This window comes from Glandiceps talaboti, chromosome 8 (assembly GCF_964340395.1).
Source record: "Glandiceps talaboti chromosome 8, keGlaTala1.1, whole genome shotgun sequence".
NCBI lineage: Eukaryota > Metazoa > Hemichordata > Enteropneusta > Spengelidae > Glandiceps > Glandiceps talaboti.
Genome location: NC_135556.1, coordinates 7745001 through 7862113, shown reverse-complemented (window position 1 = coordinate 7862113; position 117113 = coordinate 7745001). Strand labels below are relative to the sequence as shown.

The following is a 117113-nucleotide window of genomic DNA, read 5'->3' as shown; positions in this document are numbered from 1 at the left end:
CTAGGTAATTTTATAGACAAAGACACATGCATGCACTCTACACATTAGGTTAGAGACTACATGATTATGTTGCATACACTGCTGTCATGTCACTTTAACAACTTTGTCAGAGAGAGTCAGTTTTTCAACCCCTCCCAGCTGTAACCTGTTAGTTTATTTATACAGATCATCATCATATCATCATGCCTTCACTCAAAGTGTAAGTTCCAAAAGATTTGAATATCCTACTACACTTTGTTCCCCTAATAGGTGCAATAATTGTAACAATTTTTGCTCATTGCTTCCTGTAATAAGGGGAGGTAATGTTATGCTCTTGTGTGTGTGTGTGTGTGTGTGTGTGTGTGTGTGTGTGTGTGTGTGTGTGTTTGTGAACACAATATCTCAAAAACTGCTGCTCCTATTCTTATGAAAATTGCCACATGTAATGATGTATATGTTCTGGTTATTACAACAACTGACTACATTTTGGTACAAAAAATATGCATATTAATGAGTCATTTGCATAAATAGTGAGTTTTGATCATTTGCACATTTAAGGCTTGAAATTACACATAGCTTAAATCAGTGTTTTTGCTAAGGTTTGGGAACCCCGGTAACAGAAAGGGGGAAAGAGGTAAAACTGGTAGTGCTTCCCATGCAATGTATCATAGTTTAGGTGGGGAACCCCGGTAGAATGATGTGGGAACCCCGGTAGATTTTACCTACTTACCGCCCTTAAATAAAACACTGGCTTAATTAAAGCACATAGATTATGATAAGTAATTATGTATGCTTGACTTTTGGTAAACATACCATGCAATATTAATGAGAATTTGATTAATTAATTATAGAGATTCAGCCCTCACATTATATTTTGTTGCCTTGAGAGGGTGCTCCAACTTGCCCAAGTGTGAAGTTATCAACACATAATATTCATATTCGTATTCAGCTACAAAGTTGACTTTTATGCATGTCAACAAAGTTATACATTTTTGTTGTTGTTGACTTCTTTTTATGTGCTTTGCTTGCTTGCATATTTGTTTGTATTTTGTACCAGTTACCGCAAAAATATGAACTTACTAGACCTACTTAGGTAATAACACAACTAACACACTATGATCAATTATTTGAAATTACAGAATAGTTGATAATTCTGTACATGTATTTGACACTTATGTTCGATATTTACAAATAATTTTTGCATGTTCACTCTATTTTATTCTCTATGGATGATTCACCTACATATTATCAGTCCTCCACATGTCTTAAGTCAAATCAAGCAATCTTCATTATTTGCTAATCTTGTGCAACAATTGAAAAGTTACCATCCCTTATGGAATGCTTTCAGTTTACATTTGGTTTTAAACTATTCAGACAGATGCATAGATGCCACGATTGATTTGTCACAAACCTCACAGCCAAAAAAAAAAATAAATAAATAAAAAAAAAATATACAAATACATAAATGACTCCGTCATTACATGTAAGATAAAAAGCTGCATCAACTAATTGTATAGGGCATGTGTGCTGAAAATGTGTTATCATCAATGTTATGATCTCAAATCATATGATATTTAAAGGTTGCTTTGTAAATAAATCTACTAACAGTAAATTGAAAACCATTTATTATGCTAATAAATCATTAACAAGTAAAAATTACATCAAAAAGCTGTATGTAGTACAATACATGTGCAATTATTTTTACTAATGCATGTACTGAATTATAAATTTGGCACTCTCACTGCACTTTTTTTATCGTCAATATATGTGCCAAATTATGACATTTTGAAATTGAAACCCGATTGCCATTATTTATGCAAATGAATGAATAATATTCATATTGTTGGCCAAAACCTAAACTGTTCTTGTCACCTGGAAATCAAGGTATTTTCATAAACTTTGGGTTCTGAGTCATTTTACGATTTCACAGCACATAAATTTTGCTTGATTGGTCGCTTTTCAAATTAGGTGTATCCAGACAGACAGAGACAGACACACACATATACACATACACACACCTATAACATCACCTCTCCTTACGGAAGGTACATGGGGTAACAATTATGAGAAAATTATTTCGAAAAATATCAAAGCTACATGAAGTTGACTACGTCATACATATTATAAATATCATGTTCCTTGTCTGTGGTGTGGGGTGAGCTGTACACAGTGCTGTTGGCGTGTGTTGATTATCATAAAGAACGCATCCTTCCTGACATTAAATTTGACCCTAACTTAAATACATGACAGTTCGTGGCACTATTCTTCTAAAAAGTGAAGTAATAATCTTACCTTTATAATCAAAACAACTGAAAAGTGTGAATCCCATCTGCCTGTCTTGCACTACGCTGTCAGCCGGCCATTTTGTTGCTGCTGAGGTGAGCGTGCGCCCCCTAGTGACAGTTTTATTTGTGGCCTTTGTTTTCGGATAATTACACTTTACTTGCCATTTCAAAGGTAATATAAAGTAAACCAAAGTGTAAAATCGTTATATCGTTACTTGTAAACTGAAAATATTAAATAAACAATACTCCAAATGAATGAGAAGTGTAAGCAGCTGATTCGTTCTATCACAGAACCACAGAAAAAGTAAACTCTAGAGTTATTCCGTCATTTGTTCAAATGCATTAATTTGATTAAATTTGCATATCAGACCATTATCTACATTGTATATGGCCTGCTGTTAACACATAACTAGAGCTGGGCAATAAATTAATACAGATTTTTGTACATATCTGTACAGATATGAGTTGAGAGAGGAGTTATTCTCTCTCGAAATTCTTTTGTTTTACAGGTCACAGATAACTATTTTTATACCAATTTTCATGTTACTTGGTCACAACCTCTCACATGCAAACACATACATAGTAACATAGTATATAATAAATGCACACAGAAATAGTTGAATACAGAAGCTTTATTTAATCTTTGCTTACAATAAAACATCTTTGATCTGCATTGCATAGATGTCAAAAAACTTGACATTTAGTTGTAATCTGTTGAAGAAATATTTGAACTGAGAGCAAGAAAAAACAAATATGTTAAAGAAAATTTTATCCTGTCTTGCAATATTTTCCAATGTTCAGCTGAGAGGGATTGCACCAGCTAAGAAATTATTCCCCATATATTCAACTGAAGGGAATATACTCTCCAAGATCCTTATTCCCAATATATTCCTAGATTCAACTGAAGGGAATATACTCTCCAAGATCCTTATTCCTGCTATTTTCCTACATTCTGTGGATGGGAATGGAATACTGTAAAATTGTAAAACATTTGCTACAGACTTATTTCGTTTACAAAAGCGTGCAAATAAGTAGTGGCTAAAATGTCTTCTTGTACATAAACACAGTGCACCAGTCATTGGGAACGAGCTGAAGACTGTAAACTCACAACATTTTGTAGTGGTGAAATTATCTAGGTTTTACAATATTCTGATAAATGACAAGAAAGGCCATTACTATGAGTAGTAGTGACACTGATACATCCTGTGAAAAAACACCGGTGTGTTTGTTTGTTTGCTTGTAAGCTGGAATGAGACAAGTTTCTTGCAAAGACGATACACTGTATTAGTGTGAGTAACCTATCACAGTATAAACATCACAGGAGCTGGGATCCAACAACTCTGTTTACTGATTAGAATGCTACACATTGAGTATGACTAATACTGTTACATTATAACTTCCACAAACTGATCAAAAGTATTGCGTGAACTGACATCAGAGGAACTCACTGTATTGCCGTTTTTCACCTAACTTTTGTCTTTGGTACCGTTGTTTTTTCATGGGTTGTATTATGACACTGACCAGTAAATCACAAGCGTTTCCTTACAGAAAGAGGAAAAACTCCCAACAATAAATAAAATTATACCTTGTGCCAGCCAAGTGAAAATGTCATATGATAAAACTGTGATAATGCTTAATAGCAAATAGTGCTAAAGAAGAAGAATGACAGACAGACTGGTATATGATACCATGCCACAGTCATAGACTCCAGGGTCACGCATGAATGAAGTATAAAACTTCTACCTACACTTCTAAGGCTATATTTCAAAATCTTGACAAATTTCTAACCCAATCTCTGAGGTTACTGTACTGTGATAAGCAAGACATGGGAACTACTGTGTAAATCTGAGAGCCTTGTAAAGTCTTCCTAGCAGCCGATTTGCAAGAATTTAGTGGTAGAACGTTACTACTCACTTTGTGCAAAAAAAAATATTGCCAGCAGTAAATATTAACGAGAAAGAACACACAGAAATTAGTTTATCATCAAAGTCTAATTTCTATTTCTATTCTGTAGTTACCATGACAACACACTGCTAAAGGTAAGAGAGTTCTCCACTCTTAGAAGCTAATAAGGCACTGTTTTTTTAAAAACCATTTTAAAGCTGTATTTGTTTCTATGTACATGTATGTCACCAGTGTAGAGAGTAAAAATGAGAATTTCAGTTGTAAATCAGTGACATGATTTGACACTTGTAAGTGCCACAGAATATTAGACAATGTCATGTGAATTTGTGTGTCATTATCAAGCAAATGAAATCATTAAAACTGTGGGGGAAATTCTCACTCAAAAAGCACTGTGGTCTTAAAGGGACCACAAGCTGAGTATATGCTGTTTTGGGTATATTCATTGTTGTATATTTCATTAAAGGTACCCGCAGCATATCCATTGATTACAACTGACTGAACTCAAACCTTGTATTAAGATATACGTATGTTTTCATATTTTCAAATACAGGCATATGTTACAATATTGAATGACATTTCATAAAAATATTCATCACAATTGGCTAGAAAATGACCTTTGACATCAATCATTTTTCACTTATAGCTTTCTCGTAAATAACTGTGTAATATAGTCACTATTGAAAGTCCCTGGTTCAATTTCTTGACAAGTAGTCGAGTTTGGCATTTCAATGACTGAAACGGACTCTATAAAATGATAAAAATGTCATGTTTTCATGCAAATTTATGAAAATGATGTACTAAGCTTCATCAGTTTTGCAATTACTGTAAAATACTTGATTTTCCTGGGTTATATTTTCCAATTCACTTTAGTTGTATAAACTTAGATTATATCTTCTCTGATTGAAGGAAATACATGTATATAGTCATCTACATGGTTGTACAGCTAATAAGCATTTACATACGAATTGTACAGACATCATGAAAACAAATTTCATGCAACCACACCTTTTCTTCTCAGAGTTTGCTTCTAAAGTTTGAGAAATGCAGAAATATTCATAGCCAAGACAAAATACAGAAAAAATACATCTATTGATTATAAGTAAGTACAAACATACCTGTTACCCCTTCCTACACAAATGTAGTAGAGTTCACTAAGAGAAATGAATAGGATTAATCCATTCTCTAACAGGTTTTAGGGGTAACAGGATCATGATAGTCCAAATATGAACTATAGTAAATATTACAAAAAGAAATGACTCAAATAATGGTAAAATGAATAAAAGAGTAAAGCTGTTTTCTGTAAAAAAAAAAAGAAAAAAAAAAGAATGGCAACCCAAAGGATAAAATTCTATAGGCAGCATTATTCCATGGCCACTCCTATGTACATAAAAAATAAAAATTTAGACAACTATTTACAGTTCCACATCAACTTTTCTGGCTAGATAAGAATCATGTATTCTACATAGTTTTGACAAAAAGTTACCAACCATTTGACCAACTATATGTTAGGGTCTTACACTACTAGCTAAATATAAATTTCTGAAATTATTTATCAGACATGAACTCACACAAAGTTAGCACAGCTTTCCACTCTGTATGTTTGCATTGCTGCATTTTTTTTGGGGGGAAAAAGGCAAAGTAAGTAAAATAAGGTACAAAAACGCATGGCACTCGTAATGAATCATCCGTGTCTGTTAGTACTATAACTTGATTCTGCACAAAAAATAACAAATGTTATCCAAAATTTTACAAGACTTCTCAAATACACTTATAGTGTGAAATATAATGTAGGTCTTTCAAATAAGGGGGCATCCTTTAGAAGTTACAGAAATGACAAATGATGAGGGGTGTACGAGGAGGGGGGGGTGTTCAACTACTGACAGATCTTGTGTTTTCTAAATACCGAGATAGGTAGAATGTAGCAAAGGTGTCAACTGTATAATACAGTCATAGACTGAAGTATTCATCGTTGAGGGCGCTCTACCCATGCTGTCACTTAAAACTGGACACAATTTGACTAATAGAAACAAACCAACTCAATAGAGAATCAGTCAATGTAAGCAACATTATGAATGGAACACCCTAAACAATGACAAATCTCTAAGTCTAGAATGGTGTTCCGATATTCTGTGTGTGTAGCACAGACTATCGGCACAATACCCAATATGGTACTTTGCAGTCTTGCAACAGTACATCAGGGTTTCAATGCATACAGTCACACATCTCATCATGAGTCTAACATTGCAATGCAGAGAATAATTATTCAAAATAATATTTCATACATAATTTTCTATGTACATGTCTGTGCAGTATTAGATACTGGTCTAATCTGTCAATGACCCTTTTCCATCATAGTCTATGGCCAGATGAACTTTGACCTCTAACATGTAACAAATTTCTTTGTACTTGATCTACTAAACAGAGCTATCACATTGTGAAATACTAGGACCTGTCATAGCTACTATAAACTAAAACATATATGTGGAAAATGGCACAACAATCAATATCGGTAAAATGATAACAGAAAAAGTAGTCATTCTTGGTATACATGTTATTTCTCTGGTAATTGAGCCTTCGATTTTACTAAAATAGACACAAACTAAAAACTGCTGTCGCAACATGTTGATACAACAGTGATACCAGTGATGGACGTTGGTTTAATTATAGTCTCAGTAGGGAGGCATCGCAGAGTTTTACTGACAGAGTTCCATGAACTAGCAGTGTACTGTTTTAGTACTTCTAATGTTTACACTATGTTGAGTACAGGGTGATTAGAATCACACAACAGAGGAACCACTATCACCCACTTGTTTAAACTACCACACTGAAGAACAATAGATTTAGTTCGTGCCTAGCATAGTAAACTGAACGCTGGATTACCAGAGTCATATAATAAATGTTGTAATAATCTTTGAACAGCGCTAACATCAGCACATGTCATGTCACGTCGATTAGATTTCACCTTCTGTAAGCCTCACACCTCACATAAAGTTTCTCTTCAAGTTAATCTTTAAAATTCATATTAACCAATCTCCTCATAGTACAGTAGGAGTTGATTACGTATTATCACTATCATAATATTCTAACCATAAATTTGTGACCAAGTAATAATATCCTTTCATGCATATACATATTTTTTACTGAAAAGTTACTTCTTTACATAACTACTACAAGCTCTTTCAGTCACAGAAAAACAAATTCAAATCTTTTCTTTTTTAAAAGTGAAAATATCGCTCAGTCACTTTTTAAGTATATTGCACATACTCCTACGCAGTCATAATTTTTGGTCATGACTGCTGCAATGCCGTGTGTGTCCATAATATAAGTAATGGTTGGACTTACTGCTTTCCACAATTCACTATAAACCATGCTACAATTCAACGCTTGCTGACCATTGTTTGGATCTATTTATCTATTCTCTACAGCAGAACCACACTAGTTTGTTTTAAATACACTACAGAGCTGTGATTGTCAATAACAAGCAATGGTCCTAGGTAGGAGTCGTCTCTGCTTCTCTGCAGACTTTGCTCATACAACCATGCTACAATTCTATGCTTGTCTACTACAACCATTGATACCAACCTTTCCACTGTTGTATCAAAACAATAAACAACTGCAAAGCTGTTTCTACCCATAACAGGCAAATGTTAGAACTTATCTCTTTTTCACAACACCACATACTACAACTTTTTCCTAGCCTCCTACAACCAGGGATAGCACCAAAGTTTTCTTCAAACTACCAAAACCATTTTGCCATAAACACACTACCACACTACGCTGTGATTACCAATAAGTGAAGTCATGATGATTAAACAGTTTAGACTGGTCAGCTTGGAATCTACAAGTCCTTGGGTAGGATTTGAACCATGATTGTTCCTCAGTCAACCCAACTACAACAACACGTGATAGAACCAATCATTTTTTGAGTACCAACAGACATGACTGCTAATAGCTAACAAAGACACAACGTCTCTATTCCTCACAGAACCAGCTGCACTATTCAAATATCAAATAACTCCATCGGTACATCTATCAAGTCATCACTCTGACATGAAAATTCCATAATATTTTGCCAGTTTCTGACATGACCGGACAGACATTACAGTCCCTAATATGTATATAGTGTTTTTCTTAAATACAAGTAACAATACTACGGCAAAGGAACATTGGTAACATTTGGCAAACCCAGGTTAACTTCATCTATCTCCAGTGCTAGGAAAAACATTGCTTTATGGCGCATAGGGGTAAAAACATTGTAAATTGCACATACTGAGAATGAAAAACATTCACACTGATTCTACTGTAAAATATTGACTATACTAGCAAAAATCTATAAGTCTATTTTCACTTTGTGTCTCATAATCCACCAGCACCAGGTAAGGGTATAATGATTTCTACAAATCCAACAGGAAATTGTCCAACTGAGCCTTTCAATTCTCCACTGTACCAATCATCATTCACTTTCTCCAGTAAGTAAATGACATCACCAGCCTGTGAATAAATTACACAAACAAAGAATAATTGCAAGGAAATAATAACTAAAAACAGACACAGAGTATATAGGGAATAGGCTGCAAAAAGAAGAATTGTTTCTGGTCCGGACATTCTGTCTAAAGTGGTGTGACGACACAAATTAAAAAAAAAAAAAAAAAATTCTCAACAAACATGTCACCCAGTCTACTATTAATGGCAGTTACTGTTCTTTTATTTAGTACTTTTAGAGCAAGTGTGTATGTGGGGCAGATGTCGCTTGTTCGTAATTGGCTCTACGGTTGTCTTCACTGAAGTAGGGAGGGTTATTTTTGTGTTTCCCCATGGATCTGCAGACTACATGGGCTGGGTGAGAATGTGATAGTAGCACTGTTTACATTATTACTAATGTTTTGCTTCAGTTAGCCAAGGAAAATATGAGTTACCTAAAGAGCATTGTCACTACAGGTCAAAGGTGAGAGGTGACAAAACTCTTAGGTCACATGGAATTTCCAGCTGAATGAAGGAAAATATTGGGGATAGTATAATTATACCTGCACAAGCTTAATTTAGGAAAATAATGGGAGAGATAATGGCAATTATGATGTTTTGAGTCATATTTTGAGCAATTTACGTAGACAAACTTTGTTGTGATGCAGAACGTGGGTTTAAATTTTGTATTTTTGTTTGAATGAGTACAGCTTTTGTTTGTGTTTGGTTTTGCAGGGTCAGTGTCCTTGCAGGAACTTTTCAATTATGACAGTGCTTGGTTTATGTCAAACTTCCGTTACTATATTTACCTTAAAGGTGAGTTCACCACTAGTTTCTCCTGTAAAATCATGGAGGGCCTCAGCTTTAGGCATGAGTTCTTCAAACGAACCACCTCGTTGTCTGGTTGAAGATCGTTTTGAGCCTAGAATGAAACATTAATACAAAGTCATATGTGTGCTCTGTACAGATTTAAATTTTGAAGGTGGTGTTTAATGTTGTATAGCTGAGTCATTGGTAAAATTACTACACACTACTATATCCTGACATGGTTCCTCTACAGTTTCCATTTCAAGAAAAACCCTGGTAACTCTAATCTCTATATTCATTTGTGTTATATCATTGATAATTACCCATTTAGCCAAGATATTATGCCTATATATCATGTTTGAGTTATGCCAATAGCAAGTAATGGTCAAGTAAAATACTATTGGTAGGTACCTCAATATACAACCCCCCCCCAAAAAACAAACAAACAAACAAACAACAACAACAAACAACAACAAAAACCCCCCCAAAAAACAACAACAACAAACAAACAAACAAACAAACAAACAAGCAAACAAACAAAACAACAAACAAAAAATATGAACTTGGCATTGCCCCTTTACTTTATACCTAATGATCACCACTCCAGGTTACATAATCAAAGTAATGCAGTACAATACAGCCCATTTCAGATTAGTGTTTACTGGCTCTGTGTGGTACAACCATGCAGACACAAAAAAGAAACTGCATATACCACACTTTAAGATAGCAAAGATTGAATGAATCGTTTCTTGTAACTTTGTCTAAATGAAATCAACCAACAGGCCACCATGCAGACATATAATACAAACATCAAAACATAGGCACCTGCTTGTCTACATCTATAGTTGCAGTATATTTAATTGATTTATTTCATTTTGACAAAGTAAAGCAAGAAACTGCAATCTTGCTATCATGGTGTACTTAGAATGTGCAGTTTATTATTGGTTTCTGTGTGGTCATATCAAAACAGAACCAGTGAACACTAATATGAAATGGGCTGTACAAGAAACAAATGCACCCACTTACTGATATCTTTTGGAAGATCTTCCACCACGTCCACAAAGGCTTTAGGAAACATTCCTTCTTTTCCATGGCAACTACCTTTGTACCAATCATCACTAATACGTTCTAGTAATATAATTTTATCGCCTTCTTTGAAATCTAGGTCATCCGATGAAGCCGCCTCGTAGTCGTATTTAGCAATGCAATGTGAGCCTCCATCCACCTGTGGAAATAAATATATGATTTAAAGTGTAGATGTTACTTACATAGATCTGTCTCACTATTATTAAGAGACCGCAACGTACCTATACAAGAAGCAGTCACTAAATTACATGAAGTTAATTTCGTGAAATCTAAGAAAATTATACAAGCTTTAAATAATAAGCAGTTCTATTGAGACTTGTTGAGATTGCCATTGATTTAGCCTTAAAACACTTGGAATAACAATTTTTGAAGGAGGCCTACAGTACTCAACTACTGTGCTTCCTTGCATCTGAATAGCACTCCTAGTGGTCACAGTACAAAATCTTTTGTCTTTTTTTCATTCACTACGGAAACTAACAATGCTATCTTTGTAAGTGATGTTGTTACTATGGAAATTGACTGCTATCGTTGTAAGTGTTGTCTGTTACTATGGAAACTAAGAATGCTATCTTTGTAAGCGCTGTAGTATACAAACCTGTGTTGATGACACTGTGGTATCTTCTGGAGGTAGATTTGCTGGTATTGATTCAATAAAATTTGATGGAAATCTTCCTTTCTGACCATTGCATTCACCAATCAACCATTCTTCATTGACTTGATTGGTAACTTTAATCCTGTCACCAGTCTGAAATATACAATAGAGCTCTCATTAGACGAAGGACCTCATCAGTGGATCAGTACAAGAATTATCTCAAGTGGTACAGCTGAATAACAGTGTTTTAAAAAGACAAAAGATTTTATACTTTGGCCACTGGGGGTGCTATACTGGTGCATTACAATCATTTCAGCTATACATGATAGTCTAGTATTAATGACATCAGCATTTTCCCACACTGTGCTAAAGATTTCGATGATCATCCCTTGGCTCAGACCTATAACTACCTCTATTTTACTTCACTCAACTTCTTGGGTGAGCCTGCCAATCTAACTATTTGACCATCATTACTCCACATAATGCAGTATTTAAGTTCTGCTTATATTATAACATACCAAACAATGATATGTTACTTTTCAAAGTCACAGAGAAGACACTTACCTTAAAACTAAGTTCTGTACTATTCATGCCATCAAAGTCATACAAAGCAGATACAACATTATCTATTGACAAAAAAACCAAAATATACATTGCATATATGAATTACATATATGAAACATACAACTCATAACATTCAAGTAAAACGATTGCATATGGTTTACCACAATCATTTATAGCATCCATATCAAGTGTGTAAAAGTATAATGTTTCAATTACTTTCATCATCATCCCAGAATGTGGTGTTTCTCAATGTAATCAATCTCTAAGCAATGCTGGTAGTGAAGGCAAGTAAATAACCAATGACTAGATAGCTAGTAAACATAAATGCCATAAAACATTATCAAGATCAAATTTAGAGCTAAATATGATGGCATTGTTGACCACTATCATTCATTGTAACGAGTCTGCTGATCATTAGCATAAACACAGGTCTGCCAAACAATGGTCTTTTTTGCACCCAAACTTTACAGTTCATCTGACATTGGCCTTTAGGATCATAATGATTAGTTAAGTAGTATCATGGTACCAAAGTTTTAGTCAATATCAACTCACCATCTGATACTGGGGTTGGCGGTGTAACCACAATTTCAGCAGCCGGTGCTGCAAATCCTCTTGGCATCGACATAGCTTTTGTTGTTTCTGGCAAGTGTTCAATGATTTCCACAAATTCCAATGGAAAGATCCCTGTTTTTCCATTGAGTTCTCCCTTCATCCATTCCTGACCGACAGGTTCTATAAGTCTGATGACATCACCTTCTTCAAAGTCAAGATCGTTTTCTCCTTCGGCTTCAAAGTCAAACCGAGCTCTACAACGTGGTCCACTGAAAGACAAAGTCAATGAGATCTACAGTTTAGGGGGTTTTTGTGAGTGTTACATGAAACAAAACTTAATATGGGCTTTCACACTGCAATGGATGTTGTATTTTAGCCACTAGCTGCAACTGAATCATTTTTTTAAAACCATTTTGTGAAATGTTATGAATTAACTAATATCGTATATTGTGGACAGTATTGAATCCCGTTTGGGTAAAAATATTTGTGTAGCAGTACACATAGTATGGTGCAATATTATCCAATCTAATTAATTTTTGGGTTTGCATCCAAAAATCTCCATATGTACATATATTAATATCATATTTTACAAATCAAAAGTACAAGATCACTTGACCGATTTATAATTACTACAATAGACTTACGTCTTTGACTTTGACACAAGTGTAAAATTTAGTGTTGTACACAATCTGTAGTGTTTGTGACACAATGTCATGGCAACCTTTATACGCCACACTCATCTTAAATTTCTGCACTTTCAAAAAGCCTTAAGAGGAAACAATGAATATGTTATTCTTTGAAAAGACCTCACAAATGAAACATACAGAGGAAATAAAAATTACCTAAGTGTATCTGGTTTAATTTCTTCTTTCTCTTCAGGAAGATCCTCCTGTAAGATGAACATAAGACAAGTGATAGATTTAACAATCGAGTGTCAGGAACATCTCTGATAAAGTAACTAATTTTAGTGACGAGAAATGAAAGTTAATGCTACAACACCAAGGTATCTTAATGTTGTACAGCTAAAGCCACTTCATATGGTGAGTAACTGAAACATGATGTACTTAATGACAAACTAAAAACAGTTACTACAGCAGCTATCAAGGTTTCAGCTTACTTTGAAAGACACAAACTAGAACTATTGTTGTAACATGTTGATATACATGTTATTGAATGGATGTTGGTTTCTTTGTAGTCACTGTAGGGTGGCATTTCTGATGACTTCCATAATCTTGCAGTGCTGTTTTGGGACTTCCAATGTTTACACTATCTTGATTACAGAGTGATTAGATTCACACAACAGAGGAACTGCTATCACCCCATTGTGTAATCTACCACATTGAACAATAATAGTTTCAGTTTGTGTCTATCTTAGCAAACTGAAACCTTGATTGCCGCTGTAATATTCATATGAGTTGTAACTTACCAGAACTTCTACGTAATTCTTAGGAAACATCCCAATCTCTCCGTTACACTCTCCCTTGTACCAATCATCACCAACCCTTGACAGTAGTTTGATGAAGTCATCTTTATTGAAGGTCAAATCATCAGGTGCGTTAGAATAATAGTCATACACACCAACAGCACATGGTCCTTCCACCTTGCCAGGACTCTGTCATATCATTAACAGAAAAAATATAATTCATACAGAGTTTGGTGAATGGACATTTCAACTTGTCTGGATACTGTTAAAGGGGAACACTACTGTAGGAAATAAAGTCACTTCATAATTTTAAATCACGTACATTAGTCATCACATATGATTGCTGAGAAACACTGAGTTGAAACTTGTGTCACATTCATTGTTCAGTGGAATTTCTTGCCACGGACACTCATCATCTAATGGGAGTCAGCAGACATGCATAAGTACCACAATGGCATGCAGAATACAGCTATTCATGATTGTTTTATTTGAAGATAACAGGTATTGAGGAGCTATTATAGCACTGTACAATGTATTATAACTCAATCTATGTCTCAAGATGAATCAGAAACTGCAGCACGAAACCCACCTCTCCTGGTAAGGCTCTCACAATCTTGATGAATTTCTTGGGGAACATTCCTTCGTCATCTACGTTCCTTCCAAACAGCCAATCCTCATCTACCTTTCTCAATAGAATGATGACATCATCTTTCTGGAAGACAAAATTACATCGCGTCGTATGCAAAGTTTAGTGGCGTCAAACACTAAAAATTTTATGGTTTAAAAAAAAAAAAATCTGTTTGTAGTTTTTCTCCAAATCATGAAAACTAGACTTTTAACAACATTGAGAGTGGATACAAATAGTCTGCTATAAGGTGAAACCATACATGGTTATCACATGACTGTCATGTGACACAACTATAGTTGGTAGTCACACATGACTATCATATGATGCAACATAATGGAAAGATTTTTCACTAGTTTGCAGTACTTTAAAGAATGGCAAGTACATGGTACATTACCAGTAACTACAAACAGCACTAACATGACATATTAAAGGTAACTTACTGAACAGCAGGTAAACAACATATTAACTTACGTCAAATGACAGTTCATCATAATTTTGTTTACTGTATGGAAACACTGCTATACCATGTGGCTCTGTTACCTGTTAAAACAAACCATGTCACATAATCAACAAATCAACATCACTGACAATTGTTTTATTACAGGTAATTAGTAGCTAACAGATAGATACCCAAGCTAACCAGTTCAGGGCTAATGGTACTCAATTACAAGAGAGCTCAAGGAACAAAGGTCGCAGAATGATATTGCTATGAAAAGTGCAACTAGTACTTTAGTCACAGATGGCAGGCGCTGCTTTGTCTTGTCAACACTAGCATTTGCTGGTAGCACTTTAGGCTCCAGATAGACATTGTCACTGAACTATGAATACAACATTAGGTCACAGACTGTGTTGTAATTAAGCTACTTGTATATGTTAGTGCTATATATAAATAAAAGCGCTATATAAAAACAACAACCCAACATTATATTAATGAGTCGTCTCTATTGCAGTGATCAAAAACACAAAATGTCATTTTAATCTTCAATGTTTTCCATCAAATTTATGTTAAGTTGTCAAAATTATTACAAAAATACAAATACCTAGCCCCTCAATAGTCATTGATATAGTGGAAAGAAGAATTTTTCTTCATCTTTAAAATCAAAGTACTGGAAAACCTAAAAGACACTACGGAAGAACATTTATGCAAACATTCCAATAGACTGTTCCATGATGCATTGCGTGTCTCTCCATACAATGCCATGTATTGTGTATATACTGAGGGGTTTGCACATGCTACTCAGGGGGATGGTTGTCACCTGACCATACCCTGGGTTCACCTGTAAAATCACTGTCTGTCATTGATGGCGTTTAGTCTTTGTTCTATAAAATCACTCATAATCAAAGAGGTCAACATTTCTTTCCATTATTTCCTGATGAAAATGTTATTTCAAATGTAATAAGGACAAAACAAGACTAAATGTAAGAACATAAGAGCCGTCCTGTGCAATGCATCTTGGAACCAGAAAATGGTGATAAATACATACCATATATTTATATAGTGGATGTCCAGGTTCAGGCCTTGGTGGTAGATTTGGTGCACCCCTTGGTTGGGAAGCTAGTCAAATATAAAAAGCACCCATATTATGTTATGCCCTATGACACCCAATATTCCATTTTTAGAGAATAATCATACAGAATTTCAAGAAACCCCCTAGGTATTGTTGGATTAATACAACTTGAAAATATAATGTACAACAATCCCATTCACATCTATGAGGTCAAAGTAACACCACGAATAATCTAGAAGCTAACAATTGAAAAAACATCATTTTTTTCTTCAGATCTTTAGATTTTGAGTTGTCTAAAATGTTAATACAGTTGTTATACCATGAAGTTCACAAGCAACAATTCACATTCTAAATATAACCATTTACTATTATGCATTCATCTAGTTTATGTCAGAAACAGTACATGCTGATTACTATGTAAGCCATACACAACAATGGTTTTCAGTCCCAGCTACCTCAAAATCTGACAACAACAACAACAACAAACTGAAATTCTATTACATTTTGGTTCCTTACCTGTTGTGTTTTTACTGCCTGGTATTCCAGGAGCACTTCTTGGAGGCTTAGGTGGACCTTTTGTCATAGGAGATGGACGTGGCGGAGCAGGAGCCTTCTTCTTAGGCTGATCCGACGGCTACAACAGAATAACACATTTGAATAAAAAACTGTCTAAAAATAAACATACATTGACAAGTCCTGGCATCACTATACATACACACACTGTGCTATCAACACAATGATAGCTTTGAGGAGAAAACGGCAAAGCTTTAACCCGTATTTTATCAACATAAAATCTTGTATCTTAACCTGAAGTGACAACCTCTATCTCTTCAAGTAGCCAAACACTAGTATTGAGGAAACAAAGACAATGTACTGTATTACAGGTGCCGCCATTGTAATTGAGATCTGCCTAAAGTGACATCTACAGTCTATATCACACATATACTATATAGATATATATTTTACTTGTAAGTATATGTACCAGTCAATTTATAAATACAGCTCTAAATAGAACAAACAATTCTGACTAAAATGGTCGACGACATGAATACATAATGCACCCAATTATACACGAATTTATTCATGAACAAATCAAAGGCAACGATGATTGATTGTGTCATAAGTTTTAAAGGCCAGGGATTCAATCCCAGGCTCTCACATTAGTGTTATCTTATCAGTGGAGCCATAGGGGTTAAAAGGGGTCACTCTTTCGTTCTGGACCAATTGTTTCAATGGCCCTCTTAGACATCTGTTTTTAACACCTAATAAACTGGGCCTGTAAGTACCTTGCATTGTATATTTCAATAATTTTTGTTTTGACTGTAGAGCTTTGTTCTCTGCTACTTTATTTATAAACCATCCAACAGGCATTGCCCAATAACAGGAGGAGAGTTCAGTGATAGTGCAGGAGGAAACTGGAGTACCTGGGAAAATCTGTGTTGTTTGGTAGAGTCAAACTGAATGACACTCTTATTACTTACAGCATGGTAAATTTAATCAAACCCTGAATGGGTTTGAACCCTGACCACAGTGGTTCAACCCTTATGTCACCGACAACCCTTGACTCTCCAGAACCTAAAGTTTATGAAAATACCTTTACTTCCTGGCTTGGCATTCCCGTTTAAACTTTCCATAAGGTAACGGCACTCAAAGAAGTAAAACAATCAAAAGGCAGAAGGATCACAACTATTTCAATCGGCCAGGAATGTTATTAACATTTGCCATGAAATGTTAGAAAGTGTGATTTTTGAAGTATGCCACAGTACCATGATTTTGGCCCACATGTCCACATGAAATCTGTTGAATAGTGCCCCCTAGTGGTCAAACTATACAATCTTTTCTCTTTTTGATTACCAGACTATGACACATTGACAAGTGTACAAAGTGACTACTATTTCAAGTACTTGTCTGTGTCAATTCAGGATACTAAAGGTGTATCTGTAGTCTTATCTACTTACTCTTGCAGGAGCTGTCCTCATTGACTGTGCTCTTCCTAAAGCTGATGTACTGCTACTTTTCTTCAGTGTGTCTGTATGAACGTCAGTGTCTGGTATAGGCATATCAAGTAAAGATGCTGCTGTAGAACCACTTGACACTTTAGGTCCTCCTGAAGGCCGTGGTGGAGGGCCTCCTTTACTCTTTGCAGTGGTGGGTCTAATAATAGTTGGCCTTGCAGTAGAACTACCAGAAGATGGTGGTGGTAGTGGTTTCACAGCTGGACTACCAGCTAATGGTGGTTTCACTACTGGTGTAGCTATTGCACTTGTACTATCGGATGATTGCTGGTCAACAGTTTGAGGGGATGGAGGCTTTGTATATAAACTTTCTATCTCCTTTATAAATGAACCCATGTTGTTTGAATCGTTTTTACTTGCAGTTTTTGGACTCCCCCTTTGTTGGGGAGTTGGTTGCCATGCCAAGGGTGCAGTTCTATTGGTTCTTGCACTTGCTACTGGGGGAGGAGGAGCAGTAATTGGAACAGCAGAGGCACGAGGTTCAGTGGGTTTAATGATAGTTGGTTTTGGTCGGGGTCTTGATGATGGCACTGCCGGTGGTGGCGCTGTTTGTGAGCTTATCGGTACTAAGGGAACTGGTTTTGTGTCAAAGGACGCTCCAAATGGGGAGCTTTGTGTGTTTGCACTTGGAGGAGGCCAGCTCCCAAATGGATCTGATTGAGTCTGTTTGGGTGAAAATGGGTCTGGTTGCATTTGACTGCTTGCAAATGGGTCTGGCTGTGTTTGTTTGGGTGAAAATGGGTCTTTTTGTGCATGTGATGAAAATGAGTCTTTTGGTTGCATCTGTGATGAGAAAGGATCCTGGGAAAATGGATCAAGAGTTTGTTGTTGTTGTTGTTGTTGTTGTTGTTGTTGTCGTGGTGATGATGAAAATGGGTCTTGTTGTTGAGAGGAAAATGACCCTTGTTGTTGAAATGAACTTGAAAAAGCATCCTGGCTCTTCTGTTGTGATGAAATTGGCATGGCAGTGGCAAAAGGACCAGGTTTCTTCTCTTGAACACCACTTGAAGCAAACGGCGACTGGTTACTCTGTGATGGTTGTTCTAATCCAGGTCCTACAGTAGGTCTTAAACTCACACCGAACATCCCAGCTGACGACATAGCTGAGACTTGCTGTGGTGGTGTCTTACTTCGTACACTTGTTGCTGTGGCTGGCTGGGTTGAGGGTTTTGATGGCACTGATGGCTTGGCTGCTACTGCAGGTTTTGTAGCGACAGGTGGCGGTGATGTAGTTGGTCTTGATGTTCCAGACGTTGTCACAGTACCTGGTTTGTTAGCGATGGGAGGCGGAGTAGCTGCGGTAACTCTTGAAGCACCTGTTGGTTTTTGTGACACTGGGGGAGGAGAAACACTTTGCTTTGTTTGTGATATAGGAGTAGGAGAAGTGCTTGGCTTTGTTGCAATGGGTGGTGGCGAAACTGATGTCGTTGCTTTGGGTGTTGGTGAAACTGGTGTTACTGCTTTGGGTGATGGTGAAACTGGTGTTGCTGCTTTGGGTGGTGGTGAAACTGGTGTTGCTGCTTTGGGTGGTGGTGAAACTGATGGGCTACTTGATACAGGTGACAGAGACTGTCTAATCTTAGCTAGATCTGTCTGATCATTTGGTATCTGTGATATATCGTCTTTTACAGCAGATGGTTTAGGTGACACTGGTGGTGGTGGCGGCGACGTTGGTTTTGAAACTGGTGTTGGTGTCGTTGCCTTGGTATCTGGTGTACTTGATACAGGTGAACTTGAACTATTTTGTGGTTTTGATGCTGGCAATGGAGGCACTGGTGGTGGTACTTTACATTGTTCTTGTACAGATTTCGGTCGGACAGGTAAAGGAGGGCCAACACTGGTAACAGCTCCTGAAGGTGCTGCAGACTGTGTTTCCTTGGCAACAGCTTGCTTCACTTCTGATGACCCAGACACTTGTGGTTTGGCTGCCGGTGCTGGAGGTACTGGGGGTGGTGTGTCTACGGATGAACCACTCTTTGATGGGGTAGTACTTGGTCTAGGAGGAGGGGCAGTAGCACCAATTGGATGAACATAGGATCGAGATGGTCTATTTGAAGGTAGGGGTGGTGGTACGTAGGGACCAGAGGGTCGATTTGATGGCACTGGAGGTGGTCTTGAAGGTGGCGGCGTTGACCGTACTGCTGTAGCTGGTGATGTACGACCACTAGAACTTGCTGATCCACTGCCACTACCAACATTTAATACATCATTGATACTTGATGAAGACTAGAGAGAGAGACAAAAAAGTTAGACAGATTTGTAAGGTAAATGGCAACCTTCTAGAAAACAATGCAGTAAATGGTCTGTGGAAGCATAACTAGACAGTATTCAATACCAGACCAGTTACGAATTCAGTTGTGTTAATAAAAGTCTGGAATTAAAGGTTTGCACTAACTTGTTAAAAGTCTACAACTTGAATCAATGTAAGCTTGCCAATATGACCATGTATGATACAAGGTCTACAGTATGTACAATCTATATTCTTCTATACACCATATTCTGTAAACCCAAATATGTTCACGATGAGAACATTTTGCTACTTTACAGTTTTCAGCTAATTATGGAAGACTAATTTTTACAAATTCCTGAGGCTGGTGTATTACATTTATGCACAACAATACATTTTAGTCACTGCATGTTTTGGTGTATTTGTTTTCCAGTGATATTTTACACTTATTGCCAGGCTATAAGGCCACCATGTGATGTCTATTATCCTAAGGGCTGTTATGTAGCAACTACAGGGAATTAGTTGCTAGTAACAGCACGAGAGGTAATATGACATCTACTAGTGCCCGAATAAGGCAAGGCAATAAGTGTTTTATAACAAATCACATTATCAGGCACATACATGTGTTCTCTCCGTAGTCAAGGCAAATCCCTGATCAGACTTCTGTGCTACATAAATATTGCCCTAGGGAAAATAGACTGTGACTAGTGTCCTCATATGCAAATTGAGGTCACTATGGGTGAATAGTCCATACCATGTGACACGATCTAAGCCAATCACTGAAGGCTATATGGAAATGATGTGTTATAAAAGTGAATATTAGTCCTTTGTAAATTCCAAGTTTAAAGTATATACTCTCAATAATAATTGGTATAATACCATTTACCTCTCTCCGTGATAGTTCATCTGTTGATGGAGATGATACTAAAATAAAAGGAATGGAAGAATTTTCAATCACTGCAGTTTATAATCAATATTCTTTTCATATGCTTCAAAAATCTTCATTTAATAATTTTCCTGGACAAAAATTTGCCAGAAAATCTTTTGATTGTAATTACTGGTCAGTCAATCTTCAGTTTAGAAAATACACATGTAATGTAATCAATGCAACCATTACAATACAGGTTTCAAAGATTTTGTTGAGGTTTTCAAAGTTGTAACACCATGTCTCAAAATTTAAATCCATATTACAATCAACAATGTTATGCTGTGATTCCTCCACCATGTATTACTATAACAAGATACACTGACAATTATTAAAAGTTGCGAGAAAGGCAATGATCAAAAGTATAATATTGGCATTAATTATTTTGTAACTAACTTCAAGTATAAACATAGTTATTTATTTTTAATCTAATAATGATAAATTTTAAAGACAGGAACTAAATGACTTCAATTGAATGCTGCAGAACTAAACCTAAATCAAGATTTTACACATGAGAAAGATTTAATATTATACTCATCAGAAATTGCACAAAATAGTATAATGGGTGAAACTATGATAATGATCATGTATGTATGTGTATGCATCTGCACACACACACACACACACACATACATACATACATACACATACACATATACGTACACATATATACATACATACATACATACATACATACATACATACATACATACATACATACATACATACATACATACATACACATACATACACACACATACACATACATATGTACGTACACACACATGCACACACACACATGCACACGCACATACATACATACATACATACATACATACATACATACATACATGCATGCATGCATGCATGCATGCATGCATGCATGCATGCATACATACATACATACATACATACATACATACATACATACATACATACATACATACACACACACACACATACACATACATACATACATACATACATACATACATACATACATACATACATACATACATACATACATGCATACATACTACTAGTAAGATATTCTGACCATTTGTCATCTAATTATATAAGCAAAACTTTAAAGAATGCCAATCTGACTGTGTTGCTTTATTTTGCCTGTGACAAAACAACAGCCACAAATAATATACATACAACACACACAAAAGATTGATAATTGTCATTCAAATAACAATGAACAAGATGAGATTTACCTGCTTTTGTTGGGGGTGGAGGCGGCCTTCCAGGACCATCCGGTTTAGGTCTGTTACTTGGCACAGGAGGCGGTGGCACTGAAGGGACAGAACGCTGAGGTGTCACCACTGAGTTACTTGTAGCACCACCCACTGTTGACATACCTGTCACTTCACTCATAGGTCTGGCAGATATTATTGTGATTTCAGGACGGCTAGCGACAAAAATACACAAGATCAACTGTTACTCCCTGTACTCTGCTGATATAATCTACATACGTCAGGTCAGATATTGACCTTTGACCTCCTGTATGGCGACCCCTGATAAGTAAAATAGTGGAGGGTGGTGGGTGTGCACTTAGGAGGTGTATACACATGTAGCAGTAACTATCCATATTTGCTGTATTTTTCTGGTCATGAATTAACGGACACTTCACCCAAAAAAAGGTTCAGTTCTTCCAAAAATGTTGTCTACCTTACGTTTAGCATCATTTAGCAATATATATGCACTATGTTTGTACTATGTATAACTCCATTTTTCTAAAGAAAACAATTGTTTTTGAAAATTAATTTACCGATTTGGTTCTGATTTTTAATTCATTTTCAAAATATATTCCATGTATGGGTATATGAAATGTATGCAGAGAAAACTAGTGAATGGTTATACAGGTGAGTCAACAGAGGTAAGTTGTTGTATAAAATTTAGCCTTGTACTTGTAACAAGATGGCACATCTGTTCCTGGGATGGTTAACCAACTTTTATCAACTTATCAATATCTCCGTAGTAAATACAAAAGCTGTTATCATTGAAGGAGTGAAAGTTTTCCAGCAAAATTTGGTTTGAAGTGAAAAAAATGAAGTTCAACAATTACATTGATGCCAGACCCCCCCCCCCCCCCCCCACAAATGAAGTTCATTTATTGAGTTTTGTTTGACATTATGCGATCGTCCCTCACTCCGCTAGAACTATAAATAGGGACATGGACTTTAATCAAACATACACATCAGCGTTACATCTTCACATTTCTAATTTTCTGTCCTAAATTTTATTCATTAATTAATTTTTCTAATCTCATTGATAACACTTACTGGTTTATTTTTTTTCTTCAAATATTCAATTTAAAGTCAACTCAGAGTGACAGCATGACACTATCTCTGTCTACATAACATTAACAGTACATATTTTGTAACATATATGCCACACTGTGTTCCTGTCTTCCAACAACAGCGTGACACTATCTCTGTCTACATAACAGTACATATTTTGCAACATATATGCCACACTGTGTTCCAGTCTTCCAGGGACAGCATGACATTATCTCTGTCTACATAACAGTACATATTTTGTAACATATACACCACACTGACTGTGTTCCTGTCTCTTGGTGACAGCATGACACTATATCTGTCTACATAACATTACATATTTTGTAACATATATGCCACACTAACTGTGTTCCTGTCTCTCAAAGTCACAACATGACACCATCTCTGTTTACATAACATTACATATTTTGTAACATACAGTACAGTACATTACATTACACTGACTGTTCCTGTCTTTCACTGTGATAGCATAACACTGTCAACATAACATTGCATATTTTGTAACATACATTACATCACACTGACTGTCTTTCTGTCTCTAATGACAGTGTGACACTATCTGTCTATATAACATTACATATTTTGTAACATATACATCACATTGACTGTTCCTGTCTCTCAGTGACAGCATGACACTATCTGTCTACATAACATTACATATTTTGTAACATGTATTACATCGCATTGACAATGTTCCTGTCTCCCAGAATGACAACATGACATTGTCCCTGTGACTGTCTACATAACATAACATATTTTGTAAATTGTAGCATACATTACATTACACTGACTGTGTTCTTGTATCTCAGTGACAGCATGACAATATCTCTGTTTACATAACATTACATATTTTGCAACATACACACTACATTGACAGTGTTCCTTTATCTAATAATAATAGCATGATACTTTGTCTAGAGTACAAATTTTGTAACATATACACCACACTGACTGTGTTCCTGTCTCTCAGGGAGAGGGTGACACTATCTCTGTCTACATAACATTACATATTTTGTAACATATACACCACAATGACTGCATTCCTGTCTCTCAGGCAGAGGGTGACACTATCTCTGTCTACATAACATTACAAATTTTGTAACATATACACCACACTGACTGTGTTCCTGTCTCTCAGGGAGAGGGTAACACTATCTCTGTCTACATAACATTACATATTTTGTAACATATACACCACACTGACTGTGTTCCTGTCTCTCAGGGAGAGGGTGACACCATCTCTGTCTACATAACATTTTACATATTTTGTAACATATACATCACATTAACTGTTCCTGTCTCTCAGAGTGACAGCATAACACTACATCTGTCTACAGAACAAATATATTTTGTAGCATATACAATACATCACATTGACAGTGTTTCTATCTTTCCTAGCAACAAAAGAATCTGACATAACAAAGTACAGTACTACACAGAAATAACAGACAATTGCAGATAACATCTATTTCAATTTCCGCATATAATTTCTGTATTTAGTTGTGCCAGTGGTACACATTTTTACAAAAACTAAACAACATGTACTAGTTTTTAAAATAAGTATTATCACACAAGAGGTTGTAATAAATTATTTTTTGAAAGACTAAAAAATGTATCAATAAATTAGCATAATATTGAATGTTATTTGTTTGTTTTTTTGTTTATTTTGGCCCTTTTTTAATAATTAAAATTTTTGTGCTGGGAATTGCTCTTATCTATTTTCTTTTTTTAAAGCAAAATGAACACACATATCAACACAACCACACTTTCCTACAGAAATCCATTCAGGTTTGGGACTACATGACATTCTACAGGCTATCTCTAGTCACCCACGCCTAGCAACATAGCACCTGTGGGCTGTGAGGTGAGAGACTGTCCCCGACTGTCATTACTACAGGAGTCCCTCCCAAATTAGTACTTTACTTATGAGTGAGACACACCTAAATGATTGTCCAACGTTCATGTACTGACAAACAACTAAAAGGAACCTCACATATTATATTCTCAAGAACAACACTGTTTCAAGATAAGACAATTTTATGCAACCAAAGTAGCAATGTCAATAGAAATGTTTGGGCCACAATAAATGGTATGTACAATACCATAATAGTCTAAAAATGACATGTTCACTAATCATATCCGAGAACTTTTTAACATAGTACGTGCCTCAGAAATAAACATCTTATGTTTTTGCCATTATTTTGTTTGAGAAAACTGTGATGCCTTCTCAGTTTAAATAAATCATGAAAAAAAAACCATGAAAATAAACAAGACATAAAAAATAATATTTTAAATACAGGTTGAAATGACATAAATTAAGATATTTTTTAATCCAAAATATCTGCCAAATAAGGAGCTACCTCTCAGAAAATAAAACATTTGTTGACTTTCTTTAACCAAGATGATGAAGACCAAATTTCTCATTCCAACCTTACATATGGAGCTTTGGAGAGATTTGAAAACCTTTGATTTCTAGGTACCACAAAATGGTCCCCTACACACGTTCTAGCAAACAGTATATGCTTATAAGTGATATAAAATATCTGGTGTTACTCACCCTGTTTTGGCTGGTGAAGATGTCGGTGTTGATGACTTTGGTGTTGATGTTGGTGTTGGAGGTTTAGGGGGTGGATGTGCTGGAAGGGGCCTTGGTGGTAGTGCTACAAAATAATAAACAAAAAGTGTGTTTAGGATGCATTATTGAAAAAGTGACTTACAAAACACATTTCTTTCACGTTGAACTTGAAAGGTGAAATAATCATACAGGTAAATTTTGAACTAAGCAGTAACAGTGACATGTTTTATCGTTCTGTGAGACCTACATTAATCTTATGAATGAACTTCATACAGTGATAGATTTGCATATTAAAGTCACAACACTCAGTGTCTACATCATTAGTTCTGTGGTGCTTGAATAATTATGACTCAAAACATTCCAGATCACCATTATTTTTTCCCTTTTCATAAATTATAATTGAGGAGGTATAATTACATTCTTCCTAAATATTTTTCATTCAGATAAAAATATTTGAAATCAAAGGTTTTTGTCACTACCCATATAAATTCTTAAAGTTTATGCCCTGTAACATTGTCATGGTAACAAATGAATTTACTTGGTATTATAAAAAATACATAATTGATAATTGATAAGATATGTGCATAAAGTATATAGGAGGTTTATCATAACTGTTTTTTGTAAATGTTTGTATTTTTTGTGAATCTCACTGTATATGCAGTGAAGTCCACAGAGATAATACCAACTAAAATGTACATGATAATGTGTCCTCTAACTCTAAGACAAAAAGTGTTCTTGTTGGTTAAATTGATGAAAAAACATGTTTTCGTGTCTTGTTGGATAAATTGATGAAAAACATGTTTTCGTGTCGTGACTACATAGTTAGAGATTGAAGAACATGAATCCTTGTTCTCCCAACTTGTACATACATGTAGTTGTGTACAACCTAGTCAGATGTCAATGTGGTATCAAGTCATCTCTAATCATCTCTTAAGAGAGATCTTAAGATTCAATGAAGGGCAGTACTAGATTATGTACAAACAAATATCCCTCTAGGGAGAAAGAGGATTAATTTTGTTGTGTTGAAAGAAATTGCTGCCCATCTGCAAAACTTGTTCATCTGTGGGAAATCAAATTGCCCTAGGGGACACTATTACTAGAGTTATATGATAGTATATATTCTTATACTTGATGGTGCATGTATCATAACTTACATATTGTAGAAGTATCTGCTGTTGGACTGGGTCTGGAAGGACAATGAATGTGGAATTGTTGTAAAATGATTGGTTTAAGATATACAACATACTAATATCATATATACTATTATAATTATCACATAACATTCATAATTTTTTCTGAATGACCACTTGCTTATTTGTCAAAAGAAACTGTATTCATTCAATCTATTATCTTGCTATGTTCAAGTGTAGCATGTACAGGTTTGTTAAAAATTGGTTTCTGCATGGTTGTATCATATAGAGCTAGTGAACACCAATGTGAAATGGGCAGTACACTACAGTAGTATATTTCTGTTTTTCTCAACTGTAAATATTTGTGTATAAACAAATACACTCCTGGTTGCGATATGAATATTATCAAAATAAGAAAAACATTGTACTACAAATATATAATCAAAGGATATCTTTACCTTGAGTCTGGTATCTTTGGAGGGGCTGGCAATGATGTGGGCCTTGGGGGAGGAGGTACAGGAGGAGGAACATCTCCATTTTCAACTGCACTTTTAACATTAGCGTTGGCTGCACCTGTACAAAAAAAAAAAGAACAGAGTGTGAAGAATTATGATACATACAGTAGGCTAAGGTTATCAAATGATTTATAGATTGTCAAACAAAAAATTAACTTAACAAAGCATTGAAGGAATACACAGGATATACACTGGGTTGATCTTGGTCAAAATAATGTCCTTTTTGGTCATAAAAATGATGTTTGTTCCCAGTGGCAATATTGTATATTACTTGCATATTACATTGGATCAGTCTTTCTGATCCAGCTTGATACTGAAGGACAAGTGATTTGTTTGAAATATGTCTGTTTCTCAATCAAAAATGGAAGATGAAAACTTGTGTATATATTTGCATATTGACATGATCTAGCAATGTCTATGCATTTCATAAAGATGGTGTAATAATATCATAATTCCAAAATAATGTATTTTGTAAATTTGATTTGTCATACGGACATTTGTACAAATGTAGGTTGCAATTATTAACTCCTCTCCACTGGCTGAGATCATGGAGGTAGGAACACAGTCCTTCCTACCTCCATGCTGAGATATTACACATGTACAACCATACATAAGAAAACACTGATGAGGTACAAATCCATAATTATTCTATTTCAATGTTTCATCTTGAAAATTGTGTAGTTTTGTGTTGTTTATTATAAAAATAATTTACATAATACAGTTGACTTGAATTTTTCAGGTTTATAATATAAATATAAAATTCACATACTAAATTTTCAAATTTAAATTTGATACATGTACCTATATAATATTATGAATATAAGACAGTAAGTTATCTTGATCGTTATCATATATAAATTATAATGCAATGATGAATTCACACACTAGTTACATTGCAAAACCTGTACATAATGAACACTGCAACTCTAAATAATACCTGTACATAATGAACACTGCAACTCTAAATACCTGTACATAATGAACACTGCAACTCTAAATACCTGTACACAATGAACACTGCAACTCTAAACACCTGTACATAATGAACACTGCAACTCTCAATACCTGTACATAATGAACACTGCAACTCTAAATACCTGTACACAATGAACACTGCAACTCTAAACACCTGTACATAATGAACACTGCAACTCTAAATACAAAATGTACCTGTACATACATGTAATGAACACTGCAACTCTAAATACCTGTACATAATGAACACTGCAACTCTAAACACCTGTACATAATGAACACTGCAACTCTAAATACCTGTACATAATGAACACTGCAACTCTAAATACAAAATGTACCTGTACATAATGAACACTGCAACTCTAAATACCTGTACATAATGAACACTGCAACTCTAAATACAAAATGTACCTGTACATAATGAACACTGCAACTCTAAATACAAAATGTACCTGTACATACATGTAATGAACACTGCAACTCTCAATACCTGTACATAATGAACACTGCAACTCTAAATACCTGTACATAATGAACACTGCAACTCTCAATACCTGTACATAATGAACACTGCAACTCTAAACACCTGTACATAATGAACACTGCAACTCTAAATACCTGTACATAATGAACACTGCAACTCTAAATACCTGTACATAATGAACACTGCAACTCTAAACACCTGTACATAATGAACACTGCAACTCTAAACACCTGTACATAATGAACACTGCAACTCTAAATACCTGTACATAATGAACATTGCAACTCTAAACACCTGTACATAATGAACACTGCAACTCTAAATACAAAATGTACCTGTACATAATGAACACTGCAACTCTAAATACCTGTACATAATGAACACTGCAACTCTAAATACAAAATGTACCTGTACATAATGAACACTGCAACTCTAAATACCTGTACATAATGAACACTGCAACTCTAAATACAAAATGTACCTGTACATAATGAACACTGCAACTCTAAATACCTGTACATAATGAACACTGCAACTCTAAATACAAAATGTACCTGTACATAATGAACACTGCAACTCTAAAAACCTGTACATAATGAACACTGCAACTCTAAATACCTATACATAATGAACACTGCAACTCTAAAAACCAGTACATAATGAACACTGCAAAGAACACCAACTCAACAATAACCTTCTTTCCCACACACCTAAAACCCATATCCACAAATTTCTACATGTATCACTAGACTACACTGTGGTACACTACACAATCCACCCAAACAACCTTTGACCACATCCAGGCCCTCAAATTTGCATAGTCAAGTACCTTCTCCTGTAAAGCCAACAGATAATTCATTCAGAATTTTCTTCCATTGGGTATGGGCTACAAAGAAAAATAATCACTATTACACTGTCCGCATGTTCTACATGTAAAGCTATGAGAAACTGCAGTAAAAATACTTACATACAGTATCATAGTAAGATATACCTGGGCCACATTCATAGTCATTACGATTCCCATGTAATATTTCACTCTTTGTATATTCATTTAGGTCTAGTTCTTGCTTTTGTCTTGTTTTGTTTGTTTTCATTTACATCTGATAAATTTGTAAATATTTCATAATTTTCCCATTCTTTCAAACTTCAAAGATTTTACTATATTCAAATTGATCAGCATCCCCAAGATTTAATAACTTCTAAGATTATAACAGAGGGCAGACTAAACAACTTTCTAGCGTCTAAGACAACCTCTCTTTTTCACAATGAATACTATTATAATTTTTTTTTATCAAATTGTGTTGAATTGTTATTGTAAATGTACCGCTATATATCTGGGAATACAAAACCTAATCATAGCCCTGATGTCACATAACCTCTCTGATTTTTCTTGTATAAGTCACAGTAAAAGTAATGTAATAACACTTACTGAAAACATTGTACCTGAGATTATATCTGTATTTCATTATAGAGTGTGTTCATCATTTTTTACGTGCTTGGATTATGTTGTTTACATGTGCCAGTCAAACAACTTTCCATTTAAATTGTGTTTCCATTTCTATGACATGTTTTGAATCTTTGATGTTTTGCACATCTAAGTAAAAATTGCTAAATACTGGTGGGAATGCATTTTTTATATGCATATCATTATATATAATATAGGCTCTCTTTTTGAAGATGACGACGACAACAACAACAACAACAACAACAACAACAACAACACTAATAACAACGTGTATATGGCATGTTTTTAATCTTTGATGTTTTGCACATCTGGTAAAAATTGCTAAATATGGGTGGGAATGCATTTTTTATATGCATATCATTGTAAATAGGCTGTATTTACGAAGATGACAACAACAACAACAACAATAATATTTACAACATGTATATGACACGTTTTTTATTTTGATGTTTTGCACATCAATGTAAAAAATTACTAAATATCAGTGGGAATGCATTTTTAACATGCATATTATTGTCTATAGGCTGTCTTAATTACAACAACAACATAGACAATAATAACAACAACAACAACAACAACAACAACAACAACAACAACACCACTAATAACAATGTGTTTATGACATGTTTTTAATCTTTTGATAGTTTTGCACACCAATGTAAAAATTGTTCAATATTGGTGGGAATGCATTTTTTGACATGTACACTTGTGTATATAGGCTGTCTTTATGTAGTTGTTAATTACAAGTAGGTTTCAATGCACACAACAACAACAACAACAACAACAACAACAACAACAACTACAACAACAACGTATATCTTAATCATGTATCAACCGTAGTTTGACGCCAATAGCTGCAAATAACTACCAGTATTATGGAGTCACATGTAAAATACATGTGTATAATAAGTTATAATTATACAATAAAATAATGGTAATTTGTCACTTCCTGTGAGAAACAAGGACAGGGGAAATCTAACAATAACTGATAACAATTTGAAAAGAAATACATAATAACATCATCACAAACAATTTAAACACATTGTTTGAATATTAACAAATTTTGTAATGTATGGTTTTTATTTTAAAACTGTCTATAAATACAACAACTGTGTTTAAAATATTTATATACAATTATAAGATGGCTTACACAGGATGATAGTATATATATATATATATATATATATATAATTTGTACATTAAAAACAACTTTCAAACATTACAGAAATTATTCCTCAATGTCATCCAAAATAAGAAATTAAAGGCAGAACAAGCTACAACGTAAGTTTTTAATTTGTTTGAAATATTCTTACATTAAGCCTGGATTAAAATATTCTAGTTTAATGTTGATGTTGATGGATGTCTTCTATGATATGTCTACTGGTATTACACTGTATTAGAGCAGTTGATGACATAATAGGTTTTTTCCTACATTTTAGTATAAATTAATATATACATACTAAATTATGTCAGAATCATTTCTGTATTATGCCTTCCCTAAATACCAGGTTTTGAGTTCTGTAAATAGCAAGTAATGGTCAAGTGTACTTCAGTGAATAAAATATCTTGTAACTTTGAATATACAAAAATGATTACAACCCCCCCCCCCCCCCTCCATTGTATATACAAAATTTTTGCAGTCATTTCTAATAATCTTGATCAAATTCCAATTCAACATGTAATTTTAAACCTCTGGTAAAATGTCAGCCTAGGAAGTTGCTGGTAATTACTGGCATTTGCAGGTGATAAATGGTCCAATGCAGGTGAACCTCTGTAACACGTTATACCTACATTCAGCAGGTAACATTTGAAATTTATTGGCATTTGAAAGGTGAAATTTCAACTTAGCTGCATTTGATGGTTAAATTTTGAAGCTCACTTGCATATTGACTATTTTTCATGATAATGGGGAACTTTTTATTTGCATTAATACGAACATTGTCATTTAACAAAATTGATGATTATTTTTATTCAACACAGTAAACATGACATTTGTGACAATAAATGTTGATAAGAATTAAAGTTTGATATACATGTATAATATTTTACTTTGCTCCCAACTTTTAATTTTTGGGAGTGTTTTGTTTAAATTCAGGAACAAATTAATTCTAAAAATCTTGCTCAAAGAGTTAACTTCCTAGGCTGAATATATGACATCCATTTCCTAGAACGTGACGATAGACATCCTACCATCCTGTACATTGCTGTCCTTCTGCCATATACAGGGACTGTGGTATTATTTCAACCCAAGGTTTAATACAAGGTTATAATTCTAAATGTATAACATGATTTTGATTTCGAAGGTAAAAATATGAAGCCGGACAAAATATCAGTTTTAGCCAGTTTAATTTGAAAGAGGCCCAGGGTCAGGAAAAAAGTTTTAAGGAATTTGATTGTTTATGTTACACAGATCCTTTGACATTGCTCCTCACTTTTTATTGAACTTTTAGTGTGTGGTAGAAATAAATGATTTCAGTTTTTTATGTACCCATCTGTTGAACTGTTTATCATCATCATTATACAAACCAGTAGAAAATTTCTTTCACTGCTGCTAAAACTGTTGGCCTTCCTGCCTACTCTTGCTCTCTTCGGCCTTACATGTACTGATCATGCAATACTAAGCAAAGCATGTGTGATTGCTGCTGATGATAAACATCCACTTAATGCATATTTTGATATTCTACCATCTGGTTGAAGATATCATAGTCTTTGAAATGCTCCAAAGTTTAAAACAGATGGAGTTTTGTCCCATCAGCTGTCAGATTGTTAAATTGATTCAAAGTTGTATTTATGTATTTGTGTAGCTTGTCTTTGTCTTTTAATCGCCCTTTTCAGAGTTTTTTGTGTATGTTTTTATTTATCCTGTACAGTTGTGGGCTGTACACTATGTATCCTTTGATGACTAATAAATGAATAATAATATTCACAGCAAAGTTGAAGTTAAGAATCACTGATATGGTAAATTGCACTAAATTCCAAGACCTATAGATTATCCCAATTTTCATATGACAGTGTGTGTGTGTGTGTGTGTGTGTGTGTGTGTGTGTGTGTGTGTGTGTGTGTGTGTGTTATCTTAATGATCTAATCTAACATTATCTACTATATATATCACGGCCCAAAGGACCTGATAATCTTACTTCATTGTACTTACAAATCTTTCTATATAACTATAATCTCATCCATCATTGGTGGGTCATATATATAATACAGGCAAACTTCAACACAACTTTGGATTTCTAATTTTCAGTTGGAAACATATTTTCTGACATTCCCCAAAATAAAATATTTATAAATTATAGATTTATAAATGTTTACCATAAAATTGTACTTGCAGATAACATAGTGCATGCAATAACACGATTATTTTTATACTATTACTAGTCAATGGGTGATCTGTCGACATTAATATACATACGCACCTTACCACTAACAAAGTGGAATTTAATTGAACATGTGTACTATTGTTATTACCAATAACGTATCTAAAGTGAAATTGTAATGTTTGTAAGTGAATGACATGAACATAGTGTAGTATCGATTCCTGACGTTTCCTATAAATGGGTGTGTATACGTATAGAGGTAATTGTACGAATATCCATATCTTTAATAGAGGTGGGTTCTTCTAAATAACTAAAATCACACCATTTCCTGTACTGATATGCCGTTCATTACTACAAAATAGTTGCCTACATCCCACGTACGTTACACTGCACGTACAAAACGGTAAATACACATTCCTACTGCACAGCCACTGTCACCTTGCCCGCAACGATCGTAGTTTCGATGGACTAAATTCATGATCATTGGGCAACAATGGTGCCCACACCTTAAATGTAGTATCTTTTAACTAATCGGTTACTCATACACTTACTTGATGTCGTTCCTGCTCGAATAATCGTGGGTCTCCGTGGTGTTGGTGGAGCAGGAGCGGACGGCTCTCCGGCTGCTATGGGTTCCGCCATTTTGATATTCCCAAACTTCGTAATTCTTGGAACGACACTTCGATAAGGGATCGTATTTTCATTTACAGGATTTGTTGGTAGAAAATTGGTAAAACCTGTAGCAAAGCTAAATTTCTTTTTATGAAAGTAGAGTATTAAATTTACCGTACACTTAATACAAATCTACCCGGCGAACACTCTACTTAAAATGTGAAAATAAATGTCAAGATAGAGGGCGCTCGGAAGGTTTCGATCCAAACAAATCAACCAAACCAAAAGTATAGTTTTATCTTTTCAAATGGACTTACCCTGTTTAGTGAAATGATAGACTTTCAAACACACTTTCCAAGTTGTTGGAGCAGACAGCAAAACACATGCACTGTACAAATTTTACACTCATCAATTTTGGCCCCTGGCTCTCGAGCTCTCAGAAATGTGAAACTTTTCCCAGGTCACATCCTATGTAGGGTATGAATTTATTTCAAGAAGGGGTAATTTAATCAAAGTCATACACATAATGCGACATTTGAAAGCTCAAATTTACAAATTAGTACCGAACACATTTTGGTGTTTGAAAGGATCTTTTTCCATACAATTGAGAAGGTTATTTTCATATTTGGCCTACACATTGTGTAAAGTTGTGTAGAGTGTCTTGGCTGTTAAGATTTTGAACCTTTCCCCCAATATTTACTACCTGGCCTGATCTACATTCCAAGATTTGTGGCAATTTAAGTCTTTGGTTAGACGATATTTAACATTCAAATTTGAATGAAAGTATCCAGCTGATCTAAAACATCAAACTGAGTCAGTAAATTACATGAAGGGTCAGAGATCACATGACGTTCACACACTCATCAAGTTGGAGCCTCATCATGTTCATGGTTTTGGTTTCATACTGTTCAAGTTACAGGACTGCATTTAAAGGTCAAAGTGAAGAGACTGGTGGCCATTGCAGCTCAAAATGGCCATTTATAATTCAAATCCCTGTTGAGTATACAATCCATTACAACCTCTGTGAACGCATAAGATTATAAAGCATTCACAATGCAACCTCTATCCTAGCAGGTCCCAATTATACAGCTAGGTAGACTGGAGCACATGAGGTATGACAAGTACAGAAAGTTTCCAAAAAAACAAAATATACAATTTATTGCCAATATATCATTTGTATCATAAATTAATACATGGCAGAAAATGAAATGTAGTCCATCATACAAAAAGAATTCAAATGTCACACTTTATAAGTATATGCAGCATTAGATTGAATACAAGAGCTTGTTGCTCTCCAGGGTACATAAATATCTCCCATCCCCCCATCCCCCCCTCCCTCCCCCCCCCCCCACAAAAAAAAAAAAAAAAAAAATTAAAAAAAATTAAAATTGAGAAACGATGCAAATTCAAATTGACAAACAGTATAAAGGGCAATTCACAATTTATAAATGTAGTAAAGTGATAAAGAAAATATGCCCCCCCCCCCCCATCCCATATGCTGTAAAGCATTGATTCTTTATATTTTCGCAACAGAATCAGAGCTTGTGCTTGCTTTTCTGCTGAGTAAAATTAGTGACCTAAACATGGAATGAATATCATTTCCACATTGACAAATATATCAAGGACATGTCCGGATTGATGAATGTAATACAAATACTAAAGAAAACCCCCACCCCACCCCGACCAAATGTTGCAGACAAAAAATGATTGTTGACTACACAGCAAACAAAATGTATAAGGCAGTATTTCTCTGTTGATTTTCCACATTAAAGATGTTATTATCGTTTCTTGTACACACATGGTTTTAATTCCAGTCCAAATAAACTGTTCCATTTTTCTGCCTTTCCAGTCTTAGTAAACTCAAACAGATAGAAAAATTTGTTGGACAGATCCTGAAAGAAAAGAAACAGAAATTAACCATGGATTGATATGATTTGAATAAAATAATCATGATTCCATTTCTGGCACTACAGTACAGTTTGGGAAAGCTCTATATAAAAAAAAGTAATTTAATAAATTTAATGATGACTCTTCATTGTACACTGTACACATGAACACATAATATGTAATACATGCATATACATATACATTACACATACATACACACATACATACATACACACACACATATGCATACATACATACATACATACCTACCTATCTACCTACACATACATACATGCATACATACATACATACATACATACATACATACATACATACATACATACATACATACATACATACATGCATACACAAACACACACACACACACACACAGACACACACAGACACACACACACACACACACACCACACTGGAACACATACATACAATGGCAAGTGTCATTGCAATCTAACAAACACTGACAATGTAAAAATTGCATCACAGTTAATTTACACATTATAGCTTACACAATACCATTATTGTGTCTCAATTGTCAATCAATGTAAGACACCATGAATATTTGTATATAAGGAATATTAAACTTGTATAAAAAAAGAAAAATGAAAATGATAACAACAAACCTTTGACTGTAATGTAAAACCAAGTCTTTTAAATGCTCTCACAAAGTTCTTCACGTTGTCAAATCTGCTAGCAACTTCTGCGATTTTTAGGATGCCACTACAAAATTAAAAAAAAAAAAAAGTGAGTTTATTAAAGAGAATGTAGTATTTTCAACACAGAGCAGCCTTGGTGCCATACAGCTTTCTTTTCTGCACTCAATACTTTGTATGTAGTTATTAATATGTCTATATTATATATGCATTCATTTCCAAAAACTTAAAGGAGAAAGCCAATCCAGGAAATAAAGACATTTTCATGAACTTTGGGTTCTAGGGAGTCATTGCATAGTTTGACATCACTCACCAGTCACTCACCTACATTCTGTGTGATTTAAGGGAAACATTAAGTTGAAGTTGTCCCTCAGTTGAGGATCTTTGCTGAGGGCCACATTGCATCATGGGAGTCAGCAGAAATATATATGCAATAGGTGGACAATGAATTCAAATTGAAAGCCCTCACGCTGTGTACAATGCAGATGAGTTGTATATATGTGTATGTACAACCCATAATACCAAAGTAAAGCGTTTTCTGTATGTACCACAACCATTTATAGCATCCATATTAAGTATAAAAGCATACTGTTCCATTTGCTAATTGACCACATTAGAAAGGCCACATGCTAGACTTGTAAATAAACCAATAGAAACAGTATACTTTTACACTTGATATGAATGCTATAAATGAGTTTAGCACATATAGAAAGTGCTTGACTTCAGTGTTACTGGTTGTAATATGAATGCTATAAATGAGTGTAGTATATAGAGAAAGTGCTTGACTTCAGTGTTACTCGTTGTATGTGTCACTGATGGTTACCAGTATACAATGCTAGACTTACTCGTTCCTCAATACCCTGTTAGCTTCTGTTATGAAATCCACCAAGTTTGTACCCATTAATGATAGACAGAAGACAACGAGATCAACACTCTCTGCTTCCAATGGCACCTGAAATCATGAAAGAAGAGTATATCATTTAAATAATCCTAATAAGGTCTGATAACATTGCATAAAATTGTTTCATAATTAAAGGGGAACAAGGTGAGGCTGATTTCATCCATGTTGCATTTCTTCAGGCTGAAGCTACCTACAAAAGTCATTTTCATTACATCACTTTTCTAAAACAGATGTATAAATATTGGTAAAAACTCCACTGTATACTTGGTGAGGGATTCTGGGATACAAACACAGGTAGGAGCTTCACACCTGTTGAAACAATACCCACAGCATTGTTTGGGTAAGTGGGAAGCTCCTTACTCATAAAACAACAGGAAATGCATTAAAATCAATGGAAGAAATATGATACAGGAAATACATTTGCCTTTACAATCACAACACTTTGCTAACTCAGGTCTGCAAGGTCCGACCATGACAGGGCGCCCTCACACGTCAGTCAGCAGATGGACCAGGCCAGTGAGGGTGGAGAGATACAATGTATCTTACAGTCTACTAGCTCAACAGCCCAACTAAAGTGAAATAAGTACATCGTAGGTGAATATTCTTATTTGTGTTTATCACAGAGAAGCCATACAAACATTACTGCTTCAAAGCTATGCACAATGATGCAAGTTTAGTGTATATGTTGATGGTAGCATACTGAATGTCTAAACAAATATCCCGACTCTAAAGTTAGTGTTTCTTTTACTCACCTTTGCCATATCACACACTACTACATATTTATTCATGGCTACTATGTCAAATGAAAAGACTGTATTCTTGACACTCTGTGCAATCTTGGCTTCTCCACAACCAAAGTCAGCTATCACTGTTGAACTGGGTCTAAGTCAACAAAAGATACTGCACTAGATTTCTATGTTCATAAACTAGGTTTATTTGAGACAAAACAAGTTAGTCTAGTCTAGTGTATGTAGGTAGATAGATAGCTGGATGGGTGGGTACATGTAGGTAGATAGGGAGGGATGTGTGTGTATGACTGTGTGTGTACTTGTCACCCCGTGTATGTGTGTTTGCATGTGTGTGTGTGATTGTGTGTACTCATGTATGTCTGTATGTATGATTGTGTGTACGTGTATATGTTTGCGTGTATGTGTGATTGTGTGTACTCATGTATGTGTGTCTGTGTGTATGATTGTGTGTATTCATGTATGTGTGTGTGTGTACCCATGTATGTGTGTGTCTACTCATGTATGTGAGCATACATACATGCATCATGCATGTACATGTATATATTCACAAGTGTGTGTATCATTATTGCACGGTTGTTTTTAACAGCAAAAATTTCATTTGTGGTTGGCAGCAATGTTATTTAGAAATTTCTTGTACAAAATTAGGTAATATTTGTCACCGTCATCACACCTCACTAGTGGCTGTGACAATAACACAATAACAGTTGTATGATATTTTGCAAAATAAAGCAACAAGTAATACACTATGTACTACAATTTATGAAGGCTGCAATTGAAATTGTAAACATCCATGCAGTAAACGCAATCCAGACAGCAAAAAAATAAAAATAACCACACACTGAGAACACATGGGTTACAGTTTTCTTGAATATAGCCAATGTCTTTGTCAAAAATATGTTAGATGCAACTGATAGAAACAATCAAACCTGCAGATTATATATTTCCCTCCTTATAAAACCATAATACAAAGTTTACAGTGTTTTTGTTGAGGATGGTGTGTGGGTAAAATCTACCTGGGTTCTCTGAGTCATTTCACAGGTGTTCCCTAAAATACTGTCGTTCAAGGAAATCTATTTACTTTTACAAGATTTGAACCCCTTTTCTGTCACTGCGGTTCCAAAACCTTAGCAAAAGCACTGATTTAGCTTGAATTTAAAAGTGAAAAAAAGTTATATTAATGGATTCTTACTTTCTCTGTATGTATTTGATGATTTTATCTACTGGATTGGAGGGCCACCTATGGACTTGGGCAATATATCCTTGATGGTACACCTTGAAGCCATCTAAATCTTTCCCAAGTGACTTCAGTGCTTCCTCTCCAGTCATGGAATACAGCTGTTCATTGATGTATCGGAACCTTCCAGCATTCAACTTTTCCATCATTTTTGATCTTGGATCCACTGACTTACCAAACTTTTTCTCCATCTTTTTGGACAACTTCTCAACATTGCAAATTCTGCTTAGAGCTGGTCCATCGCAGTGGTCACTAGAATCAGTTTGACTCTTCTGTTGTGATTGTTCACCATTTACTGTGTTGTCACCTGACCCATTTTGTTTCTTCTTCCGTTTACGCTTCCGTTTTCTTTTCCTTTTTGCTGCATCTTTGTTTGTTCCATTGTCCCACGATTCACTGCCACTACTCGGCTGCTTTGTATTTTTTTTCTTTACACGTCTATTTGGAGTGTCACCTTTAGCCTTAGAACTGGGAACAGCAGCAGAAGCTTTATTAGAACGTTTCTTTGTCGTACAACATGAAGGAGAATCACTATCACTTCTTGATGGCTTTACATTTCTTCGTTGTTTCAAATTCTTCACTTTTGGTTTCTTTTTTTTCTCAGCTACTTCAACATTGGCTGTTCCATTGTCCCATTCACTCCTATCAACATTGCTAGTACTTCTGCTTCGTTTCTGTTTGCTTTTAACCTTTTGACTTTTATTTTGTGAGTTCTGTTTTGCAGTGGATGTGTTCTTTACAACAGTAGCTTTTGTACTGGGTTTTTGTTTCTTCTTTGCACTACCAGGTGGTGGTGACATACCATCATCTCTTGATCGCTTTCTCTTTTTTGACTGTGGTGATTTCATCTCTTTCTTCAGTTTGTCTTGCTTCATCGGTGTTTTCTTTTCCATCTTTTCTTTACCAGTTAAAGATTTCATTTTTCGTTTCACCTTAAATGGTATACAAGTATTCAACGAAGAGTCCATGATGGGTGTTCTGATTGTGTGTCTATAAATGAGAAATAAACAAACCCCTCAGTGAGTTTACACAACATGTTATTCATAGATTAGATTTCATGTTTTGAAATCTATAACAGTATAACTACACTGAGTACATATAATATTAATAGCAGTTATTTCAAAACAGTACAAATTCTATCAACATTTAATGACTGTCACACAATTTCATGAAAAAAATTTAAAAGATGGGAAAAAAGTGAATGATAGATCTATTCTCTCTACAATTCTTGCAAGTATCGACCTGAATTTTTTCAAGAGCATCAATAACAAATTACATCACAGTTCTTCCGATATCAGCCAGAATTGATAAATCTACATCCGGTAGATTGCAAAAGATAGGGCGCATATTTGAGGATAATCTTCGATGCCTTCGCAAAAGCAAATTGCCTGAAATTATTTCAGTATTGCATGGACACCAATACATAAACTGGAGCACGGGTTGTAGGAGCAAACAGTCCTCGGAGTTCGGTGTGAAACGGTTGTTTTCAAAACCGCGTGTACACTGTACGTACTCAAAAGCTTGCAACAGCTGCAAAGATCAAACATTTACGTACTATGTTCACTCACCGTCTGACAACCCTTGATAAATATTTCCGTGCAATCAGAAAATATCAGTAATGATATAACTGTACGATGACACCTTCAAAAATAAATGTCCGACAGCCCGAGCAAGCAAAGTACTAGCTAGTACTTTCACATGCTTACAAGCTGGGGTTTCAAAGTTTTATGCCCTCAAGATGCAATACAGTACTGACAGTAGCAGATAATTAATAACCACTGTTTCGCACAAAGTAAATGTTGAATTATGTGTATACTGGTAGTTAAAAAATAGTTATCATTTTTATAAAAATAGGTTTTAGTATTTGTACCTGCTATGATTTAATATTTTTTCCAGGAACAATTTCAACCATAATCAAAGTTGACGAAACAACATACTGAAAATAACATACATTTAAACAAAGCAGGGAGAGGAGTGTCATATTTGGCATAACTCTCATATTTATCGCTTTAGTTACAATTTCTGACACCAATTCGACGTCATATTTGATACATCGCAACATCGATAGTTTATTTCTGCTAATATCACAGTGTTTTACCAAGAGGACTGTATCTATTTGCTCTGGAAATGAACTTTTAAGAACTTGTCAAGCAGAAGTTGAGGTCACCGGGTCAGCTGAGTGTACAGTTTCCTACCGTCTATCCATCCATCAATCGCCGCTGTGGATGGCACTAGACGCTCGTTTGTGAAATTGTGTGCTCATTCATCGTGATTTTGTACATACCGTCTTCAATATTACATTTAAAAGTGGATTTACCGTAACCAGAATTCATTATGGATGATATATTTTCACAAGTTCGTGAAGGCAACACATTGCATGTCCGTGGATGGCTGGACAACGTTGAGAATGACCTTAACCAGGGGTAAGAAATCGGCCTAGTTTTCATTTTGATGTTTCATTGTTGACAGTTTTTGACAACTTTATGTTTTAGCAAGTCGTTTGTTTATGTGATTTAATTGAGCACGGATGGTTGATGTACTTAGATCACTCTTTAACCCAAAGAATATGATGGAACTCTCACTTCAATCAGACGGAAGAGCCCAACCTAGGATTATTGAAAGTGAGGGGGTGGGGCATTTAGTCAGACACCCTTCTAAGGATGTTATCAAAATAAAGTACACTCATATTATATTTGATGCGTTTCCTTTCATCATAAATGCCAATGAACCTGGGTTGGTGGTCGACAACAAAAATTGCCAAGCTGCAATATCTAGATGTAAATAAATCAATGCAGAATGTGTGAGTGTGTGTACAAACTGCAAATTTGAGATTTTATTACAATCATTGGCTGTGGTTGGATGATTGCACTGCCCCACTCAGTAGGCTAAATTTGTAATGATAACTGTTGAACGGATTTATTACCATGTAAATCATAATTGACAAGTGATGAAAGAATATGAAGAAAACATTTTATGTCTTGTACAATTTTGAATTGTATCCACTTTTCTTTGAAGGAATATTTGTGGAAATACAAGACAGTTCAGTAATTGTCGATATTATCAAAAACATTTCCTTTTGCAGTCAGTGAAACATTTTTTCTTTGTCATAACAAGTATCTTTTTTATGTTCAAATTTGTCTTGTCCCTGTCCCACTAATTCCTAAATTAATATGATTTACCCTACATTCTAAAGAGAATTATGTATGTTGGAAAACTTGCAAATTTATGTGCAGTATTTTTGAATCACAAATGTTTATGTATGGTAAGTAGATGTTATTCCCCAATATTTTTCTTTGTTGAGTGAAGGAAAATACAAGTGACCTAAGGGGGCTTTGTCACTACAAGTCACTTGATGAGTAGTGACAACCCTTACGTCAAAGAGTATTCTTTGGCTTTATGAAGAAAAATAGTGGAGAATAACATAATTATACCAGTCCAGCACCAGTAATATCAAAGAAAATCAGGGAAAACAATGGCAATTTTGAACGTTTTGACTCATATTTCGACCACAGCAAAACCAATGACATAGACACGTGTTGTCATAACATACATGTAGAACAACCAGAGTATATATTCCAAATTTTTTGTTCAACTTGGCTTATGCATGGTATAAGGATAAATATACAGCTTTTCCCCAATTTAAAATGTGGAATTTGATATTGCTCCTATATTTACAGAAATGTGATTTATCATGAGGTGATAGACCCTGGTTACAGCTCACTTCTAAGCAGTGTTTGAAATCAATATTATCAAGTGCATTCCTTTCATCTGTACTTGAAATTTAGGACACAGTATCTGGCAAATTTACATGTGTGTGTGTAGTTATAAATCAATGGGCATTCTAGCTTTATGGATGATTAGGTTTTGTATCTAGTCTAATAAAATACCCAAGCTGTCAAAAAAAAGGCCATGAAAAATAATACCATTGCAAATCATAAATGCATGAGTATAAATCCAAGTGTAAGTACTCTCACAGGGAAATTGTCACTTGACTTATTGATTTGCATATCAATTGCTGTCAGTGTATGTAAATAGTATATTGTTTCTAAAATATAGCAAGGGCTCTTTTGTGCTAGTATAATGATCCTGTAGCATTAACAGATTTTGTCAAAGCAATAATTTGTTAATGATGCAGTATTTTTATGGTGGTATGTCGGTAAACTGTACCTCAGTTCCCCAGTCACATACATTTGTATATATAATGTATATATATATACACATATATATACATGTATATATATGTATATATATACAGGTTTTGAAAATATGAACAAAATTACATGCTACACCCAGTCAATTATATGTATATAGATGTATATTATACACATATATATACTCATATATATATGATCCTCCAGGACCTCCACTGAATTATGGTGTAAGACATAGTTATCTATATAAGCTTTACCTGACTATGAATATGTACAGTACTACTCCCTTTCTAGTATCATGGAGGTAGTGTCCTTCCTACCTCTATGGTGGTACTGAAGTTCTCCATCAAAATACTACAAGGTCTACATCAGAATAACTGTATAATAATAATAAAGTGAATTTATAATGTGCCTGTTCCTCGAAGAGCTCCAGTAGGTATCCACTAAACAGCTGGATTGGCAAGTGTTGTTGAGAGGGTCAGTTCACAACGTTAAAGGCCCAGTTCAGATTAGAATTAAAATTTTAGTGTAAAAAAACAATTTGGCAGAGCTATTAAAAAAGTTTGTTCCAAACAGGAGATGGTCCATTGTAATCCATTGGCTCCACTGATAATGTAACTTATGTGAGAACCTTAATTGAGTTCATGGCCTTTAAAAATTACCCAGGAACAATCTATCCAGTCACTGCAGTCTGAAAGAAATGACTGTACAGTGGTATTGAAGGGATTGACAAGAGAGACATGCCAACCATTTAACATACATGACTTGGCTTTTCTTCGATCCTTTCTTACTTTGTATCTCTTCCATTTTACAGTGATGACCATGGGTTTAGTTTGTTACATTGGGCATCTATGGAAGGAAGGTCTCACATTGTGGATATGTTGGTACAGAGAGGTGCTAAGATTAATATTACCAATATGGGTGATGACAATGCTTTACATCTGGCAGCTAGTAATGGATATAGAGACATTGTGCTCAAGGTAAGGCAAACAGGAGAGAATTTTTTGGATTTGTGCATCATGTTGAGATGAACATGTAAGAACCCTTTTGATTTGTCCATTGTGTTGGAATGAACATCTAAGAACCCTTTTGATTCGTCCATTGTGTTTGGATGAACATGTAAGAACACATCTGATTTGTCCATGTTGTTGAGGTGAGCTTGTAAGAGCTCATATGATTTTTCCATTGCTATACCACTGTGGTGTGATTTCTAAAACTGAAATAATAATAATAATAATGGATTTTATGTATAAAAATTAAAAATTAAAAATTAAAAAAATTACAACACCATCAGAAAGAATCTAAAACCAATTTAATTCAGTAGAACATTCAATATGAAACTGCATATGAATATGTAACTTCATGTAGTATTGTATACCAGCACTTTGAAAAATATTTTGACTGATTGCTTGCTTGATTGATTGATTGATTTATTTATTTACTGATCGATTATAAAAAATCTTGATAGGCAATCTGTTCAAAGATTATATCAAGCTCCAAATTTGTTGCGAGGCCATGACGCACCATGGCCAAAAAAATGAAACTTAAACTAAATAAATGCTCAAGGTATTGCTGGGGTATTATCGCAGCCTTGATTCATATATCATTGAAACATCACTGCACAATTTGATAAATGTAATTAATGAACACACTGTTTTGATACAACATCAATGTTTCTGTTTTCAGCTGCTTCGCCATAAAGCCATGATCAATGCACAGAATGAACACGGCAATACACCATTGCATTATGCATGCTTCTGGAGGCATTTCCATGTTGCAGAGGTAAGTTATATATATTGATGTCTTCAAATAGGACACTATTAAGAAGAATGTATATCTTCCTTTCTTAGAATGCACTCTGAGGAAGAATGTACACGTGTCTTGGACAGATATAGACTTCAAGTCATTCAGAATATTCTTGTGTGAAGTCTTAATGTTTTTGAAATAAAAGTCTTTTAACTTTTGCTGTTATTTTCGGTCAACTTCAGGAAATCTCAAAGCTATTCTCAGTTAATTATAATATAGAATAAAATTAGTGGTCATAGTGCAAATTTTTTAAATAGAGATCAAAATGATATCAAAATTAGAGCTAAATTATTAGAGCCATGTTAGAATCCAGTATGGAAACTACTAAATACTGTGTTAACTCTATTGGGAAAGTGACACATTGTTGATTTCCTTAACAACGAGATGGTGAACCTCAAAATTTGTGTTATCATTTCAAAACAAGGAACAATCTTCCATATGTCGAAGTTTGGATAGATTTCAAGCACTTTGATTTCCAGGGAAATTGGTCCTGAAACACATTCTGCATTCATAACACACAACAACATAGGGTAAAATGATTTTGATAATGTTTGCCATATAATGAACAATTTCTATATGGAGTTTAATGCAAATATTTACAGCCATTATGATTTACATGGATATGCATGTGCTATATAGATGTCATAGAAAAAGATTATCATATTTAGAAGATGAATGGATTTTAGGAGAAATGATTAAATTTTTTGTTTACTCAAAAGATGAATGTCATGAGCCCTACTGTGTATGCCCAGAGGTTAGTTTGAAGTCTTCTCTTTATGAGATATTAGCACATACTTGCTACGGTAAACTGCAAGTCTATTTGCTTCAAGAGGCATGATCTATACAAAGAAATTTATTGATCTCGAAACCCTATTTTCATCTCTCTCCTAGTATATCTCCATCTAGAACACACATTGGATCCTATTTCTTTAGGGAGCCTTAAGTAGTATCAAGGGGGTATCAAGGTAATTAAAATCTATGACATAAAATATGACCCTCTGTAAATCACAAAATAATGCAAAAGTTAGATATACAATGATTCAAAGTAAAATGTAACCCTCACCTAATTCCCCAATTTTCTAAAACATGGCCCTCCCTCAAGAACAGATTTATAAATGCTGGCCCTCCCCACCTTCATTTACTGAAGTAGTCCTTACTCAAGTTATTGTAAGGAAAATTAAAGAGTATGATTAAAATTTAGGTGAGAAAACTAGTTGTCTGGCATAGCTATAGAAAACAGTTGGTCATGAACGAAGAACGATTGCAGCTAAGCCTTATGGCTCCACTGACAAGATAACACTAATATGAGAACCTGGGATTGAATCATTGGCCTTTAACTTAGCAAGACATGTTTACTTTTTGATGGTGGGCTGTATATATTTTCTGCTTTGTACTGTATCTTTTACAAAACCCTTGCATATATATACTAGTTTGATGTCCCATGTGGTTGACATAACAAGGTAGTACCAGTACATACATATATAGCTATATCCAGGGTCAACTTAGCTGTGGAGAAACTTGATATCTAATTGTCAAACGGATACAATTAGGGGTCATAATGGTATGAACTCAGCAAAGTTAGCTGTATTATATCATGTGTAAGATTGCAAACTGAAAGTTAAAAGAAGATTATTTGTGAAATACTGTGATCAAACTGTATTTTTTCTTAATAAAAGTTTTAGATCTGATGCAAAATAGAGGATGAAATCTTGTGTAGTTCAGTATTTATGCTTAAGGTCAGGGACTCTAATAACAAAAACAAGGAAAGGGACTCACATGTTATTTACTACAGTTTTGTTTTGACAGCCTTGGTGAAATGATGGGGGACCTCCATAGCTTTATCTTTCTACCACTCTTGGTGAAAACATTGTGACTCCATGATTTGCAATTCACTTAAGCATGAGTTTGGTGGCTATTATTAAATCTGAATGAAAAGATTGAGAAATTGACTCTTTTTGAAAGTTTTATGTCGATCATTAGACATGACGTATTTGTTGTCTTTTAATTAATTGGTGCTAGTGTCATAAACCGACACTAGCTGCAAGTTGAACTAGAGTATTATTTTTTTTCAATCAACAATATGTTCTCTCAAAATTGTTAAAATACCAATAATTAGACATTGAGCATGTTAATTAGGAGTTAATGTTTATAAGGAATTCAGTGGCAGGTTGAAATTGATCATATTGGAGGTGCTGATTTTTTGGGGCAGACCCAGAAATCAATTTGACTAGATTTATTGTACCATATCATGTGTACAGTTGCACAAATCAGGTGATTCAGTAGTGTTCAGGGTGTATGATAGTATTAGTAAGTTGTTGTATCTACATGAAACAAAAGAGTTTCAAAAAATGATCTCATTACAGCTTCAGATTTTATTTCCAGTTAAACATTCAAAAACCTAGTAACACATAAAACTTTTCAAGGCAACACTGTAGGTTTATGATATGTCCTTTTGACCTTTTGGTGTGGTGTGAATGAAACTTGACTTGCCAGTATGTGGCTTCAGGTCTCGTATGGAAGATTACATTTCAGGATTTTGAGATCACACATTTTGTAAAAGATTAACTTTATACATACAAATAGTCTATGTCAAAGCAGCAGGTCCTCAACAGAGTGGGTTGGTCAGAGACTGTGATATTACACATACCAGACAGTGGTAACAGGTCATTGGTCATACAATACATGACATTTCTCAAAGTTTTTTCGTATGAATAGAAGGTCTGAAGAAGCACACAGCGTGATTTTTACTTTGGGGAGTGAAACCCTGTAGAATTACAAAATGGCCAGTCAATGGGAAGTAACAGAATACAAAATCAGGTTTTCCATGATCGGAATGCGGAATTTGAGCATTGCTTTCTCAAGGCTTTAGAAGCATTATTTAACAGATGGGGACAATCTACTAAAATGGGCATATGTATTGCATAGTTTATTAAGTGGGAAACCTGCTACAAAGCATGGAAAACTCAAGTAGATTACCAACCTACCACATTTTACATTATGACACAATTGAATGTGTCTGGTGAGGGTAAATTTCAAAAATATATATATTTAAGTATGGCACCAGATTTATGGGAAGCACATTTGGTATTCTGAAGTTGTGCTTCTTTAAAGCTGAGATATTGAAATGGTCACAATGTGTTGTTGATTTCGAATTAGCTTATACAAGTGATGGCAAAGTGCAGGAAACCAGAATACACAAAAGTTGCAATTTATAGTAGAAAGACTGGTTAAGTAGGTTGACCCTGAAACCATACACTACAACAGAGGTCATACTAGTACCTATATACTATAGTATACCAATACTGCTGAACACTGAGCTTGGAGAACCAAGGATTGGAAATGGAAATGAACGATACTATCCATGTTGATTATGCATTACTATAACTTTGATTAGTTGATAGGACTCAATAAAACTTTTTACATCTCTTAATTAGGTCTATTTCATATATATGATATGATATGATATGATATGATATGATATGATATGATATGATATGATATGATATGATATATATATATATATTCTAGTATATTACATACATATATGCACATACATACATCAATATAATCAATAAATCAAATCAAATCAATAAATCAAATACATAATAACATACATATATATACATACATACATACACACACACACATACATACATACACACACACATATACATATACATACACACACACACACACACACACACACACACACACACATACATGTATATCTGCACACAGCTAATAAAGAGATGTATAGAAGTGGGAGTAATGTATAGTTCAGTTTTGTACATGAACATAATCGTTTTCTGTACCCACGTTTCAAACAAAATTCAAATAAGTTAGGGAGTCTTCCACTCTGCATCATATGTCCATGTTTTTGTAGATGGTTGTCCAACTGAATAAACACAAATTGATATCTGAAGAATATGAATAAATCAAATATGTCCGCTGTATGTTCTTTTCTCCAGGGTCTCCATCATGTTTTGAATACTGACTTGATAACTCCAAAGTTTGACAAATTAGAGAAAACATGCATTTGCACAGAAGCAAGAAGTAGTAAATTAAGCTTTGTCAAAAGCTTATTCTGTTTTGTATAACTTATAAAGGTTATAACATGTCAGTTTTCAATTGCTTCCTGTTCTTTTATTTATTCTTCAGGAACTAGTGAACAATGGTGCCTTGATTTCCATTGAGAATAGATATGGAGAAACACCCATGGACAAAGCTAAACCAGAACTGGCTAAGATTCTGCAAGGTATTCACAACTTATATTTCTACAACTAGCTATAAATTCATTGTTATTTAAAGTTCAGTGGCTGAGTGGCTGAGACTGTTGTACAGTTTCGCTGTTGTACAACACAGGTTTTCCCTGCATTAGCACTGAATCCATGATGAAGGCTGACCCTCACCTCACAGGACTTCTCGAGAGACAAGTTTATTAGAACTTAAAAACTATCCAATGAATTAAGATTAATACTCTGGTATTATTGATATAAAAAAAAATCTGTAAATGTTGTTTGTTTTGTTTGTTTGTTTGTTTGTTTGTGGTCAGTAGAGAATTTAACACAACTGAAATATGTAAAAAAAAAAATTCTAGATTTGACTATAATTCGCATTGAGAACATAGGGAAATTTTTATTTTTCTAAAATATATTCAATTATGAACAAAAGTGGGTGAAAGCTATTGCTATATCATAGACTTAAGTAAACATGAATTGTTGCCAAATAGATGAATCACTTCTATTTTTATGCTTTGTGAGACATCATTATGGACAACACTTGTTGCCTTGTCATTTCTAAAGTTGAAGAAAACCAAAGAACAGATCATTCATATGACATTTGACTTCAGAAATAATGCATAGAAAACAGAAAAAAAAAATGATTGCAAATCAGTTTGATGAGAAGCCAGTCACTTGTGTTATACTGTTTATGAGGCAAACTTGAGTTTATGGCTAGTGAAACCAGTCACCTTTTAGAAAGTTTATGAGGCAAATGTTAATTTATGTCTTGTGTTTAAGTGTCAGAGATCAGCAGAATTGTACACTTATGTGACTTTACGGTATTTTATGTAACAATTTATGGCGACATCTTGGTTGAGATGAAGTAATGTTTATATACTATGTGTATACTTTTTTCACTATAAAAACAGGTGTATTCACAAAACTGCTAAAATGTTGCATGTTTACTAGTAGGTGAACTACCATGTTTGTTAGGACAAATTTAATTCATTCAGAGAAACTGAAGAAAAAAGTATGGAGATTCATTTTTGGCGGTCAGAAATGTACCACTTTTAGGACATTGTTGGACCATGTTCTACAGAAGTATGGTTTCTATAGTCAAGGCAATGACCTTTGCTAACAGATATAGAAAAACAAAAACTGTTATACTATAGTAATGCTTGCAAATAAACATATGCACCAGTATTGGGAGGTTATAATATCAAGCCAAGTTGTACGTGTTCAAACAGAAAAGATGACATTTATACCCAGGGTGTTCTACCTTATGACAACGCATCTACACTAGTGCTTGAGTCAAACGTTCAGACCTCCTTTACTTTCCTGTCAGTGTTTTATATAAGGCAAACATAAAAAGATTGTTTGTTTCTGATAACATGACTTGAGAAAATAGGGTAGGTAGGTTAGGATTTTATTTCATTTCATTATTTCATTTTACATTTCAAAAAATAAATTACTTCAACCCAAAGAAAAGATACTCATTGGTCAAAATACTTCTGTAACAGTTGATGAGGTGTAAAAGAAGTAAATGAAGACAATTCTGTGATTCAGAAGTAGGCAAACACAATATGCAGACTGCTGTTGTAGGCTTAAATGACATAGTTTCTCTCTGGAATGTGATTTTAAAAAGTAACCACAGATACTTTGGCAAGAAAATCTACAGGGGAAATGAAGTAAATTGTCATAACACCATTTTGCATGTAAAAATGTTTTGATAACGGCTTAAACTATGGTCGGTTGGTTATCAGAAACAAGCTACTTTTTTTATTTGGCCAAAGCGTGTGCAGGTATAATGATATTAATCAACCCTTTTCTTCATTTTAAGTCAGAAAATACTTGTGACTTAAGGGTTTGTCACTACTCATCTTCAGTTCTTTTTGACCCCCTATGTCTCTTGTAATTTGCTTGCCAAAATGATGAAATATATATATTTATTTATAATGTAGCAAAGTTATTTTTACCTGTATGGTATGTTATTACTGATTCAGCTATATTTTGCAAGTCACGTAAGTATGTCATAATTAATCATGGCTTACTATATTTTGTAGTTCAAGCAAAGCATGTCTTACTAAATGCAAGAAAAGTCTGATTGATGATATATGTTACTGTATTTACAGAGAGAGCCACAGCCTTGGGTCAAGATATGAATAGAATTCCATACCGAGAAAATAACTGGAGAGGAACCAAAACAAGAAGTAGTAAGTCATCAATTTAATATGGGTTGTCAGTGATTTTGCTATAAAGAGTTGTAACACTGGTATAAGTCAGAAGGACCTACCTGAGTTCCAGTGTGCCCTCTATTGATAGCCAAATTTTGTTGTTCTGGGTCAAAGAGATATAAACTGGCATTTCTTGTGAGTTAGGGGAACATCATATTTTGGTGCATCACTAGAAATTGTGTGCATCAGTGACGCCTTAAATTGGCTTAGAGGGCACACTGCTGCATTCCCAGCAACTTTACCAGGGTTCCCTAAAAAAATATGTTATAATGTATGGACAAGTATACTGCTTTACCTTAATTTCTCCCTGAATGTTATTAGATTTCCTATTAGGAGAGATTGGAAGCCACCAGTAACCACTAGACTAGGGTTCCCTAACCTTATAAAACCACTGGTTTGTTTTACCGACTTGAACTTTGATATGACTGTTTTTCTTCAAAGCGAAAAATCAATATTCCATATTCAAATTCATTTTCATATTTCATTACTTCTCAGAGCTACTACTGTTTACCTGAAATCTATGCAATTATTGTAAATTATTGAATATTTATTGAATTCATTATTGAAATTATTAATGAAGCAGGTGAGCATGGATTCCAGGTTACATTTTTATCTTGTATTTTTATTTTTCAAATTTCAGTCCCTGTATCTAAATTACTGCAAATGTTTGTATGAATTGATTGATTGATTTTATTTGGCAAATGAAAATTATATAATAAATACAAGTGTATCTTTGCTGAGGATAATGCCCAAAAGTTAAAATTTTTATTGATTTTCATTGCGGGCCTCTAAAAAACAGACTATATAGAAAAGTGGAATAAAAAATAATATTGAAAGCACAAAAACTGTCATGGCTACAAATGAATGAAAATGAAATTAAGAGAATCGGAAATAAATATATTAATTTTCTTCATAATATATTGATTCTTTTAACCCTTTTTCTTAAAATAAATATTGAGATAAAAAAAACAACTGTTACAGCCACTGCAGTATGTTAGTTATAAACTGCATAGATTTCAAGGGGAACATAATACTGGTTACATCATGTCATAACTATGTCCTGTCTCAGAACCCAGTACAGTAATCTGACCCCTTTCTACTCTGATTCGATAATCATTAAAATTACATTGTAATTACTTTTTATGATTTATCACTGCACATTTAGTAGTCAGTATGCAGGAATTGTTATTAATTCATTACTAGTACTCATATTAAAATGCCATGTGTCTAAAATAGAGCTGTATAAACCTTGCTTTGAAACTGATACAGCATATGTGCAAGGATAAGATTTCACAGTATAGTGTGTGTTGTTTTCACCTTGGATGTAGTCAACAAAGACTCAATATGATGGAATTTTTTTGTAAATTTGATCAATTTTGAGAAGAATTTGGTTGTTAAACATATTTAGAAATAACTTATAAAGGACATTCTAAAATAAAGTTAAGATGTGACAAAAAGTTACAAAAATGGAAGAATTTTGTTGAAATGATTTTGACAGAAAAGTGTGGGAATTTTTTGTAAGTTTGATCAATTTTAACCAAAATTTTGACAGTAAAACAAAATTAGGATTAACTTCTACACGTGCAGTTTAAAATATAGTTAAGATGTGACAAAAAGTTTCAAAAATGCAAGAATTTTGTTGAAACGATTTTGACAGGAAAGTGAAGGGGACTTTGTTATGTAAATTTGATCAGTTTTGACAACAATTTTGGCCGTAAAACATTACTGGGAATTCCTGTTACTACTGTAGTCTAAAATAAAGTGAAGATATGATAAAAAGTTACAGAAATGCAAGAATTTTGTGAAAACAATCTTGACATGAGTATTAAATGTCAACACATCACCAGGGACATGTGTATCAATATATGTAATTTAATACAGCCATATGACTGATGTCTGCTGGGACTGTATGTCAAGGGCAGTCTATGCATGATCTTATTAATATCATAATTACATTCCAATATGTGTTAATATCAAACAGACTAAAAGGAAGTAATATAATATGTAAGCAAATATAAAAATATGATTTAGTGCTCTCCTCAATACAGTCAGTAGTATGCAAATATAGATCATGGCAAATACTATGCTGTGACAAAGTATCATAGTGAGTGAGTTGAAGGAGCTGGGATCTATCTAAAATTTGAATACTGCAAAGCTTTTACCCTAGAGTCTAGTTGTGTGAGGATTTTGATTATTTTCTCCTATTGCTAATAGCATTTCCCTTAACAGTCCTGTATTCAAACCTAAAATTAGATTATGATCTCCCGCAGCGACATTCAACCTAGACTCTCTCACAGCCCCAGAAGCATTGACACTATCAGCTGTTTTGTATGTACCAATATATATGACATACTTGCACTCAGTTCTGTTATCCTTGTACTGTCCATCCTCATCAACTACATAGGACTAACCATTCTTTGACATGTTATTGCAACGCCCCTGTAGATATCAGTACATATAAAACAGCTGCTAGTGACGCTCCTTAGGGTGTGAGAGAGTCTATGATCAACCCACCACAAATACATCTATGTCCATCATGAAATCTATCCCTTTGTGATTGGCTATTCCTGTCTACTAAGACAGGTTTGTTAATAATAAGTGTCATTTAATAATTGTACGGTTTCATTTCCAAGTTAGTTCTAATCAATTGGTGGTGATGTTGACATCATCTCTCAGCTAAAAATACACAAGAATTTGTACCATTTTTCTTTCCCTAGTAGCTTCATCATTGAAAAAACGTCAGGGAAATGCTAGTCACGATGGGAGACAATAGTCAAAATCCTACACAGTCTAGCATGCTACAAACCTTCCATGTTAATAGATAAAATCCATATATGGAGATGTATTGACATTGTAATGAGGCAGTATTCCAAATTATTTTCATGGAAATTGTGATTGGGAAGTTATCATCCTCATCATCATGCATAATTGTTATCATTTGAAGAGAATTATGAGTGACCTATGGGGTCATGACACTTTAAGTCATTGACCATTAATGATATGGGCCATATGTTTCATGTCTATCCCAGCTGAAATGAATATTGATGGTAAATAATATGAACATGTAGTGTAAGTAACACTAATGGCTGCTAGCCTGAAGTGTTTTGGGGATTGGTTCTGTGTATTGGTTTTATGTATAGACATTTGTGTGTTCTTGTAATGTATCTATATGTTAGTCTGTACAGCCATTTCTGAAGCTGGTTGTGCAAATCTGAGTATCTAGGTATGGTTGTGGTGTGTGTGTATATGTGTGTGTTTGAGGGGGTGGGGTGGGCGTGGGGTGGGATGGAGGCATGTTTGACTGCTGCTAGTACTGGTACATGTATGCATCATTCTATATATGTGCTATTCATTGCTGCTTTGATTCCGACATTGTCCTATTCTACACCGTCCTGCAAAAAACCTATTTAATAACAAGCCTAAACTTATTCCAAGCATGCAAGCAAAATACTTGCATGCCAATAACAAAACAAACAAATTCTAGGCCCAGCAGTCAAATATTAGCAATTGATCGACTCTCTACTTTTTCACATCTCTTTAATCACAAAAGTCCTGCCCGGACGACCAAGAATCTTGATATCAAAACTTTGTAATTTTAAATAAAATGATTTTAATTCAAAATTTCAAACCATCCACCTTAACGTACGCAAGCGTATATGGCCATATTGGATAACCCAAGGAGGGATGTTTGAAATTATGAAACTTCATAATTCATTCAGATATGACTGTAGTCAAAGATTTGTCAATTGAGTAAGTAGTCAATCGATTGCTAATATTTGACCACTAGGAATGCTAATTCTTTAGTTACTGACATTTCTGGCAAGTCCAGGTTTCATGGCTGGCCCTCTGTAGGACAGAGAAGGAGAGGAACAATGTCAGAATTAAGTCCCAACTTACTCTGTCTGCAAGCAGGACTAAAGTATCAAACTGATGACTCAGAATGGCTGCATAGACACAATGTCATGTTGTGATGTAGATTGACTGGATAATATCCTGTAGTTTTGTAATATGATCGTAATAAACAGTGCCCTCATATACATATTATATGAAACAAGACCAGCAAGGATAGTGTTGTCTTTGCCCCTGTGGATGTAGGCAAATTGTCTAGCAACATATAAACAGAAATCATAGTTGCTTCAAAAATTATTCTTGAGTAGCAAACACCAAATATGTTTTTGAAGTCCAATGAATGATGACATAAAATTTGTCACTGTCAACAATACAAATGCCACACTTTCCTTGCCAGGCGTCCAAGTAAACTTACTGAAATATTCAAGATGGTAACCAATACCATAAAATTAAGTAATATCATTCCACAATTGTGTACAATGTGCCAACCATAGCAATACATTCATTGAACTGACATAAAACCATGATGGTAGATGTACAATTGTAATTCACACCAGCATTTAAATACTGTATCTGGTGATGTAGGAACACTAACTTTGGTCCCTTGCATATCATAAATGTATAAATAGAGTATTGACAAAGTTATTTCTCTTATGATTTTCAGGAGATGGAACTCTGTCCAGGCATTCTGGTATTGACTACAAAGAAATCAAACTGGGAAATAAAATCAATGCCAATCACTCTGGAGAGGTGAGATGTACAAAAATATGACTAGATATTTATTTATGATATACACTTCTTGCCTGGCTATTAGGGCACTAGTAGGTGTCTATTACCCTGAGGGCTATTACTATTAGGTAACAATTATATCCCTTGACTTTCAGCCTCAGGAGACAGTTGCTTGAGTTGAGGAAGTATAAAGGGTATTTGTGCTGTTAAAGGCCTGTGCCAGGGGTAAAGGGGTAATAATAGTAAAGCACTCTGAGTAGTGTAGGAAACATTCTCGCTAACCAGAGCTGTTATTTCTTTTGCGACACTGCAAAAATAACGAGCCTATTGGCGGCGCATTTGGACGGTGCCGTAAAAGAGGCTGTGGTTTACGACGATGTGTAGGAAAAAGCTTTATAAAAACTAAACATTAATATCATAACATTATTATTATTATTATTATTATTATTATTATTATTATTATTATTATTATTATTATTATTATTATTATTATACATGTATCCGTGATTGTAATCTGTAGTTGTGGAAAGGTATGTGGCAAGGTACGGAAGTGATGGCTAAGTTATTGAAACAAAGAATGACATCCAGAATTCCAAGAGAATTTGCTGAAGAATTCCCAAGACTTAGGATATTTTCCCATCCTAACATTCTGCCTGTGTTGGGATGTGTAAACCAACCACCAAACATGCTTGTACTCAATGAGTATATGCCATTTGGTTCCTTGTATAACGTCCTACATGAAGGAACAGGTAAGAAACTACATGTACAGTCATTGGTAGATAGTTTCCATGGTAACAGTAATTGTGGTGATAAATTTGCATGTATTAGGTTTCCTTTATCGTGTTGGTAAATCGTAGTAACTGTCAGTAATTGCCTGCTAGTGCTAGTCACAAAAAGTTACCTTTTTTAGTGAAGTGTGTGTGTTACTACTACTAGCTGTGATTTGTATTTTACGGACTAGAAAATGTCAAAAGACGATGTTTCACAATGAGTACAAAATACATTTTACCTCCTGTAAGGGAAGGTTTTGTTGTAGTTTTGTCTGTCTGTCTGTCTGTCTGTCTGTCTGTCTGTCTGTCTGTCTGTCTGTCTGTCTGTCAGTCTGTTTCTGTCAGTCTGTCTGTCGGACTGTCTGTCTGTCTGTCTGTCTGTCTCTGTCTGTCTGCCTGCTGCCATGTCTGTCTGTCTGTCTGTCTGTTTGTAGACATGATATCTCAAAAACTTCTGGTCTGATTCTAAAGAAAATTGACACGTCATGTTCCTTGTGATAATGACAAGAACTGATTAGATTTTGGTACAAAACGTTTTGCATATTATGTAAAGTATCCTAAAGTTGCAGTATACAGTGTGTACTGAACCCACACTCTGTTATCTGATTTGATATTGGTACAAAGCATTTTGCATATTATGTAAAGGATCCTAAAGTTACAGTATATGTTACTGAACCCACTCACTATGTTATCTAATTCCTAGGTATTGTTGTTGACCAAGCCCAAGCTCTCAACTTTGCAATTGACATAGCGAGAGGTATGCAGTTCTTACATGGTTTAGATCCAATGATACCAAGGCTTTATCTCAGCAGTAAAGTGATTATGGTATGTGTATATTAACTCATGCACTCCTCATTAAAGGAAAGTCCAGTCAGACTTATTTCTGCCTTCAGCACACTTGCAATGATTACTGCTATCAACTTAAAGGAAAAGTCCAGTCAAACTTACTTCTGCCTTTAGTACACTTGCAATGATTACTGCTATAAGTGTAAAGGAAAAGTCCAGTCAGACTTATTTCTGCCTTTAGTACACTTGTATTGATTACTGCTATCAACCTATAGGAAAAGTCCAGTCAGACTTATTTCTGCCTTTAGTACACTAGTATTGATTACTGCTATCAACTTAAAGGAAAAGTCCAGTCAGACTTCCTTCTACCTTTAGTACACTTGCAATGATTACTGCTATCAAGTTTGATAATTTTGAGTGATGAAATAGCACCTCTATCTCACTCAACTATGAAATTGTCTAAAGAAGCCCTTCTGCACTTGACACATGTTTGGCCATTTTGGTGATTTCCTGCAAGGGTTTATGGGAAAACCTCTGATGGGGTGACATCACAAATACCTTAATCTCTTTGTCTTGGCATATACAAAGAGGTCAAGACAAAAGTTTAACTTTTTTGAAAAACATATATATTTTTTTCAACCACTCAACAGCACAAGCCTGTGGGTATTCCTGTAAAGCAGAGAAAGAAATGAACGAATAAACTAACTACCTAAAAATACACAGAGCCTTGTAGATAATTAGGAGCACTTTATTGCCAATGGTATATAGTATGTAAGACCAAGATGTGCGTTTTGAAAGGTACCGCACAAAAGTCGAGGATGATAGTTACACCTATCTTGCAAGCCTGCAATAGTGGCATTGGTGCTATATGACCTGTGGTCACAGGAGAATTGACCGAGTCTAGCAGCTAGCCTATATAGGATGATTGGTACGATACCAACAATTTGTTAACAAATCTATTTCACCATTTACAGATTGATGAAGACTTGTCTGCTAGAATCAATATGGCTGATGTTAAGTTTTCCTTCCAAAACCGTGGTAAGATATACAATACAGCCTGGTGTGCACCTGAAGGTAAGATATTACATTATAGTGAAAGTTATAGCTGCCCATTATGATTACTGTTGTGTTGAACGGTAAAAGTAAATGTTCATTTTCAAATGATAGGAAAATATGCTGTTTTATTGTGTTTCTGGAGAGAAGGACAAGCTGAGAAATAGTCACCATTCTCATTAGTACTCAAAATACAAAACTATTAACTCTTTAACCAGCGGGTCTATGATTGAACTTAAATTTGCCTATTACTATTCGTTATGCTGTATAATGATTGTACTTTGAACTTTATCTTTAAAAAATAGTGCCTTCTTAGAGGCATCGATTTCACACATCAAAAATATGAAATCAATATAATTAGTTATAATGCTAAATAATTATGAAAGGTGTCCACAAAATGACTGACAGACATACCACATACAAATAGTCAAAAGGGAGGAGAAAAACGAATGACTATTGGTTATTAAATATTTCCATGTTTATTGATACTTCACAGCCATGCAACGTTGGCCAGATGAAATGAACGTGAGGGCAGCTGACATGTGGAGCTTTGCTATATTGTTGTGGGAATTATCAACTAGGGAAGTTCCATTTGCCGGGATGTCTAACATGGAAATTGGCATGAAGGTAAGCGTTAAAAGTCGGAATATTTCAACGAAAAGGTTTTATGGTCAAGAAATTTAACATAGTTGCGTGTTTCAAGTATGACGAGTTTTGTGTCACAATGTCCCAGCTTGCTCATGTGACAAATTAGTGACCTTCTATTGGATGAAACAGAAGTCAATCACGCCGTTCTGTGATGCCATTCTATAGCGCTAGGTATCTTGCCGGCCTTTTGCTTGCGTACTACCCTCATTTCTCTATCACACAGGGCAGTGTTTCACTGTTTGATCAGTCAGGTGATCTGAACTTATGCATCTTTGTCACAGAGGGCAGTGTTTAATGACAGGTTATCTGAACTAGTACATTTATATCGTAGAGGGCAGTGTTTAATGTCAGGTTATCTGAACTAGTATATTTCTGTCGTAGAGGGCAGTGTTTGATGTCAGGTGATCTGAACTAGTACATTTCTGTCGTAGAGGGCAGTGTTTGATGTCAGTTTTCCTTTTCTCAATAGGTTGTATGTGAAGGACTCAGAGTTGTCATATCACCAGGTATCTCACCACACATGGCTAAACTTGTCAGAATCTGTATGAATGAAGACCCAGCTAAGAGGCCCAGATTTGATATGATACTCCCTATCTTAGAAAAGATGAAGATAAAAACTTAAAGACTGAAGAGTTGTGTCTTTTGAATTTCTATGGTGATAAAAGTGATAGCAAAACTGTTACCATGGAGACTGGGATTCATGCTTAAGATATTAAATTGGACATATAATTATGAAAATCAAGTCATCAAGGCAAACTAAGATAGACACAAAATAGAACTGTTGTAGGTTAATGCTTATAAGCTATCTTCTTTACCACTAGGGCACTGCTCTTGTGGCGACCAATCAACAAATTTCCGGACAAATAAAGGTTGTTGTTATCATTATTATTATCATTATTATTATTGATTATATCCACATAACCAAGGCATCGCTGTCACCCACTTGTGTAATCTACAACACACCGCAAACAATAGTTGTAGTTCGTGTCTATCTTAGTTTGCCGATAGCGTGATTTCCATAGTAGTACTTTATCTTGTATGGATAAGTAATCACAAAGTCGGTGCTTTTTAGTTTCATTTATAAATAACAAAAAATTAAGAAATGAAGGACTTCCATAGCAACATGTTACACATCATGAGCAAAAAAATAACATATTATGCTATTTCTAAAACTATTAAATATGAATTTTCTATCGCAATTATTCAATTCAAATTAATTATTAATAAGCCTAGATATTTCACAGATGCTGACGAAAATGACAAAATGTTAAAGGTACACTTGCTGCAACTGGAATATTTTTTTCCATCAAGTAAACCAACGATATATTGACTAAAAATTGGTCAATTAATTATAAAAAAAGACATTGTATCTGTTCATAGATGGTGTAGGGATAAACTGAAATCTTGAGCAAAAGCTTGGTTTTGAATCTGTCGCCATGTTCAAACTGCTGCACTAGTTTGTATAACTGTAGTATCGTTTTTCGATCAAACTACAGCAATCTATTCACTGAAAAGTGTTAAAATACCAATAATCACATGTTAATCAGTGGTCTGTCTTATCCATTAGTTTTGCAATAACAGATTTAAATCGTGATCACCGTTGAGGGCGCTAATTTTTTGGGTACGGACCCAAAAATCGATTTGATTTGATTTATCATGTATACAGCTACAAAAATACATTCACCTATAGTATTTCAATATTGTTCAGGGTGTACGATATTACGAGTAAGTTATTGTACCTGACAAAAAAATTTCAAAAAAATACATTCAGTTGCAGCTAGTGCAGCTTTAACTAAAAGTATCTAGGTGATTATGTCTAATATTTAAGTTAGGGTTAGCCTGTTTTAGTGAGTACAGTTCTAAGTAGTTACCTCATAAGGCTACTTGTAAATTTGTATAGTTACGCATATTGTGGAAATTTTGACAATATTTTGATAACGTTTGTGTAATTTATAACATGTTAAAATTAGTGTAGTGCAATATGGTGTAGTGTAGTGTAGTGCAGTGTGGTGTGATGTAGTGTAGTATGGTGCAATGTAGTGTATTGTAGTGCAGTGCAGTGTAGTACAATGTATTGTGGTGTAGTGCAGGGCAGTGAAGTGTAGTGTAGTGCATTTTGTAATGTAGTGTAGTGCATTATAGTGTAATGTAGTGCAGTGTAGTGGTAAAACAAAGACTGCTTCCATCAAGTTATGGCAGCTCACTTCAGATAATGACAGTAAGATGAGAAGCTAATTAGCATAGCTTTATTTAAAACTATATAAGCTTTATAAATTTATTAAACCTTTCCCTAAAATTGAAAAGAAAAAAAACCCAAGATATATGCACAGATTGCCTTTAAAAGACTGAGAGATTTGGCGTTGAGGGCGCTCTTTATCACTCAGGTGCTTACACAGTGAGTGACAACAAATACCCACTATGTTGAATCTTTCATTTTAATTGCTGTATTTCAACTTTTAAGAGAAAAATTGGGGCTTGAAATTCAACACCTTGATGCAATCCATTGACTATTACAATTAATTTCCATTCATTGCCACAGATGGCGTCCTTTTAACAATCTGATCATAAATTGACAAACTGACAAATAATTTCAGATCAAAGGCACAAAGTAGATAAAGTGTGGCAGATATATTGATTAATATCTAGCAATTAAACATGTCCATTGATTGATTGATTGATTGGTAAAAGTTGTTGGTTATCAAGGAATATTTACTTCAGCAGAATTTTCCCTTAAGATTTCACAAAGCAAAAAAACTCCACTTTTTTTACTGTTCACAAATGTGAAGGCTCTTTAATAGCCAGCTTTTTTCAAAATTATTATATAATGGAAGAAATAGCTTGTTGCATAACTTACACATCATCTGAGATAGGAAAAGAGTAGAGAACGTCTGGCTAGCATGTAGTCTCTAAGGTATGGGGCGCCCTCACATGTCAGCCTACCACTTTCAGGAGCAGACCGTTGAGGGCGCAGTGACACAAGGTATCTTGGTGAGGTTGTATGCTGGCAATTCTATGAAAACCAATATTACCCTGTAGTATCAATTTTATGGCTGCCATGAGCAATAACTCTGACTGGGAGAGATCTGTTTAGAAATAACTATATATAAGTAAGTCACTAACATTTAGAATTAGCTTTCCTAAAACTTTAGCAAATGTCAAATGAATGATAGCTGCTACCAAAGGGGTATACTGGTATATTAGTATTGTATTCATATTAGACTTTAGTTTCTAAGATATGTTTGTGCTTTGGTCATAGTGAAACTTTATTATTAACTTTTTTTATGAGCAACTCAATATTCATTTGACACATTTTACCAGCAATACAGCATTTTTATCTGTACTTAGAAAGTATGTATGTATACTGTGTGTATGTGTGTGTGTGTGTGTGTGTGTATGTGTGTGTGTATGTGTGTGTGTATGTATGTATGTATGTATGTATGTATGTATGTATGTATGTATGTATGTATGTATGTATGTATGTATGTCGTATGTCGTATGTACATACGGATGGATGGATGGATGGATGGATGGATGGATGTATGTATGTATGTGTGTGTGTATGTATGTATGTATGTATGTACGTATGTATGTATGTATGTATGTATGTATGTATGTATGCATGCATGAATGGATGTCGTGTGTGTGTGTGTGTGTGTGTGTGTGTGTGTGTGTGAATATTTTCTGAACCAAGCTTGAGCTAGATTTACACAAAATCCTGCATAAATTAGGACCATAGCATACATTGGAAAAGTCAGTGATTAACTGCAATCTTTTAGCATTCTTCTGTTGTACATGCATGTACATGTACATGGATGAATGGAATTCCATGACAAAGCAGGATTGACAAAGGTGGGAAAACATGAAAACAGAGTGGACTAGTAATCCTCTTTCCACCGGGGGGGGGGGGGGGGGGGGGGGTATTTGTGTGCACACACAAAATTACAAGTTTGGGGAAACAGAATGTGTACTCCTTGCCAAAACCATCATACTCAAAATTGAAGCTGTGACAGGCTGACATATTTCATTTGTGGTACTGGAATTTAATACATTCGGCTAATTTGAGCTGTTTAGTTTGTCTGAAAACTAATCAATCACTGTGAAAATGTAGTCACATTGTTGTCTTGACCAATCATTGCAAAGCAAATATCAGAGGTGCAATAAGAGTGTGAATGTAGTTTTGACCCGAGAAGTATCCATTTTGTGTTTCACCAGTCTTGCTCATCACAAACCATTCAACAAAATAGAACGTATGTAATTACAACAGGATATCATGTGTTTCAGTGATATACCATTGACCAATATTATGGTATACTGGTATACAGGAAATTTAGACCATCTGTTGGATGCAGTCTTTGATACTTCTCTTTGTTTGATCAATGCTATGTTAAAAACCTCACAATAAACATAGATGCCCATTCAACATGATGATTCATCACTATTAAAGGCTCATGTCAGGTGAAGATTAACGTTAGAGAAGAAGTTTTCTAACACAGCTTTTGAACAAGTTGGTCCTGAACAAAGGAATGATCCTTATGGCTTCACTGATAGAATAGCACTATAATGTGAGCACCTGGGATTGAAACCTGGGCCTTTAAAGTTGACATCTTAGGCATGTACCCAATGTGCTAGTACATGTTTATCAATGTCTATTGCTTGGTTTCACACCAGTGTGCTCTCTAATGATAACCAAATTTTTGTTGTTTTGAGTCAAAATGATAAAACTAGCATTTCTTGTGAGTCACATACCACATACGTAGTAAGAGATAGGGGAACATCAAATTTTGATGCGTCGCTACAAATTATGTGCGTCAGTGGCACGTCAAATTGGCTTAGAGGGCACACTGTTTCATACTACAGCCGATGTTACTTTTGTTTGGTTTGACAGAATTATACCATGTAAGATTTCAGTAGTAATGTAAAAAAGGGCATTTTCATATTATTTTCCAGTAGAGGATTGCATCCATTTTGCTATGTATTAGCAATACATTACTAAGTTCTCATACAACTCACTGCTTTAACTTCATGTATACTTATTGGAAATAGAACTCAACAAATAAAAGTTATTTTTATACACACCAGAAAAATGTCTGTTTATTTTGTGTTCGTGGACGTTGAAGTATGTACTCATCTCATCAGTTGTGAAATCTACATACCAATCTTAATTTGTCTTGAAGCATGTTTGTATTTAAGGAGAGAAGGGCTTCTTTGTGCAAGTCTTGTGTTGGAAGTACACACACCATTCAGCAGTTGTTTCCTTTGTTATATGGTAACTTCATGGTACAACTTAAACAGACGACATACGTACTACACAATTTCAACAAAACAACTTTTATTGTTGAATTTAAAATTTAAAAAAAAAGGCTGCAATACATAGCGAAATACATGTATTACCTGTAGACCTTGATATTACATAGTACTAAATTATGAAATAATGTCTACATAGCAGGGGCCAAGCTTAGTAAGTATTATATCATGACAGTGATAAGGTCAAATTAATTAGTCATCATATTTCAATGCTGTCTTCTGGGTGTGTTGATACTTCAGATCAATTCACTGCCATTCAAAATATTTACGTCATATCGATGACATTTTGGATGTATGTACATTAATTACTTAAACTACTCTAGGGACAACACTAAATAAATTAAAAATGGAGAGGTTTACCTTTGTGTATTCCTTTTCTGAAAATATTTGACTGAAAATTACAGCATTAGTAAATTTTTCCTACAGGTCTATCACAATACAAATTTATCTATTTCAGCATTATATTTCCAATGTGAGATATGCAGGCTATAAAGACTTGCCACATCTAGACAGTGGTTACAGTCTAGAGGCTATCTGTGGCTTTAAATATGTCAAGGGATATCTTCAAATTCAAAGCAATGGATGGCCTCTAGACGAGTAGGACAGTGACAACGTGGGTTCACTGTATCAATAGGGTTCATGTTAGGGGTCTAGTTCTATTCTTATCCTCAACCTCGGTCTAACCCTAACTCCCTAGCTTGAACACAAATATGTATGCATACAGCCGGTCCACTGTTTTAAATTCTTGCCAAACATTGTAAATACAAATAGGATTCATCTTAGGGAGTCTAAAAATTCTATAAACCACACTCCTTAGCTTGGTTACAAATTTGTATGTGCACAAGTCAGTCCACTGATCTACATTCTGATCATGGGTGACAGGGGCTAAAACTGTACATGACGTCAGAACATTCTGATCATGGGTGACAGGGGCTAAAACTGTACATGACGTCAGAACATTCTGATCATGGGTGACGGGCTAAAACTGTACATGACGTCAGAACATTCTGATCATGGGTGACAGGGGCTAAAAATGTACATGACGTCAAAACATTCTGATCATGGGTGACAGGGGCTAAAACTGTACATGACGTCAGAACTCTTAAATCATTTACAACGGCAGTTGAATGCATGTTTTTTTTCAGTGGACCAGAAAAGTAAGTGACCATTCTGGGTAAGCACTGCCAATACAAATAGGGTTCATGTTAGGGGGTCTAATACTATTCCAATCACAAACCCTAACTCAAATATGTATGTATGCAGCTACGTCCACTGGCACGGTTCTACATTCTTGTCAAACATTGTCCATACATGTATAAAGAGGATTCATGTTATGTACATCTACATAATATATACTATTTTTATCTCTAATCTAACCCTAACCCGAACTCCCTACATTTACTACCGTACATATGTTTAATAACATGTATTACGAGTCTGTCCAAAATTCAACACTCTTCTCCAACCATTCAATTTTGTAGACTTTTCATAGAATTATTAATAATATTTCTTGTTTCAAGTAATAATCAAGCAGTGCATCAGATATAAGAGAAAAGAAAGGTCCATCTCTACTGTTTACGATATGGCCTAAATTGAGAAGGAATAAGATTGCTCAAGTTTATCAGAATCGTACAGTGAAAGTGACTGTGACTAAGTAGTACTGAGTGCAGAAAGGAATAAATCTTTACCAAAAACAAAACAAAACCATTGCTTCCTTGTGTAATAGTTGTGAACTCAAGGCTGTAAATAATATATGAATGAATGTTGCTGAGTTTGTTCACTTTGTACATAGTTCTATCATTATAGCCTCATAAGCTTAGAAGAATTAAATACATTACCGGTACATTGCCTCAAAAAGGTAAAATAAACAGTAACATGTTGCACATTGAAGTGGATCAGTACACCGACTCCTTTCATGACCCTTTCTATTTTTGTTAAAAAACATTACATGTATTACTATTTTGACTTGCTACACTTTGATAAATATTTCAAGGTCCTTTTAAATTTTTTTGGCATCCACCAATTTAGTTAGTAAATATTTCAAAATTCCATTCATACAAAACTTTGTAAATCCCATCCGATATCTCTATTCATACTGGACTAATAACAACCCCAAAGGCCGGAATAAACGTCAAACTTCTCATGCACCTAATATAATTATTAGATTAGGTACATGACATATCCGACAGATCTTATTATAGTTGTAGCAATTAATATCAAATTCGACAGACAATTAAATCTCAAATGATAACACAAATGTGACTAGCAATAAGTGGTGAACTTCTGCCATGTCGAATCTAAAACAAAATAGCCACAATTCATTGCACCTGTCATCTGCAGTCATGTCATCTTCAAAACGGTACAGCGACAATGTCTAGATTGTGCATCATTGTCGTGTTGAAATTAACTTCATCTTATTCTTTTTAATGTTAGAATAGTATCATACAGTGACACTTGATATTTATGCATCAACAACAATCTTGTGTGATCTGCCATATCATTTGTTGTTTCGTACACCACTAGGCCCTCTAAGCTGTTCATTTTTCATATTAAATACAACAGATTGGATTCGACATCTGTTCCGTGTCGTATTAATATTGTATGTGTTGACTTCAATAGATTGGGTGCATGAGAAGTTCGATGTTTATTCCGGGCCTTAGACATACACAGCAAGTAATACTGTTTTCAAACATTTATTGTAAAATATTGGAAAGTTAAATCTGTGGCAAAAAGATCCAAGAACAAGGCAAAGTATGTGCTGATAATGCAACTGATTGATTGTACAAAAGCAAAAACTAAACCCAGAGAAAATTAATTTCTGAGAACTAACAATTTACCTTAGCAGTAATTTTCAGTATGAAATGTGGTCAATATACCTTGAAACAGTATGATTCCAGCTGTTATATAACTTATAGATCTTAGCTGGTTTATTAAATATTATGCATACTAATACAAGGGAATGACACTGATAATTATATATTCAGGAGATTTTGACCCTTATCCCCCTCAATCATCCTAACCCTCCTCCCATCCTCAACCCCCACGCCCCCCTCCATCTTCCAACTTCAACCCCTTCCATTCCCCATCATTCTCAACTCCACGCTGTTCAATCCCTCCCATTCAAGGCCATGAAGCTCAGTGTCTAATAACAGAACTAATATTTGGCCTAAACATATTTACATGTTAGACAAATTGAATTATCAAAGCCACTAACAGCTGATTTAACTTCTGATAAGCAACACAGAAGGTATATGTAACTGAATTATATTACGGAACCCCGATATCATTTCAAATACTCAGGTTATTTATCATTATTTCTATTCCCCATGGAAAGGTTGAAGTAACAGCTGTTGATTGCAACAGTGATGTCATAATATTTGGTTTATTTTTTTCATCTCATATATTTAGCTACCGCTGTATAATGTGTAAATATTGCAAAGACATGGCGAGTTAATACATTCAAAAATAGTTGAAAAAGTCTAAATGTACAGTGCAATTAACTTGGTTGTATGTTTTTGAAAATAAAAGAATGCTAAAGATCATTCCGGGGTTATGGATACTGCAATCCTAATTGCATCGCAAAGCTGACTCACTTTACATAAAGATGACATGCAGTCAACCGTCCAGCTCTGAATGGTTTAAAAACTGAATTCCAGAGAAAATCCCTTGCATTGGTAGGCAAGATATTTCCAACGTATATCATCTCATCTTTGCACCACCTTTGTACTGGTCAGAGAGTTTATGTTCATAGATATTGTCATTTCTTTGTTCCCATTAAACTAACTATGGTACAGTTTTTTTTATTTGACACATTTTTGCCAGCCTAGTCCTCCACATGCAGCTGATATTATGAAGTAAATGATGATCTGCAAAAGACAAGGAAAACAGAGTTGTTGTTATGGATGGTGAGTAGGTAAAGTCTACCTACAGGAGACATTCGGTGGGGGTGGGGGTCTCCCATCAAAATCTGGTGCATGATACATGTACAACAATTGACAGACAAGCATTAACATGCGGAACTTATTACAAACAGGAAAAGTACACAATAGGGAACTTGCAATCCAGACTGAGCATGCTCAGACGCAAAGGACTATGGGATTATCTGTGGTTATCGTAATACCTAATCAGGAGCTACCGATAAAATAAATCTCCCACAATGGTCAGGGTGACTATGAATTGGTCATTTGTGGTTAAAAACTATGTAACAGTCTTGTTTACAATACTATTTGATTAGTATTTATTATCACATTTCCCATGATGCAACATTCAACATGGCGGGATTGCAAGTTCCCTATTGAATTAGTAGTATAGTGCAATCAACTGTTCTCACAAGGTCAGAAGGCAATTGTCGTGATATAGAAGGTATGCATTGAGAATGTTATACTATTATAGTTTAATTAAGGTTTTATGTAAGTATTTTCACACAAGTCAAAGTTTTATAAACACATTTTGTGCCACTTTAAGGTAGTCTTTAGAACTACACAGATCAAAACATAATATGTACTTACAATGAGAACAACAACTAGTATAATTGTTAGTTTGGCATTTTTAATGCACATTGACCTAGCAAGACTTCTACTGCTCTTCTTAAAGGTGATGCTCTGCAAAAAAAAAATACAAACATATTTATTTGTTATGAGTACTGAATGGAATGCGGCACTTGTAGATAACTTTTAATGCCCAATGTTTGAATGACTCTCACTGCTAAGGGTTGGGGAGGGGGCTCTACTATGAGGTCACCCAGACAAGAGTCTGGGAAATGTAATCCCAAGTTGTCCACACAGGAAATCATGCAGTAGATCTCTTTCAAGTCATAACGAATGGGATTATGCGGGCCATGCATCGTAGGATGTATCGGTTGCTTGAGATACGCAGACATGTCGTGAAGGAACCTGGATCATTCAGCATGCAATGTTACACATGAACTATTCCCCAGAATGCACTGCTCTGTGAAAGAGATCTGGTGTGGGCAATATTGTGATTACATTTCACCAGACTCTCGTCTGGGTGGTCTTGTAGTAGAACCCACAGTGGTGAGAGTCTGGGTAACCAAGACTATGCTGACAATAGTATGGTAACATTTCCTATCAAATAGACTACTATGGTTGTACAAGACATGTCTACTGCTGTGTGTCATAAATTCATCAACTTACATTAGCTTCCAAGTCTTCAGTTTTATCAATCAGCAATTCAAGCTTTTCTCCCCTAGCAGCTATGGTATCTGTTACAAATATGATATAAATATGGAATAATATTTACTATCATCACTGGACATAATTCATGGCTTGAATTCAAGTATGTTTCCATAATTTCACAAAAATAAACACAAATATCAACAACTATGAACTTATGTGGATCTAAAAGACATAATTCATACTTATCTAAATATATCTGGAATAAATGAATTTATATATTAAATGTCCATGTTTCAACTGATATTTGTGCCCTTGTTGCAGTGTTTGGTTGTCAGCATGGCAGTTTATTGTGTCATGAATGAACACAAAAATGACTATATATGTTCATGTTTAAACTGATGTGTGTGCCCTTGTCAGTGTTTGGTTGTCAGTATTTCACTTTATTGTAGCACACTATAACATGAAATTTAGTCTGACGATTATATTCATTTTTTTCCGTAATCATTTACTACTTTATAAATCAGTCATCAACACATCCTGGACTATAGAACAGAAAGTTCAGTGAGAGCAATGAACCCATAGAAGATGATCACAGCACCTTTGAAAATTTTGGGAAGTTGCTCAGTGTGGACATACTAGTACAAAAGATTACTGAACTAGTTACGACTGTGACGCTTTTTACAGACAAACATAAACTTTGCCATAAATTACCACTCTATTCAAAGGTGACGGTATGTCAAAATACATTCACACAGATAACAATTCATACCAGAACTAAATGACAGGATTCGAGAGTTTAGACTCAAATACAGCATACAATAAACTGTCTTTCCAGTCTTCATGTACATACTAACTCACCAATGTTTTTCACCATAATGCCTTTCAATTCATCAATTTCTCCCTGTACTCGTGACACGTTGTCAACATCAGAACTCTCAGAGTAATGTCTCTGAAAAGATTAAATATAAACTAATTTTGTTAATAATTTGGTAAAAATCACATTCCTATATAAAACTAAGTCAGTGCAAATATGGCTTACTGTGTGTCAACTTTGATATTTCATATTTTCATATTTACAAAATTCCCAAAATAAAATATATTCATTCTAGCAATACGTTTTCTTTCATTTGTTTCTTGGAATAATTGAAAACTGATAAAAGTTACAATCGATTTAATTGCATTATTTCATAAATCAATTCATGAATAAGTGATACATTTAATGGTAATTTCACATTTTTTTTTCACTCAGGAAAAATATGTATTAAGTAATTTACTGATTATATCTAAAGACTATTATAATGTTACAATGATAAAAATATCCATTAATAGCTGCCTCTTAAATTGTCTATTCTTGATCAACACCAGCTCAGTCATACGAACCCCAACTCTCAACAGCCCATAAACACAGTATAACAGGTGGACAATGCAATTGCTTCTGTCTATTTCAAATTCCCTGTCACGTCCATTATCTAAGCTATTAAACACCAAAAACTTGTTAACCCAAATTTCTCTAAAAAATACCCCTTCCACAACCAGACCATTATCCACGAACATTACTGGTGATAACTCATCGCTCCAAATTTTAAGAATGACAGGATCATTTTTGAGGAAGAATTATTAAGTATAAAATCATACCATCTGTGTCTGCAAGACTCTTGAAAATTCACTATTCATTGCAAATGGTAATGCTGTTTGTGCTCTGCTACCGTACATGGTGACAAACCTGGTGGAAATACAAAATATGGCATGTTATGTGGTGAACCATACATGGTGACAAACCTGGTGGAAATATAAAATATGGCATGTTATGTGGTGAACCATACAGGGTGACAAACCTGGTTGAAATAGAAAATATGGCATGTTATGTGGTGAACCATACAGGGTGACAAACCTGGTGGAAATAGAAAATATGGCATGTTATGTGGTGAACCATACATGGTGACAAACCTGGTGGAAATAGAAAATATGGCATGTTATGTGGTGAACCATACATGGTGACAAACCTGGTGGAAATATAAAATATGGTATGTTATGTGGTGAACCATACAGGGTGACAAATCTGGTGGAAATATAAAATATGGCATGTTATGTGGTGAACCATACAGGGTGACAAACCTGGTAGAAATAGAAAATATGGCATGTTATGTGGTGAACCATACATGGTGACAAACCTGGTGGAAATAGAGAATATGGCATGTTATGTGGTGAACCATACAGGGTGACAAACCTGGTGGAAATAGAGAATATGGCATGTTATGTGGTGAACCATACATGGTGACAAACCTGGTGGAAATAGAAAATATGGCATGTTATGTAGTGAACCATACATGGTGACAAACCTGGAAATAGAAAATATGGCATGTTATGTGGTGAACCATTATACATGGTGACAAACCTGGAAATAGAAAATATGGCAGTTTGTGTGGTGAACTATACAGGGTGAAAAACAGTGTACCCTCTAATGATAGCCAAATTTTGCTGTTGTGGATCAGTATGATAAAAACTGGCATTTTTTTATAAAGTCACAACATAGTAAGACATAGGGGGACACCAAATTTTGGTGCATAACTAGAAATTGTGTGTGTCAGTAGCATGTCAAATTGGCTTAGAGGGCACACTTTTGACAAATGTGGAAATATAAACGATGGCATCTTATGTGGTGACCCAGACATGGTGACAAACCTGGAAATATAAAATATGACATATTTTGTCATTAACAGCCTCTATTGATGACCACATTAATAGTTGAATTCCAGTATGTATGGTATACATGATTCCAAATTCCTTCCAGACTAATTATGTTGTATTTATTGGTACTTTTCATACAAACAATTCAACACGTTTGAGACAAATTATGAAAAGCACAAATTACTCTGATTTATCTTTTTTTTTCACAGTGTACTTTAAAAGATATCCAATTACATTACCAGACTACATTCTCAAAGATGTCTTTTAAATATTGATAGGTTTGGAGCTGACCTTAGATAGGGGTAGATTGTTCCATAGAACAGCACCACTGTAGTGAAATGCCTGTTTCCCATATTCAGATGTATATGTTACATGTACTGGCCCGTCTTGTGTTATGAAGATGATTTTGGTTGGAAAGACTGAACACTCAGCGTTTCCAACCGAATTCATCTCAAACATGACAAGTCAAAATACACATAAAATTCAGTCAGAACATAGCATAACACAGTATGTATTATCAAATTACACTCAGATTCACCACTTCCTTTGTTATGGTTGATAACAGACAGAGGTTAAAGGTCAAGGCTTGAATGATGTCCTCCAGTGACCTTCACATTTTATCACTTTACATCAAAACAACAAACAATCCTTGTACTCAAGCAATGAATACAGTGTTCTCTTTACATGATGCAACATAATCAGTTCAATTAAAATACCCTTTCTATTCTATTTTCTAATGGGTAAACCTCAGTATAGCTTATTTTAACATACCAATCACATGATGATATCACTATATTTAATGTTTCACTTTCAGCTTTCACACTTACCTCCTTTTTACTTCTTGGAGAAATAGAAAAGCTCTTGATCTTTCAAAGTCCTTGAAACAAAAAAAGAAACACAATGCTAATAAGTTTGAATTCTGTGCTTTTTCCATTCTGATCATTTCCATTTCTTGCATACTTCTGTATTCTGTAAGAATGGTGTATGCACTACTTTCAATAACTGAGTTATATTTGTACACATTACAATAAGTCACACAAACTAATAGACATGTGAGTATTTTGCACTTGTGGCAATATCAAATTGAAATTACATACTAGTATATTATATTCAAGTTCAACAACAAACAGAGTAAATGACTGCGAAATGAGTTGAAAGTTTTATCGAAGTACTTTTGTATGGTCACATTGGTGTCTACACATTCATTAACATTCACTTCTAAGTTCTATCATTATCTTCACACAGCATATCTAGAAAGACACTTTCAGTTGAATTTTTGACTGATCATGTGATTAATGTCAGACCCATAATCTATAAGGATTCCATTGTTGTTAATAAACATACATAAAATATGACACTAAAAGTTCCCTTTTTGACTGTAAAATTGGTGAACTGATGGACAAATCTGTAGGTGTGACAATGTGCCCGTCTAAGCCAATCTGATGTGCCACACAATTTCTAGAGGCACGAAAATTTGGTGTTCCCCTATCTCTTACTATGTGGTGACTCACAAGAAATGCCAGCTTTTCTCACTTTGACCCACAAAAATAAAATTTGGCTATCATTAGAGGGCACACTGGTGTGGATAAAAGCGTCACAAAATTCCAACATTGTGTTGTATTTAAAATAGTTTCAATTTGGTCACTGTGTCTTTTCACCCAGTGAAAGTGAAAGTAATTGTAAACACAGTTTGTATAACAATAACCCTTTATTTCAACAGAAACACAGAATATTAATCACTCAGCCTTTTTCATCCTGTACACACACTAGAGGATAATGTGGTATGATAAATTCACAGACAACTTTAGTTTACTTTACCTAACCATATCAATTCCTATTAAATTATAATCATTGCAGGATGTAGATAACAGCCGGTAGCCGACAAAAACAACCGCCTACTCCACAATGTTTTGGCGGCTATTTTTTCAGGAATTTGTTTAAAATTTCTTTGTTTCAATCAGTATATTTCCAATGATGGGCAGATTCATGTGTCTCACTGCCTACTTTTCATATTTGACCGACTGCTTTTAAAATAAGCGACATCCCTGTCATTGTACAATATTTACAATAATTAAACACTGACGGGTAATACTTACGTCATCTGTAATGCAAAGGTAAATAATTCTGTCATCCGACACATAATGAAACAGATAGTGGTCGTGCGTGTATGTCAGTTTGGCATTTTCTGGCGGTACTTTCATAAGAATCTGTTCTGTCACTTCATTGAAGTTGCCTTGACAACTGGCATACTTTGCCAGGATAGTCGTCCCCCTGGCAACCACTGAAAATAAGATCGGCATCTTTGTTGCTATTTGTCACTTGACTGAAATGAAATGAAAAAATAAAAAGTGTTTATACATGTCAGTTACACTTCACGTTCTACAATTAGAAATCCAGTTCCTGGATGAAAAAAGACAGCGATCAATTTGTGTAACTATTACATTGCAAAATATATGTAGTAATGATATGACTGAAATCCAATCAATAAAAATATGTTGCTTGTTTATATTATTGTTTTCATTTGCTGCGTTTTAAAGTGACTGATGACGAATGCAAAGTCCAGTGGATATTGTGATACTACAGACAAAAGATGAGAACTCCATTGTTTACATGAAGATTTGCATACAACTGTACATCCGCAGAGTACGCTCGTCGCTATTCACGTGTAACAGTTCTATGCTAACTGTGGATTTGATGATAAATATGGGATCTGTGTAGTATGTGTAATGGGGAATCACGAATTTTGGTCCAGGTTCACTTTTTCGAATTAATACTATGTACATGTACGCCTCTGCAATACACACAGGAAGTGAACTGACAAAGTGACATACAACATGTATTGTACATGCCGTCAACAGTTTTGTTCTACTTAATTAAACATGTATTAACGACTAACTATGTTTGACACATAAGTTACACTGTACAGGAAGAACTCAAAGCTTTTACATAAATCAAAACTTAGTATAAATATTGCTGACAAAAGTTTACAACCGGTAAGTCACTGAAGTTGAACGTGTTGAGAGTCCCGTAATTTACGTTGAGAGACCTTCACGACATTTATGCAGGACTGTACGAACTCAGTCGATTTACTGATAATTTTTAATCAGTTGTACTACTTCCTCATACATTTTTTGAACTAGAAACAGTTTCTATTTATAAGATAACGCTTGTAAATACGTAAAGTACTCGAAACAGTACCTACCTGAGGCTTTGGCTGTACAATTTCTATCGGACCTCTTGTTTTCATGACGTCAGGGTCACATGCAATTAGACCCTCTAAGTTACTGATCACTAATAATACCAAAATGGCTGAAGAGACGAAAAAGAGAAGGCTTGAAGTCGTAAGTAATATGCTTTTTGTAATAGTTTGTCATTTGCAGCCCAAAGTACAAGTACTCAACATATATAGGTGAATCTGTCCTCATTAAGTTATCAACACTTCCGGGAATCAATTTGGCACTGTCGTGTGAGATGTAAACAAATGAAACACGTGGTCTATACCATACACATGTCTAGTATAGTAATGCTTTGGTTAAATTTGAATCTGAGAGATTCTAAAAGAGGCTGTGGCATTTAGATATTGAAAAAAGTTCTGTTCAAACAACATTATTATATCAGCTTTTGTATTTTCCTTCATTCAATGTATGCTGTTATGTGTGTATTGTTTACTACTGTGTCACTGTGTGTGTGTGTGTGTGTGTGTGTGTGTGTGTGTGTGTGTGTGTGTGTGCAGTGTACATGCCCATTACATTGAGAATTGCAATAATGTTTCTTATATTTGAAAATATCACCAACTGTCCATGCCATTTTACAGGTATTCATATTGTATAATTGTATTGCATTATATCGTATCATGTCCTGTCATGTCATATCCTACCATATTGCATCTTATTATATCGTATCGTGCCATATCATGTTGCATCATATTGTATCATCATGTCATATCATTGTATAATTGTATTGTAATTTGTCTCATATCGCATTGTATTGTATAATATTGTATCGTACCGTATTGCATCGTATCGTATCGTATTGTATCGTATCATATTGTATCGTATCGTATCATATCGTATCATCATCTTAGAAGTACTCTTGTGATTTTCAAACAAGTAAACTATTAGTATAATGTCCTCCTTTTTTTCATCATAACTTTGTTTCAGGTTCAGACTGAAGTTGAAGATCAAAGATGTGCAACATTTGTGATGAATGGAGAAGACCACACCTTGGGTAATTCTTTAAGATATATGATCATGAAAAAGTAAGAAACTCCATCTTCTTCTCCTTTTATCAAGTATGTCTACTCACTGGATATGTGACTTCGCTAAACCAGTTGTCATCTAAGAAGTATGATAAGAGTGCATGTAGGGGAGTCACAGATCCAGTGTATATAGACAGGCTCTGTTTTGCCACACATACACACAGACAGGTCCTTCCTTTAACCATACACACACTCAGACTGACATACAGTGACATCGTTTATTCCCTTTTAATGTGTTTTTAAGTTTGGCATGAATATTTAATACAAGGTGTTATTGAACCACTATCTTTGTTAGCCAGGGTTGATCGCACAAAGTCATATAAGTCTCAATAAGCGAACTTCGTTCATTAAGGGGGGGGGGGGGGTCTGTCATCAATGCGATTGCTGAACTTCATTTTCGCACTTCTAACCAAATTTCAACAGAAAATTTTTACTCCTTCAATAACAGCTTTGCTATTGAGATGTTGATAAGTTGATAAAAATTTACGTCATACCCAAATATGGTGCTGGGTTTCATATTATATTTTAATGTGTTTACAATCATGTTTTTACATTACATCAATCATAGTGGTGTGACCACTAGAGTTTTCATCATAGTGTACATCACATGTAAATGTTTGATGTTGCACTTGTGAGCATTGGTTTAGGGGGAGGGGGGAGGGGAAGGGGGTTTTGACCAAAACAAATGATATTCATTTGTTGACATTGTGTGATTATCTCTTATTATACATCTTTTTAGGTATATACCCACAATTTAAATCAGAACTTTGTAATATAGGGAGACCATTTTGTGACTTGACCAAGTTGAGTTTTAATCAAATGAAATTGTAACAATTACTTCTAAGCTTGATTGTATTTGATGGTATGGTAATTGTGTACCAAGTGTAGAGGGCATATGTCTGGATATGCTACAGATTTGATGTTTGTTGAACTAACTCATGTTATCATCAGTATGGTTATCTGAATTTGTAGTCTAAAGGCTTTCTGTGGCTTTGAATCCTTTTCCATGTCTAGAGGAATCAGAAGTCATGAACCAAAAGTTTGCATGCAAATGAGTAAACGCCAACTGTTAGAATGATAAAAAACAGTGTATCAAGTAGTATCCTGATATGACAAATGTACCATATATGGACATTGTGTAACTGGCCACAATAAACACTAACTTATCCTGTGATTGATTAACACAAGCATAATGTTAATTGCTGTTTGGGTGGCTTTGTTTGAATTTGAAATTTCAACTGGGCTCCTCATTCCTCTAGACATGGTGAAGGATTCATACCATGGATAGCCTCTAGACTACTGCTTTTAGAGATGAGACATTTAATATGTTAAAATGGCACAATCAGAGATTGTAGGTTTTTGACACAGGTGAAATACTTACATGTACAAGTATAGTGTTAATGTTTGATCTGACCCTACTAAATTCTGTACAAAGACACAAACCCATTTTGGTGTAATGTATCAATATGTTTGCAGTAGTTTGTCATTCATACTTTGATTTGGAGCACTGTAACCCTCAAAGTATGTACTGATAGAGTCAACTTGTGCCCCTTTAACTATAGAGTATACAATATCCTAAATAAACAGACTTTTTCATATCTACATTTCAAACAATTTGTCTGATGTTTATGTTTTATAAACAGTCCTGAAGTCCAGTTTTGTGGATACAGTATACCTCACCCAACAGAAAATAAAATCAACTTTAGGATACAGACCACAGGTAGGTCAAGTTCAAAGTCAAAAAGTCCGAACTTCACCTTGATCAGTGTGCCCTCTAATGATCGAAGGTCAAATTTTGTTGTTGCGAGTCAAAATGAGAAAAAATGGTATTTCTAGTGAGTCACCACATAGTAAGAGATAGGAGAATACCAAATTTTGGTGTGTCACTAGAAATTATGTGCGTCAGTGGTGCATCAAATTGGCTTAGAAGGCAGACTGGTCTTGATAGCGTAATTGTGAATACCATTTCTCAGTACATGAAATTAGCATTTCACCTTGATGACATGCTAAAGGGTCAAACTAGCACTAGAACAAAAGAGGGCCTCATAACTTATTCTCATATACAGAGTGGAAGTCATGTTGTCAAAGTGAATGTTATTAGTCCCAAATGGGCAAACCTGGGGTGGGGGAGGGTGGATGGGGGAGAGACTACTATATTGGGGTCCATCTGTCCGTCCATCAGTGCATGTGTGTGTGTGTATCTGTGTTTACCCATATCTCTGAAATGCATGAGCCAATTTCAACCAAACCTGGCACAAATATCAGATACTATAGTGGACATATCCACATCACTTTGATTTTTTGACCTTCATGATTAAGGCCAAATGGCAAACCACCTTGTTTGAGTGTCTACAACGTTTTATTATTATGATGCACTTAGGTGGTCAAATTCTTTGTCAGAATTCTCTGGGCAAGGGAAAACTTTCTGGATTAGTTAACCATGTCAGTTTTACTAATAACTTGTGTTGTTGGCAGGTCCTCCTGCTACTGATGTATTGAGAAGAGGTCTTGCTGAACTGACATCATTAGCTGCTCATGTACTCATAACATTTGAGGTGAGAGATGTAAAGCAAATATGCTGTAATTACTGACTGATAAGTTGCAACTATGAATTTTATGGTCACAGTTGTACAATCATAAACAGTGCCCTCTATCATAGAGTGAACGAGACTGACAGTTTGTAGTCGAAAGCTCTCAGCTTATCAACAGTGCCCTCTATCATAGAGTGAACAAGACTGACAGTTTGTAGTCGAAAGCTCTCAGCTCATCAACAGTGCCCTCTATCATAGAGTGAACGAGACTGACAGTTTGTAGTCGAAAGCTCTCAGCTTATCAACAGTGCCCTCTATCATAGAGTGAACGAGACTGACAGTTTGTAGTCGAAAGCTCTCATCCTATGAACAGTGCCCTCTATCATAGAGTGAACGAGACTGACAGTTTGTACTCGAAAGCTCTCAGCTTATCAACAGCGCCTTCTATCATAGAGTGAACAAGACTGACAGTACGCAGTCAAAAGCCCTCAGCTTATCAAATTATGTTGTGCTGTTTAGCAAAGTTACGATTGTACATTTGTATTTGATGATATACATTTTAATTTTTTCACATCACATATATTTTCAAGCATTCTAACATGAATTATTGTACTTCTGTATTTTTATGATGGCACTTATGATGCAGTCTGTGTGTGTGTGTGTGTGTGTGTGTGTGTGTGTGTGTGTGTGTATTTATATATTTTATCAATCTTCTCTCTCCCCCCCCCCCCCCCCCTCCCCCTACAGAAAAGTGTGGAAGAACACAAATCCAGGACACAAGAGGAGGAGGATATGGAAGTGGAGCAATGAAGCTTAATTTACTTTTTCTTCATTTTGGATATTTTTTTCTATGTGTAAATAAGTTATTTAGAAAAAATAAACGTTGAGTGTTTTCTGATAAAAACTGTATGATGAATTTCTGATGAGTTTGAATCTGTGGAAAAATCTTCCACATAATAGTTTGGTAAAGGTAAACAAGACACCATCCTCTGTGTTCCCTCATTTTAGAGACAGTCACAAGTTCATAACCTTTCTATTCGTTTTGTGTAAGGCTTAAAAGAATCATTCTCGCAAACTAGAGGTATTATTTCTACCACTACACTTTGAAATAAAAGTAGGGACCGACACATTAAGAACGGTACCGTAAAACAGTCGTGGTTTCCGATGATGAACAAAATAGTGAGGTTCCGATTACACTTAATTTTAGAATAGGTAGATTTTTTTAGTTATTAATTTTTTTTCAAATGTGAGTGTCAAGTTTAGGTAGTTATGTTTTCCGCTGTTTTCCAAATGGTCTCTGTGTTTTTTATTTCTTCTCATCAGATGTACAGCCATTACAGATTGAAAGAACAGTTTTATATTGACTTTTTAAGTTGATGTCATCCACATCCACTTTCTTGAGACACTTCACAATTTTGGCGTTTATTTTTTCTCAAATAAGTAAAAAAAAAATTAGGGTGGCTGTGAAAAACTAGGTGGGGGTCGGGTAACCAGAATCAAACAATTATTTTTTTTAGGCCTAGTTGTCACATAATTTTTTAAAAATAAAAAACCCAGTTCCGTGTGAAAAAAGATTTTCTTTGACAACTTTCTGTTATAATGAAACATGTAACTGCTGTGAATAATTGTAGTGACTTCAAATATTAATGTAGAGCACAGTCACTTGTGACCTAATATTCTATTCAAGGATGTCATAATACAAAATATAAACCCTAAGTTGGTGGAGGGTCTATGTACAAAATAATGCCATTACTTACGAATATTTCAAAAATACTGCCACTGATATTGTTTTTTCGATGCAGACACTAGTTGTGATGATATTTTTTTACTTAATAAATTCATTATTTTGTATTATGATCATCCTTGATAGAATATTAACTCACAACTGTACAAATGACTGTAGAGCCTGTGAAACTTGTCGGATCCCCCCCCCCCCCCCCATCAAAACAATTTTTTTTTCAGTATATCAACATAGAGGGCGCCCGCACTGAACCTACGAATCCAAGGAAACCTAGGGAGTTACAAATCACGTGATAGAGCTGCCATGTTGGATCCAAGAAGTGAAGAAGTAGACAAAAATGAAGTATAAAGTCGGAACATTGTAAATTTTTCAGTGCTAATAATAGTGAGTGAGTCGGCGATAAATCAGAGCTATATCTATATGCTGCGGCCGTCACAGCCGAGCCAGTGTCTTCTTTGGCTTGCCAGGTATGTTGCATTTGTATGGTTTCAGTGTGATGGTATTGGAGTTTTGATGACGTTACCAGAGAAAGTGAATCACTGAATGATTCACATTTAAAATAGCAATTACGTGTTTCCCCGTTGACCGAGGCTGATACCACTTCCGTGTTTTCATGTATTGGTATTTCTGTGACGCTCTCCAGGAATTTGATAAGTACGATAGAAACTAGACAAGACTGAAGTTTGTGTTGTCTGACTGTCCTTATGTAGCACCCGGGGAACACACCCACTACCATTCATTCGCAATACAGGTTACTAGCTATTGCATCTTGTTGTAAAGTTTGTATGAATAGATACTGTAGATAGTTTTCTCGAAGGAAATGCTGTATATTTGTTTCATCAAGACAAAATTTACAGACACAGTTGTATGGATTAGACAATTTCAAAAAAATTCTTTAAATTAACAAATACTTGCAAAAGAAAAATGTGTTGAACTTGAAGTGAAAACAGGGTTGACATGTCGACATCACAGCTTTATGAAATATCAGAATTAATTTCAAAAAAATTATTCAAATTAGATATTTTCAAACATTGTGTGTTGGATTTGAAGTTAAAATAGGGTTGACATCACAGCTTTTAATATCACAATGTGTCATTTACAGCCCTCTGTATAACGTAGAGAGAAATTTATGATACACTACTTCTTTTTTACAGGACCATAGATCGAACCCAAGCAGTAAAAGCATGTTAAATGAACAGCAAGTTCCTGTTTTTGAAGGTGTGATTTCTCAGTAGCAGAGTTTTTGGAGCTGTGATTTCTCAGTAGCAGAGGTTTTGGAGCTGTGATTTATCTGTAGCAGAGTTTTTGGAGCTGTGATTTCTCAGTAACAGAGTTTTTGGAGCCGTGATTTCTCAGCAGCAGAGAATACGTGCAATTGGTAGCATATCCTAATAGCCACTTAACTTTCAAACCATGGCTGGAAAGGCTACTCTTCTAAAAGTAGTTATTCTTGGAGACGGAGGTGTCGGTAAGAGCTCTCTCATGAACCGTTTTATCAGCAACAAATTTGAGAGCCAGTCCTTCCATACAATAGGTGTTGAGTTCTTGAACAAGGACATAGTTATCGACGGAGACACGTACACATTACAAATATGGGATACAGCCGGACAGGAGAGATTCAAGAGTTTGAGGACTCCCTTCTACCGTGGTTCTGATTGTTGTTTACTTACGTTTGGCGTCAACGACATGCAAAGTTTCCACAACTTAAACATGTGGAAGAAAGAATTTTTATATTACGCCGATGTCAAAGATGGGGAAAATTTCCCCTTTGTGGTGCTGGGAAACAAAGTGGACGTGCCGCCAGAAGAAAGACAAGTCACGGCGGAAGAAGCTGATCGGTGGTGCGACGGCAATGGACAAGTACCGTATTATGAAACAAGTGCTAAGGATGCTGTGAATGTGGATGAAGCATTTTCTGCAGCTGTCAAGCAACTTTTGAAAATGGAAGAACGAATGGAGTTTCGGTCGGGGCATTTTAACGACACTGTCAATTTGAGTAAGCAGAGGTCAAGTAAGGACTCGTGTCCATGTTAGTCATGGAGTATTTCATTTTGTACTCTTTGTCACGCAGAGACAACGAAGGGAACATTCTTTGTACAAAAAGAAGCAAAAATGAAGGTTAGATTTATGCCAGAAATAGAATACCTTTTGTTGTAGATATTACTTTTTCACTGTCACTTGGTAAGAGGTTCAAAAAAAAAACAAAAAAAACCCCAGCATGTTACAGATTGCAGAAAGCATGTTTAGCAAAGTTTTAGTTGAGGGAACAAGGACTCCTGAAAATGAAATCATTGGAATTATTAATGTCTAAAATATCACAAAACTCATAAATGTGTCATGGCTGATACATACTTACACTTTTAGTAATACATTTGTATATTCTTAATTTCATTTCGTAGGGAGTCAGGAATGTAATGCATTTCCAACATAATAACTAAACATTGAAGATGAAGTATTTCAGTACAAAAAACCACACTGATATTAACAACCTTGCAACAGCAAAGTTTTCAAAGTGGCCTTTTTTTTTGATGAATGAAGAGGCCATTCATAATTACATGTTGTTTGTGTTTTCTGTTAATGTATGCATCATTCACTGTGTTCATGGCCATTACAGATGTTAAATGCAGGGTATGAATCGCATGTGGTGATTTTCTATTGTTCCACCTATTTTGGAATTTTCAGCCTTACCTTGAGTTCAGAGAGTATGACCTCAGGCCTAATTATTACAAATGACGTGCATTGTTCACTAAGAGAACAATGTATTTACAATTTTGGAACATAAATTTTAAGATTCAGTCAGCTAAGGAGTAACCAGGAAACTATAGACTTTTTTGATTTAAGAGACACATAGTTTACTTAAAATCCATACATAGACTATTAGGCAACATGGCAGTGACATAACTGTCAGCTTCACAGTGGTTGAGTAGATACGGTATAGTACACATGATTAGGCATTTGATGATTCAATTGTGCAATACAACTCTAGCATTTGCTAGGGATTTTAAGTCCATTCACAATGTTAACCCTGACTCCCTAACTTTGTTATAAATATGGAAGTGTTGTTGATTTGGTCCACTGAACTACATTCCTGCCGATTGTTCTATTTTGCCCTCCCATCCCCCACCCACCATACAGAAACAATACTGACTCAACATGTGGTATTCAAATTCATGGGGAAATTGTTGACATTTTGATATTATGAGAATCTGGAACTCATACTTAAAACATTTCATTTTTTTTTAAACTGTGAAATCCCTAAAGGTGACAATAGACCATGGTAAGGATATTAAGACACAATTTTAAAAAGTTTTTTTTTCTGATTCACAGTGTGCTGATCATACTTAAAAAACAGTATTGGGAACATTCCTAAAGGCAAGAGATGGAGGCACAGGTGTTTAATCTTCGTTGTACTGGTGGGGATGGAGGGGGGGGGGGGGTGAGAAGATGAGGGTATTTGTACACACAACACTACAAAAGTTGGGGAAAAGAGGATTTGTCACATTACCTTGAAAGTAGATCAGTGTAGTAATAATTTTATGTTAATGTTTCATAAACATAATATGACGTTGAAAACTCTTCAGTCACAGACAATTATATATCAATGTTTTCTATCATGGTCAGGTTGTATTATTTGGAAACCAATTCTGAAAAGACATCCTTGTTACATATTATGGTCTATATCATTATTATGGTCTATATCATTTGATTTATATTTGTTGCTGGACTATACCTTGATCTACTAACAGACATAGGCAGTGTAATATGTCAGTGGTTGTAATGTAATCACAGTGTTAAAGTGTTATAGCACCATTTTTTTGTACATCTATGTATATTGTAAACTATTCATGGAAGCTTTGAGTCATGGATGCTGTGTAAGAATCTATATAAATGACATATGATAAATAGGGAGATGGGGACCAAGTTAATAAGGCATACATGTCCAATTATTATAGTTGTTATTGTTGTTGTTGTCTTATATCGCAAGAATGTGTATTTTCACACAGAAGAATTTTACGTACTATATTACATCTGTAAGATTTTAAATGAAATGATGTATAATCAAGTGAAACGTAAAGAGTACATTTCTCTATGATTTCAAAAAATATATGAGAATTGATTGAATACACTCTTTGAATTATAAAAGATTGACAGATGATACTTAGAAATGTCTTAGAATGTAGCATAAGCTGAGAAATTAAATTCTATGATTGCTAGCCCCTCATCCACAACTCCCATGATTGCTAGCTCCTCACCCCATTCCTCCATGATTGCTAGCCTCTCACCCCACTTCTGCTGATTGCTAGCCGCTCACCCACAACTCCCATGATTGCTAGCTCCTCACCCCACTCCTCCATGATTGCTAGCCTCTCACCCCACTTCTGCTATGATTGCTAGCCCCTCACCCACAACTCCCATGATTGCTAGCTGCTCACCCCACTCCTATGATTGCTAGCCCCTCTCCCCCACTCCTCCTATGATTGCTAGCCCCTCACCTATGCTAGCCCTTCTCATAATGCTAACCTTCTCACCCCATCTTCATTATTGCTAGCCTTTCACCACCCCCACCCCCCTCAGGATTCCAGCCCTCACCCCACCCCTCCTACAACACAAAAATTAACTATTCCAGTATGGACATACGTAATACATGGTACAATCAAAGATTTTGACTTTTTTTTTTTTTTAAAGATTTGGACTTTAACGTTATTTTAAATATTGATATTTGATGTTATCATTATGACAAAACGGTTCAGGAAACCTCAGGATGAAATACGATAGAGTAAACAAGTTGAAATGAACGTACATTGTAACATAAGCCACGGCTTATAATATGACTTTAACAGTACTCTGTGCCACTTAAATGTTACAGTGAAAAAACAGTTGATTTCTGAGTCTATGCTACAATCTAAGACCCCTAACCCCCCACCAGCCGAAGTAAAACTTACACCAGTCACTTTGGAATCATAGAAATGAAGGGATCATAATTAACATGTCTTATGGAGTTGAAATAAACAATCTTAAAAGGTATCCATATTTGATTCAAAATGGTTACCAAACTGTGTACTATACAGATATGGTAATCAACTGTCGACTTTGTTCATTTCAAAATGGGTACCAAACTGTGTACTACACCGATATGGTATATAGACTGTCGACTTTGTTCATTTCAAAATGGTCACCAAACTGTGTACTATACAGTTATGCCATATGGTATATAAACTGTTGACTTTCTTCACTGTCCTGTAAAGGACACTAAATTTGTGATAATGTTAATTTCAGGGAGATATGAATTATATGGATTTTATTACATGAATAAATTCTACAGGTGGATACTTTGATTAATTTGTCCCAGAGGTGGAATCTCCCCTAAGCATTTTGCTAAGGTTCCATCAGTTAAATAGTTTGTTTGCCATCCTTGAATTTCCCCAAAACTTACCAGGCAGACGGGGGAAAAAACAAAAACAGAAAAAACTTTTCTCCTGATTCATTTTCTGTTTGCACCACACCACACTGTTGAAATATAAATGACAGAATCAAAAGTTTGATTTTCAACTATTTAGTAATATGTGTAGGTATATTCTGAAGATATTTGAATGGTATTTCCATTTACAGTAGTATGAAATACAGTCCTGTGTGGAAAACTTGAGCAAAATGAAATGTTTTTGTTTTTCTAAATCTCCCAACAAACCTACCCTCAAACGAACGCGGACAACAAACTAAAGAATTTAATTGGTGGTGCCTAAGTGTCCCCAGCAATGAAGTGTTTCTCAGTCAGTCATGGAGATGAAATCTTCCTATGATAGTTAATCCCATAGTTAATTACAGCTTAGACCACTTAAAGATTAATTTAGTGGTCTGAGATTACAGATATAAACTTTACAGTTCTGGTCCAGGAAATGGAATCTTCCACACATTCATTTACAAAATTGATTTCGCAACAATACATAATGAAACCAATACACAATTTTTTTTCAGGATGTCTCATTAATGCGTCAATTGCACCATAAATTTTGCATTTTCGTACAACTTTAGAACTGCTGGTATATTTCACAGAGGAAAAAAAATGGTGAAATTTGTAACTATTTACAGTGGTGTAAAAAGTTTTAATTTTTTGGTCTAGTCAAAGTGGAAAGAAATCTCTGATAGTATTTGTAGCAGAGATTTCAACTGCACCAGTGAAAATCCCAGTACGCTGTACAAATTTTTGAATCATGCACAGTAGTTGAAATTTTGTAATTTAATTTGAGATTTTAAGGTTTTATGCTTTTGATAAAGGTGCCTTGTTTTAGCTCTGAGTACAATTGTAATGTAAACAAATTCGTCCTTGAATAAAGAGACAAGTTGATATTTGGTGTCAATACAACAAATACTATGTGTGATTGTTATATAAATACACACACCCTGTTGCAGTCCAAAACACAATAGTTTTATGAAACCCAGGAATTAAAAAGTCGTAGAGACTTTTGCTGTTAATTTGATCAAGAAAAGTTCAACCAATTCTCCTGATTAATACACATGAACCAGAGATTACTTGCACTGTTGCGTGCACATACTAGTGGTATTTTCGCTGCAGTGCAATGCCGAAAACAATATTGCATACCTGCATGCAAATTATATGCAAATGAGGATGCAATTGTTAGCTACACATGAAATTGCATGATCATGCTGTATGACTTATGGAAATTTGCCGTTTTAGATAAACATATGTAATAATAACAACACCATGCCATGTGAGTTCCAGTGTGGGTACTCGGGGGGGGGGGGGGGGGGGGGTATTTGCACTTTGCAGTGTTTTCTGCTTCACTTTCACTCTCTACACTCATAAAATTATGAGTACAGAGAACACTGTAAGCACTCGTGCAAATACCCCGAGTACGCTACACTTGCACTCATTTGTCACGGTGTTAGGTCATATTCTCAATTCAAATCGAAAAGGGGTCACCAGTCACCATGCAAATTTTGAGTATAGGTCAACCAACCCCTTAGAATCCAAAATGGCTGCTGAATAATGTTCATTCTACGGGAAAATAACAGATTGCTGATTTCATTGAAAACAAGATGAGTTCTTTTCTTATTTCAAAAGGACTAGGAACAAATTAAGAATAGATACGAGTTCAATAAGAGATATTATTCATGGTTAAGTTTGGGTGAAGTGATGGAGACACAGGGAGATCAGGAACCATGTTACAAACAACAAACGAAAGAATAAAAATAAACAAATAACAAATAAACAAAACATGCATAGGTAAATGGAAATACATATAATAAACACATGAATACATGTATATCCATGGGCTTGTATGCTAACCTGTATTACTAACCGTTTGTATTCAAAATACCATTGGGTTTTTAATACCTATGAATATCTCTCTTATCAAAGTCGAAGTGACTTAGAAGTCAACTATTGGTTGCTTTGATTATTAATTGTCAAAATGGTCGGGGGGGGGGTTAAATAGTTTGATATGCAACAGAGTTGCAAATGTGCACTGTTTGTTCAAATAACCGATGTTAATATGTGGAATTAGGGATGTGTAGATATAGTACACTATCTTTTTTCTTATTTTATTTTGCGTGTCTTAACATTTTGCTTTTCACTTTTTATTTCTCTGTCGAAGTTTACAAAAAAGTTAAGTACATTGTATACTCATTGATGCGTATAAAAACGTTGACATTCCAATTGTAGCCATTGACCGTGTGAGGGCGCCATATTCTAGATATACTTAGGTAAGTAAACTGGGCACATGCCCAGGACACGATCAAATCAAGCTGACGGAGAAATACTGATCGTACAGTAGACTGTTTTATTCTAGCTTGGTGGTGTTTTTCCAACCACATGAACACGTGCACAAGTTTAAATTTCAAGACGAAAAATGTCAAATTCACAATATTGAATTTTATACGTTCTTGATGGTCGTGACGTCTCGTCCGGCCTGGTATCTATTCGTTTTTGCTCGATAGACACACGGAAATTTTACCCCCAAAAAATCAAACTTGTGCACGTGTTCATTTGAACCTTTGATGAATGATACATTCGTTGAAAACAATGTTCATCAGTATATACCCAATAATTATTTTGGGAAATGTCCCAAAAATGTATAAGGTTTCTCTCTAAATGTTCAGACACTCACTTTGTTGAAAGTGTTTTTGCACAGAAATATTTTTCATTCATAGACTTTCATTTATATTATTTGTATATTTTAATGTAAATGACTGGGTTTGCTATAAATGAAAGAAAGTCGCCATAGCTTTATTTATTATATAAAAGTGACACGTGTAGGAATTGAACCCACGTCCCCTAAACACTAGTTAGAGTGCTCTAACCAGCTGAGCTAATGCGCAAATTTTACAAATTTTATAGTTTTACTAGTGTTTTTTTTTATTTGTATGGTCTTATCTGTCATGGTGTGTAAAATGCGTTCATATTTGTGTTACTATTCGTGTTATTCTTGTAAAAACCTGTGATAAAGAGTAATAAATGAATAGATAAATGAATGAACGAATGAATGAATAAATAAATAAATAAATAATACATAAAGTAAAATTTATTCACTCAATGAAGAGTGAATATTCATTGCAACCGGAAGAAAAGACTAACCACGGTAAGAAAGAAAACAACAGCAAAAAAAACCCCACAAAAATAAAATCATCATTCACATGCATGCTGTTCCCTGTGGTTTATGTGTGAAAATTAGATATGTAACAACAATTCGATCTCGATAAATTCCAGACGGGGATGCGTCGCCAAGGTTTCAAAAATCTACCCAGTTCTATGGACGTCTTTGCGTCCTCAACACACGAGCCCATTAGTGACTTTGGCCATTTGGCCATATCATGGGAACTCCTGGTAGTAGGTTTACCCATCTTCATACATCAAGCAAAACTTGAATCGGATCGGATCGCAGAACAGGTTTAAGAAAATGGTTTACATGTAAATATTTGACACCCGAGACTTTCAACTATGGTTTTATCCAGCCTGAGTATGAAAATGGTAATAATCTTTAGTGATCTCATTTTTAGGTCATTTTTTAAACGGAAAACTGAGCCCAGTTCGACGGAACAATGGACCATATTTCGTGAAAAAGTAACCCATTTGGATGGCATATCCCGGTTCACCTTCCACAGGGAGTACCTGGGAATCTGAACTATTAATCTCGGTTACCCAGGCTGTTCACCCTTTCGAAGTGAGCCATCAGCGGTGAGGCTTCAGGGTAACCGAGACTACCGAACCACAAGTGTTTGATAAAGATTTTAGTCACAGAACGAGTACAAGCGCCCTCGTACATGCAATTGTGACATTTCTATCGTGACATCTTGAGAGGACTTGCTTTACAATGATTTATATTGTTTTTCTCTTTCTCTGTGTTTTTGAATGATTTTATTATAAGATTTGCGCTTTTATAGTTTAATTATAAAAGCCTTTCAGTTCACTAAATTAAATATATCGACCGTGTGCTATAAATAGAATTTGATTGTTCTTGTGGGACCCCTAGTGCATGTATCGAGTAACCAATTATTGTTTTACTAGCCACAACAATATCACGTTTGAAATGACCGAATTCGTGTTATTCTAACACGTACTCATCAACTGGATTACAAATCAAAGCATTGTCAGTGTAATAAAACAGTTTATTGCTACAATTACAACTGTAAACTACTAAAGGAAATGGTGAAAGAGCAACAGCTACCCTACTGATTTTCTGAAGTTTTCAGGTTCATCCGACCTGCAGTCAATTTACCAAACTCATTGCAAAGACTGAAAGAGGGTACGGAAACTATCCTGATATTGTTTTGACATGAAGTCTAGAAAGACAGTACCTCCCCTCCTCTGCTCATATTGAAATATATTAACAATGCCCCCCCCCTTCTCCGCACTTTCCTCACTTTTCTCTCCCCACTAGATGATAAGACAATTTTCCCTCTACCACTCTAAATTAGCCCCCTCCCCGTCATCTCTTCCAAACACGTGACTGGCATATTTCTTCTCAGCTTTACAAACAATTATGATTTGAGATCCCCGACATTTGAAGTAATTGAAGCACGGTCAGGTGGGGTTGAACTGAGTACTGAAGTGAAAGCATTCAAATTGGAATATAAAACTATGCAATGGCATTTACACACCTAGTGTCTTCGCTTTTAATTCAGCTGAACTGACCCCCAATTGCAATACAATGATATATTTCCTTTGATAAAATGGGTAGCAGTATTCATATGGTTGGTTGATATACCTAAATACAAAGGTTCGCTGATTTGTTTTCAGTTGATCACAAATGGCTTTTAATTTGGCAAGGAAGGTTCGCGATACTGGGGGGTCGAAGAACTAATTGTATAACTATTAGTCCCAAAAATAGAACAGCTATGAATACAACAAAAGTAAAAAAAATCCCATTAAACTAAAGAGTGTAATTCAATAACAAAAGAAAGAAAGACATACACAAACAACAATACTAGTATATCACTTACGTTTAGAATACAGCAAAGTTGAAAACCTAGATGCAGCCTCAGACCACTAATTCTTTTAGTGATGCAGCTAGCCAACGAAGCTCTTCGTGTAAACAGGTGTTCGTGTACTAGAACTGAATTAAAAGTTTCCATCAGTTCGAGAGGCAGGAGCTGTAACCCGCACCCCCACCCCCATCCCCAACCCCACCACACACACTTGTACAAATACTGCCCACCGACTAACAAATCCTAAGTTCCTCTTCTCCCAAGTTTACACGAAGAGCTTCCGTTGGCTACCAGGCTGCCACTTTTAGTGGTCTGAGGCTGCATCTAGGTTTCCAACTTTGATCAATGTATTCTAAATGTAATAGACTATAAGTGATATATTACAGTTTGTGTATGTCTTTCTTTTGTTACTGAATTACGCTCTTTAGTTTAATGGTTTTTTTTTAAACTTGTATTCATCAATGTTCTATTTTGAGACTAATAGTTATATCATTGTTCTTCAAAGTTCTTCGACCCCACTATCGCGAACCTTCCTTGCCAAATTAAAAGTCATTTGCGCTCAACTAAAAAAAAATCAGCGAACCTTTGTATTTAGGTATATCAACGTTGACACCAACGATATGAATACTGCTACCCATTTTATCAAAACATTTCGTTGTCACAAAGCATGTCCAAATCGCTCCAACATTGTAATTTTTAAAAAGAGAGAAGAGGTTAGGACAAACTGTTGGTACTTTTTTAATATTGAAAATACTCACCCATCTATTTTTGGGTTTTGGATTTAGATAAATTGTTGAATTACATTAATTATTAATCCTTATTCGGTTTAATCCGAGTTTAGAGGAGGGTGTGTCTTAGCACTCAATCTGGTTGTATCCAATCTTACCCTAATCTCGTGGGGGGGGGGGGTGAACAACCATGACAGAACAGTCACGTGGCTAAGCGGCTTTAAAACTAAAATACCACACTTCTAACTGTGTGTGGGATTTCCTTCCTAGAACTTCACAACAACCACATGCATAGAGCTGGTTATCCGGTAACATACAATACATTATAAACTATTAACTATGTTGTACATACGAATAGTGTTACTTATTTCCCAAGTTTCTTGTTGACAAATAATAATAGTGTAAGATATAAAAAGAAACTAACTAGCCGAACTATATTGGCTGGTGCTGGAAGTATTTGCTACTACTGAAATACAGCAACGCGACACTACTGTTCAATAACACTCGTCTGTGTGTATATATTATATATATTTGCAAATTGTCGCCATACCTGGTTTAGCGGCTAATATTATTAGGAAAGTTACATTGTTCTTCTTTGTCATTAAACAATTCAAATTTTCATTCTTTAAATGACAAAAGTAAATTTTTGCCAAACGATAAACTTCCTCTTGGAAAATTTCTTGTAGATGTAAACAGTCCTCCAACAGTTGGTTAATGAATTGTATTGTATTCACTTTATTTCTGTATGTTGTTTTTGTAAGCTTTGCCATGCTTGCTATGTTGTTATGCAAAATTATTGATTGATTGATTATCACTCACAAACGCCAAACTATTTCGTACCCAGCTTATTCTCGCAAACCAGAGCCCATATTTCTGCTGAGGGGGATACGTTTCGGACGGTGCCGTAAAAAAGGCGTGTGGTTTACGACGTTGACCAAGGCTATACTAGTATTTAGTATTTATGTGGAGTCTTTGAAGTTTACGTACAGGCACTTGTTTTTCATTTTACTGTGACTTTCGACTGAATTGAAACCCCTTTAATCATGTGACTCACACTCCTCTCCGCAAACTACAACTAAACAGCTGGTTCACTGCCCCCCCTTGTGATTACTGAAGGCTCCCTTAAAGCCGACTGTATGGTGCCATCGATGACAATGCCACTCATTTCTGACAAAGAAAACATGGCGAAGTTTTATGTTTAAATCAATCGGAGAACGTTCATCATTTTTTTTACAGAATAATCGATACTTGTATATTTATCGATCGTAAAATTAATAGATCTCTCAAAACAATCATGTTACCGTGACGAGATGTGTGGTGGGTTTGGCGGGAAGGACGGTGGACGACATATATTGCATAGTATAAAAACAACAAATTAAACAATTTTTTTCTCAAAAAAAAACACGTATTAATAGTTATAAAATAAATGTTGATTCTCGGTGAAAATAAATATACTGTAGGAAAAAAACACAACAGTGCAATTTAGTAAACGGACCGTTTGGGTATGCCCTTTGTACATGCATCAGTTTGTTAAGATATGATGGTAGCCAATGTTCGAAATGAAAAGCCGACGGCCTCGTCCAGGCAACGTTAACTACAAAATTTCAACAAAAGTGGACACGAAATAATATATTTGGAAAATTTCAAAAACTACTACAGGGATAAACTATATGTGTTTTGTCACCCGATGATCATGTGACACGGAATAAGTGACGTCACCGCATACGTGACGTCTGAGTCTGGACAAGGACATGATATCTATCTCAACGAGCGTGACTTCCAACGATCGAAAGGACCAGTCATTTTTGCCAACGTGGGGGACAGGTGGTTATACACTGCGAACTTGCGTGCGGCTTGGACGGTGCCGTAAAAGAGGCCGTGGTTTGCGACGATGCTCTTTCTGGACAAGCAAAACAGGAAGACCGCTCTCATCATTACTTTTGAAAAGCACAGCCCCTCCCCGAATTCATGGAATAATTATAGTGTGTCTGAGAGAATAACTTTTAATCTTAAACGTTTCAAAACGTTGCCAAGACAACATACAAGGCGAGTCAAATTTTCAGGTTACATTATACATTGGATAAATATATTCAACCACAATTCAGTAAACTGAGATGATAGTAAAATGTCGAATATCCATAACTTTTCAGAAAGCAACTTCACTGACTTACACAGCTAATTTTAATGTATGCATAAAATGTGAAGTAGTTACATAATAAAATGAGGTTGTCAAGTAACAGACGAATGTGTAAACATTATCTCAATTATAGTAAAAACTGAAGGATGTACAGACGAAACGAGAGGATTAACATCGCATTCCAGACACGACCATCTCATTGTAGCCATCCCTCATAATCAAGCAGACCCTTCCCTCCCCCTCCCATTGAACTCTTTTAAAATTAGGATCATCTCCACCCCTTCATATCCTTTCAAAAGTCAAAGGAATATAGGAGAGTTTCCGAAAGTATTTGGAATTATGAACTTAAATCTATTACTTTTATTACTTCTAAGGTCAAAACGGGAACCCCTTCCCTTTCCTAAGTTTCGTTCGATCCAACCCAGAAATTGAAGAAATTGACCAGTCACCCGAGTCGTACAAAGTCTCGATGTCACCTTCATGTTGTTGTTATTGTAGATATTCAGTTTCTGGCGCATACCTTTGTTGTAATAAGTTAACCCTCGTGTGGGATAACAATCAAATTTAACTATCTCGTAACAGATCACATACATGGACTGTACGATAGGTAATGTCAATAAGTAAATGTGTGTACACTCTGTTCGATGGCGGTGTATTTTCTTTAGTAAATCACCCGAAAGGATCGATGTTCATTATCGTTACCTTGGGTCAAGTTTGTTTTTTACATTACTAGCTCTGAACTCAACCCACTGCAAAATTTAAACCTTTCTCGACAAATAACGCAAAATCAAACACGTATTAAAAACAACAGGAAAACCACACACCGCAAACGAAAACAAAACAAACATCCTCGAATATACCAGTGTTGTGGCAATGCAATGAAGCCTGTTAAGAGTCTGATATCGAATAGGCTTGATTCCAACTGTGGTCTACTAACCACAGTTAGACCACAGTTGGAATCCAGACTATATATCGAAAGGAGAGAACTTTAAAGATTCAATTGATTCCTCAAGACTACGAATACAATCAATGATTGGCAGCAGAAAACAAACGGTATCGGAAAAACGCACATACGCACAACATAACCTATTAAATGAACACAACATAACACAATATCGGAATACAATTGAGACAAAACAGTAAAGACAGCGCAGTGGAAAATCTTCAGTTATCTCTAGGTCTTGAAAGTATGGTCACCACTGGCCTTTCGTTTCCTATCATTGTAACATACAATTTGACAACATGTATGGACCTTCAAACAAACACAAAATGTTTCCAACCGAACCTTTTTAACATGAACAAAACCAAAGAACGAAAGCACATCACAGCATCGCAAAACTGTACTGCGAAACGACGTAACACAACACAACACAACACAACACAACACAACACAACACAATACAATACAATACAATACAACACAATACAATACAATACAACACAATACAACACAACACAACACAACACAACACAATACAACTCAACGCAGCACAATGCGACAACGAACAACATGTAACTTAGTAAATTTAGGAAAATGTAACCAATGGTCGTTCTTCTCAACTCAAGTATAGGGTAACTACTATTTATAGCATTACAACTTCACCTGAACTGAGTAGAAATATGCGATTATTGTCGTTCATCGGCATTGAGGTAAACGATAGCTATCTGTGACAAAAGATCCTCTGAATTACACGCCATACAGAACATGCATTACACGAAAAAACAGTTAGCTGAAATTCTTTTCTTTCAGCGAGTATAAATTGCGACCACTTGAAAGTTTTAATAAAATATCACCTAAACAGTCTACTAGTGTTTAGATGTCTTTATTCTCGCTTGAAACCTTATATCGATATTACATTATATCTTCTTGTATATTGTGCTACACATGTAATTAATCCCATTCACACTTCGTCTGACCTACATATTTGTACACCACAGTCGGTGTATCCCCAGAAGTCTGAGGTTACTCGTGTCCACATGCATATTCGCGTTTAGTAGCCCAGAGACTTGTCTGGGTGCTACCGACTCAAGAAGTTCTCTATACCAAGAGTAATTAGAGAGATTCTTGAGATTGTACTAAGGGTGATCATATTTTTTTAAATATTATATGTTCTGTCATTACTTTTTCATAACAACTATGGGTCGGTCGGTCGATTAAAAAAATAATCTTCTCTGCCTATCCTTTTCTTTACAAAATTGGCATATTCTCAGACCCCCTACTTGAATAACTTCCGTCATGAAAGAATACTTAGACTATGTTCGTGAACCAGTGTCGTCGCCGCCGCCATGACTGTAGATGACGCGTACGTTGACAGTCCAGACACTTGCTTATTCTTGCCAGAGAGTTCTGCACAATATTAACAGGGAGGGCGAATTTTTTTTTTCAATATTGATGTCGGAGCTGAAAATGTTGGGTCGGTCGGGTAACGAGAAATCATAGGGTCACCGTTAGGCAAGTCTCTGGGCTGGGTGGGGGGGGGGGGGTTGAGGAGTCAGGAAGGATTTCAGGACCGCTTAGGACTCCGGGAGACACAGCCAATGGGTTTCCTATGGGTCAGAAGGGTTTTCAGAATACATGGGTATGCACATTGGCCCGGTAAGACATCACATCATTCCGTCCCCGAACTGAGGTACGGATCTGAAAACTATTTCGTACTTTTACGTGGCTTTTGTGTCTTACCATGACGTTGCACTTTAGGTATAGTTGTATAACTTCAAAAGCACCTATTAATCTTTATAAATAGATACCAACGCTGTAAGAGATTTGAATCAACTCGGGGTGGTGGCCACCGTGTCGTAATGATAGCTGTTAGTTGTGTCTCAGACCATTTAGTGGTCTGAGGTTGTGTGTAGTAATTTGTACTATTGTCATCTGGACGAAAATAGGATAGTTTTTCGTAACCTATTACCCTGGAATGGTGTCAGTAGATCCAGGTTGCGATAATTGCCATTAAATTGCCCAATTTAGGGAATACAATGCAACAGATGGATCTAGAACACAGTGAACCCCCACAGTCTATTCCTCAGGCATACCTTGAAGTCCGAAGACTAGAATGACTACATATTGAATAATGAAGATATCCTTCTTTTCTTTTTGTTCTTCGGATTGGATGGGGTTGACAAAATCACACTGATGGTCGCTTGACATTACCAGGCAAAAGCAGTAGATAATACATAAACTTTCACTTTTTTACAGGGAAGTATTCAAATTCTGTTTCCAACGCTAGGCAAAGAATACAACAACAAAGCTGTTAGACGTTTCAAACATTCCGTGCCAAGTTATTTGGGTGACCAATTTTGTGACAGACAAAGGCAAACCTGTATTCCTTACAGATTGGATTAACTCGAGCGTTATTTATATTTCCAACTTGACAAATCAAACGTGAAGAGAGACTGGATATCGTAATACGCTATCATAATAAACGCTATACCAAAAGAATGGGTTCCTACAATGAGAAAAGCTTCGTTCAAAACAAAGTTAATAAAGCCACTCCTGTTTTACACGAAAAAGATCTCGTAAAAATAACTACAAAACCTATTCCGAGTTTAAATGCAATGAGTCAGACTTCTAATGGGTTTTTGTTTGGAAAAGATAGACGAAATTGTATGCCTCGAGTACGTGGGAACAAGCATAGACCCTAGGGTCTATAGAACAAGTGACGTATTTTGGAAAGAGGTGTGGATTACAAAAGTTAAAGCTTAAAGACGCATATTGTTAAGAAAGTAGCCCAGTTCAATTAATTTCTTTTATATGATATATTGTCACATAATTCGAACTTTACTTTACAAATAGAAACGGCCTAATTCACGATTTTAATTTGTCACAAATGTCACGAGATCGATGATACAAAGAATAATATATTTGAGTGTAGTGATGTAACCTCTTTCTGGGAAATGTCAACTAAGCCGTTAACATGGTATTCAACGTTAAGATCAGTCTTTGTTGGAAACTTTGTTCTCGGTTATAAAACACAGGTGGTTAGGGAATTTGAAGTGTTAAACCAGCTTTCACTGTACACAAAGCAAAAGCTCTAATTGCTAATTATCTGCAGGATGAGCTTTTGATGTTGGAAACTTTTAGAAAAAAACCCACAACTGTTTTTTGATAGATATTTGTAAACTTATTCGATTAAATGTATTATTTAAGTGCCTGTGAACAACATATTTATTGTAAATAAAAAATATACCCTCTTCTGATCACAATTGGAATTCAGAAAACTAACATACTGATTTGATCACAGAGTGATAGACAACCGATTAACTGGTAAGGCGGCGATCACCCGGGACAAAACAAATTATATAAAACGTTGGAAATAGAGGTAAATAAAGACATCTAGCCGCTTTCACCACATCAGATTTTAAGCAGATTGAGTGATAGAGGGACTGTGGTTTGATGCTAGTGTTTTGTTTTGTTTTGTTTTGTTTTGTTTTGTTTTGTTTTGTTTCAGCATTTTCCAATAGTTAGTATAAACCTTTGACAATAATCTCGAATAGTTTAGGTATGTGGAATTTTGGCATTTGTAGCTACTTTGCACATCACAACAAATTGTTTGACTATTACGTATACCCGGGAAGCATATATTTGTCTGTACTGAGTTCATCAGCAATGTTTTCTTCAATTTTAGGCCTGTAAAATTTTCCCCCTAAAATCCCCAAGCCCCACTCAGATATCGAATGCTGTACCCCAACTAAGTTATGATATTATGGTACAACGGTGGCAGTGGTTGTATGTTGCAGCATAGTGCCGTCATTATGGCAACGGTGGCATGCCCAAATCATAAAACATCATTTAGAATACTAAGTAAGATAATGCATCGAGTCAAAATAAAGTGTCATTCCTCCCCTAATTCCATTTTCTAGAATATGGCCCGCCACCACCTGACGCCCTCGGTCCCCCGACCCCTCCGGTAATTGTAACTGCTAAGAAAGTTTAACATTATGTCAGTTCATGGATGTATTAGGGGAGACCCTAATACATCCATGGTCAGTTCATGTTGGCGAATTTTAACCTGTTGACCGCTTCTAGATAATTAATTGGCGTGGTTCTTGTCAACTACACGTATACATGTACAACTGTACGTGTTTCTCAGCAACGACACTTCATCGCTTTCACGTATGTGATAAAAAAGACCATAAGAGTTCAATAAACAACCATTTCCAAACGATTTCATATCTGTCAAAGTAAATATTTTGGCGGCAACCGGGATAGAACGTATCAAACAAAAAAATACAACGATGCCCATTGGTTTTACGTTGTCAAGTCACGGTTAAGTTGTTGCCAATGTACTTGAATTTTGACGTGTGGAAGGAGACGACAGGACAATATCTAGAGTGGAGAGACTTGGCTATTTCCCTTGACATTCTCGTTCGCCGCTCTCGAACCGACACCTTTCTACATGTAGTAAATACGCCTTCTTTCTGCCAAACTTTTCAGTACACAATTCTCGTTTCTCCCTCACACCGTCACTGAAATATCCAGAGTCTCGTTCCATGAATAAATAATTACTATAATAATAATAATTCCGTGAATGTATTTATTTTGGCGCACAAATGTTTTTAGTGCAAACAACATTTTCCACAATAGTTTATAATAGCAGTTAATACTTCTACTTTATTTCGCTGACAAACGAGTTTTGGACAAAGAGTACTTAATATATAACTACATAATTTATATATGTTAAATGTGTTGAGTAACACTAAATAAACCTACCCTTATAATGTGTATAGTTTCTCAGTGGTCTTCCCTATAGCCTAGACTATAAGCTTGTATATGCGGGCTATTGCCCAAAACTCACAGGGTAATAACCCGCCAGCCGACTACAAGCACAGCGTCCAGGCTATCTTTCACGTTGAGTAAAAATGATTTCAGCTAAGCTATAATATAATGTAAATAGTAAAAGCTAAAATTACTCTTCGCCATCTGACTTGATATACTGGCCCGTGAAAGACATCGTTGGACTCTTGATAACCAAGTCTATGGGCTATACTAAGTTAAAATAAGTTTAGGGCCAAATTCAAGGTGTCTAGATCACTATCTGTGCTCCATTTCTCAGTATGAATGAGAAGCGAAGCGAAGCAAAATCACACAGCTCGCAATGTAGACGTGATAGGCTAAAATAACTCATCATACTCATTCACGGTGTAGTGTATGGTGATCGTGGCTAGCTTGGATAGTCTAGAGGTTATCCGCGGCTTCGAATCCGTGGCTCCGTGATTTGGAGACTGTTTTTGCAAAGTTTAATTTGCCAACTGGTGTTGAGGACGAATTTTATTTCATTTCAGCTTGCCCCCCCCCCCCCCCCCCGTGTACCACAATCTTGGGGAAAAATAATTACCAAAGTGGTCATATAAATACCTACTATAGAAAAATGTTATGCTCTCATGCCATATAGTAAGAATTCTGTAATAATCAAATTGGCAATTTTTGTATACGAATCATTCAAGTTAAGAAAAGAATGTAGTTATTTATTCCATAATTAATTTATATCTTTGTATTTTTTTTGTATGCTGTAACTATTTATGTTTTTGTTTTTTGTAAATATGCGATTTGGACCGGTGGCCTTTAAGAGCAATATATATATATATATAATAGATAGATAGATAGATAGATAGATATCCATGGTCCGAATCTCTTCTCACGTCAGGGTGAAGATTGATCTTGAGATTCGAAGGCACGCATATCCTGTAGACTAGGAGACATGTATACATGTATCTACGTCGATGTTATACCATTTTAAGACCCTAGCCCTTACAGCTGCATGTCCGTAATTTGATCATGTAGAGTTAAGTAGAACAGTAAGCTAATTTTATACTTTACATCGCACGGTTGCGTAGTCATTACCACGAAGTAAATCTTACTGTATTCCAAAAAAAACCCCCGGATCTGTTGGATATTATGAGGGCAGGATTGTGGTGACCCCGGTATTGTTAACGTTGTTAGCACTCTCTCTCTACACCGGCTGGAGTCACGACATAATGTATGATAGCCACTTTTCAAAAGACTGCATATCGAATGCCCAGGCATGCATGCCTGAGAAAATGCTATCAATACTTAGCAGTTGACGATGTCAACAACTTGTTAAGCATGTCAAAATGTCGTAGGTAACCATGTGTTGCTGTTTGGGTAGTTAAGATCAGGAGTAGATCAAGAAATGTAGTCAGCAACTATATTACACGGTGGAAGCGGTGGGATTCGAACCCACGCCTTGTAAATAGATAGAAGTATACATAAAGACACGAATGGTATGGGAGCGGGAAGAAGCATGAGACCCAGGGGAGGGACTATTGGAATATTTCGGAAGAAATGGGTACAGGCACTTAAATTATTGGTAAGGGGCATTTGTTACTCAAGTCAATACTGGATAGATCGGTATGGGGGTCGATATAATGCTATACATAGCAAATGCATACTACAGTAATACATATATGAACTTGAGTAAATTTCCGACCACCACATTTGTTTGTGGTCTCGAAGTCAGAATAAACACTAGAAATACAACATCCCAGTGTATATTGTATTTGTATATAGACTTTAGTTACCTGGCAGAATGTTAGGTATGCGTGTAGTAACACAACAATCTATGAAGTGGAATGAATCACTTCAGCTTAATCTGAATCATATATATGCGGGCTTTTGAAGATCTACTTTGAAGCAGCTTTACCGCTCCTCAACTTTAAAGTGCGCATTACGTTTTCGTGTAAATGTAGTCTCCAAGTTAAAACCTTGTTAGGAAAATAAGCAATTTAGTGGCATCAACCTGGCGACGAACTTACACAATTCAATGCAAGGCATGCCAAGATGTGCTATCACTCACTGAACTACAGGACTACGGTATGCGATGTACAGTCATTTATTGTGAATAGCGGTCACGACCCCCACGATACGGCACCATATCAGAATGCTCGATTGAGTGGGAAGCTAAGTTAATCAAATGTGATGAGAATCGCGAAGAACAGAAATAAAAAAAAAACCACACACGTGAGGAATGTCCCGGGAACTAGGCTAAGCGATTTGTAAGAATGATCAACTCCTCTGTAGAAATATCAACAATAGTTTTAAGTGATTCCAAACGGAATTTCCTAATTTATTAATTTATTACAGAAACAAAGGAACACACCTGAATGTCCAAAGGGCGAATGAGTCTATTCAAACAAAGCAAATAGACCTGATGAGTATCTATTCTAATGGTGACAGTGTTTCGGTAATTACTGGTTAGTTTTAATTGTTTCAATTTTCACCAAAAAGAACAAAGATTGTAATTTGGGTATGCAATGGGGCGTGATTAATTCGTTTAGAAAGGCAGAAACTAACCTATTAAAATTTCAAGTATCTTCAACACAATGGCGATGACAACTTTAACTGTTTCCCGGCAATGATCGACAGTTATGTTGTTCTGAAATTCCCACAATATATTACAATCGGTATGCGTTGTCAGTACAGCGTAAATGAACGGTGTGACAATGCTTGCAACACACTGGATACACCGTCATAAAAACCAATCTGTTGTTAACGGGTTTTTTTACAACATGAAGGGTACATGTGAAGAAAGATCCTCGAATTCATAGCCCAGGGACTTGGCTATTCAGCTTGACAATGTCGTTTGTCAGAACAGGTAGTAAGCTGCAGATAGCAAGTTCCTAGGCTACGAAATGTGTCACCTATGTGCAACTTTCAAATTGCAAATTAAACTTGCAGCGAGAAGAATACCGAACAATTCAACGCTTCAGTCGCTTGGGTACGAATCGAATCTCCCTAGTTTTCATGTTTTGCCTTTGGACGTGTCCCTCCGCTATTAATGCACTCGGGTATGCACTTTACCTTGGTTTCAGTATTGGAACCGAGAGCGAGGTTAGAGCATGGCACAGATTTGGCTCTGTGTCAAATTGTGTTAATTGTTAGTCTATCATGAAATCAGCGACTCCACCAATGACAGCGACACTATATCCATGGTTGTCAACCTCCAGTTCAACTTAACAACCCGTCGCTGTTGCTGTCGCCGTCATTTACATTCTCGACTTCTCACGGCGGACTTCAACTATGGCTGCCGTCGCCGTCATGGAAAGTAATCCTAGGCACGACACAATTGCTGAGCGCCGTTCCTCGCGAACACAATTTACAAGTTTGCGTCAATCGTCGCGACCGTCTCAAGCAACGATAACGTTTGCACCGAGGCCTGTAATAAGCAATGGTGCACCGGAGAAATCAGATCGTCGGTCGACTTTGGCGGTGGTTCGGAGAGTGTCCCGTGCCGGGTTGGATGGAGGGGGTGTTCACTTTCCGCCTATTACGGGTAGGAGAGCGTCTGTTGTAAAACCTGGACTTGTACGGAGACCAAGTTTGCTGGGAGGGTTCCCGACTCTTGGAGGGAAACTCCAGTCTCGCGTTCCCGTCGAAGAACCAGTGGAGTACTTCGACGACAGCCCTCAGAATCTCCCGAAGGAACCGCGTTTCTGTGCAACCATGTCTCGAGAAGCTCAGTACGCTAGCTTGAAGGGCTACGAAGATGTGCTTTTCCAAAAACTACAAGATACCTATCCAGATTACGAAACACTTCTGTCGAGAACGAAAACACCAGCTTTCAACGAAGTACTCAGCAGGCTTAAAAGTGCCGAGGATAAGAAGCAACAGGACACATCAATAGATGACTTGAACGACGAAGAAATGCTCATGGAAGAGAGGAGAATTAGGCGACGGCGAGAAAGAGAGCGTCGTAAACGCGAGGTCGAGGAAGAACAAAATAAAAATAAAGAGAATAACGAAGCGGACAAGGAACAAAACGAAAAGGCAAAGACAGAACCACCACCTAAAAATGAAACCCTGCGTCGAGTGAGCTACCGCTTCCAAAATGCTATTGATATCTTGGACACTCTGAAGCATTCAACAGGTGAGCTTGTGACTTCATCTGTGGAAGACAAGATCAAAAAAGAGAAAATGAACCCTTTACATGGTTATAACTGTTGGACAACTTTATGGACCAAACAGTTCAACTTTCAAAAGGGACAAGGGGACCGACTGCCAACGATTCATCAGTAAAGAAGTCACGTTTATGACACAGTGTTTTGAAAGGTTATATGTAGCTAAGGATATTGTACAAAGAGCGTAATTTGATCTTCCCACATACTCTGCGTACCTATATGTACGCTAACATGTTGACAGTGACGAAGACTATACAGCCATATTTTAAGGAAAAGCGTGGTGAAAATCAAGGCCTGTTCCCAAGACAAAGGAGTATAAGTCGGCAAAACAGAATATTTACTTCTGTAGGGGCTGCTTTGATCGCTACTTGTGTTTCTCCAGGCACACTTTAATAGCTGTACAAGATAAACCCGAACACAATGTTAGAGACCTCGGTATCGATCGGGAGTTATTGAAATGCATCGCTGATGTTTACTGTAAACTGTGATTGCACGCAATATTCCTTTGTTGTGTTGAGTTTGTATAACATACCACCTCATAAGTTTATAGTCAAAATAGAAACAACTTTAAACAAACACTTTTTTTTCTATCACTGTTCAGCAAAACTATGGATTCTGTACATTCTCTTTACAATTTGCTTGAGACTAGAATTCCATGTACAATTACCTAGGTGTGTAACTTTAATGTTTAATTCAGTTGAACACTTTAAATAAATTTGATATAAATGAAGTCGCGTGTTTGGTAGGCAATTCACGATGTAGTGTGTACTGCTGTAGGTCGAGTAACGGTCACACGTACATTTTGTACGTTGTGTCACCGTGTGTACATGTTACAGAAGTGTACGTCAACATTAGTAATTGATGACTGTAGATACACATTAACTGCTATTGATTGTGTCGTATAAAATTCAAACAGGTGTTTTCTTAAGTGAAGAGTTTCGTTTTTAATCTTGACCTCAAGTCAAACGCGGCAGTCAAAGCCACGAGAAATGAATGCCTTTGAAAACAAAAATCCTACCAGGGGGCAAAGGAGTGTTTTCGCTATCCAAGTAGGTTGTGATCATGTGTCGACGGTGATCGGAAGATTACCTGAGTTTAATACAGTTCTAACCTTGGAGTTAACCCCCACACGATGCTAGGGTGAGAAGCGTAGAGACACACCATAATAGCTTTTCTGTTCTGGTCAACGACATTGCCATGCCGAATAAGCCAAGTCTGTAGGCTAATAAGTGTGCACTATCGATGTAATGTATAATTTAGTCCGATTCTGGTACTATTTGCATGATGTTCCACGACTGTAGAGCAACCAAGCAGACATTAACCAGACGATGGTAATAAAATGACCCCTACTTCTTACATTGTGTAGACGACTACTGTTATTACACCCACCTGCATGATTGCTTATTTTATTAATAAAAGAACAGCCATTAACATGAAAAATGGTGTTGTTAATATCTTTTTCTCACGTTGAAAGTCATTATGTTACCCAAAACTACGAAACGTAAGGCATATTTCGGAAACGAACCTCCTTACATAATGGAGTTTGGTCTTTTTGATTCTTAGTTAATTTCGGGTCAATTCATGCATCTGAGGCTTAGGCTGTTTTGCATGATAAGTAGACTCACTAGAATTCTATTGAGTCTACTATATAAAGTTTAATAGGAAAGAAACACACACACATATATGTGTGTGTTTTTCTTTCCTATTAAACTTGATATATACATGTTATATATATATATATATATATATATATATATATATATATACATATACATATACATATATATATATATATATATATATATATATATATATATATATATATATATATATATATATATATATATACACACACACACACGTGCATTTTGTGCTAACAACAGAGTTATTTTCCATACGCCCCATATAATAAAACTCTATATCATGTTAAATTTGAACTAGTACTACGTGCCAATACCAAACAAATTAATTAAAACAAATTTTGTTAAAATGGTTAATATGCATGCTTATCATATTACATGTATGAGGTTACTAAAGCTGGTTTTCTTGTTTTTTTAGTGTGTTTTTGATTTTACCATAGCGAGTTTCAAAATAGTAAATATTTATCTTAAACTGTCAATAGTTTTCTCCAAGTCAATATTATTTTAAACATTCACTGTTTTTCTCTCCTACAAGTCAGTTTTGACAGCTTAGAATTACCTGTCACTATAATATTTGACTAGTGGATTCCAAGATGCATAGAGACAAGTACGCTGCTGGCATTGTCGTAAAACCACTAGCCTCTTTACGGCGGCCAGACGCCCCCCTCCTCCCACCCGTGCAAAGGTATCAATTTTCGTTGTTTCAGTAGAAAATTATGCTCTGGTTTACGAGAATGTTTATCGATGTCGCTAGAGAGAGAGAGAGAGAGAGAGAGAGAGAGAGAGAGAGAGAGAGAGAGAGAGAGAGAGAGAGAGAGAGAGAGAGAGAGAGAGAGAGAGAGAGAGAGAGAGAGAGAGAGAGAGAGAGAGAGAGAGAGAGAGAGAGAGAGAGAGAGAGAGAGAGAGAGAGAGAGAGAGAGAGAGAGAGAGAGAGAGAGAGAGAGAGAGAGAGAGAGAGAGAGAGAGAGAGATTAACGCGACAAGGTTCGGTGGAGAGCCTACGAATAGTAAGCTTTTTAGCCACATATGTCTCCTTCTCAGTAAATCGTTTGGTGCTGCTCTGGACGTGGGTCCCCCATTTAGAGTAAGTTCACTAATCGACGCTAAGGTAAACATTTTAATTTAGAAATAGCTTGCAACTTGTATACTTGTATATCAATTTGTTGGACAACGGGTTCATAGTACACGACAGCTTCGTTCAATCGATACGTACGGTTGTAGTCAATAAGGCGAAAATAATTGTGTGTTTCTGATAAGCTGCCTCTGAAAATAGAGTAGGTAGGTCAGGATTTTATTTTGTTTTATTTTATTGTTATCTTTACCTTTTTAATTGTTTTTATTTTTGACTTCGAAAAACCAAAATTGTTGGTCAGAATACCCCTTCTGTGATAGTTTGATGAAATATGTCCAGACATCACTTGGGAAAGAAAACAGATGTGCATGAAGGTCAAGAAGACAAAGACTTTATTTCTTAACTGTGTTAAAAAAAATATTAGGGTTTTTGTTTAATAACTAATACGAATTTCGTAGGGAATTGTCAGATATAGTTCATAAACATTCAAACACAAATGATTCAAAAACGTAAAAGAAAAACAACAACAAAATCCTCGTTTCAAATGGAATATTTAATTTCTAGGAAACGTGACATTTTCTAGCGTCAGGGTTGAGGGAGTTGCTTTGACATTCTTACTTTTTATCAGTTTTCAGCTCATGGTTGTTAATGCAACCCATTCGGGCGTAGTATCGATTACCCAGACTCCCACTGCAAGGTGGCCTGAGTCTCGTAGAAGAGCCTAGCCCCCCAACGGTGAGAGTCTGGGTAACCGAGACTAATTTGGGCGATGTTCGATTTGTTTATGATGCAAAATTAGCGTTTTAGAGATAGCTATCAATATTACTTGTTGATCGCTAACAGTACTGCGATTGTGATACCTTCCACAAACACAATTTATTATAGTACAGAATGTCAAGAGTTACCAATGTCCCAAATCTACAATAAAAATCATATTCGATATTGTTGTAGCCCTAGCTGCTTGTCAGTAACTTGTTTTGGTGACCTATAACAATGAAATGTACCGTCAAACTTTTGGCCTAAAATTCAAAGCTCTCTTTTCAGGTACATGTAAAATAGAATCAACATTTTACAATTGGTACCTGTGGACAATCCATATAGAACTATTATTTAAACCCTATTTTTCAGTGGCTCAACTGCAATGCCATTCTTAGCCTCTATTAAATCACGAATCAGTTATGGTAACCTTGGGTCAAGTCGTTGGTGATTTTGGCCATCGTCCGCCTGAAGTGGCGAGGGTGCGATAGCTAACATCCAACACGACTTGACTCTAGGCTACGTCTATAGCAGTCGTCGAAATCAGTGTCGTCAACAACTAACCTTCGTTTCTGACAGCACTAAAGCGAAACTGTCTTCGGAAAGCCCGGACATTAAATTGATTGTGAAGTATTCAATAAACAGGATTAGTTTTGACGACACAACCACGTAGTAATAGTGTGAAGATAATTAAAACTTTTATTCAGATAGTCCTTGGCCACATCGATCAACCATACATTGTGTCGTACTAAGGCCTCTAAGCTGGCGGCAATGACGCACTACAAGAGATTATTATTTTTCGTTGCGTCAGCAAAATTTTGAAATACATCAAGCAAACATCTTAATATATATTAAACACTGAATTTTGAAGGACACATTTCTTTCCATGAATTGAAACAAACATTATGACGATGTTCTTGTGAAGTACATTACGAACACCACGATGAGACGAAAATACAATGTGAAATTATGATATAATACAGAATATGGAAACGTAATTAGTATAATCAGGGAGTCTTCAGTAAAATCGGGGGGGGGGGGAATAAAGCGCACGCTGCGACATACAATGTGACCCCCAAATTCCGTTCTCGCTCATTTTCCGTGACCCCCTGTTTAAATATTTAAAAAAAATGTATGTATGTATGTGTGTATATGTGTATGTGTATGTGTATGTGTGTATGTATATGTGTATGTGTATGTGTATGTGTGCATGCATGCATGTATGTATGTATGTATGTATGTATGTATGTATGTATGTATGTATGTATGTATGTATGTATGTATGTATGTATGTGTATGTGTGTGTGTGTATGTATGTATGCGAGTATGCGTGTATGCGTGAATGTGTGAATGAATGAATGAATGAATGCATGATAATTACCTTGAACTTGTCCAGGATATTGACAGATCAGTATTAGACCAATAATGTTGAACCATTGTCATAGGTGATCTAACTATGGGTACATCTGGCTGGCAATGAAATAACTGTTTACAATTGACATGAGTCTTTTTTTTCTCAGGGGTCAAGGATTAACAATAGTTGTACCTAGCCCTGTATATACAAACACATTTAGAATTGGGGATTTGTCTAGAGTGACAACGTCAGCTAAAAGGTGAGGTGAAGGTCAAACTGTAAATCCACCATACACAATTGTTGGTAACTTTATTTTGAAATCCAATTGAAGTTTGCTAACATTCTCACCGATACACTCTCAAGGCGTTATCTGAAGCGAAGATAACACAATCAGAGATACAGTTGCCATGGAGACATCAAAACAATACCGACACACGTCTATTGAGGCAGACGAGATGAATTGAGTGTAACTTAGCAACGAGTGACTCAAATCAAAGCAGTCATGCAGACATAGCCCTTACTTTCGTTCAAAGTTATGCTCCCTCTAGAATTCAAAACGTGCCTCAGTGTCAGTGAACGTGTACCATTGAGTTCACATTCTAAAAATTTATTGAAAAGAGACAATTATTGGTCTCTAGATGGCGCTCTAATTGAAATGAAAGTGGACATTGTTAGAAGTGGCCTAGATATAAGTACGAGAGATATTTGCTTATGTATTCTTAATTAGTTGTAATTGTTACCTGATTGTAATGAGATAATAGTGTTGATCACAATTTGTTTCTTAAATGTTTTGAATTTTTACCGTGTCAATTTTTAGGTCCATTTATACGATATTTAAGCTTTACCTAGTTCTGGCATTAAACCCTTTTTTTCAGACGCGATGCTCCGACACACCGTTTTTCAATCTTGATTAATCTAGATTGCACGTGTAGACATCATCTTGATATCATCGAATTAAACCTACGATGTGCTGTGACCAAGGTCACGGATCTCCCAGGTGCCATGCGTTGCCAGGTCTGTGAGTAATTCCACGATAGACCGAGGTCTCACTAGGCAAGGCTTGATAGTTCCATATTCACGTGATGTCGAGCATGCAACATATAGCCCTGTCACGTATGTACTATAATGTAGTCCCAATACCTGAATGGAAAATACGTAGAATCTCTTGTGTGTGTCCTTGTGTGAATTGTCAGAAAAAAATATCGAGTGTAAAGATAGATGTGTATATAGTTGTGTGAGTGGGTTCATACAGATAGACACCAGGAGACAGTTGTTCACTATTTGAACGCTTACTACGGAATTAATTGGAAATAAAAATAATAGGTCACCTAGAATGAAAGATCAGCCGTTGTGGGCGCTCTTCTCATTCCTTTCCAGAAAGTGGAGGGATGATCATAACAAGGACGTCCCGGCGACGTATTTCAGTTTATAGGTCACCAAAATCAGTACGTTTGCAGTGTGTCTGCATATATATCTTTATTGGGGTATAAATCTACCAACTGTTCGCTATGCTTTTTTCCACGCATTCCATTCCCTGATTGTCCCTAGGGTCAATACATCACTCACTGACGTAAATTGAATACAGAATGTACCATATGATTTTATAATGAATAAATTCCCCATCCAATTGCAACTCTAGATCTGGTCACTGATGATTACTTTGATACCGGTGGGGGATATACCATCAAACTGCAGTTGGTTGCTATGTCCATGATATCATGATCAGTCAAGTGTCATTGTGGTCAGAAAGGTTGCCGGTGATCTTGAACATGCACCATACGTGTTTGTCGCTTCTTCATATTTTTAAGTTTACTAATATTTTATTCTCTATAATTTCATCGCCTATTAAAACACCCTATTTTCACATTAACAACCACTTCATGCAAAGAACAGTCTTTCAAGAATATAAAAATGTAGAAAAATCTCGGTTTTTTTTATCACATACTTGCAAATCGTTGTCCAATGAAGACTCGGTCAATTGTTCTACTGAAGTTCCCGGACGCGTGTTCCAGAGTGTCCGCCGACTCAATAAAACTCGACAGTAAGTTTTGAATAATTTCATTGCATAGTTTACCACTAAATAGACTGAATTAAATACCTCTGCAATTAATCCGATTACTGTCCATCATCTGAATTGTGCGGTGAATTAATTACGTCTCCCACACTTTTGGGACAACTTGCAGTTCAACCTTAGTACTGGTAGGCCTATATATTGATTAGTCACTCGCAGCCTTTTAGCATCCAGTGAATATATTACGTCCAGTGTGGTTTTATTTATCACGGCTAGGGGGCCTTAATGTTATTCTGTAGATTTGTAAATAATTGTATTGAGCTATTGGTAGTAACGTTATTACGATAGTAAATGTTTCATAGATAATAACGATTATTTCTATAAAAAAACCCTCACATTGCGACAATAACGTAATTTATCAGCATTGTCGTAAATAACTGTCCTCTTTACGGCATCGCATTGGATTCTTCAATTTACCATTTGCCGCCTCTTTATTTGGATGGTAACTTTCACCTAGATGTCGTTAATAATTAGTTATAATAGTAATAATTGTACCAGGCTTTTTTAGTACATTTATTGAATTTGATCCTGGTAAAAATATCACTGGTATGTGCCTCCCAGCCCCCTTCCCGGCTCTGACTTAGATCAGTATATCCCACTGGGGTTCGCAATAATTTTACATTTACACATTGTTTAACTTCTAATTGTTCTAATTTCTGTTGTCTTTTATCTGTCTTTGCCCAGACGGAACAATGCATTTTGGGAAGGAAATAGAAAATACTCTTCAGACAATAGAGGGCGCACTTCAAAGTCAAATAGCCTCGCTCACAAGCTGGTCTGTTGATACTAGTATTGAGTTCCACCTGACAGCATTCAACGTCACGTAAACGTATACATCACCCGTCAAAACGTTCTAGTAATTAAGCTTAATAGGCGATGGTGTTTTTTGTCAGTGAAGTCCCCTTTTCATTCTCCTTTGTTCTACTCCTCGTACCGATTAATTTTGTACACACTCATTACCGTTATATCAACATTTAGCAATAAAACTCCAAGTAAGATGTTTTCACGCTTGTTTTTCTAAAGGAGCGAGATGAATTCTGTATGATTTCCCAAGAGGTTTGAGAATTCATTAGTATTAAGACTTGATGGAAATAGATCATACCGACTTTCATAATATAAACTGTATAAGCAACCCCATCCATGACACGAATCGCAAAATATGAACATCATAATAAAAATTCTGTAATTTTTATCAACGCATAATTTATCTGCGTACTTGTTAAGGTTAATGGTTGGTGTGAACTCCCGGCTGACATTCAATACCAAAAGAACATATCTTTTTACATATTTATAAAAAATAAACTAAAAATATGGAAATCTTACACACAATTGTAAAAAAAAAATTTAGTTGATTATTTTCAATGAACGAATTTGGTCGCCAACTCGTTTAACTAGAATAATGCAAATATGTGTGAAACGGAAGAGACTGGTTGAATTAAGTGTCCGATGAATCGCGACTCCATAGACAAATGTTGGTGTATGTATATATCTCATGTGAATTATCCAGACGATTGCAGATTGTATATGAAGATATTTCATGTCAGCAATGCCTTGTATAATTCACGCTCACAGCTTGTTGGCGTCAGCTGTAGAGAACCGACTGATCTCAGGCATGAATTACGTAGCTCCCCCAACGATAGTTTACAAACACCATATCTGCCAATACACATACATTACATGTCACGCTGTTATGCCAACAGCTTTACAAAACAAATTTCTCCCATTATATAGTAATGTGTTCCGTTTTCTGAACGAGAAATCGAATTAAAACCAAATGGCATGCTTTTCATGAATTAAAATAAATAAAAAAAGCGATATAAAATGCAGTAAAAAAATGTAACCGCGTCTACGCGTCAGCTACAGAATATAAACTGTAAATAGTTGATGTCAGAAAACATTTACAACGCATAACTGGACATAATATCATAGACGACAAATAAACCGCAGTCAGTATACATAAGTCAACCTCGCCTCACGTCTGTACGTGCCTCGCTGCTATGATGTATGTGGCACTGAAACGGAACGAGAAATTGACAGACGTTGGGTACATAATTGAAACGACTCTCAGGATGGGGTTTGATCGACATTTGTAACCAGTGGGTCGAATCATTACCGGCGTTATGTCCTAATACATGCATCCTGTAGTTGATGCAAGTCAAACTTTTCACTTATTTACTTTGTGTTGGTGTAAGTGTGATCAAATCGTGAGCTGAAAGATAAGAGTTTCAGAGTAAAATGTTCACGTATTGTACATTGTCGGTCAAAATATCGTCTATGTCGTATACGCCATAGCAATCTAGATCTGAAGCTGACTGGGCACAAATTCTTTTAAACTATTATGTGTATGTATGTATGTATGTATGTATGTATGTATGTGTGTGTGTGTGTGTGTGTGTGTGTGTGTGTGTGTGCGTGCGTGCGTGCGCGCGCGCGCGTGTGTGTGCCTACCTGTGTGTATGTATGCATGTATGTCTGCAGACTCGATCAAAATAAAATGACTGACATCGGTAAAAAGGCGTATAAAATAGGTGAACTCTTAGTACGCTAGAACGCCTCAACCAAATCATTGCTATGTTATTATTTCCGCCGATAATTGTGAGTTGTTGATGCGCCTAGTTTTGTTCTACTCTGCCCTACGGTGACGTTATGCATTTCAAAATCCGTCACTAAAATTATTCATTACAGGATAAGTAGGCGCCATCTCTTTATCGAAGCTGTACTTGTACAACAACATTTCACCCATATACATTGCTTTTCATTTCCTGCTATGAACGGAAAGCAATGGGCATGAAATATAAAAAAATAAACGGGTACACATTTTAACACAGGAGAATGTCTGAAAGAGTGCAGTAACCGGCTGACTTTGAACTTCAAGGAAATCAGCAGCCTGCAGCATACTAGTAGTCGTAGACATTTCTGGAGTTCACCTGCCGACTTTACCTTTGGGTCACATGCTGGTATTTCATTTCATATTACTCATATTACTGTGAGTGAATCCAAGCGTATGACAGCTATAATGAAAAAGTGGTCTCATTCGGATACAGGTGGGTGAACAAATTCTGAAGAAGGTAACGCGAGAAAAAACCCCGAGATGTGAGTGCTAAAATAGTCGTCCATTTACTCATTCACACAGACAGCTTATGTATAAAATCAAATGTCTAAAAAAGTATCAGCTCCCTGAAAATTTCCAAAAAAAATTACAAAATGCTTAAAATGACTTATAATTCCCTTCACGACGGTTTCAAAACCATTCAGTTTATTTGCCTGCGGGCACTCTCCCCAGGGATAGTATATACGTGTGTTGAAGACTTATGCAATTTGGGCTTCTTGCCTGCGGCCAACATAACTAAAACAAACTAGGAGTAAACTTAAACAATTAACTAAATGATTTGATGCACTGTACTCACGTCTTTAACACTAACTTTCTCAGGCTTCACATAAAGTCGGAGTACTTTCTGAAAATTTTTCATATTCAGGGATGATACTCCGTTTAAATTGGAAAAGCTTAGCTTTTGTTATATCATCATCCGTTGTGCAAGCTACTTGTATAGCTGGAATTGAGGCAATGACGTGTGTTCTTTTGCACTGTAACACTAATGGAACCACACTTTCAATTGAGAATAAGTGCTGCAGTAAAGGTTATCCACAAATTTTGTATTCGTTGATATCACCCCCGATCAAATACTAGACACTTAAACATAAATTCTCTAAAAACGGCTTTGAAAGTGTTGCACCGAGGTGATAAAGTGAGGTACGCTACCAACAAATTGAAATATGTCGACGTTAGTTTGTGTTTGTGAAGCTTAAGTTGTCGTCAGTGAGTTACTACTTCTTCATGAAAACATGACTGTATGTTGTTTTACTCTGTGGAGTTCATGGTCTCACGGTTTTTATTCCGTTAAGAGTTTATTAATAAAATTTTAAGAGGAATTTGGTGTCAAGATATTAAATTCACGTCAGAATAGGTTCAATATACGACTGACACTTTAGTAAGTAGGACACCTGTTCCACATACATCCTCAACAGGAACTAAAACAGCCGAATTATAATATATACTAACATTACTATTAGGCCAAAAAAGAGACTTGTTTCTAATTCTGGTCAGCGCGCGCATCACTTAAATACCCCCGCGTCAGTCTTTTTTGTGTGTGTTTGTTCAGCCGCCGCCGCCGCCGCCGCCGCCACCACCACCACCACCACCACCACCACCACCACCACCACCACCACCACCACCAGCATTTTGTTCTGTTCAGTTCAGTTCTCTTTTTATTTTATTTTATTTTATTTTATTTTATTTTATTTTATTTTATTTTATTTTATTTTATTTTATTTTATTTTATTTTATTTTATTTTATTTTATTTTATTTTATTTTATTTTATATTATATTATATTATTCTATTCTATTCTATTCTATTCTATTCTATTCTATTCTATTCTATTCCATTCTATTCTATTCTATTCTATTATATTGTTACTTTATAGTGTAGTATATGCCTACAGTGTATTGCTGCATTCCAACACATTACAACGATGTAGTTTTAAGAATAGTTAACAGTAAAGACATACTCTATAATTTTCACCACATTCAACAACAACTCCATAAATCGTTCAGAATTCTAGGGAGATAAAACAAACAACGTACCAGCCAAATATTTTATGAGTGAACAAACTCCTCAGAGCTGAATCGTGCCAATCACGCCAGATACATTGACTTCGATTATGAGAGATTTTACGAGATATATGGAAATGACGTCAGAGGTATCTGAGCTTGTATATCCAGAGGGATTTCTCCCTCGTGTAATGGAGGCCTCAATGTGATTTATGTCATATATGGGCTGGCCAAGGTGTACGGAGTAGTCTAAAGTAGGAAGGGATACGGTTGGGCTGTCTGTAATTGAAACTTGTGAGCACAAGCATACAAACACTCACACAGAGGGAGAGACAGACAGAGGGAAAGAGACATGGAGAGATACAGGACAGAGAGGGGAAGACACAGAACATAGAGGGTAGATAGAGGGAGAGATAGATAGATACATATATAGAGACAGACAAACAGATGGACATAAAGATAGAGACAGATAGAGACAGACAGAGCTGAGAAATAAACAGAAAGAGGGGAGCGAGTGACATAGAAGAGAGAGACATTGAGGGGTCGAAGACAGACAGAAAGACGGAGCTAGAGAGAAACAGACAGAGAGACAAAACCGGAGGAAAAAAGCCTCGGACTGAAAGGAGACTGACAGAAATGGACAACGCCTACATTCCAATAGCGTGCATGCAACTTGGCCCTCAGGGTAGAAACTTGTTCTAAT

The 117113-nt window shown here is 35.7% G+C and overlaps 6 protein-coding genes across 7 annotated transcripts; 3 read left to right on the top strand and 3 right to left on the bottom strand.

Annotated features, from left to right (window-relative positions):
- Window positions 1-8191: 8191 nt before the first annotated feature.
- On the bottom strand, window positions 8192-18204 carry LOC144439026 (SH3 domain-containing protein 19-like). Its single transcript, XM_078128268.1, has 14 exons — window positions 17749-18204; window positions 16322-16424; window positions 15767-15837; window positions 14754-14822; window positions 14244-14366; window positions 13658-13843; window positions 13074-13120; window position 12966; window positions 12232-12523; window positions 11680-11741; window positions 11119-11268; window positions 10464-10662; window positions 9440-9552; window positions 8192-8660 (listed from the first exon to the last, which is right to left on the bottom strand). Exons 1-14 carry the CDS (start codon window positions 18139-18141, stop codon window positions 8526-8528), a joined length of 1944 nt encoding a protein of 647 aa, XP_077984394.1. The 5' UTR covers window positions 18142-18204; the 3' UTR covers window positions 8192-8525.
- A 17840-nt stretch (window positions 18205-36044) lies between these two features.
- On the bottom strand, window positions 36045-40656 carry LOC144438800 (ribosomal RNA-processing protein 8-like). The gene is made up of 5 exons (XM_078127975.1): window positions 39737-40656; window positions 38551-38680; window positions 37743-37849; window positions 36868-36964; window positions 36045-36231 (listed from the first exon to the last, which is right to left on the bottom strand). Exons 1-5 carry the CDS (start codon window positions 40654-40656, stop codon window positions 36118-36120), a joined length of 1368 nt encoding a protein of 455 aa, XP_077984101.1. The 3' UTR covers window positions 36045-36117.
- Window positions 40657-41748: 1092 nt separating this feature from the next.
- LOC144438414 (scaffold protein ILK-like) lies at window positions 41749-63413 on the top strand. The gene is made up of 11 exons (XM_078127435.1): window positions 41749-42204; window positions 44747-44912; window positions 45619-45714; window positions 49897-49993; window positions 52091-52171; window positions 56706-56791; window positions 57291-57519; window positions 58244-58365; window positions 59301-59400; window positions 59876-60006; window positions 60497-63413. Exons 1-11 carry the CDS (start codon window positions 42116-42118, stop codon window positions 60647-60649), a joined length of 1350 nt encoding a protein of 449 aa, XP_077983561.1. The 5' UTR covers window positions 41749-42115; the 3' UTR covers window positions 60650-63413.
- A 1795-nt stretch (window positions 63414-65208) lies between these two features.
- LOC144439550 (vesicle-associated membrane protein 7-like) lies at window positions 65209-76422 on the bottom strand. Its single transcript, XM_078128860.1, has 8 exons — window positions 76357-76422; window positions 75251-75477; window positions 73982-74031; window positions 72102-72189; window positions 71325-71415; window positions 70485-70552; window positions 69840-69932; window positions 65209-69197 (listed from the first exon to the last, which is right to left on the bottom strand). Exons 2-8 carry the CDS (start codon window positions 75452-75454, stop codon window positions 69132-69134), a joined length of 660 nt encoding a protein of 219 aa, XP_077984986.1. The 5' UTR covers window positions 75455-75477; window positions 76357-76422; the 3' UTR covers window positions 65209-69131.
- Window positions 76423-80825, top strand: LOC144439551 (DNA-directed RNA polymerases I and III subunit RPAC2-like). Its single transcript, XM_078128862.1, has 5 exons — window positions 76423-76495; window positions 77315-77412; window positions 79056-79132; window positions 79888-79967; window positions 80691-80825. The coding sequence occupies exons 1-5, from the start codon at window positions 76460-76462 to the stop codon at window positions 80751-80753; spliced, it is 354 nt and encodes a 117-aa protein (XP_077984988.1). The 5' UTR covers window positions 76423-76459; the 3' UTR covers window positions 80754-80825.
- Window positions 80826-81984: 1159 nt separating this feature from the next.
- Window positions 81985-88036, top strand: LOC144438680 (ras-related protein Rab-9A-like). Of its 2 annotated transcripts, none has more exons than XM_078127822.1 (2): window positions 81985-82151; window positions 82839-88036. In XM_078127822.1, the coding sequence occupies exon 2, from the start codon at window positions 83098-83100 to the stop codon at window positions 83716-83718; it is 621 nt and encodes a 206-aa protein (XP_077983948.1). In that variant the 5' UTR covers window positions 81985-82151; window positions 82839-83097; the 3' UTR covers window positions 83719-88036. The 2 variants fall into 2 exon arrangements, with proteins under 2 accessions (XP_077983948.1, XP_077983949.1); XM_078127823.1 differs by lacking the exon at window positions 81985-82151 and adding an exon at window positions 82301-82435.
- Window positions 88037-117113: the final 29077 nt, after the last annotated feature.

What these genes read in the sequence shown, in the direction of transcription:
- LOC144439026 (XM_078128268.1), bottom strand. Translation starts at nt 18,141, where the DNA reads ATGGGTTCATTTATAAAGGAGATAGAAAGTTTATATACAAAGCCTCCA. An exon ending in TGAGGACAGCTCCTGCAAGA is followed by an intron (nt 16,425 to 17,748) that starts GTAAGTAGATAA and finishes ATTCTGTTGTAG; the next exon opens with CCGTCGGATCAGCCTAAGAA. An exon ending in CCACAGTGTCATCAACACAG is followed by an intron (nt 10,663 to 11,118) that starts GTTTGTATACTA and finishes TTATTTCCACAG; the next exon opens with GTGGATGGAGGCTCACATTG.
- LOC144438800 (XM_078127975.1), bottom strand. Translation starts at nt 40,656, where the DNA reads ATGAAGCAAGACAAACTGAAGAAAGAGATGAAATCACCACAGTCAAAA. An exon ending in TAGTGTGTGATATGGCAAAG is followed by an intron (nt 37,850 to 38,550) that starts GTGAGTAAAAGA and finishes TCATGATTTCAG; the next exon opens with GTGCCATTGGAAGCAGAGAG. An exon ending in AACAGGGTATTGAGGAACGA is followed by an intron (nt 36,965 to 37,742) that starts GTAAGTCTAGCA and finishes TTAATTTTGTAG; the next exon opens with TGGCATCCTAAAAATCGCAG.
- LOC144438414 (XM_078127435.1), top strand. Translation starts at nt 42,116, where the DNA reads ATGGATGATATATTTTCACAAGTTCGTGAAGGCAACACATTGCATGTC. An exon ending in ATAGAGACATTGTGCTCAAG is followed by an intron (nt 44,913 to 45,618) that starts GTAAGGCAAACA and finishes TTCTGTTTTCAG; the next exon opens with CTGCTTCGCCATAAAGCCAT. An exon ending in ACATGGAAATTGGCATGAAG is followed by an intron (nt 60,007 to 60,496) that starts GTAAGCGTTAAA and finishes TTTTCTCAATAG; the next exon opens with GTTGTATGTGAAGGACTCAG.
- LOC144439550 (XM_078128860.1), bottom strand. Translation starts at nt 75,454, where the DNA reads ATGCCGATCTTATTTTCAGTGGTTGCCAGGGGGACGACTATCCTGGCA. An exon ending in ACCTTTGCATTACAGATGAC is followed by an intron (nt 74,032 to 75,250) that starts GTAAGTATTACC and finishes TTTTGTTTCAAG; the next exon opens with GACTTTGAAAGATCAAGAGC. An exon ending in GAGTCTTGCAGACACAGATG is followed by an intron (nt 71,416 to 72,101) that starts GTATGATTTTAT and finishes TAATCTTTTCAG; the next exon opens with AGACATTACTCTGAGAGTTC.
- LOC144439551 (XM_078128862.1), top strand. Translation starts at nt 76,460, where the DNA reads ATGGCTGAAGAGACGAAAAAGAGAAGGCTTGAAGTC. An exon ending in AGATATATGATCATGAAAAA is followed by an intron (nt 77,413 to 79,055) that starts GTAAGAAACTCC and finishes TTTTATAAACAG; the next exon opens with TCCTGAAGTCCAGTTTTGTG. An exon ending in ATGTACTCATAACATTTGAG is followed by an intron (nt 79,968 to 80,690) that starts GTGAGAGATGTA and finishes CTCCCCCTACAG; the next exon opens with AAAAGTGTGGAAGAACACAA.
- LOC144438680 (XM_078127822.1), top strand. Translation starts at nt 83,098, where the DNA reads ATGGCTGGAAAGGCTACTCTTCTAAAAGTAGTTATTCTTGGAGACGGA.